This window comes from Gadus chalcogrammus, chromosome 7 (assembly GCF_026213295.1).
Source record: "Gadus chalcogrammus isolate NIFS_2021 chromosome 7, NIFS_Gcha_1.0, whole genome shotgun sequence".
NCBI classification, from domain to species: domain Eukaryota; kingdom Metazoa; phylum Chordata; class Actinopteri; order Gadiformes; family Gadidae; genus Gadus; species Gadus chalcogrammus.
Window position 1 is genome coordinate 18,123,027 of NC_079418.1, and position 141,628 is coordinate 18,264,654.

General features: G+C 45.3%; 7 protein-coding genes across 14 annotated transcripts; 1 reads left to right on the top strand and 6 right to left on the bottom strand.

The window, feature by feature from the left end:
• Positions 1-3,300: 3,300 nt before the first annotated feature.
• On the bottom strand, positions 3,301-21,803 carry acss2 (acyl-CoA synthetase short chain family member 2). 3 transcript variants are annotated; one of them, XM_056594512.1, is made up of 19 exons: positions 21,020-21,803; positions 20,332-20,527; positions 16,380-16,471; positions 15,934-16,037; positions 15,749-15,821; positions 15,000-15,075; positions 13,817-13,928; positions 13,473-13,517; positions 11,570-11,707; positions 11,052-11,222; positions 10,420-10,553; positions 9,653-9,785; positions 8,943-8,999; positions 8,378-8,458; positions 7,984-8,092; positions 7,729-7,797; positions 6,388-6,564; positions 5,813-5,887; positions 3,301-5,251 (listed from the first exon to the last, which is right to left on the bottom strand). In XM_056594512.1, the coding sequence occupies exons 1-19, from the start codon at positions 21,144-21,146 to the stop codon at positions 5,130-5,132; spliced, it is 2,091 nt and encodes a 696-aa protein (XP_056450487.1). In that variant the 5' UTR covers positions 21,147-21,803; the 3' UTR covers positions 3,301-5,129. The 3 variants fall into 3 exon arrangements, with proteins under 3 accessions (XP_056450487.1, XP_056450486.1, XP_056450489.1); XM_056594511.1 differs by having other exon boundaries at positions 13,473-13,520; XM_056594514.1 differs by lacking the exon at positions 13,473-13,517 and having other exon boundaries at positions 3,302-5,251.
• Positions 21,804-21,938: 135 nt separating this feature from the next.
• LOC130386349 (zinc finger protein 271-like) lies at positions 21,939-29,179 on the bottom strand. Of its 2 annotated transcripts, XR_008896110.1 has the most exons (5): positions 28,119-29,179; positions 27,070-27,347; positions 26,827-26,890; positions 22,869-26,549; positions 21,939-22,622 (listed from the first exon to the last, which is right to left on the bottom strand). XR_008896110.1 is itself a non-coding variant. In XM_056595218.1 (4 exons), exons 1-4 carry the CDS (start codon positions 28,405-28,407, stop codon positions 25,774-25,776), a joined length of 1,407 nt encoding a protein of 468 aa, XP_056451193.1. In that variant the 5' UTR covers positions 28,408-29,179; the 3' UTR covers positions 22,804-25,773. The 2 variants fall into 2 exon arrangements, 1 of the variants encoding a protein (XP_056451193.1); XM_056595218.1 differs by lacking the exon at positions 21,939-22,622 and having other exon boundaries at positions 22,804-26,549.
• Positions 29,180-34,880: 5,701 nt separating this feature from the next.
• On the bottom strand, positions 34,881-76,847 carry LOC130386033 (uncharacterized). The gene is given in 18 exon segments (XM_056594819.1): positions 34,881-37,124; positions 47,343-48,825; positions 50,133-50,196; positions 50,376-50,659; positions 51,904-51,967; positions 52,146-52,405; positions 53,173-53,464; positions 61,165-62,633; positions 63,934-63,997; positions 64,180-64,463; positions 65,763-65,826; positions 66,006-66,271; positions 66,815-67,126; positions 71,092-72,171; positions 74,820-74,883; positions 75,065-75,348; positions 75,682-75,768; positions 76,127-76,847. Coding segments are annotated over 18 exon segments (7,302 nt in total). The 5' UTR covers positions 76,422-76,847; the 3' UTR covers positions 34,881-36,538.
• Positions 76,848-81,581: 4,734 nt separating this feature from the next.
• Positions 81,582-87,205, bottom strand: mapre1b (microtubule-associated protein, RP/EB family, member 1b). Its single transcript, XM_056595223.1, has 7 exons — positions 87,035-87,205; positions 85,717-85,847; positions 84,441-84,586; positions 83,626-83,824; positions 83,035-83,144; positions 82,735-82,887; positions 81,582-81,936 (listed from the first exon to the last, which is right to left on the bottom strand). The coding sequence occupies exons 2-7, from the start codon at positions 85,835-85,837 to the stop codon at positions 81,874-81,876; spliced, it is 792 nt and encodes a 263-aa protein (XP_056451198.1). The 5' UTR covers positions 85,838-85,847; positions 87,035-87,205; the 3' UTR covers positions 81,582-81,873.
• Positions 87,206-87,417: 212 nt separating this feature from the next.
• LOC130386335 (uncharacterized) lies at positions 87,418-103,409 on the bottom strand. Its single transcript, XM_056595190.1, has 23 exons — positions 101,780-103,409; positions 101,440-101,625; positions 101,249-101,347; positions 100,456-100,603; positions 100,308-100,370; positions 100,153-100,218; positions 99,781-99,914; positions 97,526-97,678; positions 95,924-96,031; positions 95,150-95,288; positions 94,461-94,739; positions 94,211-94,255; positions 93,973-94,052; positions 93,711-93,823; positions 93,434-93,617; positions 92,928-93,012; positions 92,288-92,433; positions 91,225-91,315; positions 90,804-90,952; positions 90,547-90,632; positions 90,072-90,141; positions 88,589-88,707; positions 87,418-88,323 (listed from the first exon to the last, which is right to left on the bottom strand). Exons 1-23 carry the CDS (start codon positions 103,313-103,315, stop codon positions 88,134-88,136), a joined length of 4,269 nt encoding a protein of 1,422 aa, XP_056451165.1. The 5' UTR covers positions 103,316-103,409; the 3' UTR covers positions 87,418-88,133.
• A 5,321-nt stretch (positions 103,410-108,730) lies between these two features.
• Positions 108,731-131,779, bottom strand: LOC130386338 (DNA (cytosine-5)-methyltransferase 3B-like). 5 transcript variants are annotated; one of them, XM_056595199.1, is made up of 23 exons: positions 131,761-131,779; positions 130,234-130,321; positions 127,799-127,904; positions 122,805-122,955; positions 122,275-122,357; positions 121,825-121,983; positions 120,646-120,783; positions 119,370-119,528; positions 118,730-118,837; positions 118,323-118,464; positions 117,857-117,979; positions 117,449-117,493; positions 117,201-117,280; positions 116,803-116,915; positions 115,962-116,145; positions 114,972-115,056; positions 114,315-114,460; positions 111,973-112,063; positions 111,697-111,845; positions 111,136-111,221; positions 110,783-110,852; positions 110,343-110,461; positions 108,731-109,896 (listed from the first exon to the last, which is right to left on the bottom strand). In XM_056595199.1, exons 3-23 carry the CDS (start codon positions 127,853-127,855, stop codon positions 109,755-109,757), a joined length of 2,430 nt encoding a protein of 809 aa, XP_056451174.1. In that variant the 5' UTR covers positions 127,856-127,904; positions 130,234-130,321; positions 131,761-131,779; the 3' UTR covers positions 108,731-109,754. The 5 variants fall into 5 exon arrangements, with proteins under 5 accessions (XP_056451174.1, XP_056451176.1, XP_056451172.1 ...); XM_056595201.1 differs by lacking the exon at positions 131,761-131,779 and adding an exon at positions 131,509-131,751 and having other exon boundaries at positions 110,343-110,413; XM_056595197.1 differs by lacking the exon at positions 131,761-131,779 and adding an exon at positions 131,509-131,751.
• A 417-nt stretch (positions 131,780-132,196) lies between these two features.
• On the top strand, positions 132,197-137,855 carry commd7 (COMM domain containing 7). Its single transcript, XM_056595224.1, has 9 exons — positions 132,197-132,389; positions 132,758-132,811; positions 132,922-133,024; positions 134,266-134,322; positions 134,934-134,971; positions 135,330-135,420; positions 136,610-136,659; positions 136,877-136,925; positions 137,387-137,855. Exons 1-9 carry the CDS (start codon positions 132,306-132,308, stop codon positions 137,461-137,463), a joined length of 603 nt encoding a protein of 200 aa, XP_056451199.1. The 5' UTR covers positions 132,197-132,305; the 3' UTR covers positions 137,464-137,855.
• Positions 137,856-141,628: the final 3,773 nt, after the last annotated feature.

Here is a 141,628-nt window from a genome sequence, read left to right on the forward strand (position 1 = left end):
TCAATAAGTTTGACTAAAAGAGCAAAACTATGACCATCCGTGGAGAGAATCGAATACCGGCCTTCATGATTGCTAACCTAGCATGACTACCGCTTGTAACACTGTGGCATTGGCTTCATATTATTGCACTTATATTTATGTTTATCACTCTATAAAGAAGAACTTTGTGCATAATATACGTTATTAGGCTTAATGACATTTAACAAAACCAATGATACTGATAGACCAACGATTTCATCATTTAAACTGTACTTAAATAGAAAAATATTAAAACAATATTAGCACTAAAGAGCATTAGGTAGCTTTCGCCAGAGAGCATGGCTTTCTGGTAGCCTACTTCAACTGACGCAAAAAAAAAGTTAATAACATGCAAATCAACTGATTATATAGACTTTGAGCGAGCCAGCCAGTGACCACAGCGACTGAAAGCAGCCAGACGAGCGACCCACACAGCGACCAATGCGACCTACGTCGCGACCAATGCGACCTACGTCACGACGCACGTCGTTGGCCACTCAGAGAGCTCGGCCCTACAGACATTTGTTGTCAAACCATTTCACTGCAACCACTCCGTCCGCAGACATGTAATCACATGCTCCACGCCCTCTCTTCATCAGCTCTTTGTCTGTCATAAAGGGAGCTCCACCAATGCGGTTTGGTCGGACGGCGCCGATGCACTTGACACCCAGCAATGTGTGCAGGTCTCTGACCAAGTTAAAACTGGTGAAGTAGTTGTCACAGAAGACGACAGAAAGGCGTGGCTGTGCTATGGTTTTGCATCGTCACTACTTTTGCTCCCAAAAGTAGCGTCTGCTCCTGCTCACTGAGGGCAACATTGAAAAATGTGGATGCCCCTTGGTACATCAGCAGGTCGTGGATGCCCCTTGGTACATCAGCAGGTCGTGGATGATGCCAGATGAACTGGCTCGGCAGAACATCTTGAAGCCCCATTTATCTGGCTTGTTTGCAATATATTGGCGGAGACTGCCAGCCCTTGTGCCTTTATATGCGACCATGACTTCATCCACACTGTGTTTGTAAGTGGATGGAATCGGAAGGCATTGCTCTCGAAGCATATCAAAGAGGGGACGGATTTTGTAGAATCGGTCTGGACTCTGATTCCACTGCTGATTGTCATTGAAATGAATGTACCTGCGTAAAAGCTGGAATCTCTTCTTTGGCATGATAGCAGCTATCATGTCGAAACGTGACTCATAGTGCCAGTAGTCCTCCGGTGATGGGAAGGTGAAAACCACCATGAAGAGTAAGATTGCCAGGAAATCTTGTATCTCTTCAAGGCTTGTCTTGATGGGATCCCCCAACTCTTGGGCAGAGTAGAGATTGGTATGATGGCCAATATGTTTTATCATCTCATCAGTGAAAAGCCTTTTGAAGTACTGGAAGGGTGTCTCTACAGCCTCAGGGGGTTCAAATTTTGAAACCGGAACCTCAAATTCCTCAATGTCTTCATGCTTCCAGATTATCTCTGTGCCTTTGTTTGGACCTGAGGTCGAACTTGGGTCAGGGGTATCCCCCGTCTCGGGGCGCTTTTTCCTTTTCTGCTTTTTTTACGAGGCGGCTGTGTGGTGGAGCTGCTTGCTGAGGGAGCCTCTTCTTCTTCCAGGGATTCAAAAGGACCGTCACCAGCAGCTTCTGCTGGTGTGGGATGATAATCCGGATCCTTTATTGGGTCATCACTATCACTCAGATCAGCATCAGAATCTACAGGAATTTCTGGTACAAGGGCCAGGAGAGTGCGTTATCTTGCACCGTAGAAACTTTTAGCATCCATCTAGTATTTTAAAACCAATTAAAAAAATGAAATAACAAACCACATTCTTCTACAAGGGTATTCATTAGTATAGCAGCATCATTAATTTGGTTAAATTGGAATTAGTTGTGATAGTTAGGATTTTCACGTATTTTTTCTCGATATTTACCACATTTATTTTGAAAACAACTCGGTGTCAAAACGACATAATTAAGAAATTATTTCAGCACATTTATGTTGGAATATCATTAAATGTTCAGTATTTTAAGCAATAACTGATAAAAGGTTTTGATTTCATAGCACATTGTTTATTATAGATGACATTAGCTTAATTATTCTATGTCTACCATAAAGTGCCAAATCAACCGTTTGGGACTTATTCAGAGGTCTATTATTTTCAGCACAAGAGGTGTGATCAACTAACCTGACTCGCGGCTCCACCTAGCTCCACTCATCCATCTGGGATCAATCAATGGACCTCTGAAGAATAAGTCCCGCCTCCGAGGCTCTTGGTTCCATGTTTAAATGTCTATGGAAAATAACATGGGGGTTTTGATTGATCGTAAATGACAAACTCTGTAGGTGGCAAAGAAGTAAAAGCTGCTCAGGTTTTAAACTACACACTTTCTCCATCTAGATTCCACTTGGCTTTTGGATTGTCGGGGCCATTAATGTAGTTAACTATTATGAAGAAGCATTATGCTAACGCCGAATGGGCTGGGGGTACCCAGTCTACTTCTCTCCCATGATGGTCAGAACCTTGCAGATTTTGCCTTCTCTCTGCTGCTAGTTCCATGTTGATATCGCTGCGTTGTCTCTGTTGTAGAGTCAACGCAGTGGCACCACCCAAGTCCCGCCCCTGGTACCGCCATGCCGTCTAAATGCATTTACATGAAAATGAAACCCCCAATATGTTTAGAGTTCGAGGGGGTAAATTGGGGTGCGAAATCAAGCCTCTATTACCTCGGTCAGTGTTAACGCGCGGACCAAGCCGGGAAAGATGCGGGTTCGAGAGGGGCATATTTGGCAGTGTAAAAACTTTCTCGATAGCGGAATTAAATCGGTGGCAACCATCTTGGTTGATGTTGAAAATACCTTATCTGCAACTTTATCATATTTATCCCGCCACATAATACTTTGTGAAACGTGAAACGGTTGTGATTGGTCGGTCTATCTCGTCCCGGAAAGAAATCTTGAGTGCTTGCAAAGTAAATTAAGCCTGAACTCGAGAGATCCTCGGGTTCCCACGCTGTTTAAGGGCGGACTCACACTAGGCAAGTTTGCCTGTTCCGTGCTGCAGGAAGATTCAGCATGATTCCCCCCCTCCCCACTCCCCCGCTGGCCCGTGTTCACACTGCTCCCAAAGGCCGTGGCCTGGGCACGATTGCTCCTTCATACATACGTCATCACGTCGTAATACGATAAATACGTCATCACCAAGCGTGGTGTCCAGCTGTGACTGAATGCTGACGTCGGCCCAAATTTCAAGTAAACACTCGACTTCACTATTGCACAAACGTAAACCCACTCGTGAACCGCTTGCCGCCATTGTTTAAAAAGATTGTGGGGAAGGGCATGGACCTATAAAGAAGGGTTGCGCAAGGACTACGTCATCCAGCTCACGTTGCGTATCCTTGCGTGTCATCTCATTAGCATCTGCACTTTGGCGACGGCACAACTCTCCCAAGTGTGCCGTGGCCAAGGGGCTGTTTCGTGCTGGATTACGGATGGCGTGGTCACACTAGCCAAACGTTCTAGACTTTAGTATGCAAATGAGCTCGGGCACGGGGCCGCGGCCCTAGTGTGAGTGGCCCAAAACTCCTATCCCTTCAATATCCCTCTCCATCAGCCTACCCCGTCATCAGTTTGGAGAACACTGTCCTCTGGTGGAGGTTTATTAGTATTGTAGTGCTGTTTTTATTCATAAAGAAGGTTTAGTTGTATCTATGTAGATGTGAATTCATTTCACATCAGACAACAGATATTACCGACCTACAATCGGTATTCTCATTAAGAAAATAATGCATTCATATTTCAGCAGTCGTATACATTTACTGTTGCATTCACATCGACATTAAGAACACACATACCACAAACATTAATAATTGTTTAGTTAAGCTCCTGATTTCTTTCATACAAACAAATGTGCCTTTTGATTAGCAGTAGCAAAATTAACACACCAGACACCAAAATACACACACACTGCCCTGTTCTATAGCTGCATACGTTGGCACTTTTAGACACATATACAAAGCAAACCAACGTTAAATGATATAGCTCTACCCGGTTCTAAATCTGGTTCATCAACAATCGACGACTGTACAATGTGTTCTCCTGTAGCCTGTACAACTCAAGGATCCAGGGTAGCCCCACGTGTGTGGCTAGAGAGTTTCAAACCCCTTCCCCTTCAGCACAGCGTTATTCCCAGCTCTGCGTCGGCGCCGGGTGAAGTTCCTTTGAGGTTGTGGACCGGCCGAGTGTGCCTCTACTCGGTCGACGAGGCGCACCAGGAGAGAAAAGCTCCACTTTGTGAAATAGGATACGGCTAGGAAAATGTTTTTTTGTTTTCTTTCTTTTTTCCTTGCAGAACGGATTCTGTTTCACTGCTCATCCATCGCCCCCTTGAACAAATTGAGCAAGTTAAAAATGGATTTAGTGTTCATGGTGAACCAACCAATGTAATAAACTGAGATACTGGGTGAGTATTTGGTAAAAGTATGGCAGGAAATGGACTCGATTAGTTCTTAGATTTCAGTGAACAAACACGGCGATGGAAATAAAACCAAACACATCCTACGTCAAAGTAAAATCCCCTTATATCCACAAAGCCCACAACAAAAAGCATTGAAAAAATGAGAATCGTTTCAGTGAATGGACAAAAAAAAAAAGAGCAAAAAAAGCTTTAAACAGCAATACTGCAGGTCTCTCTGAGGGCTATGGGAGCAAGATGACCTGGAAGAAGGCATGCCGTTTTCATAACAGTTAGGTTCATCCGGCCTGTTGGAGCAATGGAACAGTCCACACCTTAACGGAGCAATCGACCCCCCCGTTTCACGAGATTTACATAAAGAAGTCGAAAGTGGGAACCCCTGTAAGCGACCCAAGAGAACTTGCCCACTCGGAAACACTGCGGAGGTCCTACTGGAAACACATAATTTGTCTAGGAGCTGATTCTACTCTTGAAGCGGCATATGGTGGAATCCCTCTTCCATCGTCCTCCCCTTGGGTTCCTGCCCTGATGACTTGTGCCCTCGATGGCCGGGCTGAGGGTCGGGGCTGCCTGGAGGACCCTGGAGGCTCATGGGTGCCCCCTGGGTGCCCCCTGGAGGCTCATGGGTGCCCCCTGGAGGACAGGAGGTCAGACGCTGCAGCGGTTTTCAAAAAGCTGCTCCACGACGGAGGAGTCGGCCAGGGTGGAGATGTCGCCCAGGTCCCGCTCGTTGCGGGCGATCTTACGGAGCACCCTCCTCATTATCTTCCCTGGGAGGGGGGGGGGAGAGAGAGAGACAGAGAGAGATGCACATTTACACTTTTGTACGACGCAGAGTGAATTTGTGTTCCATGTCATTAAAGCACTCTGAAGCGAGAGAGTGTAGCGGGACGATGAAAGGAAAAAGAAAGACCGAGAGGAAAGTAGAAGATAGACCAGGGATGTAGTCAACCATCTCGTCTGTCTCCCTGCAGTGATTGTGGACCACCTATCCCTCTTATCATGTGCACAGTTAAGTCCACGCCAATACAAAGGGAACAATATTTGTTCGGACATTTAACAATGGCTTCACCATGTTTTTTCGTTATCAATATTCATATGAAATGAGCAATTTCAGGATCATTTCAAGTATTATATAATTCCAGCGTTGTACGACTCCTTACAGTCATATAACCTGAGTGTTACTTGATTTACTATGTGTAGTACAGAATGTAGGAGTCCTTGTCGTACATCCCTCATCCATCTAGCTCATTATAATAAAAGCAGTCCAACCATCATCACCATATCTATTAGCATCACACTAGTGTTAAGGATCATTGCTGTTGTGTTACCAGATCTGGTCTTTGGGAGTGCCGGCGCGTTCTGAATGAAGTCTGGAGTGGCGATCGCTCCTATCTTGTCCCGGACTGTTGAGAGAGACACAAAGAATATTCAAATTGGGTTACCTATAATTGATTTACTGGGATAACATGATATAGATTTAAAATAATAATTCATTTTTTTGGGGGGTATTGTCCACAAATTGGTGCAAATCAGGTATACAGCTGTATTATGTAGTTATGACACATCCCTGCCTCATAAAACTGACGCCTTTTTCATCTGATTACATTGCTCCATTTTCAACGGTAATCAAAGCACGGTGATTGATAGCTAGCTTTGGCTTTTGATGTTTTATCGCGGCAAACCTCTACCCTGGCCTGCACGATAAAACCCACCCCCTTTTTGACGAGCTATGTCCCGCCCCTACCTCTGGTTTTATGCTAACGCCCCACGAACGATCACACACACACACACACACACACACACACACACACACACACACACACACACACACACACACACACACACACACACACACACACACACACACACACACACACACACACACACACACACACACACACACCTTGCTTCCTGAGCTGGGCCTCCAGCGCGGCGTTGTACGTCACCCCCTGGTTGAGTGTCACAAAGCAGTACAGGCTCTCCCCCTTGATGGGGTGGGGGCGCCCCACCACCGCAGCCTCCGCCACCGACTCGTGCTCCACCAGGGAGGACTCCACCTCAGCCGTGCTCAGCAGGTGACCTGGGGACAAGAAGGCATGTCGTGGGGGTTCACGAGGTCTGATTGACGTTCCACGGTGAAGAGCCGTCATTGGAGTGTTCAATCGTTAGAGAAGACATGGCCATCCTTCAGCTCATGGGGAGTGGAATGCCCCGTTAATAATATAAGTAAGGTACACTCTTCAGGGTGAAGGTCCTGGAGATCAATTTTGCTTTGTCAATCCCACACGCGCACACACCGAGATAATAGTCCACCACAGGATGTGTGTCAATGTCCTGGTGTCTTATGCCGCTTTTCCACCGCACATGTAGCTCGACTCGACACGACACGACTCGACACGGTAGCAGCGCGGGTGCTTTTCCACCGCAAATAGTACCTCCGGGACGTGGGCGGGGTCGTCTGCGCGAAAGGGCAGTGACGTATTTTTGTACGCGACGCAAACAACACCTACGTAACCCACACATGGACAGAACCCACATAACAACAATGGAGAACATCGATGCGATGGTATTCGTGTTCGTATTATTAGCTGGCATGTTGAAGAAGTGGAATATGTTGGCTGCGGCGCTACTATGGCTGTTCTATCGTTACCAGCATGGTTGCCATGTCGCTCTCGTGACTTCGTCACACTCTCTGGCCAATCAGTGGCCGGCCGTCTGCCGACGTCACCTTTTAGCATCGGCTCAGCCGCTTGGAACCTAGAGCGAGGCGGTACTAGAAAAAGCAGCCACTTGAGGTACTAGATCGCGGTGGAAACGCAAAAAAGGCGAGCTGAGTCGAGTCGAGTCGAGTCGTGTCGAGCTGGTACCATGCAGTGGAAAAGCGGCATTAGAATCCTGTTTGCTTTCCGGTAGCTATAAACTATATGACAAAATTTCATATAGATAAACTTGTTGTGTACGACCTCTGTGACCCATTCAACATTTCCGATAAGGACAAAAGAAGGCTGTCGGGCCGACAGTTGAATCTGTATTGTTATTCTGTCTGTATATCTTTGTTTTGTTGCAAAAAATGCTTAATAAAAACTAAGTTGAAAAAAAAAAAAAGATAATGAGAGATAATGATCCACAGAGAGGGTGGATTTTTATGGGGGTTGTTCATTTTCTTGAATTGCCCTCTCCTACTTCTCCCAAATTTAACATCTTACCTACAGTAGCTTTACGATCAAACACACAACACACTAACCTGAGACGTTTAACATGTCGTCTATCCGCCCAGTGATCCAGTAGTAGCCATCCTTGTCTCTACGGCAACCTACAGGACCAAAACAAAGCCACATCACCATACTGTTCACCATGTGCCGCAACCGTCCAGAACGTCAGATGGCTCTCTATCGATAAGATTGTTTATGTTAGAAAGAGTGTGTGTTTGAGTTTGTAGACAAGCGCTATATAGATCAAACCGTATGAATAAGATCTAGTCAGTTTATTGTTGTCCTACCGTCTCCGGTGACATAGTACCCGGGGAACTTGTTGAAGTAGATGCTTTCAAAGCGCTGGTGGTTGCCGTAGACGGTCCTCATCAAACCTGGCCAGGGCTGCTTGAAAACCTGGAGGGGGGGACACAGTCCACGGTCACCAGGCTGAAATCGTCCCTTTCGTTTACATGGACTGACATTTGAATACCAGGTTTACAAAATAACTAAATTGTTTCAGGATTTTATCCAACTCTGTTCATATTATGTTGTCTTGTCCTTTTTTCTGGGAAGATTGTTTGATTCTTCTTAACATATAGAATCCAAGAGTTTTTCAAGTCAGCATGAAACGGCTTGCTGCCAGGACTTTTAATTTGAAAAGTGTACAGTATAAACATTTATTTTGAAAAGCCGACTGACCAGGTATCCTTCGCTGGGGCCCTCCAGTTCCTCTCCGGACTCGTTCAAAACGGCCGGCACCACGCCGAAGAACGGAAACGTCTGGGGGAGACGCAACAACACAGACCCTTCAGACACACTACCTGTGCTTATGTGTCAACGTGATATTGATCTTCCTTAAACGGGCTATATCCCTATACGAATTGCGTCATTAAAATACAGATCCCGAAACGTACAATTAAAAAATGTGGGGCAACCCATCGCGTCTAGTGGGAGTCCCAGCCCTGAACCCGTCCCTCCCCACTGGAAATCAGAAACAACGGGCGGTTTTCAGTGGGTGTTCCTTTCCCGCCACTCACTCCACTTTCATCGTTCTTTCTGGATGAGCGATGTCTGCCTTCTTATTTTCGGTAGCGACACAACGATGGGACTACGGAGAAACCCGGCAGGCGTCGGATTCAAAGTTTCCACTGTCTTCAATATCGCCCCATGAACCCCATAAAGGAAAGGTGGTATTTGTACACTGGCGCCCGTCTCATTGGTGTTAAGGGGCATGTGGAGGAGACGCGGTGTGGGTTGTACTTACGGCTGAGCCAGGTTTCATGGGTGTGGCAGCAGGCAGAGGAGTCAACACGTGTCCACCCTAAGAGACGATCACACCACATGGTTCATAGACCGTTAAAAGTACACTGAACACAAAAAGACTAGACGACATGGCTTGAGAAGTTACAACATTTGTTTGACCAACAGCTCTCCAGATAGTTCATTACTAGAAAAGGATCGAGGCAAGTCTCAGGCTGCATCCGAATACTCATACTTGACTGCTTATACAGAAGGCATTTTGTAGGCATCTGTTGTGCAGCGCACAGAAGGGAAATACGTAACCTCCAACCGTCCGGTGGCGGTCCGGTGGCGTTCGGAAGCGTTCGGAGGCGTTCTACGCATAGCTGTAGAACGTACTACATTAACGGTGAAGTAGTACACACTGCACAGAAATAGTATAAACTTAGTATTCGGACGCATCCTTAGTCTGCCAGGACGGGATCTATGTATAGTACTGCAGTACTAACAGTAGACTACTGCAGTCATACCCTCCGTCTCAGTCTACGGGAAGGTGATCTTTATATAGCATAGTTATACTGCAGTCTACTGTACTAACAGTTGACTAACAGTACTGTACTAACAGTAGACTACTGCAGTAGTACCCACCGTCTCCCTCTGCCAGAAGGTGATCTTTATATAGTATAGTATAGTTATACTGCAGTAGTAACAGTAGACTACTGCAGTAGTACCCACCGTCTCGGTCTGCCAGAAGGTGTCCACGATGGGGCACCTCTTCTCCCCGACCACGTTGTAGTACCACTGCCACGCCTCCGGGTTGATGGGCTCTCCCACCGTCCCCAGGACCTTCAGGGACGCACGGCTGCGCCTGCACACACACGCGCACGCGCACGCGCACACGCACACGCACACACACACACACACACACACACACACACACACACACACACAGTATGGTTAGAGAGTGCCTATACACACACACACACACATTATGGTTATAGAGCGTCTGTACAAGCGCGCACACACACATACACACACACAAACACTATAGCCCTTGTACCTGGACATAGAGGCCTTTGTTACCCAGGAGAATGAGGAAATATAACCATTGTACGACCATATTTGGACCTCGAATGTTTCCTTTTACAGGTAAGGCACAACGATCACGTTCAATAACAGAAAGGCAGAGTGGTCTACATTTCATGCAACCCTTCCTGCTTGTTGAGAAAGCGGAATTATCAGTAGTAACACAACACCTGTGTCCTGGACACGTACAGTGAGACTAATAGCAGTCTGGTTGTAAAGCACTTGGTCACAGGGACAGTATTGCAAAGGTTTTAGTAATAATAACAACCGTGATGGGATAAACCTGGAGCGGCCACTGTGCTGGTTTGGTGTGGTTACACGTTAAGACCTGAATAACTGAACTCCAGCTCGACAGCATTAACAGACAGACAGACACTCAGAGACAGGCAGGCAGACAGACGGGTGTAGAGACGTACTGCTGCACCGGTTGGCTGCCGTACTTCATCAGCAGGCGGATGGCGGTGGGGGCGGTGTAGAACTTGCTCACGTGATACTTGTCCACGATGTCCCACATGCGGCCCACGTCAGGGTAGGTGGGCAGGCCCTCAAACTGACACACACACACACACACACACACACACACACACACACACACACACACACACACACACACACACACACACACACACACACACACACACACACACACACACACACACACACACACACACGGTCGGGGTTGGTGACAAGTTTCATCGCAGTATGGATTATCCAATTCTTAAAAAACATAAAAAATGTAAAAAACTGTATATCCTCAGCAGCAGGTCAGGTTTGAATTAAACAAGTTAATATTGATTATCTATATAATATTCTTTATTAAGGAATTCAATTGACCCAATATATTGTCAACAATACAACTGAGGGTATTCAGTTGTACGTGATGTATGGTAACAGACTAGCCCTAGTTCATATTATACATCTTTCCCATTGTGATCCATGTCGACTACCAAACATCTCCATAGGACGAATCCGACCCGAGTGCACTCAAGACGGTCAACAGTGCCACGTCACCACCGCCGCCCCCAGCGCCGCCGCCATCATGACTCACCAGAACGCTGGTGGCCCCGTTGGCCAGCGGCCCGTAGGTGATGTAGGAGTGGCCCGTGATCCAGCCGATGTCGGCGGTGCACCAGTAGACGTCGTCGGGCTGGTAGTCAAACACTAGCTTGAAGGTGGTGGCGGTGTACAGCATGTACCCGCCTACCGTGTGGAGGACGCCCTGCAGGGGGCAGAGGGGGGGGGATTGAGACGCCTCACGCAACATGGCGGGCTTCGAGTGCCACGCAAGGCTGCTTAAAGTGTCTTTATTGGTGCTCTTTATTGGGGTAGTGTCTTTGTGTGCGTGTGGCTGTGTCTTTGTGCGTGTGCGTGTCTTTGCTGGGGTAGTGTGTGTCTTTGCGGGTGTTTGCGTGTCTTTGCGCGTGCGTGGGTGTGTCTTTGTGCGTGTGTGTGTGTGTGTCTTGGCTTGTTTTTGTGTTCTCCACTTGCGATCGTGTGTCTTTGCGCGTGTGTGTGTGTGTGCGTGTCTTTGCGCGTGTTTCTTTCCGCGTGTGTGTGTGCGTGTACCTTGGGTTTGCCCGTGGAGCCGCTGGTGTAGAGGACGAAGAGGGCGTCCTCTGAGTTGCACCACTCTGGTTCACACTCGTCAGACACGCCGCGCAGCAGAGCGTGCCAACACGCATCCACATCCGGGTTCCAGGGAACCTGGGACGAGACACACAGAGCCGGACACACGGGGACACATGCACCCAGAGACACACGAAAGCCGGCACACACAGAGACACACATATCCAGAGACACACACGCAGACGCGTACCCAAACAGACACGCGCCGAAAAACACAGAGACACACACACGCAGACACATACGAGCGGAAACACACGTAAACACAAATGAATGCAGAAAACCACACACACAAACAAAACAATGAGCAATCATTGTTAATCAGTCGCAGAGCATATAAAGGAGCACTGGAGGGTCAAACACTTCCACATCCTTGAAAAAACATAGGAGAGTTAGCTCAGCACAGATGTTGTTATCAAAGCTAGCTAGAACGACACGAGGGCACAAACAGTGTTCAGAACAAGGGGAGGCGGGTTGATGATGGTGGTGCGCGGGGGACGACGGATGAAACGTTTCAGACGGGATGCGACCCTGTGTGTGACCTGATGCACTGGGCGAGGATTTAAAGAATAGCAAGGGTATCAAAGAACGAAAACATATATATGGGTAATCCACACATAGCCTGGTTAAAATTGTGAGCTATTCAATAGAGGACAAGGTCCGTTTCTGACTGTGAAAAAGGTGATAATGTCCCAGTATTATCGTCACTCACATCTAAGACCAACAGGTAGATTCCAGGCCAATGCAATTCTCCACAATAATGGCATAAGGGTTCAAACAACCTGTATCCTCATAAAAGTCCATCTACCAATTTGAAGACGGCATTTATTGTCAACATTGTTTAGAAATTGACATTGGCATTGTGAGAACCAGCCGCTAGCAACAGCTGTGTGTAGCTACGTCCCGGAGCTGACTCGTATGTTAATACACACTAGAGATATGAACCTACAACACGACAACATCAGCCTGTTATCTTCTTGTGGTGAACATGACGAGAATCAGTGTTCCCAAAGTTTGTTAACTCAAGAGAAAATACGATTAGATTTCAAACGTAGCTAATGTGTATTTATCATACGAGGATGCAGTGTTCTGTTGTAGCTACAACACAACGGTCCGCAATTCTACTCCGGTGACAGTATGTGTGGCTGCCTCGTTGAACCCGTGTGTGGCTGTGCATGCGCAAACACACCATGTCAAGCACGTAGTGCACGTGGAAGGGCCTATATTGGATCATGAATTCAAGCACTTATGAGGTGCTTGAATTCCCTGGCCGGGACTTTAGAGCGACGGCGACGTGTTAAGAAAGACCACACGCCTAGTGAACAGCTGGGACACGCATGGAACTGAGGACAGGGAGACAAGCCTACACACACACACACACACACACACACACACACACACACACACACACACACACACACACACACACACACACACACACACACACACACACACACACACACACACACACACACACACACTACAGCTACATCTGCCGTGCTCCTGCACTTTGACAAGAGAACGACCATAATCAAATGTGAAATTGTACCCCGCCCCTTCACACAAAATCCCCAGGTTATTTTCGTTCTAAGGATTACTGTCGAAATGTACCAACAGTTTTTATTGCTGAGCAGGCAATTATTTTGAATTAGCTCCATTCAGATCTTACTCTTCATTGTGAATTAGGAGCGGTACACTGATAGATTGGATCCTATATCCTATATGCCCTTAAACCCTGAGGTCGAGGTGCTGGTGGCGAACCTCAGGGCCCTGAGGATTCAGTCGAGGGGTACAATCTGCCATGCAGGAGCGTCGGAGTGGGAGGGCGCGGTGGTGTATAAAATACCTGGGGCGCGGGGCGCGTTTTCCTAACTTTGTCTGTCTGTTTGTTCTGCTGGAGAGGAGATGGGGGAGGGGGTGGGGGGGAGGGGGGGGGGGTTACGATGGAGAAGGGTTACAAAAAGGAAAGAATAAAAACATATGCACAATACAACGGTACAACTGAAGCACCAAGAGACCCAAGAGGACACAGAGTTACATGAGAGTGAAGAGGCGGCTGAATAACACAGGATGTACAGGCAGAACTGGTGGACGGTCATCGCAAAGCGCACTGACTGATTGTCCTTCAAGGAAGTCACCCACCCACTCACTCACTCACTCTTCCTCTCTCTCTCTCTCTCTCTCTCTCACCTGTAGGTCAGGACAGGGGCGTTTGGCGGGGGGAGACGGGCAGCCCGGCGGCGCCTGCTCCGTCTCTTTGGACAGGTGCTTCAGCACGATACACCTGCGGACAGGGAACTCTCTGCAGGGACACAAGCAGACCGGGCCGGTGGTTATCACGGCTCCCCCGTCCAGCGCCTCCACACAGCAACACTGAAGATGTCCCGTGCATTTTGACGGGATAGGGCAAGTTTAGAAGGCAGTGTTTCCCCTAGAATTTTTTTTAGGCCCGGTGGTAAGAGCTGATGGTGTGATTTGTTATACATTTCTCACGGGATGCTAGAGTATTTGTTGGTTATTTCCATATAAAACACTTGCTTAGCCATCACAAGTTGGTTAAGTTATGGACATATAAGGACGAGGCTAGTGTTTCGCGGGGGCAGTAAAAATGTCCATGGTAACGGCGGGCTGAACCAATCAGACGTCGCATTTACGCGATCGGTTCATGGTATGGTTCTTCTGCCGGAGAATAAACAGTGTTTTTCTAAAAACAAAGTTGATATAATATAAACTAATTTCATGTACAGGAGCATAAAGCACCAATACATATTGAGATCGCTGGTGGTGAGCTTGGATGGTTATGATATTATGGCTAATAATAATAATAATTAAAAAAAAAAACATTTTTTTTTTTTTTTTTTTTTTTCTCTTTTTCATTTTCCCCCTTTTTTTGGCCGGTTGTTGGCCTGGCGGCCCGCCAGGCCTGAACAATGGTAGGGGAAACACTGGAAGGGATAGGGTTAGAATAGATGAGTTAGGGTTAGTTTAGAAGGGTTAGGGTTGGGATAGAGGGGTATGGGTTAGTACAGATGAGATAGGGTTAGTTTAGAAGGGACAGGGTATGTATAGATGGGTAAGTATTAGTATAGATGAGTTAGGGTTAGTTTAGAAGGGTTGGGATTGGAGTTAGTATAGATGTATGGGTTAGTACAGAAGAGTAAGGGTTAGTATAGATGGGTTAGTGCTAGTGTAGATGAGACAGGGTTAGTAAAGATGAGATAGGATTAGGGTTAATATGGATGGGTTAGGACTAGTAAAGATGGGTTAGCTGTATCGCACTATTTCAATTAAAGTTCTTATCATTATGTAGCGCGCAGTAAGCTATAGACGTGTTGTCCTATATCCTGTGTGTGCGAGTGCAGGCTGAGCTTACTTGTCTCTGCATTTCTGTAGCGCTTCGTCAGCAATGAGCTTGAGGTTGATCAGCTTATCTCCCCGGTAGAAGCCGTCTGAGAGCCAGGGAGAAAACAATGGTCATTATTTATAAAGTTGGGGAGATACTTCCTGCTGCGTCCATGTGTGCATGCCGTATACAATCCACGTAGACTCCTGCAGTATCTGATGGCTATAGCGCAGGACAACAGTCCACAGAGATAAACAGGCCGGCGTCACTGAAGTCCTACTAAATACTAGCGGAGAATAGAGGCCGTTCGGACTTTGATGCGCATGTATTACAAGACAATTGAACAACCTTTATGGGTTCCCAACAACACTGATAAAACTATCATCATGAGTTGAAAAAAAACACAACCAAGTGACGTTGCAGTCTGGAGAGATAAAATGTGTGCATGGACCTTTGTGCATTATGTTTGTGTACAGTTAACCGGTGAAGCATAGAGGGGCATTCGGGTGATTTTTTGTGCGCGTGGGTGTGTGTGTGTGCATGCGTGTATTTCCAGTCTAGACATCCATCCATTGTAATCCATCCTGTTCAGCTGAACCATATGAATGGTTCAGTTTCTACCTTCTACTTTGGTAGAACAAAGCTAATTTCAATGAACAAAATCTTGACCTCTTGAACAATCTTGCAGTACCTTTCTGAAAGTGAACTCCCAACGGCAGCCGTACAAACGGGCGTGGTTTTAATTATTATTTTTGTCTTGCATGCACCACTCTACTCACCGGCGGTTATAAGCAACGAACACTGGGAGTCAAGGATCCTCTCACACAGCGCGTCCGCCGAGAAACCAGCAAACTGCAGAACACACGGCAAAACATGAGCACAAGGCAGTGGACCCCCTGGCGAGAGCCCCCACATCACTACTGGGGCAGTATTCAGCGTCCACCTAGCCACGCAGAACACTCACGACGATGGAATGCACCGCGCCGATGCGGGCACACGCCAACATGGCCACCACGAGCTCCACCACCATGGGCATGTAAATGGAGACCCGGTCGCCCTTCTTCACACCTTGAGTTGAGGATAAAGAAGAGCCATCATCATCAATCATCCAGATGATCAATATATAGACATGAAATAGGCATTGAGGGGGTTCATTTTGTGAATAGCAATGGAATCATGTTTCACGTGTAATTATCATTCTTGGGTGGCGTTCTGATTTGCAGCACTCGTCGTCACCACCTGCTGACCTGGAATGCCGATGTGAGAGCTGACTTGAAAGCATTTTTGTGTTTTGTGTGGACGATCAGAGACTTTCTAAAACTCTTTGGGTGTGGACGTGGTCATTGTCATGTAAACAGCGGGGGGGGGGGGGGGGGGGGGCTTTCCGGACACGGCTTCACCGAGACCCACCTTGTGACTTGAGGACGTTGGAGAAGCGGCAGACCCTCTGGAGCAGCTCTCGGTAGGTCACCGTCATCTCATCCCCGGGCTCATTGCCTTCCCTGGATGCGACAACCACAAACAAACCTCGGAATGAGCGCCACAAACGACGGCTTCACAATGCCATTACTTGCCCTGTTCACCTCAGATGACCGTACTTGGGCGAGAGACACACACACACACACACACACACACACACACACACACACACACACACACACACACACACACACACACACACACACACACACACACACACACACACACACACACACACACACACACAACCGTTCAACTAACTTTCAGATGAGGAACGCTATGTGGCCATTTTCACCACAGAGGTCTTCCTCGGGTTTGTCATGTTGTGGCCCTGCAGTGTTGGCGACCCTGCGGTCCTGGTGCACACAGCGGCTCCGGTTATAGACTGGGCCGGCCCCCCGACGTCTACAGAGCAGCTAGTGCGATAGCTTCTGACAACGGTGCCATGTTACATGAATACATACTGCTGAGTTCCAAGCCTGCCTGGCTCTGAGCTGAGCTACTTTAATACAGAGGGACGAGGGAGAGGACAAAAGGAGTGGACACGTTCTAAACGGCGGTATGACCTCATTGGCAACGGGAGCCAGTGTAGATAACGTAGACGACTTGGGAGGATATTAAGGCAGTGAAAGAAGCAGGTCAGATTAGATGGTACTTTCTTTGTGCAACTTAAGATTTTAAGAAAGCAACAAAATTGTCTATAGGGCAGAGAAGTTAGTGTTAGTATAGATGGGATAGGGTTATTATAGATGGTGTAGGGTTAGTTTAAAATGGTGAGGGTTAGTATGGATGGTTAAGAGTTGGTTTAGATGGGTTTCAGTTGGTTCAGATGGGTTTCAGTTGGTTCAGATGGGTTATTATGAGTTAGGTTTAGTACAGATGAGTTACAGTTTGTATAGTTGTATAGTGGGGGTTTGTTTAGATGGGTTAGGGTTAATATAGATGGGTTAGGACTAGTAAAGATGAGTTAGAGTTAGTATAGATGAGTTAGGACTACTAGAGATGAGTTAGAGTTAGGGTAAGGGGGGTTGTTTAGATGTTTTAGGGTTAGTATAGATGTGTAAGGCTTATTCTTTAGCCATGCGCATGACAGGGAAATGGCTTGGTGTGATGCAGAGACCGTACAATACATGACCTCATTGCTTGTCTGCTTACACACTCCTTTCACATGACCCAAGCCCTGGAGTGTCATCAAGTCTGTCTGTCTGTCTGCTCTATGTCAGTCGCTCTCCCAACCTCCTCCTTCTTCTTCTTTCCATGTCCTCAAAGTCCCCCTACCACTGTGGTAATAGTAAGCCATCAACCCTGTTGATACTCTTCAATTCAATATTATTTGTAAATCCCTTAATCACCATTACACTCATAACGGGGATAACAGGTCAAATATTTATGACATCCCCGATTACCCAAGGAAAGAACTTGAATAAATCAGCGAGGAAGATATCTTGAGAAGAAACACGTGCATAGTAGGGGATCCCTTCTTCCATCCCTGGAAGAAGGGATCCCCTACTATGCATTTCTTCAAGATTTCTTCCTTGCTGATTCTCAAATGAACCATTACAATGCAATCAATATGGCGATGCCTTTCGTCCGAGCATCTCACAGTCAGTGCAGACATAGGTTACGCTGGTGGAAGAAGGGATGAGGTAAACCAACGGCCTGGCCTATAAACCATCCTGTATCCTCAAAAAGCAATATTTTAAAAACTGTACAAATGATTTTGTATAAGAATCTGCTAGTACACAGGTTGGTCATTATGCAGCTATTGCTCCTTGTATTTGTTTGGCCTCCTGTCTGTGGCCAAACAGTAGTGTACCAAGACTGACTATACAAATGAGCTGGCCAGGGACGCTCGCATGCACACAAGACACACAAGACATTCAAATAAGTGGCAGGCCGGTACGTTGCATCTTTCGAGTTGAACACGTTTGCTTCCCCCGAGGCGAACAGAGGAGCAGCTACCCACCAAAGGAGAAGTAAAGTAAGAAGTGAGTTACATAACACGCTCAGGCCCCAGGTAAACTACGCGCTTCACTGTTGAACCAAGGTAGACATATGACTAATTTAAAGAACATACATATTGACTCTAAAAAATATTAGAGTCAATCAGAGTGAAATATTGGCAACTACCATCCAAACTATTTCCGTCTGCCTGTTCGACTGATTCAAGTCACTGACAGCAAGACGGACAGGTTGTTCGGAACAATGCCTGCATTGATCATCCTCTTCTCTGGTAGCTTTCAATGCCATTGTGTGCGCACACACACACACACACACACACACACACACACACACACACACACACACACACACACACACACACACACACACACACACACACACACACACACACACACACACACACACACACACACACACACACACAGTGGATTACAGAGAAACCTCAATGACAGAAATCTTTGGAGATTGACACAATCTGAGAGCGGAGCCATGTAGTATAACAATGTACCATTGTTGTAACCTAATTCTGTAGCCACCACTGGGGTGATAGCGAAGGTTTAAGGTTACAACAATGCAACATGTTTTATAACACTGCACCGTGTTGTAACCTTATTCTGTATCAACCAAGGTGATTGATACTAATGGTTTAAGATTACAACATAGCAAAACATGCTTTATAACAAGGAGGTTAACTGAAGGGGACATTTCTACAACTGACCCCTGGGCTTGCGGCGTGCTGGGTTCAGGCATAAAATCAAACCTCTAAACACACATGCAAGCACACATATGACGGAGACCATACACACAAATGACAGGCCCAAAGTCGCAACAGGCGTATTAAACTGGGGGCCCGGGGCCAATTCTTTTAAGAAAATAAATGCTCTGAATCAATGTTCTCTGAATAAAAAGCTCATTCTGAAGAATGAGAGAATTTCTACCATTAGAACACCGTTTTATCAGATTAGTCCCGCACATGATCTCGTAGTATATCTCGGTATCTCGTTGTCCACATTGTAAAGGCCAGAGCTACACGATGAAAATTTAAAAAACGTCATCGAGTCGACAATTGAACGAGTCGTGGACGGTGAAATATAGGGTAAAGTAGGACCGAAGCCCATGAGTCATCGGCCAAACGCTGTAAACAACAAACACAATCTGAGAAGACGGATGCTGTACGGCATATCACTTCCGATTGGGCCGAATCAAAGTGCAGAGAGACCCTCTGTGAAGGATCCACAGAGGGTCTTCTCAGACTGTGGACGAGTCAACAGACCGCAGTCACCACAGTGATGGAGCAGAGTTTGTGCCCTGCTGCTGTAATGGAATAACTCATACGTGGGGTTCTATCTAATCATTTAAGCCTGGTTTTCTATTCCTTGTATTATCTAACCATCGTTTAACTAGTGTTATAAAGCCCCTTTTTGGATTAACCTTTGCCTGAGGCAAACTGGTCAAAAGTAAACAGTGACCTCTCATAAAGATATCTGCTTGGGGGGAACGCAGGGTGAGATAGATCCCCCCTTGATTTACGGAGAAAATGCCGAAACAGAAAGCCTTACAGAGAGAAAGGCTCTGTAAAAATGTGTTTGAGGCTACCAGAGAGGGGACTATTGACAATAGTCCTAGACGCAATATCTCACAAAGAAACTGCCATGACACTGCACAATGAGAATAACACTAATTCCGATACAATTTTACTTTTCAACTGTTACCTACATGGAAGCTGCAGTGTAGAATCTCAAGGGACCCGTTACGCTGATATAACCATCACATCTCAGTCTGAGATGCGCACTCCCCATCCAATGAGCTCAGTAAAAAAAATGTCTACATAAAGTCAACAGTGTTTTGTGATTGGATAGGTACGACTCTAATTCATATTGCACTAGAGGTATATGGTTCATCCCTTCAGATGCCTACTGACCAATAGAAGGCGACCTTGTTGCCGAGCTTGCGATGGTGCACGTTGCGGTCCAGCAGGTTGTAGCAGATGTTGGTGGAGGCGCCTTCCATGCATTTGATGAAGATTTTCCCTTTGGTCACATCAAAGTTGTAGTCCATGAAGGGGCCCGTATGCTTGGTCTTCCAGAAGAAGTCTTTGGAAATATCTCCCCAGAACTCTGGAGGACAACAAGGGAGAGACATGATTCACATGAAGATATATTACAGAGCTAAATCATCCGTAGGAAATAAAACACATCAATGATGTCCATCTAAACCGATATCAAACCGGACCAATCTAAATAGAGCTCATTTACGTTAAACATACACAACTGAATAAAAGGAAGAGAAAAAATTGAATTGAGTGTTGTGGTAGATGAGATTGTAAAGCCTTCATTGCCTATCAATGGACTCACAGTAAGATGTGTGAATCTTCTGGCAGGTGTATGGTGGTGTACTTAATGCCTCGTATTTATGCCTTTGTGTAATAGACAGGTAAGTGCTTGATCATTGAAACACGTTGAATAGTCTGCAAGGTTATATCATATAAAAATGGGTTTCATCCATACATTTTCCCTGTCTGTCGTCTTCACTTTTCCCATGTATTTATTTTCCTCCCCAAATGCATTGGTGGCGGTGGTGGTGGACATGTCAAAAGCAGCCCTGCTTACCATCTGGGTTCTCTATGGATTTATCATAGAGCTCCTTGTATTTCTCGAAGCTCGGGACGTGAGCCTTCGCCTTCAGATCCTCCGCTGCATGGAAGACGTCGTCCTTCGGAGCTTTGTCGGGAATCATTTTATTATTATTTTTAAACGTAGACTTTACACTAGCCACTACGGTAATTGTGTTACACTGAGCCGTTTACTATGCAAGATTGGACGGCAATTCTACTATTCAATTGGGGGCTGGGCTGTACGACCACCTCAGCTGCAGCCACAATACACAAATTGTAATAGCTATTCGGCTAGCTAATGGCTAGCTAATAAGGAAGCTATAAAGTTAATCAAGACTTCCTTGTTCTAACTGGTTTCCAATCCATGTACCCTCTCAAAAAGGTAGAATTTATGCAAAAAAGTCGCGCTTGGAAAGTCCTTCTGCAGTGGCGCATGCAAAGCAATGCTCGATTTCTGTTCCCCCCAATCCGATTCGATTCCCAAGTATGAGTAGCGGTCTTGAAGCGTTCCAGCCCCGTTTAAAAAGCGTGCTGGCTAAAAGCTAGCTCATCCAGTAGTAGAGGAATAAGTCGAGCTGGATTCAGTTGCGCAATGATATGAGGCCGCGACGTCTGCAGCCCACATTCAATAGAATCGCTTCTTTTCAATCAGAAAGTCGCATTAATTCCGTAAAGAACATGCCAATAAATCCACTTGTCCCCAGCGGTGACATTCAGAGACGATCTCCTCTATTGCTTTCTTGTGAGTGGTGAGGGACGAGGTAGGAGACGAGCTGATGCTGGGGGCGGAGCTTGAACTCTGGATGTCCCACACTACCGGCCAATCACAGCTCAGCAAGTTGTCGACGTCATCCACGAGGACAACTTCACAACAGCAAGTTCCAAAACAAGCGGACTGGCCCACAAACTCTGAAGAGGTTTTTACAAATAGTGCTGGGATACGGCTGATGGAGTTTTTAAATCTTGTTTTGACATGCTTAAATGTTGGTGGAAAATCATGTTTGACATCTGCAGGCCTCTAAATATTAGTGTAGAAACCAAATTAGAGAGGGGTAGCCACCTGGGAATATGTCTGAAATGAACATGATCAACGGTGTGTCAAGGAGTAAAATGCTTTCTATTTAGTAGGTTGGCTGTTTGTGTAACACATTTGGCTGTGACACATCTGGCTGTGTGTGGAACACACCTGGCTGCCTGTGTGTCTTGGTGGCCTGAGTGCTTGCTTACAGACTCCCAACACCTTATTGAGAGGTGATATGTCAATTTGGCATGTAGGCCTACTGTGTATGAACATATCGATTGTTCAAGACAGTGACACGTGTTGAATCAAAGAAGACACACTTAACTTAAAGAGTGATGGATTTAGATTGTTTAAGCCATTAACGTTATAAATGGTTGAGCTGAATTACCCCTTAGAGTCTATCCTTTCAAACAGAGTCCCCACTACACAAACATACAAATACACAATAGTATAAGGACTGTGAGCCGAAACAGATGAACTCCAGGCGCCTTTCCTCAACAATCTGGAACCACATGACATTCGCTCCATCGAGAATGTCCCAACCGCTCACCACGCAGTAGTGACAGCAACTCACCACCTGGGGGAGACAGCCGATCGGGTAGAGAGGATTGATATGGTGTCCTATCATTTACATTTACATTTAGGGCATTTAGCAGACGCTTTTATCCAAAGCGACTTACATCAGTTAATACACACATTGACACACCGATGGCAGAGTCAACCATGCAAGGCGACAGCAGTTACGGTCAGCAGTTAAGTGTCTTGCTCAGGGACACATCAACACTCAGCTAGGATGAGCTGGGGATCGAACTAGCGAACTTACGCTGTATTGTATTTAACCATGGGGTGCCACCTGTTCAAGTTTGGCTTGTGAAGAGCAGCACACAGAGGCATCTCATGGGGGATGTTTGGTCTGTGGACAACATATTTCACATAGACATGAATATGGGCAGACAGACAAACAAGCAAACAGAAAGGGCGGCCAAAGTACAGGAAGACAGACAGACAGGCAGATAAGGCAGGCTTTTTCTGACGTAGACAGGCATAGAGGAAGGCTAACAGACAGACAGATTTATATCAGCTTGACAGGAAAGGGCCTGGATCCTTCAGAGCGGTTCACTCTGGGCCTCGATGGGCCTTCCTACTCTCCGTGTGCAAGCACCTGCATTCAAATCAAACGCACCCCAAGCCATGCAGGGTTGACGAGTGCATCCCTGTTCCCCACACTGAGTTTCCTAAAGGAAAGACCGTTTTATATGTTGACTGCTTCCAATGTTGTGTTGGTCATACTACAGAATGATTTATTGCTTGTTCAGTGAATAATGCAGAACACTAGGTAATTTTAAAAGAAATAATCACAATCGCAATATTATAATATATATTATGTATTATGAACGTATAAATGATAATAAAAATGTATATATTATTTTTTATTGTACTGTTTATATTTTTGAAGTTACAAATGTCATAATTTGTTCAATGTCTAAAAGAAGATTAACAGTTAGTCTGAAGAAGTTGAAGCATCAGAGAAGAATAATCTGAATAGAAGCACGCGATTCCAAGCTGATCTTAACATTTTAAAATTTGAATGTAGTCTCTCAGGGGAAAATTGTGGAAGGAGCAGGATCCCAAAGTTTGTTGAGAATAAGTACGAAAGAATAAAACTTAAGAAAGACAAAGACAAACTATAATATACAATTATATATTGTATGTAGACAATTGAAAGGGATTTCGATACATTCTCCTTGGACCTAGAGATACCTCCCGCTCCCGTCATCTCTATTTGAAAGGTTTTGTTGCATTTGCATTGCAACTGTAGCCGCGAAGTCTGATACTGAGGCCAGTCCACTGACTTATTTGTTTTGTAGATTCCTTTAACTGTCTTGCAGCCACGTCCACTTCACCCAGTGTACTTAAATTGAACTTGGTCTCTCCTCTGGGCAATCCTAAAATCTCCACGATGGTCACTCCCCCTCACCTTTGTATTAACCCACAATGTGAAATTGCCTACAAGAATCATGTACACCCTTTGTCTCGTTGAATGTATGCTTGGTAACTTTGCTTCCTGTATCTTCCCATGATCATGCTCTAAATTTAACTCAGATATTTGGTATTCCGAAGTGTCCAAAAAACAAGCGACTATTCATCACACACACATAAATTTCAAACAATAAAATCAGAAGGCGAATGAAAAGTGGGAAAGAGTCTTTAAAGGTCCCATGGCATGAAAATGTCACTTTATGAGGTTTTCTAACATTAATATGTCCCCCATTCCCCCAGTGGCTAGAAATGGCGTTAGGTGTAAAACGAGGACTAGCTATCCTGCTCTGCCTTTAAAAAAGACGCGCCGGTTTGGAATTTTCCTCCCTCTGCTTTGCCAGCCAAGAGAATGTGGCCCTCCAATGAGACAATACGACCATGCGAGCACCACGTGTGTGTGTGTGTGTGTGTGAATACACACACTGTAACGCAGGTGTTGTACACTTCTTTGTTATTTGGATAACCGTTCTGTTGGTGTTATGGCACATAACACGTCGGGTTCTCTGACGTCTCTGGTAGTAAGTCTCGTAGTGGGGGTTATATCATCCATGGTTGAGAAGGAATTGGGGGAAAGGAACTTTGGCTTTGACTCCGAGAAGAACTTGATACCACGACATGGAGGAGAAAGGGATTGTTGCCCGCGATTGTCTCCCGCCGGAGCCCCACTGCCCACTGCTTTCTACCGAGGCAGCACGCCTCGGCAGCGGGGCTCCGGCGGGAGTCAATCGCGGGAAACAATCCCTTTCTCCTCCATGACGTGGTTCAGTCTACTTCAGATTGATGTGGAAGTGGAAGAACCAGACGTCAGAGAAACCGATGCAGCCGTTTGAGATTCATAATATCGTCTGGAGGCACACACAGCTTTTGCCCATGATAATATATATTATATGATAGATATCTATGTATAATATGATACTATTTAGATATAGAGCGCCAGGACTCCGGCCGGAGTAGCCGGAGGGTTCTAGAATATTCACAGAACATGAACAAAATCTGTATGCGCCACGCCATTGGGATACATCCACTGTAAACACAATCACTTTTTCCCCTCTTGGCACACTAGTGGCCTTGGGGTGCTCCTGTCTGAACATATGGTCCAGCACTCGCATCAGTTCATTTCTCTTCATCAAAGTTCTTTGTATTTGTAATATGTCCATACCGAATATCCTTTCTAGTTTGTTACAGATGGTTTTGGGCATTCTGCGATCAAATAGCATCTGGTTTTGTAACTGAGTTATCTACACGACAAATGTGGCCGATGTATTTTACTTGTTGTATGTAACAAAAGTCATGCATTGGACAGGTCTTCGTGACGTAACGTAGTCTCTCGTTTGACAGCTTGTAACTCCAGTCCACGAGAGCATGGTAGCGTGGCCGCAAGCTGCTCAAGGCCACACCCCCAGCCTCCACCCTGACCTGCCTCTAAAAAAACGGCACGTTTGTGGAAAACAAATGGTGGGACTGCCTCGTAGTGGCTGTTTTTCTGCACAAAGGCTGAATTTCTTGAACGTCTTCCAGTACTGTATTAGGGGCCCACTAACGCCTATATAAAAGCATCCATAAAGTAACATGCCATGGAACCTTTAATAAAGCAAAAAAATAATGGCGACGATCAAAGCGTCCCGTTGCCCCGTGTCAAAGCTCCCAATTGGCTCTTTGTTTGGGACGCTGAAGCTGGCATTGCACCTTCAGGGCTTCTCCCCGGAGTGAGTACTCATGTGGTACTTCAGAGTGGAGCTCTGTCTGAAGCGCCTCAAGCATTGGTCACAACTGTAGGGCTTCTCCCCGGAGTGAGTCCTCAGGTGGCTCTTCAGAGTGGAAAGCCGTCCGAAGCTCCTCATGCATTGAACACACCTGTAGGGCTTCTCCCCGGAGTGAGTCCTCATGTGGATCTTCATGTTGGAGCTCTTACTGAAGCCTTTACCGCATTGGTCACACCAGTAAGGCTTCTCCCTGGAGTGAGTCCACATGTGGACCTTCAGGTCGGAGCTCTGACTGAAGCGCTTCACGCATTGGTCACAACTGTACGGCTTCTCCCCGGAGTGAGTCCTCATGTGGATCTTCAGGCTGCCTTTCAGTTGGAAGCGCTTCGTGCATTGGTCGCACCCGTACGGCTTCTCGCCATTGTGGAAATGAGAACACACCTCTCCAGACAACACACCGGGCCGGTCCTTGCCGCCGCCCCGATGCCCGGTCAGCTCCTCACGGTGGACCAGCTGCTCGCCGCGCTCCAGGCTCTTTGCCACACTGTGTTCTACGGACAGCGAGCTCAGAGCCTCAGGTCCGGTGAAGAGGTTGTCATGGCCATCAACCGCCAGTGGGTCCTCCCCTTTTCCATAGACACTCAGGATCCTCAGCTCCCCGTTGTGACTTGACATGTGGGAGGAGCCAGGAGCGTCCACATGCAGACTATCTAAGGTGGCGCTGTGCTGTGTGCTGCAGTCTCCAAATTCAGCCCAGCCTTCTGTAGAGGGAAAAATAGACAGAAAGTAATTGTGTTAATTCATTATTTGCACAAAGGAACACAATATACAAAGGGACTCATTTGAGACATAGCACTGCTACGTCTCCCCCTTTTAAAGATGTGGGGAGGTCATAAAGACAAAACCCAGACTCAGTTGTACCCTATCACCTGTTTTACCAATACTGTAGCTTTTCAGCGCAGGTAAAATCTAGTACATTCTCAGTTGATCCAGGTTGTTTTATTGCTTGCTTGCATTCATGCAATGTGTATTACTAACCTACAGCTGGCATGCCCCCACCAATATCCTCTTCATCTTTGATTAAAATGGTGTCTGGGGTCTGCTGCTTTCCACATGAAGGAAACACACACAAGACATAATCTTTTATTAGCACAGAATAGTTTTCAATCCCCGCTAACGACACATTGAATCATAAAGGTGGGTGCTTTCTATGGGTGTGTGTTGGAGTTGTAGCAGAGGAAGCCTCTCTTTTGGATGGTGAATGAGAAGATGATTTCCAACCTGCACAGTCAGCTCCTCACGGTGGACCAGCTCCTCGCCGCGCTCCAGGCTCTTGGCCACGCTGTGGTCTGCAGACAGAGAGTTCAGGGCCTCCAGTTCGGACAAGTTGAAGAGTGTGCCATTGCAGTCCAGCGCCAGTGGGCCCTCCCCTTTTCCATAGACACTCAGGATCCTCAGCTCCTCGCTGTGACTGGACATGTGGGAGGAGCCAGGGGTGTTAAGAGTCTCTGAGATGGCGTCGCGCTGTGTGCTGCGGTCTCCAAAGTCACTGCAGTCATCTGCAGAGAGGGAAATAAAAGGAAAGTAAGTTATTGTTTCGATACATTATTTGCACAAAAAGAGACAGTGTGCTTTTGAACAGGTGAAAGAAACTATTTAAATCGATGTAACATTGACACAGAGGGTTCAAAATGTGTACTAGTGCAGACACCGATTCAGAGTTTGGGAGCCCCCCTCCCTCAACTCAAAGCTCAAGCGGTTGACCAGGTGGAGGACACTGAACGAACACCAGAGCATAATGATACGAGCACAACATGACATGCAAGACAAGCGTCATTATTCTATTTTTGAAATAACAAGCAACAAGGTTTCGTTCCCTGTGAGCTGACAAGCTAACATTTATGAATAACATTAACATGAATGAATTTAGGTTTGAGAATGATAAACCAGCTCGTCTGCCATCATGTGGTATCTTTCTTGAAACCATTCTGGGCACTTGACTGTTTCCATCTTTGAAATGCAACTACCAAGTTTGACTGAAAAGCAAGTACCAAGTTTGACTCATCTTTCAGCACCAAGTTTGGTGCTGAAAGATGAGTGGAATTTCCAACCTTCTTGTGCTTTAGGCCTGATGACGATGATGAGGAATACATTACACCCAAGACCATTAAAAGAGCAGGAAATAGGATTAACGTCATTATTCATTGTTTATTTATTGTTTATAGTCATAGTCAACTTTTTCCAATTACTACAAATGTAACAACTAATAGTGCCCCCTGAACACTTGGGCCCTCTAGTTTTCCACCTACCCTAGCCGGGACACGACTCACCATTTGGTTTGCAGGTGTTGGCTCGAGCCAAAGCCAAACGAATGGCCGCAGACGATGCATTTGATCTCGTTTGAAGCCGCAAAGAAAACAGCTCACTCCTCATCACCTTCATCCTCATCCTCAGCGCTTGGTTTTCTTTCAGGCTCCGAGTTGTTTGTAATCGAAGGGTAGCCGAGCCTTCCGAGAACAGTTGGCTAATTTCTGATACAGCAGCTTTCGCAAGTACGTCAATTATGGACGAAAGCTGTTCTTCCAAAGTTGGGCCGCAGAGTGACATATTTGTTAACATATTTTACTCTGTTGTCGATAAAAACCCAGAATCGGATATTCGGGGGGGAAATAATAAGAGAGGTCGAGAAAGTCTAGGTTTGAAAGATTAAGAATTTATAACCACTTGCATAATGTAACAAAACCTGAAATGGATTGCAAAGATTTCCTGAACATTCATCAGGTATAAACTTAACATTTCAAGCAACTCCGATCACTAATATTTTGTTATTTTCGCCTATTTCAATTCCCAAAAAAATGTGCTTTCGCTGTTTCCCTGAGGCACGAAGAGCCGTACCAGGATGTAAATATTGTTTGCTACATTAGCCTTTATAGCAAACCAGCTTGAAAACAAACATTTACCTTGAATTGCATGCCCCAAAAAACCGTGCAATGCATAAATCGGTGACCGGATTAAAGCAGAAATGTATTCAAGTGTATACGATCATTTCAAATCGACATTAAAATAAACAACGTGGTATAAATGCTAAGAAAATAAATCTAAACTCAATCACTACGGGCGCAGCCATCTTTGTTTATCGCGTCATCCGGTAAACCTCACTGCACTCGGTCTACTCGGCCTAAACATTTATTTAATCATGGGCGAACATACTAGCATAGCCTACACTGATTTAAAACATATATAGAAAATATAGTGACACTTGACCCATTTGCATTAAGCTTTTTATCGTTAGAAAGCCAGTCATATTTTTGAATGCTCTTGCATCATTCCCTCATTTTCCCCTGAGACGGGAGCGGTATCTACTGGTGCGTTCCTGAATCCTCGGACGCCAGCCTTCCGATTTTCATTTCATTCATTTCCGGTCTCGGAGCATTTATAGCGTTCCCGTTCGACTTTGTGATTGTGTCATGGAAATGGCTAGTCATTGTTGCTACATTACCCTGCTTTAATTGACGTAAATTTACGATTTTTGCGTAATTTAAAGCAAAAATTACAGGAAGTGCTTTTTAATGGTGTGTTCCCGAATCCTCGGACGCCAGCCTTCCGAGTCGAAAGTCGGGAGGTCTCCCAGGTTTCTTGCGGCATTTCTCGGAGGCACGCGCGCCCCCTTTTTGTCTTCATCTCACGGGATTCTGAGAGTACACCAAGCCCCCAGGAACAGTGCTTACTTCCACAATCCACCGGTGCTCAGCGGCCAAGCCCGATATTGCAGCTGTTTAATCGGGCTGTGGAAGGGTCCCTGATTCAAGGGGCCCAGATGCAGGGTTCGAGTTGGTGGCAGCCTGTGGGAGCTGAGCTCCCATAGAGAGATGCCTGGCTCCCATGAAAGCAGCAAACTCAAATATCTGTGGGCTCTCTGAAAATACAGCAGCATAATATTTTAATTACAAATAAAGCTATTTTCCCTTCCACATACAGAGTAATATTGACGTTAAGTAAGGGATAATGTATAGAACGCCGGTCATTATCGGGAAAATAAGCCGCAGGGTGAACAGGACACCGAAGCGAAGCAGAGGTGTCTTGCTTCGACCTGAAGCATTAACCCGCTTATTACAGCTACTTGCAAAACAAAATAATAACTTCACATGTTGTGTCTTTTTACAAATTATCCGGGGTTGATAGCTTACCGGGCTGCAGAGGTGTCGAGTAAAGAAGTACAAATACTTTGTTACCTTACTTAAGTAAAAATTTTGGGTATCTATACTTTACTGGAGTAATTATTTTTCAGCCTACTTTTTACTTCTACTCCTTACATTTTCACGCACTCCTTACTTTTTAAAAATGGCCTCGTTACTCCTATTTAATTTCGGCTTGTTTTTATTATTCCGCTCTTTTTAAACCTATCCAGATCATTTGCGCCATCGAATAGAGTGAATTTGATTGGTTGGATGAGAATAGAAACATATACCACTCTGACACCCTATTGGTTTATACGCGTTCCATGGCACCTGCGCATGACCAGAGCCCGTCTACATTCTCTGACATGACATAAATCGCGTCACATTTCAGCTACGAAATAGCAGACGTAGATGAGCGAAATGACCCAACCAAGCACCAGTGAGGAGGTTGGTAGCCAAGAAGACCAGCCAACCATTCTACATCCCTGGCCATACCTGGAAGAATTTTTTGAAATGGTTTGATGCAAGGGTGTCACACAGTGCGATTGCTATGCCAATGCGGTTATAGTTGTTTTGTCTGATTGAGATATGTGACGACTTGGAGCCTGGTAGGCCTATCCTGACATAAAAAACTGGGGTCCAGCAGGAGTACATTGATCGGGCTCCGCTCGCAGCTTCACCTTAGCCCATAAGGCGAAGCCTAGACGGCTACGCCTACAATCATAGAACTAGAGTTATAATAACATAACTATCGTTCTATTTCATGCAGGCTACGCCGTCTAGGCTTCGCCTTATGGGCTAAGGTGAAGCTGCGAGCGGAGCCCGATCAATGTACTCCTGCTGGACCCCAGTCAAACCGACTTAAGTAACCAGAGCACATTAAGACTCAAAAAGCCAAGGAAGTGTAAAACACAACAGCTTAATAAAAAACTAATTCCTCCTAGATCAAGCAAGGCAATGATCAAGAGAGAAAAAAGTGAGTCTGTAAAGACTCCGGCTCTAATCCGTGCTTCATGGAACCCATGAAAAGGAGAAGAAAAACCAGAGCAACACGGTTTCCATTAGGTCCGCTACCACCGGGGGCGGAGCTATGGAATCCGGCTCTCATACTGGCAAACAAAACCACCTGACAATTGGCGGGCCAATAGAAAAAACCCCTAGCCTGTTTTTCACTTGAAAAAAGGTGGGAGAGTAACGCCCCGTGCCCACTACCTCCGTCCGTTGCGTGATCCCCATTTACTTTAATGGGGACGGACGTGCGATGCATTGTGGATCCGTACGTTCCGTTGGAGCCTTCGGCTCAGTCAAGAAGTTGAAAAATGTTCAACTTTTTCGGCAGCGACGGATCCGTCATCCAATCAGATCGCGTATGCAAATGTAAGCACTGTGACGCGACTCGGGCTCTGACGATACTGGAAAGCGGGAAAGCGGGCCATCTTGCATCGCAACAAGCAGGAAGTAGCGGGAAGAACCCGGCGAAGCGATTTGATTGGCTGACGGATGCCTCTGCAAAGACTACTCCCCCATCAGTCAGCAACGCCTTCCCACCTCCGTTGACTGAAGGAGGTAGTGGGCACGGGGCGTAAGACTGGTAGTCAAGTCCAACTCGCCAGCTGGCGAGAGGAAATCCAACCACTCCGCTTTAAAGAACATGTCTATATTCTTAAGCCGTAAAAGGGTTCCCGGACTCCAGCACAGAGTTGCCGAGTGAGCCCCTGGACATGTCTAACATGTAAAAACGGGCAAAGGGGCCGGGGGAAGAACAAGACGCAGCCGTGCAGATGTCTTCCACCGAACCGCCCTTGAGTAGAGCCATTGAAGCGGCCACGCTCCGTGTGGAGTGAGCTTTAACGCCCAACGGTGGCGCCAAGCCCTGCCGAGAGTAGGCTAAGCAAACACCCTCACATACCCAGCGAGAAAACCGCTGCTTAGAGAGAGCGCGGCCCCTGCTAGCGTCGCTATAACACACAAACAACTGTTGTGTGGAGCGGAACGCGGCCGAGCGATTCACGTACATAGCCAATGCCCGAACCGGGCACAGGAGATGCAACTCCGCCTCCGCCTCACTAGAATGAGGCGGGGGGTGAAAAGCCTTAAGCACAATATCCCTCGACCGAAAATAACTATTAATGTTCTTCGGGAGGAACGCAGGATTAGGTCTGAGCAACGCGAAGGAGCTGTCCTCGTTTAGCAACAAGCAACTCGGGCTGACAGACAGCGGTTAGCTCACCGGCCCGCTTGGCAGAAACCAAAGCCAACAAGAGCGCCGTCTTAAAGGACAGGGCATCCAAAGGGGCCTGAGAAAGAGGCTCGAAAGGATCCCTGGACAATCCGCGCAACACGGTGGGTAGATCCCAGCGTGGTGTAAGCACGCGTGAAACAGGCCTAACCCGTCTAGCCCCACGCAAGAATCTCTTGACCAGTGGATGGCTGAAGAGCAGTCCACCATTACAGCCTGCATGGCCAGCCGAAACGGTTGCCGCATAGACCTCGGTAGTGGAGAAGGCCAAACCTTTCTCCAATAAGTTTTGCAGAAACGAAAGCATGCTTCCAACCTCGCATTGAGATGGGACAGTGTGGTTCCTCTCACACCAATTAGAGAAGGCGCACCACTTCGCCGCATAGAGGGAAGAAGTAGAAGGCGCACGAGCACTCTGAATAGTGTTGATAACCGTCTCAGGCAAACCTTTGCCCTGCAGGATCAACCTCTCAGGAGCCAAACCAACAGCCGTCCCGAGACATCGGGCGGGTGGTGCACCGTCCCGTGGGCCTGTGAAAGCGCATCCGGCCTGAACGGTTCCGGCCACGGCGCCGACCGTGAGAGCGCGGCCAGCTCTGGTAACCACAGAGCTGAACGGTTCTCCGGGGCCACTATTATCAGGGACAGTCTCTCCTGTATGACCCGTTCCAGAAGAGGAAGGATCAGCTGGAACGGGGGAAACGCATACAAGAGAGCCCGCGGCCAAGGTGTGTGTGCCAACGCATCTACCCCCCAGGCAAAGCCGAGAAACTTCCTGTGCGCCTGCCGAACAGGGACGTGGAAGTAAGCATCCTTGAGATCCAGGGATGTGAACCAATCGCCCTCTCTCACACACCGGAACGCTCCGACAGAGAGCATTCGGAACTTCCTCGTGGCAACGAATCTGTTGAACACGGGAAGATCCAGAATAGGTCTCTTTTCCCCTGACTTCTTGGAAACCAGGAAGTAGCTGGAATAAAACCCTAGGTGAGACTCGTGGGGGGGAACGACAGTGATGGCCCCCTTCACAAAGAGACGTGCCACCTCTGCTGCCAGAGCCGTGCTCGCAGCCGGGTCCCGTAGCGTGGTCTCCACCAACCCCATTAAGGGTGGGGGACGACGCTTGAACTGCATGGGATGGCCCCATCTCAACGTGGTGTCCAACCACGATGGTAGAACGCACCGCTCTTGCCAACACGCATAGCGGTCGGAGAGAGGGCGAGTCGACAGCTGAGGAAGACCGTCCAGGAATAACCCGTATTCTTTGGCCCCTACCGCCTCCACACTGCGTGTGAACCAAGGGGGGCTTCCCATGAAAGGGAGGAGGCTCAGCGAGCGTAGGAGACGTACCAGAACCAGCCGCTGTAAAAACAACGAGCTGTCTAGACGTCGCGCTCGTGCCCGCTGAACAGGGAGCGAGCCGTCCGGCCGCCGCACCTGTGCGCACGCGCTGTCTGCAGGCTGTAGCCACAGCGCGTGGACCCGTCTCCTCACCTCCCACAAACCGTTGAAGGGAGGTAGAGGGGATAATGTGGGGAACCAGGAGACCGGTACAAGCGGCGTATCCACGGCCTCGGGCAACGAGTCTCTGAACCGTCCACGAGGCTCCAAGGGACGCCGCTTCTTAGAAGCAGGTGAACCAGAGGCCATGTGAACACGCCGTCCGACCGCCACCCTACAGCCACCGGGCTGAGGGGGAAAGAGGCAACATGGAGGAACGCACCACAAGCGTAGGACGCAGGTGGCCTGAGGAATATCGCTCTTTAGGTACCATGCACTGCCGTTCGGCCGAACAGTCTTTACTTTTTTCTTTAATTGGGCAGGAAAAAGTAGGAGCAAGCTTCCGGAACTTCCCGGTCCGTGGCGCTGCTCTCCCCGTCTGCGGCGGCTGCTGCTGCGGAACCGGGGCTGGAGTCGGAGGCGGCCCCCTGGAACTCTGGGACCGGCCTGGACCCCGCTTCCGCCCGGCCTGCTTGTGGGAGGAGCCTGTGAGAATCGCCCCGAACCGGGAACGATTCTCACGGACAGACTGCTGGTGCGCGAGCACCTCGGAGAACCGGGGACCAAATAGGCCATCCGGCGCTAGTAGACCCTGGACGAGGCTGGCCCGCTCTCGTTCCGGCACTGCAGTGTGGGAGAGCCATATGACCCTTTGAATCATGGTAGCCCACGCCATATGCCGGTGATATCAAACCTGCTGCCAACTTTTACCCCCAAAAAACAAGATAAATGGTAGTTTATATTTCAACAGTTAAATTTGTTTTGGAAACAGTGATGTTATCCTGCTTTTCACAGCGTCTCAAAACAATACGATGCGCATTTTGCAGGCAGGCAAATGTGAAAGGTCCCGTTGATAGCCTATGACGTCACCTACTTGCAGCGCAGGTAGATGAGGCTACCAACTTTACTTCTATATTGTTACTTTTAGACCTTTTTTATCTCGAATAATTGATTCACATGTCGATTTTAAATATTCATGTAGAATTTTACAAAGCCTTGATCATTTAAATGTCCACTCAAAAGGGAACTTTGGACATTCAGAGGCAAAGGGCAGTTCTCAGGCACCCATAGCACCCCCCCCCCCGCCCCGAATTACCTTCCGCACCTGATCAGACCCGCTATAAATTGATACCGACACCTGACCCGCACTCGAAGGAAGATATAAGATGGAACGCTGAGGAATTACACTATCTGGTGTTTGGCATGGTGCTTTAGATTGCTGTGCAAAAAAAGCACATCATCCACTGTGGACGGTTTTAGTTGAATCCTCCGCTCCTCAATTAGGCTACATATCCAGAACCGGAGAGAAGTCTCGCTCGCAATCGCAAAACCCGCGACCAACCCACGCTGTTAAGGCGTCCGACCCAACCCAAACCCGTGTCCGACACAGTAGCCTATTCTTTTTCAACCGTTTAATCCAAATTGTGCGGGTCACCAGTCGGGTACCCGAACACGTGCAGGACTCTGGCCGAGATAACCCACACTATGAGTCTTTACTTGTTGTGGAAGTAGGCTACCAGAGACGTCCCATACAGTCTTTAATTCATAATATCCTCTGGAGGCGCACACAGCTTTTGGCCATGATATTATAGATAATATTATATAGATACCTATATATTGTATAATATATTATTTAGATATAGAGCTCCGGGAGTCCGCATCAATCACTTCTCCTCCATGCTAGCTTGGCTATTGCCAGAAGATCAATCGTAGATTGCACGTTGGTCTGGGGAAGCTACCGTAATTTTCTTCAGCACAAGAGGCGTGATCAATAGGCCTATTTCAAATTACTCTGTACACAACTGGTTGCTTGCTGTCGCTTCCCTGTCATCATTGTTTTAAACAAGCCAATGGCACGCCAGGGGGAAAAGCCAACTTGGTGATTTGCTCCCGCAAAAACATATCAGAAGTAGGTCTCGGGAAACCGGGCCCTGGGCTATTGACAATTTCCATCTTCGAAATGCAAGTTTGACTTGTGGTTCATCAGGGCTCTAGTCATGTTTTGCAGAGAGCATAAAGCGTTATAGCAAAGGTAGAATCTATTCATTTAAATCAAATATTGGGGAGTCCGAGGTGTGATTCATGACACAGACATCAATTATGGCGAATGAAAAGTTGGAAAGCGTCTTTAATAAAGCGGGAAAAAAAAACGACAGTCATTTCAATGTCTAGAGCAGGGATGGGCAACTTTCATGATAAAGAGGGCCACATTTTTCATCATAACCATCAGAGGGCCACATGACTGCACACTTCAACTAAACGTGAGCTGAGAGAAGCTACACAATTTTGAATTTGGTTGATTGATTTCCTGTATTCTGGTGCATTTTGGGGATGGCCACTACCTAAAAAATCTTCCAGAATCATAACCTATGTACGGTATGTTAATTGAACCAACATACATTCATTTAATGTTTTCCATGCTCTAACAGCCACATGAATGGTCAGTATTTTTATCAGTGCAAAGGGCTCACATACATCATCATTCAATGAAGTCAAAAAATCAAAAACAGTGGCCCACATTAAGTGCAACAACTCAATGAACTCAAACCCAACAAGCAGTTGCAGTAGTTGTAGTGGCGACTTAAGTGGATATCTTTAATGACTGATATCGCTTCTAAGCAAACTAGACGCATGGGTTTGCCTTCGAATTCTATGAATTCTTCTCATCTTTCTTGACCGAGTTTTCTGTAACTCGATCAATTATTATTATTCTTTTTTTTATAGAAAGTAGATAGAGGTTAGAGGATAGAGGTTTCAATCAAAGCGCCCATTGCCCTGTGTCAAAGCACCGCATTGCCTCGTTGTTTGGGTCGCTGAAGCTGGCGTTGCACATTCAGGGCTTCTCCCCGGAGTGAGTCTTCATGTGGTACTTCAGAGTGGAGCTCCGTCTAAAGCGCCTTGAGCATTGGTCACACCTGTAAGGCTTCTCCCCGGAGTGAGTCCTCATGTGGACCTTCAGGTCGGAGGTCTGACTGAAGCTCTTCACGCATTGGTCACACCTGTAGGGCTTCTCCCCGGAGTGAGTCCTCATGTGGATCTTCAGGTGAGAGCTCTGACTGAAGCGCTTCACGCATTGGTCACAACTGTAGGGCTTCTCCCCGGAGTGAGTCCTCATGTGGATCTTCAGGTGGCCTTTCAGTTGGAAGCGCCTTGAGCATTGGTCACACCTGTATGGCTTCTCCCCGGAGTGAATCTTCATGTGGCTCTTCAGGTAAGAGCTCGTACTGAAGTGCTTCAAGCATTGGTCACACCTGTAAGGCTTCTCCCCGGAGTGAGTCCTCATGTGGACCTTCAGGTCGGAGGTCTGACTGAAGCTTTTCACGCATTGGTCACACCTGTAGGGCTTCTCCCCGGAGTGAGTCCTCATGTGGATCTTCAGTTGAGAGCTCTGACTGAAGCGCTTCACGCATTGGTCACAACTGTACGGCTTCTCCCCGGAGTGAGTCCTCATGTGGATCTTCAGGCTGCCTTTCAGTTGGAAGCGCTTCGTGCATTGGTCGCACCCGTACGGCTTCTCGCCATTGTGGAAATGACAACACACCTCTCCAGACAACACACCGGGCCGGTCCTTGCCGCCGCCCTGATGCCCAGTCAGCTCCTCATGGTGGACCAGCTGCTCGCCGCGCTCCAGGCTCTTTGCCACGCTGTGTTCTACGGACAGCGAGCTCAGAGCCTCAGGTCCGAACGCGGTGAAGAGGTTGTCATGGCCATCAACCGCCAGTGGGTCCTCCCCTTTTCCAAAGACACTCAAGATCCGCAGCTCCATATTGTCACTTGACATGTGGGAGGAGCCAGGAGCGTCCACATGCAGACTATCTAAGGTGGCGCTGTGCTGTGTGCTGCAGTCTCCAAATTCAGCGCAGTTTTCTGTAGAGGGAAAAATAGACAGAAAGTATTTGTGTTAATTCATTATTTGCACAAAGGGATACAGTATGTATCCCTTTGAGACATAGCACTGCTACGTCTCCCCTTTTTTGAAGATGTGGGGAGGTCCTAAAGACAAAACCCAGACTATCTGTTGTACCCTATCACCTGTTTTACCAATACTATAGCTTTTCAGCGCAGGTAAAATCTAGTACATTCTCAGTTGATCCAGGTTGTGTTATTGCTTGCTTGCATTTATGCAATGTGTATTACTAACCTACAGCGGGCATGCCCCCACCAATATCCTCTTCATCTTTGATTAAAATGGTGTCTGGGGTCTGCTGCTTTCCACACAAAGAAGGAAACACACACAAGACATAATCTTTTATTAGCACAGAATAGTTGTCAATCCCCGCTAACGACACATTGAATCATAAAGGTGGGTGCTTTCTATGGGTGTGTGTTGGAGTTGTAGCAGAGGAAGCCTCTCTTTTGGATGGTGAATGAGAAGATAAATTCAAACCTGAACCGTCAGCTCCTCACGGTGGACCAGCTCCTTGCCGCGCTCTAGGCTCTTGGCCACGCTGTGGTCTGCAGACAGAGAGTTCAGGGCCTCCAGTTCGGACAAGTTGAAGAGTGTGCCATTGCCGTCCAGCGCCAGTGGGCCCTCCCCTTTTCCATAGACGCTCAGGATCCTCAGCTCCTCGCTGTGACTGGACATGTGGGAGGAGCCAGGGGTGTTAAGAGTCTCTGAGATGGCGTCGCGCTGTGTGCTGCGGTCTCCAAAGTCACTGCAGTCATCTGCAGAGAGGGAAATAAACGGAAAGGAAGTTATGCTTCGATACATTAGTTGCACAAAAAGAGACAGTGTGCATTTGAACAGGTGAAAGAAACTATTTAAATCGATGTAACATTGACACAGAGGGTTCAAAATGTGTACTAGTGCAGACACCGATTCAGAGTTCGGGAGACCCCTCCCTGAACTCAAAGCTCAAGCGGTTGACCAGGTGGAGGACACTGAACGAACACCAGAGCATAATGATACGAGCACAACATGACATGCAAGACAAGCGTCATTATTCTATTTTTGAAATAACAAGCAACAAGGATTTGTTCCCTGTGAGCAGATCAGCTAACATTAATGAATAACAATAACCTGAATGAATTTAGGTTTGAGAATGATAAACCAGCTCGTCTACCATCATGTGGTATCTGTCTTGAAACCATTCTGGGCACTTGACTGTTTCCATCTTTGAAATGCAACCAAGTTTGACTGAAATGCAACTACCAAGTTTGACTGAAATGCAACCACCAAGTTTGACTCATCTTTCAGCACCAAGTTTGGTGCTGAAAGATGAGTGGAATTTCCAACCGCCTTGTACTTCAGGCCTGATGACGATGATGAGGAATACATTACACCCAAGACCATTAAAAGAGCAGGAAATGGGATTAGCGTCATTATTCATTGTTTATTTATGGTTTATAGTCAGTCAACTTTTTCCAATTACTACAAATTTAACAACTAATAGTACCCCCTGAACACTTGGGCCCTCTAGTTTTCCACCTACCCTAGCCGGGACACAACTCACCATTTCCCAGTGATTTCATCTCTGGTTTGCAGGTGTTGGCTCGAGCCAGGGCCAAACGAATGGCCGCACACGATCCATTTGATCTCGTTTGAAGCCGCAAAGAAAACAGCTCACTCCTCATCACCTTCATCTTCATCCTCAGCGCTTGGTTTTCTTTCAGGCTCCGAGTTATTTGTAATCGAAGGGTAGCCGAGCCTTCCGAGAACAGTTTGCTAATTTCTGATACAGCAGCTTTCGCAAGTACGTCCATTATGGACGAAAGCTGTTCTTCCAAAGTTGGGCCGCAGAGTGACATATTTGTTAACATATTTTACTCTGTTGTCGATAAAAACTCAGAATCGGATATTCGGGGGGAAATAATAAGAGAGGTCGAGAAAGTCTAGGTTTGAAAGATTAAGAATTTATAACCACTTGCATAATGTAACAAAACCTGAAATGGATTGCAAAGATTTCCTGAACATTCATCAGGTATAAACTTAACATTAGAAGTAACTCCGATCACTAATATTTTGTTATTTTCGCCTATTTCAATTCCCCCAAAAAAGTGCTTTCGCTGTTTCCCTGAGGCACGAAGAGCCGTACCAGGATGTAAATATTGTTTGCTACATTAGCCTTTATAGCAAACCAGCTTGAAAACAAACATTTACCTTGAATTGCATGCCCCAAAAGACCGTGCAATGCATAAATCGGTGACCGGATTAAAGCAGAAATGTATTCAAGTGTATACGATCATTTCAAATCGACATTAAAATAAACAACGTGGTATAAATGCTAAGAAAATAAATCTAAACTCAATCACTACGGGCGCAACCATCTTTGTTTATCGCGTCATCCGGTAAACCTCACTGCAATCGGTCTACTCGGCCTAAACATTTATTTAATCATGGGCGAACATACTAGCATAGCCTACACTGATTTAAACCATGTATAGAAAATATAGTGACACTTCACCCATTTGCATTAAGCTTTTTATCGTTAGAACTCCATTCATATTTTTGAATGCTCTTGCATCATTCCCTCATTTTCCCCTGAGACTGGAGCGGTATCTACTGGTGCATTCCTGAATCCTCGGACGCCAGCCTTCCGAGTTTCATTTCATTCATCTTCTTCTTCTTCTTCTTCTTCTTCTTCTTCTTGGGGTTTTTCGGCGGTGGCATCCACAACTTGGTGCATTACCGCCCTCTTCTGATCCAGTTAATGAATCAAAAACAAAAATATCCAAACACTCACTCATTCACACCTTCTTTCTACTCTATATCCTACCATATAACCCTGTTTCTCTCAAAAAGCCAAACAATACTTTTATACAATTCCTCTTCATTAAACTTCATTAAAAGTATAGTATAAATATGCTACCCAATTCTCTCAATTGATTTTTCATACTTTCCCTCTCCATCCCATAACCACTACAGTTCATTAAAACATGTTCCACTGTCTCCTCTACCTGGCACCCCTCACATAATCCAGCGTGGTGTTTTCCCATCAAATTCATTGTTTTATTTAGTGCACTGTGCCCCAACCTTAACCTAATCAAAATTTGTTCATCCTTCCTCTGACCACTATACCTTATTTTAACATTAACACTTTTTTGAATATTATATTCAAAAGAAATATTATATTCTCCCTTTCTCCTCACTGTCCCATTTGTCTTGCCACATCTTGTTAACTTTCCCCCATATCAGGCTTTTAACTTCTGCCTTACTTAAACTGATATTCATTTCTACTTTTTCCTTCTCCAATGCCTTCTTCGCCATCTTATCGGCTTTCTCATTTCCCTTCACCCCTACATGAGCTGGAACCCATAAAAAATGTATTTGCCTCCCCTGCTGAACGATTCTCGTAATCGACTGTAGCACTTCATACAACAAACCTTGGCGACTACTTGAATAAAAAGACCTCATACTTGCCAAAACTGATGCTGAATCTGTACAGATCACAATTTTTCCAACTGAACTTGATTCCACCCATTTTAAAGCGACCAGCACCCCCAACATCTCCACTGTATAAACGCTTAAATTATCTGATGTTCTTCTATTAAACTCTATTCTTTTTGATGGAACAACTACTCCAAACCCTGTCGCTCCTGTCTCAGGTTGTTTGGCACCATCTGTAAAAACATGAACATACTCACTGTACTCTATAAGAAGATGAATATTAAAAACACTAGCCAGGTCTATCTGTTCTCTCTCTCTCTCTTCTTTATACCCAACACAAACCAGTCCACCTCTGGCCACACCATCCTCCATGGCGGCATTAATGGATATACCACTGTTGGACTAAGCTTCAATTCACCCACACCAAACTCTTTCGCTATATCATTCCCCACCCGACCAAAATGATTCCTCTCAAACTTCCCATAAACCCAGTACTCTTTCAACACTCCTTTTGTGGGGTGAGACTCACTGTGCCCTCGCAGATTAGCCCAATAGTTCCCCATCAAATGTTTCCTTCTCAACTCCAGTGGCATTTCACCCATTTCTACCTGCAGGGCAGGCACTGGTGATGATTTAAAAGCCCCACTGCATACCCTTAATGCCTTAGCCTGAATCACGTCCAGCTTTCTCAAGAGAGACACTGCGGCTGACCCATACACTATACACCCATAATCAAACACAGATCTAATCATAGCTACATATATCTTTAAAGCTGAACAGCTCGCTCCCCAATCCCTACCAGTCAAACATCTCATCACATTTATTACCTTTTTGCATTTATCCTCAATCTTCCTAATATGGTCTGCCCACGTTACCCTAGAATCAAAAATAACTCCCAAATATTTAAATGAGCCAACTCTTTCCAACTCTTTCCCATACATCCTCAATATCATCCCATCCTCAATTATTTTCCTAGTGAAAAATACAGTTTGCGTTTTCTCTACCGAAAATCTGCACCCCCAGTCAAATCCCCACTCTGTCACCCCATCAATTGCAGACTGGACTTTACTAATAATATGCATCACATTTCTTCCACTTTTCCACAAAGCCCCATCGTCTGCAAACAGAGAACTTCCTATATCCTCTGGTACCTTTGAAAAAACATCATTTATCATGATTATAAACAATAAAGGACTAATTACACTTCCTTGGGGAGTGCCATTCCCCACCATATACTTATTTGACAATTCAGACCCAATCCGGACTTGTATTTTTCTGTCAAACAAAAAATTCTTTATCCAGTTAAAATCCCTTCCACCTACCCCCATCTTATACAACTTAATTAACAAACCTTCCCTCCACATCATGTCATATGTTTTTTCGATATCAAAAAACACTACCACCACTGACTCTTTGTTTGCCTGTGCTTTCCGTGTCTCATTTTCAAGCCTTACCACTGCATCCATTGTATGTCTCCCTTTTCTGAAACCACTTTGACAACTTGTCAACAACCCTTTCTTCTCAAGCTCATACGTTAACCTTTCTGTCACCAATCTCTCCATTATTTTACATATGTTAGACGTTAATGCTATTGGCCTATAACTAGAAGGTTTACCTGGATCTTTCCCTGGTTTCCTAATCGGAATCACCACCGCTTCCTTCCATACACTTGGTAACTTTCCCTCCTCCCATACTCTATTATATAGTTCTAACAATTTTTCCATTCCTCTTTCTCCTAGATGTTTTAACATTACATAGCTCACCTGATCTCCCCCTGGAGCTGAGGGCTTTGCTTTTTTAATTGCTCTCACAAGCTCTGCCATTGTAAATCCATCATCTATTTTCTCCCTAGTATCTACCCTCCTAACTAGCACATCAGGATAATTACTCAAAGTAACTTCTCTTCTCCTTCTCCCTTCCACTGTCAACTGATCAACACTATGCACCTTAGCAAAAGATTTGGCCATCAAATCAGCCTTATCTTTATCACGTATAGCAGTTTGCTCCTCTAACGTAATCACTGGGTACTCCCACTCTCTTCTATCTCCTCCCATCTTCCTTATCATTCCCCACACTTCTACCGGTGTTGTTCTTCCTATCTTACCACAAAACTGTCTCCAGCTTACCCTCTGTGTTCTCTTTGTAACTCTCTTTACCAGTGCCTGTGCCCTCTGATACTCCACCAAACTTTGTGTATTATGCTCTCTTTTGACTTTCCTAAATGCTTTGTTTCGGGCTTTAACTGCCTTGGAACACTCCTCTGTCCACCAAGGAACTAACTTCCTATCCCTTCTATTTTTACTTCTTGGAATAGATTTACTTGCTGCAGCAATAATTGCTGATGTAACACTGTTATTTACTGTATCTATATCTCCACTAGTAACAACTGAAACCATAACTTCTTCACTGACCAACTTAAATATACCCCAATCTGCTTTACTATACACCCATTTCTGAATTCCATTTCCAACAATCACTTCTCCTCTTCCTCCTACTGAACAAAGTAACACATAGTGGTCACTACCTAAAGATTTACCTGTCAAAACCTCCCAGTTACTGATCCCTGCCAAACTTACTGACACCAACGTCAGATCCAACACTGACTCATTACTTGTTCTTATATCCATCCTTGTCCCCCTCCCATCATTCAAACAAACAAGATTATTGTCCTCCATTAACTCTTCAATCACTTTCCCATTCGTGTCTGTATGATTCCCTCCCCACATTGTGTTATGAGCATTGAAGTCTGCACACCATATTATCCTGTGTCTTTCTATACCTTTAATCCTAACTAGTTTATCATTCTCCAACCTTTGACATGGATTATAGTAATTAACAACAACAAACTCCTCTCCCCCCTCCCATACCTCCACCACTATATACTCTTGTTCCGTTCCAATATCTAATACCCTGTATGATATACCTTGCTTGATAAATGTTACACACCCTCCACCAACCCCTTCACCTTCACTCCTGTCTCTTCTTATACCTACATATCCATAGATAACAAAATCTAACACTGGTTTCAAAAACGTTTCTTGAATGCATATTACTTGTGGTTTTTCTTTCATTTGACTTAAAAAATATTTAAACTCCCGGCCATTTGCCACCAAGCTCCTAGCATTCCACTGTAGAATTTTCACCATGGTTATGATGTTTTCTCACCGGCTCCTGACTACTCTGTGTATTTATCTCGGCTACCAAAGCCTCCCATTTTAACCCTTCCATCCCCAAATAACCCTTGGCTGCCTTAGCTATTATCTGTATGCTCGTTGTCTTTGATGTGGAGTCTCTAGTGGAGTTTATCACTGCTGCAACAAAAATCACCACCTGCTTCTTATCTACCCACACTTTATTCCTATCTTGCTTCTCTCCCACCGACTCCCTTGTCACTTCCCTTCCACCTCCCCAGGCTGCTACCAACCCCTGACTCTTAGCACCTTGCCTCTGTTTTACCACTTTCACTGCCTCTGCATAGGTCACTTTGTCCAACACTTTTACCTTCTGAACTGCAACTTCCTCTTTCATTATTTCACAGCCTCCAAATGTGACGACATGTTCACCCCCACAACTACAACATTTTAACTTGGCCCCCTCACACTTCCCATACTCATGATCCCCTGAGCATTTCGCACACCTCCTCTTTTCCTTACAGATTTTAGCGATGTGCCCAAATCGTTGACACTGAAAGCTCCTCATTGGCTTAGGTATGCAAGCCCTCACATAGAAACACAGGAACCCTAGAAATACTCTATCTGGTAATACATCTCCTTTAAGCTCCACCAATACAGATTCACTCATTTCCTTTTCAGGGCCCCTTGTCATCCTCTTAATACTAATCACTTCTATGCCTTTGGCCACCAAGTTCTCTTTAATCTCCTGCTCCTCAATATCCAGAGAGATTCCTGTTATCACCCCTTTGCAACGTTTCTCTCTCTGCAATCCAACCTGCACCACCTTCACCACTTTGTTAACACCAACCATTGTTAGATTCTTTGTCAGAACTACCTGAAGCTCATCCGAGCAACCAATCAACAGATTTCCATCGCCTAAAACCCTGGCAAACTTTATATCACCGCACTTTCCTGTCAACTCCTTTGTTAGCTTTAACGGGTTCATTTTTCCTATACCTCCCTCCTCAGCAAACCGGACTATCATTTTGACATCTACCTTTTTCTCAACTCCCTCCTCCTCACTTGAGTCACTCACCATCTCCGTTTCGATACCATCTACTATTAAATGTTCTCGCTCTTTTAACATCTTTTCCTTCTCTTCCCTGAATCTCCTCTTCTCTTCCTTCCTCGCTACTACTACTGCCTCTTCCCCTACACTGCCCCTTTTCTCCTACCTCCCTTTCTTCCCTCCCCCTACCTTTACTCCATTTGGTCATCCTATACACTAGACAGAAAAGACGGGGAAAATTATAAAAGAGAAAGAAAAGAAACGGGCACCTTTCCGGACCTATACAGGTCGTCGGTCGGAACCCGCCTCTAGAACACCACCTAACTCTAACCCCCACCAAGTGATACCCTTTTCCTTTATTACCTATGAACCACAATCACACAAGTGCAACAAAAAAGCTCAAAAAAGTTTGTCTCTACAACCGGAGCAGCAGCTTCTCGAGCAGTGACCTACCGCGTTCCCTCGCACACCTCCACTCCTCTCGCAATCACGTGCATCCAATCACGGGCCAGCCAGGACAACCTCTACCGGCCTCCATTTCATTCATTTCCGGTCTCGGAGCATTTATAGCGTTCCCGTTCGACTTTGTGATTGTGTCATGGAAATGGCTAGTCATTGTTTGTTTTTTTTACTCGTCGTTACATCTTAAATTCCTGCAGCTAAGCTTGGATACATACATTTACATTCCCCATAAAGGCTTTTGATAACATGCCTTTGAAGTTAGACTTTTTGCATCATTCCAATACTTCATCTTATCCTCCACTCCTTGAAACACAAGTTAATGCTCAGTAGTACACATATGGTTCTTTAATGTATTTGTATTGTACTAATGTGTGTTCATTTTCAATGGGCATAAATGTGTCTGAAACAGGTGCATCCCAATTTTTTCAACATTAACATTATAGTCATTAGATGGCCTTAGAAAAATAATATTGGGGGGGAAGTGGGGCAGTGTGCTATAGAGGTGTGCTGTGTGTGTGTGTGTGTGTGTGTGTGTGTGTGTGTGTCACTAATTCAAGGATGGGATAAATGCAGAGACCAAATTCCTTGTATTTGTGGGCATACTTGGCAAAAAGCTGATTGTATTTCTATAGGCCCCTGTGGCACGGCCAAAGCTTTTGTCCTTAATGGCATTTATTCCCCCCTCGCATTACTTTTACTTTAATATTTTAAGTAGTTTTGAAACCAGTACTTTTATACTTTTACTGAAATAAAAAGCTTGAGTTGATACTTCAACTTCTACAGAAGTATTTTCAAATAGTATCTATACTTCTACTTGAGTAATGACTGTGAATACTTTGGACACGGTGCCTCTGCCGGGCTGCTTGCCGAGTGATTCAGTAACGGGCTGAGGGCGGTCCTGCGTTCCTGGCGGGTGCCGGGGGGGCCACGGGCTCTCGTGGGCCGTTTGAGCCGGCCGGCCAATTATGGAAAATATCAGAATTTATACCAGTTATGGGTCTCTATATCACAGTCATGGTTACCCTCAACTAGTGCTGTCAGTTAAACGCGTCATTAACGGCGTTAACGCAAACCAATTTTAACGGCGTTAATTTTTTTATTTACTGGTTGCTTGCCGTCGCTTCCCTGTCGTTATTGTGTTAAACAAGCCAATAGCACGCCAGGGGGAAAAGCCAACTTGGTGATTTGCTCCTGCAAAAACATATCGGAAGTAGGTCTCAGGAAAACGGGCCCTGGGCTATTGACGATTTCCATCATCGAAATGCAAGTCTGACTTGTGTTTCATCAGGGCTCTAGTCATGTTTTGCAGAGAGCATCAAGCGTTATAGCGGAGGTAGAATGTATTCATTTAAATCAAATATTGGGGAGTCCGAGGTGTCCAAAAAATAATTTATTCTTCATCACACAGATCAATTATGGCGAATGAAAAGTTGGAAAGCGTCTTTAATAAAAGGGGAAAAAAAAAACGACAGTCATTTCAACGTCTACAGGATAGACTAGAGGTTTTAATCAAAGCGCCCGTTGCCCTGTGTCAAAGCACCCCATTGCCTCGTTGTTTGGGTCGCTAAAGCTGGCATTGCACCTGTAGGGCTTCTCCCCGGAGTGAGTCCACATGTGGATCTTCAGGTTGAAGCTCCGACTGAAGCGCTTCACGCATTGGTCACACCTGTAGGGCTTCTCCCCGGAGTGAGTGTTCATGTGTTTCTTCAGGTTGGAGCTGTGTCCGAAGCGCTTCTCGCATTGGTCACACCTGTAGGGCTTCTCCCCGGAGTGAGTCCTCATGTGGACCTTCAGGTCAAAGCTCCGACTGAAGCGCTTCACGCATTGGTCACACCTGTAGGGCTTCTCCCCGGAGTGAGTGTTCATGTGTTTCTTCAGGTCGGAGTTCGTACAGAAGCGCTTCACGCATTGGTCACACCTGTAGGGATTCTCCCCGGAGTGAGTCCTCATGTGGATCTTCAGTTCGGAGCTCTGTCCGAAGCACTTCATGCATTGGTCACAACTGTAGGGCTTCTCCCCGGAGTGAGTCCTCATGTGTTTCTTCAGGTTGGAGCTGTGTCCGAAGCGCTTCTCGCATTGGTCACACTGGTAGGGCTTCTCCCCGGAGTGAGCCCTCATGTGGCTCTTCAGGTGAGAGCTCGTACTGAAGCGCTTCACGCATTGGTCACACTGGTAGGGCTTCTCCCCGGAGTGAGTGTTCATGTGTTTCTTCAGGTCGGAGTTCGTACAGAAGCGCTTCACGCATTGGTCACACCTGTAGGGCTTCTCCCCGGAGTGAGTCCACATGTGGATCTTCAGGTTGGAGCTCGTACTGAAGCGCTTCACGCATTGGTCACACCTGTAGGGCTTCTCCCCGGAGTGAGTCCTCATGTGGATCTTCAGTTCGGAGCTCTGTCCGAAGCACTTCATGCATTGGTCACAACTGTAGGGCTTCTCCCCGGAGTGAGTCCTCATGTGTTTCTTCAGGTTGGAGCTGTGTCCGAAGCGCTTCTCGCATTGGTCACACTGGTAGGGCTTCTCCCCGGAGTGAGCCCTCATGTGGCTCTTCAGGTGAGAGCTCGTACTGAAGCGCTTCACGCATTGGTCACACTGGTAGGGCTTCTCCCCGGAGTGAGCCCTCATGTGGCTCTTCAGGTGAGAGCTCTTACTGAAGCGCTTCACGCATTGGTCACACCTGTAGGGCTTCTCCCCGGAGTGAGTCCTCATGTGTCTCTTCAGGGCGGAGCTCTGACTGAAGCGCTTCACGCATTGGTCACACCTGTAGGGCTTCTCCCCGGAGTGGGTACGCATGTGGTTGGTCATATTGGTATCGTCGGGTAAACCCTGGCCAGATAACACACCGGGTGGGTCCTTGCCACCTCCCCGATGCGCAGCCAGCTCCTCACGGTGGACCAGCGGCTCGCCGCACTCCAGGCTCTTGGCCACGCTGTGGTCTGCAGACAGAGAGTTCAGGGCCTCCAGTTCGGACACGGTGAAGAGGGCGTCATGGCTGTGCAGCGCCAGTGGGCCCTCCCCTTTTCCGTGGACGCTCAGGATCCTCAGCTCCTCGCTGTGACTGGACAGGTGGGATGAGCCAGGGGCGTCCACATGCAGACCATCTGAGGGGGCACCGCGCTGTGTGCTGCAGTCTCCAAAGTCATCGCAGTCTTCTGAAGAGAGGACATAGTAATTGCTTTGATTCATTATTTGCAGAAAAGGAGCCAATGTGCATTTCTACACGTGGAAGGAACTATTTAAATGTATCTGTATGTAACATTGACACAGAGGGTTTAAATGTGTACTACAGACACAGATTCAGAGTTTTGGAGAGGGATGTATCCTCCTACCCACTCCTCCCTAAACTCAAAGCTCAAGCGTGTGACCAGATTGAGGACACTGATCAACTGCTCTTGACTGTTTCCATCTTTGAAATGCAACTACCAAGTTTGACTCGTGTTTCATCAGGGCTCTGGTCATGATGCTTTTCAAAAGAGCATCAGGCTTTTTAGCGCAGGCAGAATCTAGAAGTCAGCCTAGAATCTATGGGTGCTGTAAGATGAGGGGAATTTCCAACCGCCCTGTGCTTTAGGCATGATGATGATGATGAATAATACCTTACATCCTAGACCATTCAGAGTACAGGAAATGGGCAAGTCGTCAAATTATATTAGGCGTGTGTTGCGAGGTAGCATGCATATCCAATACAAATAATTGTTCATTTTGAATCATGATTATTATTACAACTTTTACCAATTACTACAAATGGGACAACTAATAATAATAAATGAAATGTATATAGCGCTTAATATGGTACTCCAAGACGCTTAATAGTGCCCCCTGAGCATTTGGACCTTCCTGTTTCCACCTATTACAACCGGGACTTAACTAGGGCTGAAGGATTAATCGAATTCAAACCAAAATCTCTGTGTAATGGAACGCTGTATGCAAATCACGAAGGCTGCGATTCAAATAAAAGTTTTTTTTTCTCAATTATTTTTTACTGTTACTGTACTGACTTGAGATCAGTACATTACAATTCAATAGTTAAAAAAATATGTTATTTCATTTCATCTCAACACATAGGCATGGCCTTAAGGAAGGAGTGCTTTACACGTGGACTGCTTCCAGTCTTTGTTATACAACAGAAAATGTTTAGCTTGTTTAGTGAATAATACAGAACATAAGGAACTTTACAAAGAATAATCGCATACTAAATCTCAATTGCAATACTGGTCGAAAAAAATCACAATTCGATTATTTCCCCAAATCGTTCAGCCCTACACCGGTCTGCCACGAAGAACATGTAAATCATTCTACTATAAACTGTATAAGTAGTTCTGGTGTTTTGGCAGCGCTCTGGTCATGATGCGCTTTCAAAAGAGGACCAGGCTTTTTAGCGCAGGCAGAATCAAGTACATTCTCAGTTGTTCCAGGTTGTTTTCTTGCTTTCTTGCATGCAATGTGTATTATAACTAACCTGCAGTGGGCATGACTCCACCAATTTCCTCTTCATCCTTGATTAAAACAGTGTCTGCGGTCTGCTGCTTTCCAAATAAAGAAGGAAACAAACACAAGAAATATTCTTTCATCAGCACAGAATAGTTGTCAATCCCCGCTAACGACACATTGAATCATAAAGGTGGGTGCTTTCTATGGGTGTGTGTTGTTGTAGCAGAGGAAGCCTCTCTTTTGGATGGTGAATGAGAAGATAAATTCAAACCTGAACAGTCAGCTCCTCACGGTGGACCAGCTCCTTGCCGCGCTCTAGGCTCTTGGCCACGCTGTGGTCTGCAGACAGAGAGTTCAGGGCCTCCAGTTCAGACACGGTGAAGAGGGTGTCATGACCGTGCAGCGCCAGTGGGCCCTCCCCTTTTCCGTGGACGCTCAGGATCCTCATTTCCTCGCTGTGACTGGACATGTGGGAGGAGCCAGGGGCGTCCACATGCAGACTATCTGAGGTGGCGCCGCGCTGTGTGCTGCGGTCTCCAAAGTCATCGCAGTCTTCTGAAGAGAGGAAAAAGTAATTGTTTCGATACATTATTTGCAAAAAAGGAGCCAATGTGCATTTGTACACGTGAAAGGAACTGTTTAAATGTATCTGTATGTAACATTGACACAGAGGGTTTAAATGTGTACTGCAGACACAGATTCAGAGTTTTGGAGAGGGATGTCTCCTCCTACCCACTCCTCCCTAGACTCAAAGCTCAAGCGTGTGACCAGGTTGAGGACACTGATCAACTGCTCTTGACTGTTTCCATCTTTGAAATGCAACCACCAAGTTTGACTCGTGTTTCATCAGGGCTCTGGTCATGATGCTTTTCAACAGAGCATCAGGCTTTTTAGCGCAGGCAGAATCTAGCCTAGAATCTATGGGTGCTGTAAGATGAGGGGAATTTCCAACCGCCCGGTGCTTTAGGCATGATGATGATGATGAATAATACCTTACATCCTAGACCATTCAGAGTACAGGAAATGGGCAAGTCGTCAAATTATATTAGGCGTGTGTTGTGAGGTAGCATGCATATCCAATACAAATAATTATTCATTTTGAATCATGATTAATATTACAACTTTTTCCAATAACTACAAATGGGACAACTAATAGTGCCCCCTGAGCATTTGGACTTTCCTGTTTCCACCTATTACAACCGCGACTTAACTAGGGCTGAAGGATTAATCGATTTCAAACCAAAATCTCTGTGTAATGGAACGATGTATGCAAATCACGAAGGCTGCGATTCAAATAAAGAAATTAATAAAAAAAATTCAATTATTTTTTACTGTTACTGTACTGACTTGAGATCAGTACATTACAATTCAATAGTTAAATAAAGATGTTATTTAATTTCATCTCAACACATAGGCATGGCCTTAAGGAAATAGTGCTTTATACGTTGACTGCTTCCAGTCTTTGTTATACGACAGAAAACGTTTAGCTTGTTTAGTGAATATTACAGAACATAAGAAACTTTACAAATAATAATCGAATACTAAATCTCAATTGCGATACTGGTCTAAAAAAATCGCAATTCGATTATTTCCCCAAATCGTTAGCCCTACACCGGTCTGCCACGAAGAACATGTAAATCATTCTACTATAAACTGTATAAGTAGTTCTGGTGTTTTGGCAGCGCTCTGGTCATGATGCGCTTTCAAAAGAGGACCACGCTATTTAGCGCAGGCAGAATCAAGTACATTCTCAGTTGTTCCAGGTTGTTTTCTTGCATGCAATGTGTATTATAACTAACCTGCAGTGGGCATGCCTCCACCAATTTCCTCTTCATCCTTGATTAAAACAGTGTCTGCGGTCTGCTGCTTTCCAAATAAAGAAGGAAACAAACACAAGAAATATTCTTTCATCAGCACAGAATAGTTGTCAATCCCCGCTAACGACACATTGAATCATAAAGGTGGGTGCTTTCCATCGGTGTGTGTTGTTGTAGCAGAGGAAGCCTCTCTTTTGGATGTAAATGAGAAGATGATTTCCAACCTGCACAGTCAGCTCCTCGCCGCGCTCCAGGCTCTTGGCCACGCTGTGGTCTGCAGACAGCGAGTTCAGGGCCTCCAGTTCGGACAAGTTGAAGAGTGTGCCATTGCCGTCCAGCGCCAGTGGGCCCTCCCCTTTTCCATAGACGCTCAGGATCCTCAGCTCCTCGCTGTGACTGGACATGTGGGAGGAGCCAGGGGTGTAAAGAGTCTCTGAGATGGCGTCGCGCTGTGTGCTGCGGTCTCCAAAGTCACTGCAGTCATCTGCAGAGAGGGAAATAAAAGGAAAGGAAGTTATTGTTTCGATAAATTATTTGCACAAAAAGAGACAGTGTGCATTTGAACAGGTGAAAGAAACTATTTAAATCGATGTAACATTGACACAGAGGGTTCAAAATGTGTACTAGTGCAGACACTGATTCAGAGTTCGGGAGCCCCCCTCCCTGAACTCAAAGCTCAAGCGGTTGACCAGGTGGAGGACACTGAACGAACACCAGAGCATAATGATACGAGCACAACATGACATGCAAGACAAGCGTAATTATTCTATTTTTGAAATAACAAGCAACACGGTTTCGTTCCCTGTGAGCTGATCAGCTAACATTTATGAATAACATTAACATGAATGAATTTAGGTTTGAGAATGATAAACCAGCTCGTCTGCCATCATGTGGTATCTGTCTTGAAACCATTCTGGGCACTTGACTGTTTCCATCTTTGAAATGCAACCAAGTTTGACTGAAAAGCAAGTACCAAGTTTGACTCATCTTTCAGCACCAAGTTTGGTGCTGAAAGATGAGTGGAATTTCCAACCACCTTGTGCTTTAGGCCTGATGACGATGATGAGGAATACATTACACCCAAGACCATTTAAAGAGCAGGAAATGGGATTAACGTCATTATTCATTGTTTATTTATTGTTTATAGTCATAGTCAACTTTTTCCAATTACTAAAATGTAACAACTAATAGTGACCCCTGAACACTTGGGCCCTCTAGTTTTCCACCTACCCTAGCCGGGACACAACTCACCATTTGGTTTGCAGGTGTAGGCTCGAGCCAAGGCCAAACGAATGGCCGCACACGATGCATTTGATCTCGTTTGAAGCCGCAAAGAAAACAGCTCACTCCTCATCACCTTCATCCTCGTCCTCAGCGCTTCGTTTTCTTTCAGGCTCCGAGTTATTTGTAATCGAAGGGTAGCCGAGCCTTCCGAGAACAGTTGGCTAATTTCTGATACAGCAGCTTTCGCAAGTACGTCAATTATGGACGAAAGCTGTTCTTCCAAAGTTGGGCCGCAGAGTGACATATTTGTTAACATATTTTACTCTGTTGTCGATAAAAACTCAGAATCGGATATTCGGGGGGAAATAATAAGAGAGGTCGAGAAAGTCTAGGTTTGAAAGATTAAGAATTTATAACCACTTAATTGCATAATGTAACAAAACCTGAAATGGATTGCAAAGATTTCCTGAACATTCATCAGGTATAAACTTAACATTAGAAGTAACTCCGATCACTAATATTTTGTTATTTTCGCCTATTTCAATTCCCCCAAAAAAGTGCTTTCGCTGTTTCCCTGAGGCACGAAGAGCCGTACCAGGATGTAAATATTGTTTGCTACATTAGCCTTTATAGCAAACCAGCTTGAAAACAAACATTTACCTTGAATTGCATGCCCCAAAAGACCGTGCAATGCATAAATCGGTGACCGGATTAAAGCAGAAATGTATTCAAGTGTATACGATCATTTCAAATCGACATTAAAATAAACAACGTGGTATAAATGCTAAGAAAATCAATCTAAACTCAATCACTACGGGCGCAGCCATCTTTGTTTATCGCGTCATCCGGTAAACCTCACTGCAATCGGTCTACTCGGCCTAAACATTTATTTAATCATGGGCGAACATACTAGCATAGCCTACACTGATTTAAACCATGTATAGAAAATATAGTGACACTTCACCCATTTGCATTAAGCTTTTTATCGTTAGAACTCCATTCATATTTTTGAATGCTCTTGCATCATTCCCTCATTTTCCCCTGAGACTGGAGCGGTATCTACTGGTGCGTTCCTGAATCCTCGGACGCCAGCCTTCCGAGTTTCATTTCATTCATCTTCTTCTTCTTCTTGGGGTTTTTCGGTGGTGGCATCCACAACTTGGTGCATTACCGCCCTCTTCTGATCCAGTTAATGAATCAAAAACAAAAATATCCAAACACTCACTCATTCACAGCTTCTTTCTACTCTATATCCTACCATATAACCCTGTTTCTCTCAAAAAGCCAAACAATACTTTTATACAATTCCTCTTCATTAAAAGTATAGTATAAATATGCTACCCAATTCTCTCAATTGATTTTTCATACTTTCCCTCTCCATCCCATAACCACTACAGTTCATTAAAACATGTTCCACTGTCTCCTCTACCTGGCACCCCTCACATAATCCAGCGTGGTGTTTTCCCATCAAATTCATTGTTTTATTTAGTGCACTGTGCCCCAACCTTAACCTAATCAAAATTTGTTCATCCTTCCTCTGACCACTATACCTTATTTTAACATTAACACTTTTTTGAATATTATATTAAAAAAAAATATTATATTCTCCCTTTCTCCTCACTGTCCCATTTGTCTTGCCACATCTTGTTAACTTTCCCCCATATCAGGCTTTTAACTTCTGCCTTACTTAAACTGATATTCATTTCTACTTTTTCCTTCTCCAATGCCTTCTTCGCCATCTTATCGGCTTTCTCATTTCCCTTCACCCCTACATGAGCTGGAACCCATAAAAAATGTATTTGCCTCCCCTGCTGAACGATTCTCGTAATCGACTGTAGCACTTCATACAACAAACCTTGGCGACTACTTGAATAAAAAGACCTCATACTTGCCAAAACTGATGCTGAATCTGTACAGATCACAATTTTTCCAACTGAACTTGATTCCACCCATTTTAAAGCGACCAGCACCCCCAACATCTCCACTGTATAAACGCTTAAATTATCTGATGTTCTTCTATTAAACTCTATTCTTTTTGATGGAACAACTACTCCAAACCCTGTCGCTCCTGTCTCAGGTTGTTTGGCACCATCTGTAAAAACATGAACATACTCACTGTACTCTATAAGAAGATGAATATTAAAAACACTAGCCAGGTCTATCTGTTCTCTCTCTCTCTCTTCTTTATACCCAACACAAACCAGTCCACCTCTGGCCACACCATCCTCCATGGCGGCATTAATGGATATACCACTGTTGGACTAAGCTTCAATTCACCCACACCAAACTCTTTCGCTATATCATTCCCCACCCGACCAAAATGATTCCTCTCAAACTTCCCATAAACCCAGTACTCTTTCAACACTCCTTTTGTGGGGTGAGACTCACTGTGCCCTCGCAGATTAGCCCAATAGTTCCCCATCAAATGTTTCCTTCTCAACTCCAGTGGCATTTCACCCATTTCTACCTGCAGGGCAGGCACTGGTGATGATTTAAAAGCCCCACTGCATACCCTTAATGCCTTAGCCTGAATCACGTCCAGCTTTCTCAAGAGAGACACTGCGGCTGACCCATACACTATACACCCATAATCAAACACAGATCTAATCATAGCTACATATATCTTTAAAGCTGAACAGCTCGCTCCCCAATCCCTACCAGTCAAACATCTCATCACATTTATTACCTTTTTGCATTTATCCTCAATCTTCCTAATATGGTCTGCCCACGTTACCCTAGAATCAAAAATAACTCCCAAATATTTAAATGAGCCAACTCTTTCCAACTCTTTCCCATACATCCTCAATATCATCCCATCCTCAATTATTTTCCTAGTGAAAAATACAGTTTGCGTTTTCTCTACCGAAAATCTGCACCCCCAGTCAAATCCCCACTCTGTCACCCCATCAATTGCAGACTGGACTTTACTAATAATATGCATCACATTTCTTCCACTTTTCCACAAAGCCCCATCGTCTGCAAACAGAGAACTTCCTATATCCTCTGGTACCTTTGAAAAAACATCATTTATCATGATTATAAACAATAAAGGACTAATTACACTTCCTTGGGGAGTGCCATTCCCCACCATATACTTATTTGACAATTCAGACCCAATCCGGACTTGTATTTTTCTGTCAAACAAAAAATTCTTTATCCAGTTAAAATCCCTTCCACCTACCCCCATCTTATACAACTTAATTAACAAACCTTCCCTCCACATCATGTCATATGTTTTTTCGATATCAAAAAACACTACCACCACTGACTCTTTGTTTGCCTGTGCTTTCCGTGTCTCATTTTCAAGCCTTACCACTGCATCCATTGTATGTCTCCCTTTTCTGAAACCACTTTGACAACTTGTCAACAACCCTTTCTTCTCAAGCTCATACGTTAACCTTTCTGTCACCAATCTCTCCATTATTTTACATATGTTAGACGTTAATGCTATTGGCCTATAACTAGAAGGTTTACCTGGATCTTTCCCTGGTTTCCTAATCGGAATCACCACCGCTTCCTTCCATACACTTGGTAACTTTCCCTCCTCCCATACTCTATTATATAGTTCTAACAATTTTTCCATTCCTCTTTCTCCTAGATGTTTTATCATTACATAGCTCACCTGATCTCCCCCTGGAGCTGAGGGCTTTGCTTTTTTAATTGCTCTCACAAGCTCTGCCATTGTAAATCCATCATCTATTTTCTCCCTAGTATCTACCCTACTAACTAGCACATCAGGATAATTACTCAAAGTAACTTCTCTTCTCCTTCTCCCTTCCACTGTCAACTGATCAACACTATGCACCTTAGCAAAAGATTTGGCCATCAAATCAGCCTTATCTTTATCACATATTGCAGTTTGCTCCTCTAACGTAATCACTGGGTACTCCCACTCTCTTCTATCTCCTCCCATCTTCCTTATCATTCCCCACACTTCTCCTACCGGTGTTGTTCTTCCTATCTTACCACAAAACTGTCTCCAGCTTACCCTCTGTGTTCTCTTTGTAACTCTCTTTACCAGTGCCTGTGCCCTCTGATACTCCACCAAACTTTGTGTATTATGCTCTCTTTTGACTTTCCTAAATGCTTTGTTTCGGGCTTTAACTGCCTTGGAACACTCCTCTGTCCACCAAGGAACTAACTTCCTATCCCTTCTATTTTTACTTCTTGGAATAGATTTACTTGCTGCAGCAATAATTGCTGATGTAACACTGTTATTTACTGTATCTATATCTCCACTAGTAACAACTGAAACCATAACTTCTTCACTGACCAACTTAAATATACCCCAATCTGCTTTACTATACACCCATTTCTGAATTCCATTTCCAACAATCACTTCTCCTCTTCCTCCTACTGAACAAAGTAACACATAGTGGTCACTACCTAAAGATTTACCTGTCAAAACCTCCCAGTTACTGATCCCTGCCAAACTTACTGACACCAACGTCAGATCCAACACTGACTCATTACTTGTTCTTATATCCATCCTTGTCCCCCTCCCATCATTCAAACAAACAAGATTATTGTCCTCCATTAACTCTTCAATCACTTTCCCATTCGTGTCTGTATGATTCCCTCCCCACATTGTGTTATGAGCATTGAAGTCTGCACACCATATTATCCTGTGTCTTTCTATACCTTTAATCCTAACTAGTTTATCATTCTCCAACCTTTGACATGGATTATAGTAATTAACAACAACAAACTCCTCTCCCCCTTCCCATACCTCCACCACTATATACTCTTGTTCCGTTCCAATATCTAATACCCTGTATGATATACCTTGCTTGATAAATGTTACACACCCTCCACCAACCCCTTCACCTTCACTCCTGTCTCTTCTTATACCTACATATCCATAGATAACAAAATCTAACACTGGTTTCAAAAACGTTTCTTGAATGCATATTACTTGTGGTTTTTCTTTCATTTGACTTAAAAAATATTTAAACTCCCGGCCATTTGCCACCAAGCTCCTAGCATTCCACTGTAGAATTTTCACCATGGTTATGATGTTTTCTCACCGGCTCCTGACTACTCTGTGTATTTATCTCGGCTACCAAAGCCTCCCATTTTAACCCTTCCATCCCCAAATAACCCTTGGCTGCCTTAGCTATTATCTGTATGCTCGTTGTCTTTGATGTGGAGTCTCTAGTGGAGTTTATCACTGCTGCAACAAAAATCACCACCTGCTTCTTATCTACCCACACTTTATTCCTATCTTGCTTCTCTCCCACCGACTCCCTTGTCACTTCCCTTCCACCTCCCCAGGCTGCTACCAACCCCTGACTCTTAGCACCTTGCCTCTGTTTTACCACTTTCACTGCCTCTGCATAGGTCACTTTGTCCAACACTTTTACCTTCTGAACTGCAACTTCCTCTTTCATTATTTCACAGCCTCCAAATGTGACGACATGTTCACCCCCACAACTACAACATTTTAACTTGGCCCCCTCACACTTCCCATACTCATGATCCCCTGAGCATTTCGCACACCTCCTCTTTTCCTTACAGATTTTAGCGATGTGCCCAAATCGTTGACACTGAAAGCTCCTCATTGGCTTAGGTATGTAAGCCCTCACATAGAAACACAGGAACCCTAGAAATACTCTATCTGGTAATACATCTCCTTTAAGCTCCACCAATACAGATTCACTCATTTCCTTTTCAGGGCCCCTTGTCATCCTCTTAATACTAATCACTTCTATGCCTTTGGCCACCAAGTTCTCTTTAATCTCCTGCTCCTCAATATCCAGAGAGATTCCTGTTATCACCCCTTTGCAACGTTTCTCTCTCTGCAATCCAACCTGCACCACCTTCACCACTTTGTTAACACCAACCATTGTTAGATTCTTTGTCAGAACTACCTGAAGCTCATCCGAGCAACCAATCAACAGATTTCCATCGCCTAAAACCCTGGCAAACTTTATATCACCGCACTTTCCTGTCAACTCCTTTGTTAGCTTTAACGGGTTCATTTTTCCTATACCTCCCTCCTCAGCAAACCGGACTATCATTTTGACATCTACCTTTTTCTCAACTCCCTCCTCCTCACTTGAGTCACTCACCATCTCCGTTTCGATACCATCTACACTATTAAATGTTCTCGCTCTTTTAACATCTTTTCCTTCTCTTCCCTGAATCTCCTCTTCTCTTCCTTCCTCGCTACTACTACTGCCTCTTCCCCTACACTGCCCCTTTTCTCCTACCTCCCTTTCTTCCCTCCCCCTACCTTTACTCCCTTTGGTCATCCTATACACTAGATAGAAAAGACGGGGAAAATTATAAAAGAGAAAGAAAAGAAACGGGCACCTTTCCGGACCTATACAGGTCGTCGGTCGGAACCCGCCTCTAGAACACCACCTAACTCTAACCCCCACCAAGTGATACCCTTTTCCTTTATTACCTATGAACCACAATCACACAAGTGCAACAAAAAAGCTCAAAAAAGTTTGTCTCTACAACCGGAGCAGCAGCTTCTCGAGCAGCGACCTACCGCGTTCCCTCGCACACCTCCACTCCTCGACACTTCCGCTCGCAATCACGTGCATCCAATCACGGGCCAGCCAGGACAACCTCTACCGGCCTCCATTTCATTCATTTCCGGTCTCGGAGCATTTATAGCGTTCCCGTTCGACTTTGTGATTGTGTCATGGAAATGGCTAGTTATTGTTTGTTTTTTTTACTCGTCGTTACATCTTAAATTCCTGCAGCTAAGCTTGGATACATACATTTACATTCCCCATAAAGGCTTTTGATAACATGCCTTTGAAGTTAGACTTTTTGCATCATTCCAATACTTCATCTTATCCTCCACTCCTTGAAACACAAGTTAATGCTCAGTAGTACACATATGGTTCTTTAATGTATTTGTATTGTACTAATGTGTGTTCATTTTCAATGGGCATAAATGTGTCTGAAACAGGTGCATCCCAATTTTTTCAACATTAACATTATAGTCATTAGATGGCCTTAGAAAAATAATATTGGGGGGGAAGTGGGGCAGTGTGCTATAGAGGTGTGCTGTGTGTGTGTGTGTGTGTGTGTGTCACTAATTCAAGGATGGGATAAATGCAGAGACCAAATTCCTTGTATTTGTGGGCATACTTGGCAAAAAGCTGATTGTATTTCTATAGGCCCCTGTGGCACGGCCTAAGCTTTTGTCCTTAATGGCATTTATTCCCCCCTCGCATTACTTTTACTTTAATATTTTAAGTAGTTTTGAAACCAGTACTTTTATACTTTTACTGAAATAAAAAGCTTGAGTTGATACTTCAACTTCTACAGAAGTATTTTCAAATAGTATCTATACTTCTACTTGAGTAATGACTGTGAATACTTTGGACACGGTGCCTCTGCCGGGCTGCTTGCCGAGTGATTCAGTGACGGGCTGAGGGCGGTCCTGCGTTCCTGGCGGGTGCCGGGGGGGCCACGGGCTCTCGTGGGCCGTTTGAGCCGGCCGGCCAATTATGGAAAATATCAGAATTTATACCAGTTATGGGTCTCTATATCACAGTCATGGTTACCCTCAACTAGTGCTGTCAGTTAAACGCGTCATTAACGGCGTTAACGCAAACCAATTTTAACGGCGTTAATTTTTTTATTTACTGGTTGCTTGCCGTCGCTTCCCTGTCGTTATTGTGTTAAACAAGCCAATAGCACGCCAGGGGGAAAAGCCAACTTGGTGATTTGCTCCTGCAAAAACATATCGGAAGTAGGTCTCAGGAAAACGGGCCCTGGGCTATTGACGATTTCCATCATCGAAATGCAAGTTTGACTTGTGTTTCATCAGGGCTCTAGTCATGTTTTGCAGAGAGCATCACGCGTTATAGCGGAGGTAGAATGTATTCATTTAAATCAAATATTGGGGAGTCCGAGGTGTCCAAAAAATAATTTATTCTTCATCACACAGATCAATTATGGCGAATGAAAAGTTGGAAAGCGTCTTTAATAAAAGGGGAAAAAAATAACGACAGTCATTTCAACGTCTACAGGATAGACTAGAGGTTTTAATCAAAGCGCCCGTTGCCCTGTGTCAAAGCACCCCATTGCCTCGTTGTTTGGGTCGCTAAAGCTGGCATTGCACCTGTAGGGCTTCTCCCCGGAGTGAGTCCACATGTGGATCTTCAGGTTGAAGCTCCGACTGAAGCGCTTCACGCATTGGTCACACCTGTAGGGCTTCTCCCCGGAGTGAGTCCTCATGTGGACCTTCAGGTCAAAGCTCCGACTGAAGCGCTTCACGCATTGGTCACACCTGTAGGGCTTCTCCCCGGAGTGAGTGTTCATGTGTTTCTTCAGGTCGGAGTTCGTACAGAAGCGCTTCACGCATTGGTCACACCTGTAGGGCTTCTCCCCGGAGTGAGTCCTCATGTGTTTCTTCAGGTTGGAGCTGTGTCCGAAGCGCTTCTCGCATTGGTCACACTGGTAGGGCTTCTCCCCGGAGTGAGCCCTCATGTGGCTCTTCAGGTGAGAGCTCGTACTGAAGCGCTTCACGCATTGGTCACACTGGTAGGGCTTCTCCCCGGAGTGAGTGTTCATGTGTTTCTTCAGGTCGGAGTTCGTACAGAAGCGCTTCACGCATTGGTCACACCTGTAGGGCTTCTCCCCGGAGTGAGTCCACATGTGGATCTTCAGGTTGGAGCTCGTACTGAAGCGCTTCACGCATTGGTCACACCTGTAGGGCTTCTCCCCGGAGTGAGTCCTCATGTGGATCTTCAGTTCGGAGCTCTGTCCGAAGCACTTCATGCATTGGTCACAACTGTAGGGCTTCTCCCCGGAGTGAGTCCTCATGTGTTTCTTCAGGTTGGAGCTGTGTCCGAAGCGCTTCTCGCATTGGTCACACTGGTAGGGCTTCTCCCCGGAGTGAGCCCTCATGTGGCTCTTCAGGTGAGAGCTCGTACTGAAGCGCTTCACGCATTGGTCACACTGGTAGGGCTTCTCCCCGGAGTGAGCCCTCATGTGGCTCTTCAGGTGAGAGCTCTTACTGAAGCGCTTCACGCATTGGTCACACCTGTAGGGCTTCTCCCCGGAGTGAGTCCTCATGTGTCTCTTCAGGGCGGAGCTCTGACTGAAGCGCTTCACGCATTGGTCACACCTGTAGGGCTTCTCCCCGGAGTGGGTACGCATGTGGTTGGTCATATTGGTATCGTCGGGTAAACCCTGGCCAGATAACACACCGGGTGGGTCCTTGCCACCTCCCCGATGCGCAGCCAGCTCCTCACGGTGGACCAGCGGCTCGCCGCACTCCAGGCTCTTGGCCACGCTGTGGTCTGCAGACAGAGAGTTCAGGGCCTCCAGTTCGGACACGGTGAAGAGGGCGTCATGGCTGTGCAGCGCCAGTGGGCCCTCCCCTTTTCCGTGGACGCTCAGGATCCTCAGCTCCTCGCTGTGACTGGACAGGTGGGAGGAGCCAGGGGCGTCCACATGCAGACCATCTGAGGGGGCACCGCGCTGTGTGCTGCAGTCTCCAAAGTCATCGCAGTCTTCTGAAGAGAGGACATAGTAATTGCTTTGATTCATTATTTGCAGAAAAGGAGCCAATGTGCATTTCTACACGTGGAAGGAACTATTTAAATGTATCTGTATGTAACATTGACACAGAGGGTTTAAATGTGTACTACAGACACAGATTCAGAGTTTTGGAGAGGGATGTATCCTCCTACCCACTCCTCCCTAAACTCAAAGCTCAAGCGTGTGACCAGATTGAGGACACTGATCAACTGCTCTTGACTGTTTCCATCTTTGAAATGCAACTACCAAGTTTGACTCGTGTTTCATCAGGGCTCTGGTCATGATGCTTTTCAAAAGAGCATCAGGCTTTTTAGCGCAGGCAGAATCTAGCCTAGAATCTATGGGTGCTGTAAGATGAGGGGAATTTCCAACCGCCCTGTGCTTTAGGCATGATGATGATGATGAATAATACCTTACATCCTAGACCATTCAGAGTACAGGAAATGGGCAAGTCGTCAAATTATATTAGGCGTGTGTTGCGAGGTAGCATGCATATCCAATACAAATAATTGTTCATTTTGAATCATGATTATTATTACAACTTTTACCAATTACTACAAATGGGACAACTAATAATAATAAATGACATTTATATAGCGCTTAATATGGTACTCTAAGACGCTTAATAGTGCCCCCTGAGCATTTGGACCTTCCTGTTTCCACCTATTACAACCGGGACTTAACTAGGGCTGAAGGATTAATCGAATTCAAACCAAAATCTCTGTGTAATGGAACGCTGTATGCAAATCACGAAGGCTGCGATTCAAATAAAAGTTTTTTTTTCTCAATTATTTTTTACTGTTACTGTACTGACTTGAGATCAGTACATTACAATTCAATAGTTAAAAAAATATGTTATTTCATTTCATCTCAACACATAGGCATGGCCTTAAGGAAGGAGTGCTTTACACGTGGACTGCTTCCAGTCTTTGTTATACAACAGAAAATGTTTAGCTTGTTTAGTGAATAATACAGAACATAAGGAACTTTACAAAGAATAATCGCATACTAAATCTCAATTGCAATACTGGTCGAAAAAAATCACAATTCGATTATTTCCCCAAATCGTTCAGCCCTACACCGGTCTGCCACGAAGAACATGTAAATCATTCTACTATAAACTGTATAAGTAGTTCTGGTGTTTTGGCAGCGCTCTGGTCATGATGCGCTTTCAAAAGAGGACCAGGCTTTTTAGCGCAGGCAGAATCAAGTACATTCTCAGTTGTTCCAGGTTGTTTTCTTGCTTTCTTGCATGCAATGTGTATTATAACTAACCTGCAGTGGGCATGACTCCACCAATTTCCTCTTCATCCTTGATTAAAACAGTGTCTGCGGTCTGCTGCTTTCCAAATAAAGAAGGAAACAAACACAAGAAATATTCTTTCATCAGCACAGAATAGTTGTCAATCCCCGCTAACGACACATTGAATCATAAAGGTGGGTGCTTTCTATGGGTGTGTGTTGGAGTTGTAGCAGAGGAAGCCTCTCTTTTGGATGGTGAATGAGAAGATAAATTCAAACCTGAACCGTCAGCTCCTCACGGTGGACCAGCTCCTTGCCGCGCTCTAGGCTCTTGGCCACGCTGTGGTCTGCAGACAGAGAGTTCAGGGCCTCCAGTTCAGACACGGTGAAGAGGGTGTCATGACCGTGCAGCGCCAGTGGGCCCTCCCCTTTTCCGTGGACGCTCAGGATCCTCATTTCCTCGCTGTGACTGGACATGTGGGAGGAGCCAGGGGCGTCCACATGCAGACTATCTGAGGTGGCGCCGCGCTGTGTGCTGCGGTCTCCAAAGTCATCGCAGTCTTCTGAAGAGAGGAAAAAGTAATTGTTTCGATACATTATTTGCAAAAAAGGAGCCAATGTGCATTTGTACACGTGAAAGGAACTGTTTAAATGTATCTGTATGTAACATTGACACAGAGGGTTTAAATGTGTACTGCAGACACAGATTCAGAGTTTTGCTCCTCCTACCCACTCCTCCCTAGACTCAAAGCTCAAGCGTGTGACCAGGTTGAGGACACTGATCAACTGCTCTTGACTGTTTCCATCTTTGAAATGCAACCACCAAGTTTGACTCGTGTTTCATCAGGGCTCTGGTCATGATGCTTTTCAAAAGAGCATCAGGCTTTTTAGCGCAGGCAGAATCTAGCCTAGAATCTATGGGTGCTGTAAGATGAGGGGAATTTCCAACCGCCCGGTGCTTTAGGCATGATGATGATGATGAATAATACCTTACATCCTAGACCATTCAGAGTACAGGAAATGGGCAAGTCGTCAAATTATATTAGGCGTGTGTTGCGAGGTAGCATGCATAACCAATACAAATAATTATTCATTGTTCATTTTGAATCATGATTATTATTACAACTTTTTCCAATTACTACAAATGGGACAACTAATAATAATGAATGAAATTTATATAGCGCTTAATATGGTACTCTAAGACGGTTAATAGTGCCCCCTGAGCATTTGGACCTTCCTGTTTCCACCTATTACAACCGGGACTTAACTGGGGCTGAAGGATTAATCGAATTCAAACCAAAATCTCTGTGTAATGGAACGCTGTATGCAAATCACGAAGGCTGCGATTCAAATAAAAGTTTTTTTTTTTCAATTATTTTTTACTGTTACTGTACTGACTTGAGATCAGTACATTACAATTCAATAGTTAAAAAAAGATGTTATTTCATTTCATCTCAACACATAGGCATGGCCTTAAGGAAGGAGTGCTTTATACGTGGACTGCTTCCAGTCTTTGTTATACAACAGAAAATGTTTAGCTTTTTTAGTGAATAATACAGAACATAAGGAACTTTACAAAGAATAATCGCATACTAAATCTCAATTGCAATACTGGTCGAAAAAAATCGCAATTCGATTATTTCCCCAAATCGTTCAGCCCTACACCGGTCTGCCATGAAGAAGATGTAAATCATTCTGCTATAAGCTGTATAAGTAGTTCTGGTGTTTTGGCAGCGCTCTGGTCATGATGCGCTTTCAAAAGAGGACCAGGCGGCTATTTAGCGCAGGCAGAATCAAGTACATTCTCAGTTGTTCCAGGTTGTTTTCTTGCTTTCTTGCATGCAATGTGTATTATTACTAACCTGCAGTGGGCATGCCTCCACAAATTTCCTCTTCATCCTTGATTAAAACAGTGTCTGGGGTCTGCTGCTTTCCAAATAAAGAAGGAAACAAACAAGAAATATTCTTTCATCAGCACAGAATAGTTGTCAATCCCCGCTAATGACACATTGAATCATAAAGGTGGGTGCTTCTATGGGTGTGTGTTGGAGTTGTAGCAGAGGAAGCCTCTCTTTTGGATGGTGAATGAGAAGATGATTTCCAACCTGCACAGTCAGCTCCTCGCCGCGCTCCAGGCTCTTGGCCACGCTGTGGTCTGCAGAAAGAGAGTTCAGGGCCTCCAGTTCAGACACGGTGAAGAGGGAGTCATGACCGTGCAGCGCCAGTGGGCCCTCCCCTTTTCCGTGGACGCTCAGGATCCTCAGCTCCTCGCTGTGACTGGACATCTGGTAGGAGCCAGGGGCGTCCACATGCAGACTATCTGAGGTGGCGCCGCGCTGTGTGCTGCGGTCTCCAAAGTCATCGCAGTCTTCTGAAGAGAGGAAAAAAGTTATTGTTTTGATACATTATTTGCCCAAAAGGAGCCAGTGAGCATGTGAAAGAAACTATTTAAATGTAGTAGCACAGACCCAGATTCAGAGATTTGGAGAGGGATCTCTCCTCATACCCACTCCTCCCTAAACTCAAAGCTCAAGCGGGTGACCAGGTTGAGGACACTGATCAACTGCTCTTGACTGTTTCCATCTTTGATGCGCAACTACCAAGTTTGACTCGTGTTTCATCAGGGATCTGCTCATGATGCTTTCCAGCCTAGAATCTTTGGGTTCTGTAAAATGAGTGGAATTTCCAACCGCCTTATGCTTTAGGCCCGATGACGATGATGAGGAATACATTACATCCAAGAACTTTCAAAAAGGCAGCAAATGGGATTATCATCCTTATTCATCGTTCATTTTGAATCATGATTATGATTCTTATATATTTTTCCAATTACTACAAATGTAACAACTAATAGTGCCCCCTGAACACTTGGACCGTCCTGTTTTCCCCCCATCACAGCCGGAAACCAACTCACCATCTCCCTGTGGTTTAGTCTCTGGTTTGCAGATGTCCGCTCGAGCCAGGGCAAAAAGACTTGCGGCACAGGATGCATTTGATCTCGTTTGAAGCCGCAAAGAAAACAGCTCACTCCTCATCACCTTCATCCTCATCCTCAGCGCTTGGTTTTCTTTCAGGCTCCGAGTTATTTGTAAGCGAAGGGTAGCCGAGCCTTCCGAGAACAGTTGGCTAATTTCAGATACAGCAGCTTTCGCAAGTACGTCCATTATGGACGAAAGCTGTTCTTCCAGAGTTGGACCGCACGGTGACATGTTTAATAACATATCTTAGTCTGTTGTGGATAAAAACCCACAATCTAATACTCGAAAAAATACGAGAGGACTAGGTTTGAAAGATTAAGGCGTTATTACCACTTCCATAAGGTAACAACAAAACCTGAAATGGTTTGCAAACAACTCCTGAACATTCATCAGGTATCTTTTTATATCCCCCTTGTGTGGCTTCCCCCAACATGCACTTGGCCAATCACAACGCTCCACTATGGTCCTTGATTGAAATGTTCACACATCTTGTGTCTCCCACTCCCGTTCCCCAGTTACTTAGCATATACTTATTTTCATGCCCTGTATATCCAGTATATTACAATGAAAATACATCAACATTGCAGTCAAAACAAGTTACATGTCAAATCATGACAGTTTAAAGATGTTATCTCCTAATTGTACGGATATCCTGCGAGACACTATTATGTTCCTGAGAGGCCACCGTAGCTGGAGACTGTGGCGTAACGAAATGTTTAATAAAGTTAGTTGAATACTTACCAGCTAAGAAGTCAGTCCCATATTGGTAGGCTACATGGTACCAGGAGTTAAAGTATTAAATCACCATACTGAACTCAGATCTGCACTGAGGGGTATTCCACAAAGCCGGTTTTATCACATAACCGGGTAAGTTAACCCAGGGTTTGCGGTAACCCTAGGTTTTCCGTTCCAAAAGGATCACGGTCTGTTAGTTGCTATAGAAACATATGCTCTGAATCAAACCTGGTCGGAGCTGGTTTTGCGCAGGTTAAGTTTGAAACATAACCCGGTTTTGGGTATTTCAACCGGCGTTCACCGCAGATTTCATGTGTTCACAATGGCCTTTTGATGAGAGAACTGCTGATATCGGAACGCTAATTATACAATCCACCGGGAGCGATAGATAAGACCACGGCTCGACATCTTGGCATATCGGATGACTTTTTGCTGGAGTGGAAGAGATATAGATTCTCGCGAAAATCTTTAATATATTTAAATAGCCTTACATAGCCAACACTACCAATCGAGGGCCTGGCCTCAGTTCACTCCAGACTATTTGCGTAGCCCTCCGTTTTTTTCAAATGGTAGTTTTATCTAGGCTATAATGTTGGAGATGCTGAGCACATCGCAGTCGTTTCAGATGACCCATCCAAGATTTGTATCGGCCTCCTATCATACAAAGAGCAATATTGTCTGAGTACTATGCCGAGAGGCATTTACAACATAAAGTATAAAATAGTCCTAACGGACTTGCATCCACTGGAGAATGTTCGATCGTAGCCGGCGGTTTCATTACAAGCACTAATCCATCTTGATCTGTGAAGTTGATGAATTGTCACTTTTAGGTTTTCTACCCAGTTACCAAAAAAAGAAACATTTGGAATAGTATGCGCTGTGGCAAGCACACAGTTTACATGTGTTACTTCGAAGGCATAAAAAATCTAAAATACAAGAAAACACAAAAACCTACATTCAACCAGTGGGGTATGGCCCCTGACTCTCTGAGGTAGTAGGTACCTCCAGGTGTCATTGTCAAGACAATTTGAGGGCCAGATCCAGTCTGCCGACTGTCGGCCTTTTCACGATTGGCTTAAAAAAATAGCTTATTTAAATTTATACCAATACGATGGTGGGAAAAGCTTACCAGTTTGTATGTTTTTTATACTTAATTTTTATACTTCATCCGCTGACCGCTTGGAAGCAATCGGAGTACATATTTCTTTAGAAGAAAGGGGTTATGTGGTAGGATCTTTAAGAATGCTTAACTGGGATATTTATAAATTCATGGCTCAAATATTAAGAATCTTGCTTTTGACGTGTAACTAACGCATTTACGCGGCCAGAGATCCGCTGCAAGGCTTTTGTTCTCCGGGTTGCAGAGGCTTTAGTGTTCCCTTTTCTTGTGATAATGTCCTTCTACTCGTCATAGCTCTCCAGGAGAAGCTGGAGTTCCATTTCATTGAAATAAGCGGCCCGTTTCGCCATATTGATCAGGGTTTCCATGATCCATACATCACGTCTTTTTAGGTTTGGCGTGGACGCGCACAACCCTGTGTTAACCAACCCCAAGTTGATTGAACTAATGCATAACCGCTGCTGTGGAACCGAAAACTCTGGGTTGGTCGGCACAGGGTCAATCAACCTAGAGTTCAGCGTTAACTCAGTGTTTGTTAAACCTCCGTTCGTGGAACACCCCTCTGATGTTTGTTGTCTGTTTGTGGTCTTTACTGTGTATTTAAGTTTTACTGTGTATTTAAAATTGTATTCATTTAAATTATTTATTTATATGACCTATATATTGCTTTTGTATATTATTATATAATTATATTCGATAACATGTGTGCACTTTTATGGAGCTGCTCATTGCATTTCGTTGTACTTTGTAAGATGACAATAAAGCTTTCTATTCTATTAAATCAAGTTAAGGGATTTGAACAGTCTAAATGGAGTAAACAATGCAAACATGCACACCATTTAAAAAACGTTGGAAACAAATAAAGTGAAGAGCTAAATGAATGGCCAATGTGATCAAGTTTGAATACATTTGAGATAAACTACAGAATAGCTAGGTCCTTGTGGTAGTAACTTGGAAAAGTATGTTGTTGACCTTATTCCTTCATATCAAGTTCATCAAAATAGGCTCACAAAATGAAGTTTATACCGTTGAACTCCTTTGAGTCTCAGCTTTAATATAGCATATCGTTTGTGTAGATAGCGTGAAAAAGATTGTTTAAGCATTGCTATCATTTAACCTATACTGGGAGTAAATCGAACATGTAGCAAGCGCCTAGCCTCTAGAGATATAAACAGGGGTCCCCACAGACAAATGGCCGAAATATAAACACCATATTTCCAATCAATGAATCAGTTTAGCACCAGGGTGACAAGAAATAATGTAACCGTTTAAGCTTGACTTTGTGACATTATAGGTTAAATATTGACGTTAAGGCTCTCAGATACTTAGCTTTTTTGATAGCAACCTTGGGATAGAGCGTCATCCAGCATCCTCAAGCTCGAGCCTAAACGGAATTCAATGAGACCAACTGAAAATATACGAGGCTGGTATGAAATTACACTGTTAAACTGTGAATTTGTTCAATGTTCGAATGAAGATTAACGTTTAAGATTGACCAAGTTACGATGCCTGAAGTATTTGAAGTGTCAGACAAGAACAATCTTTATAGAAGCACACGATTCCAAGCAGATCTTAACATTTAAAAATTTGAATGTAGTCTCTCAGGGAAATATTGTGGAAGGAGCAGGATCCCAATGTTTGAGAATAATAAACAAAGAACAAAACATAAGAATAACAATTGAGCGCTGCATGCTTGACCTAACTATTATAAATCGTATGTAGCCCATACATTTTAAAGGGTTTTCTATACGTTCTCCATTGACCTAGAGATAACTCTTGTCCTCTAATTCAAAGCTGTTGTTAAAGTTTGCATTGCAACTGTAGCCACAAAGTCTGAAACTGAGGCCAATCGACTGACTTCTTTGTTGTGTAGATTCCTTTAACTGTCTTGCAGCCAAGTCCACTTTGCCCATTGTATATTGTAATTTAACTTGATCTCTCCTCTGGACAATCCTAAAATCTCCACGATGGTCCCCCCCCCCCCCCACCTTTGTTTCTTTTGTATTAACCCATATTGTGAAATTGCCTGTAAGAATCATGTATATCCATTGTCTCATTGAATGTATGCTCGGTAACTTTGCTGCCTGTATCTTTCTGAAATAATGCTCTAATTTAAATCAAATATTTGGTTGTTCAAAGTGTCCAAAAAATAATTGATCCTTCACAGACAAATTATTCACAACAATAAGAACAAAAAGCGAAAAGTTGGAAAGTGTTTATAATCATGAGGAAAAAAAACCTACAGTCATTTCAAAGAATCCAGGATAGAGGTGTGAATCAAAACGTCCCGCTGCCCGTGTCAAAGCACCCCATTGCCTATGTTCTTGAGCAGGTGCCAACGCAAATTGCTAGGGTCACTGAGGCTGGCGTTGCACCTTCAGGGCTTCTCCCTGGAGTGAGTCCTCATGTGGTTCTTCAGGGTGGAGCTCTGACTGAAGCGCTTCACACATTGGTCACACCTGTAGGGCTTCTCCCCGGAGTGAGTCCTCATGTGCATCTTCAGGATTGAGCTCTGTCCGAAGCACTTCATGCATTGGTCACAACTGTAGGGCTTCTCCCCGGAGTGAGTCCTCATGTGGATCTTCAGGACGGAGCTTTGACTGAAGCGCTTCTCGCATTGGTCACAGCTGTAGGCTTTCTCCCCGGAGTGAGTCCTCATGTGGCTCTTCAGGTAGGAGCTATGACTGAAGTGCTTCCCGCATTGGTCACACCTGTAGGGCTTCTCCCCGGAGTGAGTCCTCATGTGGCTCTTCAGGCTGGAGCTCCGTCTGAAGCGCTTCACGCATTGGTTACACCTGTAGGGCTTCTCCCCGGAGTGAGTCCTCATGTGGCTCTTCAGGTGAGAGCTCTGCACGAAGCACCTCATGCATTGTTTACACCTGTAGGGCTTCTCCCCGGAGTGAGTCCTCATGTGGACCTTCAGGTCGAAGCTATGACTGAAGCTCTTCAAGCATTGGTCACACCTGTAGGGCTTCTCCCCGGAGTGAGTCATCATGTGGGTCTTCAGGGCGCCTTTCTGTTGGAAGCGCTTCTTGCATTGGTTGCACTCGTACGGCTTCTCGCCGGTGTGGGTACGCATGTGATTGGTCATATTGGTATTGTCGGGTAAATCCTTACCAGACAACACACCGGGCTGGTCCTTGCCGCCACCCCGATGCCCAGTCAGCTCCTCAAGGTGGACCAGCTGCTCGCCGCGCTCCATGCTCTTTGCCACGCTTTGTTCCGCGGACAGCGAGCTCAGAGCCTCCGGTTTGAACGTCGTGAAGAGGTTGTCATGGCCGCAAACCACCAGTGGGCCCTCCGCTTTTCCGTGGACGCTCAGGATACGCAGCTCCCTGTTGTGACTTGACATGTGGGAGGAGCCAGGACCGTCCACATGCAGACTATCCAAGGTGGCGCTGGGTTGTGTGCTGCAGTCTCCAAAGTCATCGCAGTCTTCTGCAGAGGGAAAAAAGACGGAAAGTAATTGTGCAAATTCATTATTTGCACAAAGGGATACAGTATGTATCCTTTTGAGACATAGCACCTCTACGTCTACCCCTTTTAAAGATGTGGGGAGGTCATAAAGACAAAACCCAGAAGATCTGTTGGTTCCTATCACATGTTTTACCAATACTTGAGTTATATTTGGAATCAGAGCTGATCTGAGTATTCCTGACAACAGAAGCATGTTAGGTTGTATGTGAGTTTGTGAGTTTGTCTCTGTCTGTGTTCATTTTTTGCACTATTTTGTTTCTGCTACTCATTGAGCACACTGGATTTAAGGATATTATCATTCATCACATGAAATGAATGTGGACTACCTGGACTCTGAAGGGCTAGAACAAAGGGTGAGCTGGGCCACAGCAGCCCTGTTAACATATTCAAGCACCAGAAGTAGCAGCCCTGCTAACATCTCAAAGCCTCAGCAGCAGCAGTAGCAGCCTTGCTAACTCCCAAGGCCACAGCAGCAGCAGCAGTAGCAGCCTTGCTAACGCATCAAGGCCCCAGCAGCAGCGGCCTTGCTAACATCTCAAGGCCCCAGCAGCAGTAGCAGCCTTGCTAACGCATCAAGGCCCCAGCAGTAGCAGCCTTGCTAACATCTCAAGGCCCCAGCAGCAGCAGCCCTGCTAACATATCAAGGCCCCAGCAGCAGCAGCTAGCATAGTAAACTCAGTAATTTAAAGACAATGGCATTTTTCTTAACTTTAGTATGTTTGTTGACATTTTGGGACCTGACTCCAAGGAATTGCCGGTTGGTGAGTCCCACTAGCTATGTGTCGAGCATGCAATACACTTGGCACTAATGTTGCCGGGCATTTTCAGCAACCACAGCCTGATTTGGTTTGGGCCTCAAACCTGTGGTCGGACTCACCTAGGGACTTACCTAAACTTCTATGTTTTTTTACTTTATATAATCTTACTCTTTCCCTTAAGGAAAGGCATTGCCTGGCTTTAACACATGAAAAAACTGCTTCAAAAGGCAACGTGAGACGAGGAGTGATGATTGTACTACTCTTACTTCTGTCTGGAGATGTGCAATCAAACCCTGGGCCTGAATTGCAATGTATCCAGACTCCCGCTGATTTTAAATTAGACATGTGGTCATCTCAGAAACTTGGCTGACAAAATCTATTACAAATGAAGACATTAGCATATCCGGATACAATGTTTAGCGTACTGAAGGGCCCAAGAAAGGTGGTGGTGTAGCCATTTTCGTTAAATCAAGATTTGATGCTTCAATGGTTCTGTCTATCTGTATGCAATTTGAATTTTTGGCATTGAAGGTGGAAATAGCAAAGTCCCTCTCTCTGACCGTTGTCGGGTGCTATAGGCCTCCATCTGCCACAAAGGAGGCATTATCTTCATTGCAGCATCTTTTGTCCAAATTAAATTATAATGAGCTTTTAATGGCTGGTGATCTGAACTTGGATTGGCTAAATTCGGATGAAGTTACATTTTTCTGTGACTCTATTAATCATATCCAGCCGGTCAACCTACCTACAAGGCCACATCTTAAAAATTCTGAAAAGTCCACTTTGATATATATATTTTTTATTGATCCGACTAAGGCTTTTGACACTGTGGACCATGCTGTTTTAAAGCATAGGCTTCTTTGCTTGGGTTTGTAAAATCATGTACTTTCCTGGTTCACAGATTATTTGAGTGACAGGAATCAGTGTATTAAATACATGGTCTGTGTTCTGAATTTTTGAGTGTCCACAAGGGGGTGCCACAGGGTTCAATATTAGGAACCCTCTTGTTCATTATGTGCATTAATGATTTGGGAAAAAATGTGTCAGATGCTAACATGCATTTTTATGCAGATGACACAATTATTTACTGTTTTGGATCAACTCCTGCTAGAGCTGTTGAATCTCTGCAGAAAGCTTTTGATGTAATCCAGCACACACTCCTGCAACTAAAACTAGTCCTCAACACTGAAAAACCTTAACAAATGTTGTTTTCAAACTGAAACTGTCCCCAGAGTGTCCACTCTTGAGGGAAATGTCATAGAGGTGGTTCATATGTATAAATATCTTGGTGTCTTGATTGATGACTCCCTTTCCTTCAAACCCCACATTGACAATCTTGTGAAGAAATTGAAACTTGGGCTTCTTCTTATTTTTGTTTTCTCTTTTGAGGTGAAAAAGCGGCTCGTCACTGCAACGTTTTTATCCAGTTTAGATTATGGAGATTTGATTGATATGAATGGCTCAGCTAAATGTCTATGTAAGATTGATGCTGTTTACCATGCTTCTCTGAGGTTTATTACTAACTGTGGAGCCCTGACCCATCACTGTGAATTGTATTCTCGAGTGGGTTGGCCCTCTTTGTCCACCAGGAGGCTGGGATACTGGTGCACTTTTATTTAAAAGGCCATGCTTGGGCTACTTCCCTCCTATTTTTGTAATTTAATCACACAGAAAAGTGTTGCTTCTTACAGTCTGCGTTCAAACAATCAGATGCTTCTGTCAGTTCCATGAATATGAATGATGGACTTTCAAAAGAGGACCAGGCTTTTTAGCGCAGTTAGAATCGAGTACATTCTCATTTGATTCAGGTTGTTTTCTTGCATAAATGCAATATGTATTAGGCCTACTAACCTACGGCGGGCATGCCTCCACCAATATCCTCTTCCTCCTTGATTAAAATGGTGTCTGGGGTCTGCTGCTTTCCACATAAAGAAGGAAACACACACAAGACATATTCTTTCATTAGCACAGAATAGTTGTCAAACCCCGCTAACGACACATGAATCATAAAGGTTTGTGCTTTCTATGGGTGTGTGTTGGAGTTGTAGCAGAGGAAGCCTCTATTTTGGATGGTGAATGAGAAGATGATTTCCAACCTGCCCAGTCAGCTCCTCGTGGCGGACCAGCTGCTCGCCGCGCTCCAGGCTCTTGTCCACGCTGTGGTCTGCAGACAGCGAGTCCAGGGCCTCCAGTTCGGAGGCGTTGAAGAGTGTGTCATGGCCGTCCAGCGCCAGTGGGCCCTCCCCTTTTCCGTGGACGCTCAGGATCCTCAGCTCCTCGCTGTGACTGGACATGTGGGAGGAGCCAGGGGCGTCCACATGCAGACTATCTGAGGTGGCGTCGTGCTGTGTGCTGCGGTCTCCAAAGTCATCGCAGTCTTCTATAGAGGAAAAAAAATACAGAAAGTGAGAGTTTCCGATACATTATTTGCACAAAATGAGACAGAAAAGAAGAAATTGTTTAAATGTATGCAACATTGACACAGAGGGTTCAAAATGTGTACTAGTGCCGACACAGATTCAGAGTTTGGGAGCCCCCCTCCCTCAACTCAAAGCTCAAGCGGTTGACCAGGTGGAGGACACTGAACGAACAGCAGAGCATAATGATACGAGCACAACATGACATGAGAGGGACAAGCGCAATTATTCTATTCTGGCAATAGCAAGCGACAGCGTGTCATTCCCTGTAAGCTGATCAAGGAACATGTACATACGTTTTGAACAAATTGATGTTTGAGAATGATAAACCAGCAGATGTGGCATCTGGCTGGAAACCATTCCGGGCTCTTGACGGTTTCCATCTTTGAAATACAAGTACCAATGTGTTTCATCAGGGTTCTCACCATGCGCAGGCATGCATCAGGATTTTTTAGCACAGGCAGAATCTAGCAGTCAGCCCAGAATCTATCCGTTCTGTAAAATTAGTGGAATTCCAACCGCCTTGTGCTTTAGGCCTGATAACGATGATGAGGAATACATTACATCCAAGAACATTCAGAGAGCAGGAAATGGGATTATAGTCATTATTCATTGTTCATTTTGAATCATAATTATTATTAGAACTTTTTCCAATTGCTGCAAATGTAACAACTTAACGTGCACCCTGATTACTTGGACCGTCCAGTGTTTTCCACCTTTCACAGCCGGGACACAACTCACCATTTCCCCGTGGTTTAGAGATGTTGGCTCGAGCCAGGGCACAACCAGTTGCCGCACACGATGCATTTGATCTCGTTTGAAGTCGCAAAGAAAACAGCTCACTCCTCATCACCTTCATCCTCATCCTCAGCGATTGGTTTTCTTTCAGGCCCCGAGTTATTTGTAAACGAAGGGTAGCCGAGCCTTCCGAGAACAGTTGGCTAATTTCAGATACGGCAGCTCTCGCCAGTACGTTCATTATGGACGAAAGCTGTTCTTCCACATTTGGGCCGCACGGTGACATGTTGATTGACATATTTCACTGTTGTTGATAAGAACACACAATCGAACACTCGAAAAAATACGAGCGGTCGAGAAGAACTGGGTTCGTTTAATGGTGCCTCCAAAACAGTCTGAGTCGCTGGGAATTTCGGAGATTGGGATCGGAGGAAATCGCCTTGACACTGGTCGGAGATTTCCCTCGGAACTTCGTGCGGAAGTAGAGCAACCTGAGCATCCGAGTTGACGTCACAATAATGTCTGCCCACTTCATTGATAGAACTTGCAGCAAGCACTAATAGGCGAACTTAACACCAATCCTAACATTTGCATTACGATACTTAAGATTAATTTTAAACATCACTTGATAAATTCTCGCTCATGTTCAACCTTCGTTAACAGTTCTTACAACTGATTCAGTCATTCCGAGTGTTCAGTTCAGGAAACGCCCCTTCGAATTTCGAAGGCCAACCGGAAAACAGATCTTGCTGAACATAAGACTTCATAACAACTACGTAGTTGTTATGAAGTACGGATGCCCGCAGGGACCTCTTTGCGCTTCTTTGCTGAATCAGATTAATCAGTTATTAGAAATGCTTGTGTTTCATCAAGGCTCTGGTCATGTTTTGGAAAAGAGCATCAGGCTTTTTCGGTGCAGGTAGTATCTTGCAGTCAGCCTAGAATCTATGCTGCCTAGAATCTATGGATTTAAAATGAGGGGAATTTCCAACCGCCTTGTGCTGATGACGATGATGAAGAATACATTAGATCCAAGATTCATAGTGCAGGAAATGTGCATAACGTCAAATTATATTAGGCATGTGTTGTGAGGTAGCCTGCTTCTCCACTACCAATCATTATTCAGGGTTCATTTTGAATTGTGTTTAAAACACAATGACTACAAATGTTAACTAATAGTGCACCCTCAACCATTGGACCTTCCTGTTTCTCCCTATCTAATAGTACACCAAACATAGGACTAAGGTCTTCAGTCAAAATGTACAGATTAAACTTGGTTCAATCAGGCCTATTAACCTCAAATATTTAACCCTGTGTGGGTACTGGTGACATACAGCCAGTACGGAATCTTAAGTAGTTTGCCAACTATTTGCAATACAAATGTTTTGAATAATTGAATAATGAAATGAAAACAAGACCTGTCGACATGGAAATACAGCTTTATTCTTTGTAAGAAACTTTGCTTCAGTAGTTAATGAAAGAATTTATCAGAACATATGAAGCTGACCCGATTTAAACTTAAAGGTACCTAGACACACAGGCAGTGAAAAGATCTGTACAAGAGATCAGTCACTGTGTAGAATATAATATACATCATGTGTATGATATATTATACACGTGCATAAACACAGATAGTTGAACAGCAGTATGAAAGCGGTGTTCAAAAGCAACATTCCCTTTTGAACCTAGTACTTTCACCACTTCAGGATGAGCACCCACTTTAAATATACACCCGTCATTACTGATAGTATAAAACCTAATTTGCTCTAGAACTATTAGAATCAGCCGAAACACCATCTGTAACTCTTGGCCTCGGGTTCAACACTAGGCGGCTATAGACAGTCCAACAAATGACCGTTGAGTTATTTTCAGTCCCCTTTTTAAAATATTTATTTTAACAAGTAATTGTGGGCCATTGTGGAAAGACCTCATTCATGCAAAAACCCACGGGAGTAAAAGGTAGCAGACAAAGAAGCCTGCGTCTCCACTAGGTGGGCCACGAGAAGGTGTGTGATCATAAGGGTGAGGGGAACCTAACCGTATCCCCTGACAACCAGTTGGAGCATACTCATGGACCACCGAGTTCTACCAAGTTCTATCTGGTTCTGGTTCACATCGAGAGGCCTTACCGTGAAACTATATAAGAGAAGCACTCATTAATAAGTCACACGTATTCTGAAAAAATTGCAGAGTAGCATTGATATTCTCCTGATGTGGATTTATTAAAAGGCAACTTACGCATTATAGAACCTTAATAAAAAGTAGTGTAATGTTCAGGTTTAACGTTCAGGCAAACTGCTGAGAGACGGTAGCGCTTTCAAGGGTCACCGGTCGGCCGTTAAATCTGATCTAATATCAGTAATGTATTCAAACATTTTACCGTGCTGCCTAGGATTTTGTTTCAAGAGAGTAGGGTCTACTACCGTACTCGGGGCAGACTAACTGCCTAGTCGCTAGGAGACCAGCGTATACAATGTAGTCCATTAAGGGGATGTGCAGCAATCTCTTTGACGAAGACGGCTAACCACCTAGTAGTGAGGCTTTATAGATTTGTCTGTTTTTCTTACTTGATATTGGTTTGTCATCTGAACAACAGTTAAAGAACGCTAAAGAGGGCTTGGCTCAACTGTCTGACACTTATAAAGACCTACTTTCACTATGCAATAAATAGGTTGTGTTGGATTTTGGATTGGAAATTGAATTGTTCTTAAGATGCTGTTTGTATCCTGGCTCTGCCCGCCTAAGTACTTCCACTCTGTTTGAATTTCCCTTCAGTACTAGGTCTGGGTCTGCGGTAGGTTAGTGGGTTATCTCTGTCTACATTTTCTGCGTCCGTTCAGTGAACAGAGTGGCTGAGCTCAATGACGTTAAAGTCAGCTCTCGTTGACGGACATCTTCATGCACGCTGTGTCTGGTTTGTTTACAGCGTGCGCACAAAGTGATTCCCGGCCAAACGTTATATTGGTTATGGAAGATCCAGAGTGGCACTGGGCAGATCCAATAGTTTTAAACTTCAACAGACACCCGCCTTCAAGTAAGTTAACGTTTGTCAATTGAGTAGGTCCAGACTCTCTGTACAAATTAAATGAAGTACGACTACAAGAGTCTGGTAGGACCAGGCTAATGCTGTTGGTCCATTGACCATAAATGCAGTGTCCCCCAATATACCATAAAGTACAAAGAAACAGCAGTGAACGATTGCTTTGGGGGATTTCATGGAAGACATAACGTTGTCTCATCGCTCCGCACATCCCAGCGTCTTCTCAGACTACGGCCCCTCATTTTTGTTGGAGAACCTCAGAATAGAACAGTAACAAAAGGTCAACCGACGACAGGAAATACATCTTTGCACAAACACAGACCGAACGTATAATTTCTGTATTTTCATTTATAAGGCAAAAGATCAAAATACAAAGTCTAAAGTTTTCAAGTTAAAAAAAAAAAGTTTAATCATTTGACCCTGGTTTGCTCGTGTCAGTCGAGCCTTGGTCAGGAATTCCAGAAACGACCGTTCAACAAACCATAGGGGTCAAGATATACCTGTGACGTCATAGGTTCATTAGGTTATACAGCGCTGGACGATACAGAAGTGTCGCCTTCATCAGCCGTGGAATGGCTCAAATAACAAACATTTTAAACAGGGCGACCAAGCACAGAGCAGGGCTGAGAAGAGACCCCCACAGTTTGCCCCTCCCAGGCAGGAACCAGTTCAAATGCCTTGGCCTCGGCAGGAAGTGAGATACTCAGAAGATTCAATTTCACGCCACTTCGTTCAGGAAATTGTTTTAATAATATCCGCGAAGGAATCACACCATTTCATGTTAATCTGGAAGGTTGAAGGAACAGTTTTTGTTACCTAGGATATAAACTGCCAAACAGGCTGCATACGTTTCATGAAATTGTCTGTATTGTGAACTAAGCAATCACACTTTGGTGACTCTAGTCAATCTCCAGTAGTCAGTATTGGCTAGTGGGGGCCGATCCAGAGTCACTGGTGGGAACAGTGGAATTACAGAAAAACAGGATCTCCAAAAGCACAATAAAAACATACCGGATCCGACGAAAACTAGAGTCAAATATCAAGGGCAGTACAGCCAGCCTGAGAGCCTATATGAGCCAGTCAAAAGAAATTCAGCAATAGATTGTGACCGTGCCTGTAGTTATTGTAATTGTAATAATTGGATAGTCTATGAGAAGTCCCCGACTTGATAAAGCATGTCAAGCTAAGGCTTCATGGGAAGATAATGAGACAATCTGCTCTGATGCGTGAACAACTGCCAGACACTTTGGATATCCAATACCCTTTCTTCTTTAATGGAATCAGCAAAACAAGTTTCTCCAGACAATTGAACAAATGATGACCATTGAAGACGAGCGAGATACACTCACTCAAAGTAGACACACCGGAAGGTGAATGTTAAACAAGAAAACAAACAGGTGAATGTGTTCTGCTCAGGCCATCCCCATAGAACATTTCATTACAGAGCAGACCAAGAAGGCGCCAAACAAAAAGAAAGAAATAGAACCAGGAAATAGAACCAGCATCAAAGCATCGCTTTTTTGTTCTTTCTTTTTTTACGCCAAAAATGGCCTAACACCAAGACGGTTTTGTTGGCATGTTTGGCTCTTGAAGCACCATGAAGGGGCACTCACAGGCCTAAAGAGGAGGTGTGGCCAGACGCCTGGTCCTAGAATAAACCCCCACGGACCTGCTAGCCTAGGAACTACAGCCGACTGTCTAGCACTCTCTCGGTGTCGTCAAGGAGCTGCCAGCACATTTATTTATTTTTAAAACCGTGGTCAAGTCCACATCGAGATAAGCCGTCCAAAAATGAGCATAGGAAAGTTCATTTTGGGGTTTGCTGACAAACTATTAACAAACTTGTTTGACTCTAAATAAATTATCTTGTTTGGCAGTGGATGTCTACCTAGCTGTTGGTCGTGCCCTGGAGTACAGTCGCCCATGTACTGTGTCCGTTTAAAAACAACCCAAAAGAACATTCTAAAAAAGGCTTGTATGAGGGGCACAGAACGGCCGGCACAGTGGCGCTTCATGGGGAGAAGGGGGGGGGGTTTAGTCTGGGACTGACTCACAAAAAGGAGGGGCATACCAAGGAGGCTCTTCCTTCTCGATTCGTTTCAACATGATATTTTTGTTAACATGCACGTATGTACGCACACACAAACACACACACACACACACACGATATTGTTGCTCATACTGAAGTCTGTTGGATATCCAGGTCTGTCTCGGTGTTGACAGACTGGTTGTCGGGGGGGCAGGACAGGAGGAAGAGGCACCGCAAGAGACTCACCAACCATTCTCTCCAACGGACAACACATAGACGGTCGTCACGAGGGGGGGGGGGGGGGGGGGGGAGGAGTGTCCATTTACTAATAGGAATGGAAGCCATGGGCATGGCAGGGTGGGGGGGGGTGGCTTTAGGACCAAGTCCAAAGGAGAGCAGTGGGGGGAAGGGGGGGGGCAACTTGTGTAATCATCCACAATCACAGTGAATGAATGAATGAAAATAAAATAACCTAAAAAAGGCGTTTAGGCCCGGCCTCGAGGTGGGAGGAGGGGGGGTGGGCCTCGTGGCGCGGCCGGCGTGGAGCGCAAACGTCGTGGCGGGTCGGGGGTTAAAGTGGCTACAGAGGCTAGAGGCGGGGCTACGGAGGCTGGCGCTGGGCAAAGTGGACCGGCCCCGGCCACGCGGGGAAGGGGGGGGGGACGCCTCCCAGCTCGGCTCCTAGAACTCCTCCTGCTCCTGCTCCTGCTCCTCGGACTCTGCGTCGGGGATCACGAAGCCCTCCTGGAAGGAGGAGAGGAGGAGGAGGACGGGGAGACCCACGGGGTTAAGGTAGGGTCACAGTGCATATCGGGGTCGCACTCCAAAATTATTAAAACACGACATCAGAGTGTTGGATCTCGTCCCCAATTATAACAGGCCTATGAAAAGGGGGACATATTATATTATACCACCAGGTGTGCGTGGGATTAGCCGTTACAAGACGTTTTGAAAATAAACCTCTTCTAACGTCACATGTGGGCGCGTCCACCTCGATGGATGAGCGACGTTTGCTACAGTCAACTGGGTAGGCTGGAAGATTACATCTAGGTGGAAAACATCTAGGTGGACACGCCCACTTATGAAATATTACTAATAATAGCTAATCACACTCACACATGTCATTTTTAAGGCTCGGAATAACATATCGATGTTTAAGTAAAACCCTGCGGTAAAAGGATGTAAACGTGCTGATAAAAGCCAGAATAGGACACATTATGTACGAGATCCTACTGACACCAAGAGTTCACATCATGATCAAACTCCGCTGATAGCACGCTGAAGCGTGTTCACTATGAGGTCATCCCCTCGGGCCAACACAACAGGAGCGTCACAATGTTGCCCAGGGAGTTCCTCTACATTCCTGCAGAGCCACGTTAGATAATAAGCATCAGCAGGCCTCAAGGGAGACCCGTTAAACGCTGGGCCACCGGCATGAGGCCGTATTTACTACGCTTCTAGGACGCAAAGTGGGAGCAATACAAATCTGTTCTACTTGTGGCTCTCTCGCACGTTGGAACAGGAGACTTGAACCGAACTCACGTCTGTGGCGTAGAGAATCTCGATTATCCGTTGCAGCGTTGGGTCGCCCTCCCCCTCCTTCTCTTGGCATATCAGTTCGATGTTCCGCAGCTTGCCAAAGTAAAAGTCCCTCTCCTTCTCCATGTCTTGGATGGTCGTCTTCAGAACGTCCACCTAAATAACATTGGGAGGACAGGCCCCAAAAGTAATCTTGGTGAGTGCAGAAGTGCAGCATTTTCCCCTCATTAGAAGCACATTCCTTCATCATTTAATTTTGATTGTTGGATTCCATGGGTTTAGGTCAGTGGGCGAGGGGCTGACCTCCTGATGGAGTTCTGCTTTCTCCTCGTCTCCACCACCCATCATTGTTCTTCTTGTGTTGGTCGGAGCCATCTTGGGTGCTACCTTGGCAACGGCTGCTCTCTGGGGAGCTTTGGGGTGAAACAGGAAGAGATCAGCGATGGCATTCTCTGATTACGCATGGCTACGCAAAGCCAGTTGAGGCTTCGGTAGCACAGAAGAAACGTTTCAGTTTCTTGTTAAAATGACAATGAATATACAGTTCCGTCATTTATGGAACACAATAGTGACAATGAACACTGACCCCACAGTGTAATTCAATGTTGGATAGCTATAAAAATGAATGGTCCAGAATCTTGGAGGAATAATCGTAGCTCAAGGTTAAGAGCCAGCACCAATGGGACGCTCTGAGCAAGAGCACACAGGTGGTGTTCCACCAGACCTCCATGGGGTCTGCCACGGGCCTGAGGATAGGCCCAGGTTTAGAGCTGGTACTGGGGGGTTATACGGGTAGAGCTGGTAGTGGGGGGGTTATACTGGTAGAGCTGGTAGTGGGGGGGTTATACTGGTAGAGCTGGTGGTGGGGGTGGGGGATGGAGAGGGGGAGCTGACCTGGGTTGAGGATCTTCTTGGGGGGCCTGCTGAGGGCCGAGGTGGCGGGGGTCATAGACGTGGCGTCCTGTCCCTGGCGGGCCTCCAGGGGGTCGTAGTCCTGCCCGTCGTAGTTGGCGTCAAAGAACTTCTTGAACCACTGGACGAACTCAAAGTTGTCCTGGAACTTCCCCTTCACCAGCTTGTCCACTGGAATGATCTGAAAGGGCCGGAGGATTATATGATTATGGTTTTGCATTATGCACACAAGCTGAATCGTGCAAGTGCATTCCTGTTGGCACACACCCCAGGTCCAGAAGAAAAGGGCGAGCAGCCAGCCATCATTATCGGACGATGAACCCCCTAAATGGGTGACCTGAGCATCTGAACCACATGTCAAATGGTGAGCCAACCAGAATACGTAGAATGACGTCGTCTTCTGTTCAGTTCTGCACGATTTCAGAGACGATTAAATTCCCGCGATAGGCAATGTTCTAGGAAAATGTTATCCCACATCCCTCCCGAGTTACATGCATCCCAGCAGGAAGCATACAAAAAACCCTCGTTTGGTTGGTTTGGCTACATTTAAAAAGAAAACATTGGATAAGTCATCGGTCGCTGTAAGATAGTCTCACTCAGTCAACACTCTGGACAGTAAGACATGAAGTCTTGAGGAGGCAGCCGTTATAGGCCGCCTCAATTCATGTCTTCAAAAAATGGGCTGCTGCTGTTAAAAGAAATGTTGCTAGGTCTTGTTATCTTATTATAACCTATGATTAAAGGGGCAACACTTTGCCCTGGAGGAGCTGGGAGGGGCCATATTCCATATTCCATACCTTGTCGACGCCCATCTTCTTGAAGGACGCCTGTAGAAGTTTAAAGTTGTGGATGTATTCGTGCTCTAGCTTGGCAGCAAACTTGACTTTCTTCAGAGGCACAGAGTTACGGAACAGCATGTCCATGAACTGGCAGTAGGCCCCACCTACACAGACAGACGCACACAATGAGCTTACATCTACATACCTAATATATCTTAAATAGAATTATCAAGAAGGTTGTTTTCCACTGCTTTCCCAAAGGGAGCAATGGCTTAGGGGTTGAATACTAAGTCTGCACAATAAAGGATTAGATCAGCTGTGCACTGTGTTCAGGCCTCCACTGCCCAGGTCCTGACACACCCTGCTCTTCAAAGATATGACACAGCAGCTGGGATGCTAGCATGCAATGCAGTCATAAGACCAGACTCCAGATATCACCAAGGAGAAAATAATTATGTAAATTAGGCCGTTGTGGATTATGAAGTCCAAGTTACCCAATGACTTTACATTAATGCTAAACCTTGTTATCATCATATCAAATTAGATAGATTTGATATTTTTTTATATATACATACTTTGTATCCAACTTTTGATATAAAAATAAATAAAAACAAATATTAAATGTATTTGTCAAGAACAAATGAAAACTACGGATCGGAGGACTGACCTCACATACCATTATACCAGATCAGCCGTAGGCCTTTAAGCACTCAGTTGTTTGAAACATGATCTCATCCCATTTGCCACAACTCAGAGCCAAAAATTGGGGCTGTTCTCTTAGGTTAGCTTGCTACATCATGACAATGCAATCTGGTCCCCTGTGGATGAGCACAACCCTCTCATTATGTTTCAGTAGCCTGGTTTCACATGGTGAGGCTAATCTATATACCAAGAGTTTATATAGTAGCACTGGGACCCAACGTTCATACATGTTGGCCAATGGTTTCCTACAGCTGGTCTTAAAAATAGCTTTCCCTAAAGCAGATCTTTGGAATACATGCATCACTGGTTCTTCCTTTAAAGTTCTTAGAAAAAACATGGTAACATTCATACAATCCCAAAAATAGCTTGGTTTATACGACTAAAGAAATTAGAAGCATCGATATGTATTCGGGACAGCCACAAGGGTCTACACTTCAACGCACATTTGTATGCATATTAATGTTGAGGCGTTGCAATACCATGATGGAATGTTTCCATTTCTTGGGATCACGTCAGTGCTACTGCTGTGCAGAGGGATTACAAGAAAGAAGGATTTTGACTTGACAAAGTTTGCCCCAGTCTCGCTGCTTACCTGAGCACAGCATCTCTATCTTGGAGAGGTTAATCTGGAGAGACTCGTTGATCCAGGCCAGCATGTCATGCCGACTCAGGTTCTCACTGGTCACAGAGGTGGAGTACACATTCACAGCCATCTTCGGTCAACTGCAGACACAAACCAGACGGATTCAAGACAACCCGGGGAATTTTGATTGATTTGAGTGAGAGACATGCAGGAGGTGACAACGTTCAGATTCTATTTGACCTGTTTTTTCAGTTCCTTATCTACCTTTGTTTACCATGGGGCTTGAAAAAGGGGAGATACTGGTTGAATAACTAGCTGGTTTACGAGTCCATTGAACCTCTTCTAAAGCTAATTGGGGACAAAGATAAATACACCTAGTGTTCTAAACTACAAACACTTTCAAGAAGCCATGCATAATTTAGACCAGAGGGGTGGTGATCACAACTCCACAACTGCAATGTCTTGAGGGGAAGTTATATGGTGTGTGCCTCATGGAAACATGCTGTGATTAATGTACATTATAGTAACCCATACATTTCGTTTCATTAATACATTTGACGGGTGACGAAAATTAGCTTCTTGTCCAGATGATGTGGTACACCCAGGTTCCCGGTTCGCCTGTCACATTCAACGTGTATTTTATGTTGAATGGTGACTGCAGCATACGTAGGGCTCTCCAAATGGAATTCGGTCAGCTACATGGAAATGTCCACCCATAATTACCGCTGATAACGTTGAATAATGAAATTATTTCCAGGTTGTGAACAGCACCAATGACACGGAGTGTGAGAAAATAGCTCCTCTAAGAATGCCGAAAATAAGATATCGGGAGAAGTGTAAGAATAGTACCGTCTGTCTCACGTCAAGAATCAGAATTCGTGAACAAAAAAAAATAGGCAATCAAAATATCATTGATTTTCGGCATCAGAAATAACGCACCGGGCAGATGACAGTGCGTCGGCGCTGGCCGTGGAAACATCTTTGTCACCAGGTACAGGCTAACGTTAGCTAGACCCGCCACACAAGACACTTCCCCGCCCTAAAGTACCACACGATGTTCCATCAGAGCCGACACGGGTCTGTTTGGGGAGACACCAACCCTAGTCCATGTAAACTCTGGTCTCTTGTCTCTCAAGATTGAATGCAGAGCTAAAAAAGAACATCGAAAACCCCACCCCGATCTGCCTTTACGAAGGGGACGTCCGCATGCCCGGTTATGCTATGCGCCCTTTTCCTAGCTTATCATCAGTGCTGAACAAGCGATCAATGCTAATATAGCTAGTACCGGCAAACCAATGCTATTTAGGAAGACCACAACCACACCTACCGTGTAACACTTGAATTTCGCAATTCTTCAAATTAAGAATGTATTATCGCTGGAACAATACTGACAGCGTTTTTTTTTTTCTTATACAAAATATGTCACACACTGCTCTGTTCTGCGCTTCCTTTGGCAGTCTCTCAGTCCACTACCGGCAGCGGAAGTATAGCCTCACTGGCGCTATGACGTAAGACGTAACGGGGTTACGTTGATGATGAGATGTTCACCCTTTTTGAACAGCTCTGGTTCCGGAAGTTAATTTCCCATTCATTTTCTCCATTGCCTCTTTTAGAAAATCGTAATGTACAGAGTCTGGGACCAAGCCAATCATCCGGCAGGTTAGTCGTGACTATTTAAACATATGATTCGGGGCAAAAAATATAGCGTTTCATATATAGTGTTTTCATTGACATTTATTGGATTTTTTGGTATGTACAAATACAGACATCTTTGAGTTTTCCAGGTCAAAATATCGGATACAAAAAAAATAAAAAAATAAACACAAATGTCCATCATCTCTTTGAGTCTTATGAATGTTCCTTATCAGCAACACAAAAGTAGATTCATCTAAAGTGTCAGTAAAAGCTCAAAATAGAACATGTAAATTTCATTTTAATAATAACTAAAGCAGTCAAGTAAAAAAAAAAACATGAAATTATATTTCAATTCTACTTAGTAGATAATAATAAAATCCTTCCATGATTAAAAATGTGAAATTCCTACAAAGAAACGTGATAAAAAAAATCCTTCCCCATCAGAGTTGCAGCACGCCTCCCGTTATCTATACCATGGTAACTGGTCCTGTTGGTTGGTCAACATATTGCCATCCGTTATAGATACCATGGCAACGGGTTCAGTTAGAGGTGCAGCTTGTTGCCACCTATTACTGATTGCATGGTCTGGTAGGGCGGCGCGGTAGAAGTGACCACTTCTGCCGTTTAACCTCTCTATATTGTACACAGACATAAATAAACAATACACTACAGTTCCCTTAATCAAATCTGGGCCAATTCTTCCAATGCCCAACTTGAGCATGGAAAAGTGTACAATTCCATCTGCTCAATGAGAGAGTAGGAAGGAGAAAGAGGTAGCCGTGTTCCCTGGATCAGTGACTGCCGTCGGGGGGGCTTGAGGAGGCAGAGGAGCTGTTCATCTCCTCGCAGGCAAAGTAGTCCTTCAACGGAGCGAAGAGGTGCCGGATCACAGGCACGCTCCAGGACTTCCCCAGGACCTTCTGCCGCTCCTTGCGGTTCATGTTCCTAACGTCTGTGTAGTGCTTGGGGAAGCCAAAGATTCTGGATGGGTAGGGGAGACGATGGAACTCATTCATTCAGGATCGGATATACAAGATCATTTTGTTTAGACATCCAGAGAGAGAGAGAGACCAACAGATTAATAGGGGGATGCTATCCATACAAATCTAAACTGGCTGGTAGAATAAAGACTAGACAGGCCTATAGGGGACCAGGTCAAAACATATGACAGGGTCTAACCCGACTGTGGGTGGAAACGTCCTCATCATGGCTGACCCCCAGCGGGGGGTGTCGCTCAGACACTTACGTCTCGATCTCTGTGATCCAGAGGTTGTCGTCCTTGCCATTTTCAACGACAGGACATATAGGGACCTTCCCCTGCTTCAGAGAGTTTGGCTGGGTGGTGATCGTCTTCACCTTGGTAAACTGCAGGGACACACAAAGTATTGTTAAAAATCGAATGCTGTCGGACATTGGCAGGCCTGGGGGTGAGGTATGATGGAGGGTACAGTAGGGGACCAGGGGGGCCTGGGGGTTGAGGTATGATGGAGGGTACAGTAGGGGACCAGGGGGGCCGGGGGGTGAGGTATGATGGAGGGTACAGTAGGAGACTAGGGGGCCGGGGGGTGAGGTATGATGGAGGGTACAGTAGGGGACTAGGGGGGCCGGGGGGTTAGGTATGATGGAGGGTACAGTAGGGGACTAGGGGGGCCGGGGGTTGAGGTATGATGGAGGGTACAGTAGGAGACTAGGGGGCCGGGGGGCTAGGTATGATGGAGGGTACAGTAGGGGACTAAGGGGGCCGGGGGTTGAGGTATGATGGAGGGTACAGTAGGGGACCAGGGGGGCCTGGGGGTGAGGTATGATGGAGGGTACTGTAGGGGACCAGGGGGGCCTGGGGTTGAGGTATGATGGAGGGTACAGTAGGGGACCAGGGGGGCCTGGGGGTTGAGGTATGATGGAGGGTACTGTAGGGGACCAGGGGGGCCTGGGGTTGAGGTATGATGGAGGGTACAGTAGGGGACCAGGGGGGCCTGGGGGTGAGGTATGATGGAGGGTACAGTAGGGGACCAGGGGGGCCTGGGGGTTGAGGTATGATGGAGGGTACTGTAGGGGACCAGGGGGGCCTGGGGTTGAGGTATGATGGAGGGTACAGTAGGAGACTAGGGGGCCGGGGGGTGAGGTATGATGGAGGGTACAGTAGGGGACTAGGGGGGCCGGGGGGTTAGGTATGATGGAGGGTACAGTAGGGGACTAAGGGGGCCGGGGGTTGAGGTATGATGGAGGGTACAGTAGGGGACTAGGGGGGCCGGGTGGTGAGGTATGATGGAGGGTACAGTAGGGGACTAAGGGGGCCGGGGGTTGAGGTATGATGGAGGGTACAGTAGGGGACTAGGGGGGCCGGGGTTTGAGGTATGATGGAGGGTACAGTAGGGGACTAGGGGGGCTAGGTATGATGGAGGGTACAGTAGGAGACTAGGGGGGCGAGGTATGATGGAGGGTACAGTAGGAGACTAGGGGGGCTGGGTGGTGAGGTATGATGGAGGGTACAGTAGGAGACCAGGGGGGCCGGGTGGTGAGGTATGATGGAGGGTACAGTAGGGGACTAGGGGGGCGAGGTATGATGGAGGGTACAGTAGGAGACTAGGGGGCCGGGGGGCGAGGTATGATGGAGGGTACAGTAGGAGACTAGGGGGCTAGGTATGATGGAGGGTACAGTAGGAGACCAGGGGGGCCGGGTGGTGAGGTATGATGGAGGAGGTACAGTGCAGGGTTTAACGGGAACCTACCCGGGCCTCTCTTCCCGTCTCCAGACATTGCTGAAGGTTCAGCTTGTCCTTCTGGGAGGGAGTCATTGGTCTGTGGGGACAAACAATTATAACTCAATTTTTCAACTGGATATACACTGTTATATTTTGTGACATTCCTAATGTTAATTCCACAGTTAAAGTTTAGGTCACAAACACTCTGTGTGAAAATAATTATGCAAAGGTAACGGTAGATAAAGGAATGTCTCGCTAATAAATACTGTATGTAACGCTGTATGTATACAATTCAATGGTCGCAACGCTATAGTTTTGGTGTGAATTAGGGGTTTGTTTGATAACTCTGTAGGTGCCAACAGCAATAAACTATAATAAATGTACAATGAGACTGTGAGTAAGACCGCATTTCTATCAGATGATTATCAGGAGCAGTCGTTTAGGGTTTGTAGTCTTGCTGAATGACACGGATCAACAGCCTGATGGACTCTGGTTTGTGTACCTGTTCATTCCCGGGATGTTACCCCAGAAGTAACGCGCTCTATGGGCCGGACTCACTTTCACCGCGTCCGCCATCACTGGGTTACACTGTCATCCAATCAGATTGCATGGTTAGATTACTGGTTACAATAGATGCACCACTTTCAGCGTCATAAGACATTTATTACAGTCAATAAACAAGACTAATGAGAGGAGATGAAACGTAGGTACTTATACGTTATACCACTGTAACGACCCGGTAGCCTGGAAGGTTCTTACCTCCAGGAAGCGGCAGATGTTGAGTTTGTCGTGCCTGTTCATCCACACTACATTCTCAAACATCCAAAAGAAGGGCCTGGGGTCGTCTTCCCTGGGTTTGAGCAGGTGGAGGATGCGGTAGTACTCGAAGAAAAGTCTGCCACTGCCCTCTGTTGGCAAGAGAGAGCATTACACCACCAGGAGGCTCACACTCGTCCCCATAGAGACATGAATAATAAGTGACCAATGTACTTTTTACACCTTTGATTGTTTTAACATTTAGAAAGTTGCAAAAGCAAATTATAAATTACATATTGTGGTTACGATCAGGAAAACCTCGAGAATATCTTCAGGTTTTGCTGGAAATAAATCATACAAGTCTGATTTTATATATTTTTGAGAGAACTGGTGCATTCAGACACATTTTTACATGTTAACATACCATAGATACCCTTTCTATATGGGTTGACAATGGACAGGTCATTGCAGGGACTTCCACCAATCAGCAAGTCAAACGGCCCCCATTTTGTTAGCTGTATTGGATGAGACCAACTGTCAATAACATGGGGCATTGTGAGCATCATACAGGGAACCAGCTTTACAATCAAACATAAGAGTCTTGACATGTTAAAAGTCATTACAAAGATACATTTAATAAGAACGAAAAACCTTTCAGATTATGAGAAACGCTGCAATGGGAAACTCCGGTGTTAGGTTACATACTGGTGTTACTTACCAGTATCATACTGGTGAGTATCATTTAAAATCTATCAGGGACCGAATAAATCTTATGGTCGATAAAGACCTTTGTCATGCATGGTTTCTAATGTTATCAATCAATAAATATGCAGCCATAAGCAGAACAACACTTTTATTGTAATGTTTCGTAATCCGGATTTTGGGGAAAATAATGACTCACTTACTAAACCACTGTGGTGGATGCATGGTACACAAGCCCAGCTGAGGTTTACCAACAACCACCTCATTAACTACATTCAATGAAACCCCCTCTAGGACTAGCCCTGGGGGAGTGACCCCTTAAAGGCACCCAGTGCAACTTTCGAGGCTTAAAAATAAACATTCAATTTCTAGTCTTTTTTACACGTAGTAAGTTTCAATAACTCCATACCATTACATACCGACATTCAAGCAGCAAAGATGAGACGTCGTTGTGTGGTGAGAACTGATAGAAAATCGATAACAACAATAATGCCGCCATTTTCTTTATTTTTTGTAACCTACAATAAATAAAGCAGGCTTCCAGTCAATGGAAAAATGGCTTCTCCCCACCGGCGATTGTTGTTGTTATCGATTTTCTATCAGTTCTCACCACACAGCGACGTCTCATCTTTGCTCCTTGAATGTCGATATGTAATGGTATGGAGTTATTGAAACTTACTACGTGTAAAAAAGACTAGAAATTGAATGTTTATTTTTCATTGAATGTTTACATAAAGTTGCACTGGGTGCCTTTAAGGACGATAGAGAACGGAGAGCGCATCCACCTGTTCCTTAGTGATGAACCGCACATCGTCGACGTGCGTGATCCTGGTCTCATGGTTGATACGCGTCACTGCCAGGGAATCCTCGCAGATCTCTGAAGCAAAATACTTGTCCACTTTGAAACCAAGGTCCTTCAGCACTAGATAACCTGGAGAGAAGCACAATGACACACGCATCACGTTGAGCCCTGACTGGCCTCCTGGCCCCGCACATCTCTTCTAACGATTCCTCTTAGCCCCGCCCATCTCTACTAACCCGTTCCTCTTAGCCCCGCCCATCCCTAGGAACCTGTTCCTCTTAGCCACGCCCATCTCTACTAACATCTTAGCCCCGCCCAGCTTTAACCTGTTCCTCTTAGCCCCGCCCATCTCTGCTAACCGATTCCTCTTTGCCACGCCCTTCTCTATTAACCGATTCCTCTTTGCCCCGCTCATCTCTACTAACTGGTTCCTCTTAGCCCCGCCCATCTCTACGAACCTGTTCCTCTTAGCCCCGCCCATTTCTACTAACCAGTTCCTCTTAGCCCCACCCATCTCTACTAACCTGTTCCTCTTAGCCCCACCCATCTCCACTAACTGATTCCTCTTGGCCCCGCCAAGCTCTGCTAACCCGTTCCTCTTAGCCCCGCCCATCTTTAGTCACCTGTTCCGATGCCATCAAACAGCGACAGAACTCGGAGTGGTCGCCGTCGATTCGCAGGAATGGACGGGTAGACGCGATGAGGTTCCTGCAAATGTTCACAAATCCCAGCAGTGTTAAACCAGAAAGAGAAGTCTGAATAGCTCAATATAGGTTTGGCTGACTTCCAGACAACAATCCCTAGGGATAGGATTAAACTATCCAATAATTGAATTCGGCCCGAATTCAATTATTGGATGACTGGTCTGTCTACCTACCTGACCATCCACCTGCGCACATTCTCCCTGTGCACTCATTGCACATGGCTTTCACAACACAGACCTATTGCTAAAGCTAGCAAGCTAGTTTTGAAGTTCATGTGTTTTGGGGAAGTGGGGCTTTGGAGAAAGTCTTGGGATTGTTTCGGTTTGATCCTTACAAACTGTAGCTTTCTCTGTCTGGTTTCTCCAAAATCGCTCTAGCTTTAATAAGGAAGGAACTGGGACCTGCTGTCACAGAAGACCACTCACGAATTCCATGTCGCTGTTATTGGCGAAGAACTCCTGGACACGGACGCTCCAGTCCTTCCTAGGCTTCAGGGCACCGTGAGCGGCCAGTGGCTGACACAGGTAGCAGATCCACGGGTCTGTCTCCTTCAGAGAGTCAAAGGTGCCTGGGTCCACCAGGATGTCCAGGCAGTTCAAGCAGAAAGACCTGGAGAGAGGCGGTGAGCTGCGGATGAGCTGATGGGAAACTCTAGCAAATCAGGCAGACACACAGCAGAGATGTAGTCCAGACAAGATGCACCTGCAGCAGCTGTCGTTCCCGCACATTATGACCTCCATCCCGTAACAGCAGATGGTGCAGTAGGACTGGTAGCCGTCCTCATCGTAGTGGAACAGAGTCTCTGTGAAGTTATCCTGTGCAAGAGGACACAGACCTTCATAAGACCTGTCTCGCCGACAGAGTTACGTTGCACGTTTCCATTTCTCCATGTAGAGTGACGGTTGGCTCGTCGCTCAGAAGAGATGACGGCATGTGACTTTTCTTCTTTTTTTTTTTAACTGACCTTACACCTTTGACAGAGGCCTCCTCTGAACAGGGGGTGGGGGGTTTCAATGTCAGTGGTGCCGCAGCACAGACAGAAGGCTGCACAGAGAGGAAAGGCGTCAAGACGGGAGCACAGCGCATGACAAGGGTACCTTGTGGGCAGAGCGACGCTAGGTCTGTTCGTGGTTAAGGAACACGTTCACGCATGTGGTGATTTTGTGAATGTGTAAAAAAAAAAAAAACTGTTCAAGGCTCACCTTCAATGTCCAGTCCCTGCTCTTTGATGCTGCGAATGGCGGCCTCTAGAAAAGGTTCAAACATACGAAGAAACATTCAGTCAACACAAGGCAAACGGTAAGGGACTGCATTCACTTACAACCCAGCATCCCATCCCATACACGAGAGCTCCTATATAATAAAAGCTCTTATGCAAGTATTGTTTTATTATTGTCGGCCTTTGTGCCGAGTCATGTTTGGACACACGCGGGCCAAGGTAGTTCACCGGACCTCTGTCGTTCTGGTCTGGTTGGACGTAGTCACCGGCCGCCTCCTCGATTTTGTGGCTCGTCTTCGGCTTGTAGGTGGGTATGTCCACCAAGCCGTCGTTCCTCCTCTCCGACCCTCCTCCGGAACCGTCCCCTTTCTCCTGTCCCCAACGCCTCCTCTTCACCTTGCCGGGCGTTGTGGGCGCGGCGTCTTGGGAGTTGCTGGCGGACGGTTCGTCCGGCCTGCTGGACAGCGGCAGTCTCCTCCTCTTCGTCTTAGGCTGGTTGGTTTTCGTTTCATCTGGATGGATATATATGGATTTAACATTGGGTCAGTTCAACTTCATTGATTCAAAAGGTTTTGAAACTTTTTATTTGTCACATACACATGCAGGGTATGCAGTGAAATGTCTGTGTGACATACTATAAAAATATATAATAAAAAAAAAATGAAATAAAATACAAGTTCTAACAGAAATGAAGAATATTATAAATATATGTACAATTAAAACTGGATAGACAGGGAGATGTGCAAAATGTATTGTGCAATATGGCCAGGGTCAAAGTGTCCTTGTGGCCATACTCGAAGCAGGGACACGACTTAAAATGTATCGACTCGAAAATCCTACACACACAATGCAAAGGATATTACAAACTCAGATCTTGTGTTTTGACCTCTGCGTTGAGGTCACGTGAGTGAGGCGCGTGTACCGTTTGGGGCGTCTGCCGACTTGGAGCCCATCAGTATGCCGGAGGGGAGGGCCCACTGAAAGGCCCAGTCCAACTTGAGCACCAGCAGCTCCTCGGGGTCCTTCGGGGAGAACCGCTTCCCACAGCGCCTGGCCGCCTCCTACAACACCACCACAGGACTCACGGTCATCACACACACACACACACACACACACACACACACACACCAGCCCAGGGTCTTCCCTACTAATCGGACCCCGTGCCACTGTATCACACATCAGCCACTGGAGTAGACTGGGTAGCCCCGCCCATTCTGCCGGGCGATTTGAGTTCGCCCTGCAGACGGGTCTGGAGTAGAGCCGTTTTTTTGTTTTTTTTTCGGAAGCCAATCACCAGGCTGGCTTTTCCCCCTGGCGCGCTATTGTCTGTTTTAACACAATGACGACAGGGAAGCGACGGCAAGCAGCCAACTGCTTGCAGAGTCGTTTGAACTAGGCCCGTTGATCACGCCTCTTGTGCTGAAGAGAATGACGGCAGCTTCCCCAGACCCAACGAGAAACTACGATTGAGCTTGGTCTGGCAATAGCCAGGCTACCACTAGGATAGAGTCCACCCCTCTCTGCCTGGGGCCAGGAGAAAGACAAAGAACACACACACACACACACACACACACACACACACACACACACACACACACACACACACACACACACACACACACACACACACACACACACACACACACACACACACACACACACACACACACACACACACACACACACACACACACACCTGTAGAAATCGGAATACTGCGGTCCTGTATTTAGACGTGGTGGCAAATGTCTTGTTGCAGTAACACTGCTTGAAGTCAGCGCCGGGCTGCAAACTCTGGAAAGGGACCTGAGATAAGAAGCACCGAAACATTAATAATAACAATGATGGCAATCGTAATAACATCAGCTCATGATGGAATCGAACTAGCAACTGATCTGGCACCAATGAGGGTACATCCCTTATCCATTAATTATCATTAGTTAATGCAGTAATGATCATTCACTACCATTAAATCAAGGTAAGCTACTTACCTAGTGTGGTGGCAATTTCCTTTAACAGATTTTGCGTCTAGTAAAGATGAGATTTCTAAATGCAAAAAGCCATCACTTTATACAGTTTCAGATCCTCCCCACATTGCAGATGTCAATAATCAAATCAGTTTATGTTTACTCAAGACACAGCGTTGCCCGTGTTCTCATCGAACAGATGAGTGCACAAGAGGATGTCCTACCCCTTGTGACCGTTTAGTACGAAGGTTAACATCACAAATTAATTCTGAGGAAGGCAGGCCGGTTACCAATAGAAAAGGGTTTACATTTAGATGCCACTGAGGAAGGGTTAGCTGATCAAAGTAAAAGGTTAACATTTTGATTGACTCTGAGGAAGGTAGGACAGCTGACCAGAGTTAAAGGTTAACATTTGGATTGGTCAGCTGTCCTACCTACCTCAGAGTCAGAGTAAAAGGTTAACATTTTGACGACATCACTCACTCCAGCGGTGCGGTGGCTGAACCACGCAATACATAGTTGGCACTGAGGAAAAGCAGGGTGACAAGACGATACACGGAATGGAAAACGAAGCCTACATGACTAAAAGGTAGCAACATAAGAATTTTCCCATCACACTAGTAATTATTTCTAATTTTTTTTATGGTATTCATTGATAAATTATTTTAGGGTTGCTAGGCCTAACCCCTATGCTAATGCTATATAATAATGCTTATAACTGCATTAAGTAAGGGATAATGCTCGAAGAGGTGTCAATTAATTCCTGATAATGGACACCTCGTCGAGCATTATCCCGCTTATACCACGGTCACTTGCCAAAGAAAATAAATTAAGACCATTCATTTATATTTTCATGCGTTTTACAATCCAAATATAAAGTTTTTCACAAGCCATAACTTTGTTTCCCTGGTAACGCCTGAGGGTTTGACTAATTCCTGGAACAACCATTACCCTCCCGTAAGGTTCTTATGCAACAGATCGTTGTTCACTACTCCAGTAATTAGGACGGACCTTAGCTACGATTTGGCAACGGGAGGTATTCTAGTCCGTCGGCTTCGAGTGCGTTCCCGTTGCTATGGTTTCTAATTTTTTGAGACAGGCTGATACGATACGCTAACTGATTCCTCTTATGATAACGGTGTACAGACAATCTGACTGGAACTACCTAGCAGGTGTCCGTATATCAGGAGTTAATGCACACCCTGCAGCCAATCAGAATCCAGCATTCCCCCAGACCGTGGTCTAACTAATGTTAATTAAGGGTAAACTAATGTGCCGTTATATCGTAAAGTGTTTCCATCATATCCCACGTAAAGGGACCCGGTAGCCCTACCTCAGAGTACTGCTCCTCGTCTCCATACCACCCGACCAGGCAGACCCGCGGGGCGGTGGAGGCTCGGCCCCGGGCCTTGATGATGGCGGGCCACAGAGAGTGGCCCGGTCGGGGGCCCCACACCAGCCCGCCCACCCAGGGACCAACGTCCTCCTGTAGGACACACACACACACACACACACACACACACACACACACACACACACACACACACACACACACACACACACACACACACACACACACACACACACACACACACACACACACACACACACACACACACACACACACACACACACACACCTTTATTTGAGTCCACAAATCACATTACAAGAGACGGGATTCAAATATTTCAGAGATGAGATAGGTCTTTGATCGAGGGTACAAAAAACATCTCCTGCGCCACACTGCCAGGCTGCCTATCACTGCTGATATGGAGCACAACTTTACCAATTGTTTAGATTTTCAGCTGGAGAGCCCACCCAGCCTTAACCCACTGAAAACATGGTTCTGGACATGCCCCAAGCTTCCAAAAATAAAAACTATTAGCTTGCATTGGTAGCCTAGGTCCCTTAGTATTTCCAGAATGGGCTGGTATTTAACGATTTTATCATTGAAAGCAATTTCCATGTACAGATCAAACACACAGCCTATCTCAAGTAAGAGCACTTCCCTACTGTCTCTGAATAAAAACACATCAAGGGTATTTGGGATGTTACACATCACATCAATAGAGCTATTAAACCATTCCGGCATGATGCGTGAATGTTTGTACATGGTCACATTTTCTAGAAATACTTCTTTAACATTGCTGGAAATCAGATCGACAAGTCGGTCATGGCGTGCAATATTCAGTCCTTTGTACATAGTACAGCCATTCACAACATGGGCAACTGATTCAAGTTGATGGCCAGAGTGCATTATACAGTGTGGATGGTGGTGTGCAGGATACCATAATGCCAGATTGTATTTGGTAGGTAGCACCTGCAGTCTAGCTTTGGCAGTGAAACAGAGGATGTCCTCCCCAACAGCAGCATTTTTTTTTACATGGAGTGGGAAGCACAGTGGTTGGTAAAGTCTAGGCATGCTAGCTTTCCCTGCATTCTAAGTCCAGTCCAGTATTGTTTGGTCTCTGTTTGTTTTATGTTAAGAAGGAATCTCCTTGCTGTTGTGTTCTGTAGTATGTGTTGTGCCTCATTGTGATATACAGTTGCAGTTACAGATGGGTCGGTGACAACTGCATCGGATGCCTGTGCTGCTGTGTGTGAGTTGTGTTGTGTCCATTCCAGTTTGACCTTCATTCTGTTGCACAGATCATTTAGGTCCGGCCAGTCCGACCGAACTCCAAAGCCTGCAGCTTGTGTGTCAAGTTTCCCGCTGCTTTTCCTCCCAAAGCCTAAGAAGCTGTCCTTGCCTGCTTTGGCCAGAGGGACCTTCCTCTTCCTGAGGTCCAGCATGAGGCAAGCTCTCTGACAGTGGCATCATCATTGTTGAGCATGCTGAGGAGGTGTGTCAGCCTGGTAGCAGTGTATACCCATTCCACGTTTGGGACACCCAGCCCCCCCTCTTTATGTGAGAGGAAGATGAGATCCCGGGTAGAGTGCGAGTTCAGCCCTAGCCATTTTCTGACAGCCTGGACTGTTTTATTGTTCATGTCCTGTCAGACATTTTGCGGGATGTGGACGTTTGCAAAGAGGTGTTGAACCTTTGCCAGGGCCACCTCTCTGATAGCGTCCAGTTTCATGACTACAGGGAGTGAGGAGGAATCAATTAGATCGATTCTGTTCTTATAGGCACTACATAGCTCCTGTGCCTGCTCCCCCCAGTCACCCGCAATGTTGATGTTATGGCCAAGATAGGTGTTTGACTCGTGGCGTGAGTAGACCCTGATAGGCTTTGTTATTGTGAAGGAGGGTGGTTTGTGAGACTTGGCTTTATACCAGCGATTTCCACCGCTGCGTCGTTCATAAAGAGCTGTGCTTCACCTCCAGCTTTGACCAGTGAAGAAACTCATCTGTTCTGGCCAGCATGTTGTGTATGACACTCTATGACAACTATGGAGGACACCTCGACATCATCACACACACACACACACACACACACACACACACACACACACACACACACACACACACACACACACACACACACACACACACACACACACACACACACACACACACACACACACACACACACACACACACACACAGGTTTCGTGTCGTTTACAGATGTGGTTGCCATGGTAGTACCTCAGGAGGTGGCGCCTCGGTCTCGATTGTGATGTCTTCCGAGATTGTCTGGTTCACCAGCGTGGACGTCATATCCACTTCCTCTACATCACTGTCCATGATGCTTACATATACCATGGGTGGAGAGGCACTCACTAGAGGTCACAAGAAAATGGAGCCATTTCATAAATCCACCACCTCACTGCTTTTCATCAAGGCCAAAATCCAATGCATTTGAATATTCCCCAGCCCTAATGATGTCGCGCTTGTAATAAACCCCATATCCATCATGGAATTGGAAGTAGCATCTCCCTATCCAAGTCACTCTCATCTGTAGATTAACTGTCCTCCAACGATTGGTCCTTAGATGTGTTCATCCTAACTGTTTCTTACCTGTGCTTGATGTATTTGGGGAGCCTGTCATGGAACAAGAGGCCACCCTTGCAGGCACATGGCTTCCTAGAGAAGAAACAGAAAACAGACAACAACGTGAGCATGTATTGATACAAAGGATTTTGCTTACTGACAAATTTGATTTTATTCCATACGATTTGTTCGCGGTCCAGGGCCACTGGGGATGTCAAAGTCCTCGCTGATACCCGACCCACTATCTGATGAAAACAAACCAATCCAGGATCAATGCTTCACCTGTGTTAATGCAGAACATTAAGTTCAGTCTAGTGGCATGACATTTACCAGAGGAGTGGTCGGTCGCCTCAGACACTTCTTCCTTGTCCGCCTCTGCTGCTTCCTCCTCCTCCTCCTCATCTATGCCCGAGTGTTTAAGCTTCTCGGGGGAATGGCGTCTGGGAATGGGCGCTGCGGACACGCTGCTCCTGAAAACCTGGAGTGGGACATAAACCGCCACGTAGAAAACCAAGCAGCGCAGCATACAGACATCAGCATTAGGATGAGCAAGAGGACGTCAAATGGGATCTGTACTACGCGAGTCAATGTGGATATGTCTTTGTAGAAAGCTTGTAGAAACATAGATGCAGACACTTGCATGTTCCATCCAAAGCAAATTATTACGAAGCAGGTAGGAGTTTAGAGTATCAGACGCCAAAGGGGGCCTATCCTTCACTGTCTTGACAGCTTCTCTGTGGAAAAGAAAAACATTGTCCCTCCAATACTGTCTTTTCTTTCTGTTGAGGGTTTTAAAAAGCTTTTAAAACCCCACTTGTTCAGGCAGGATTTGTATTTGTGTTCTTTTTTTCTCCCCACATGTTTTTACCTCTGTATGTATATGCCGGTTCCTGTTCTTTGATCATTGTATGGTATGGTTTTAGGCATCAGGCTTTGAGTAGTTTGTTTAGGTTCATTCCTTCCTGTCAAGTACTTTGGGACTTTTTGTTTGAGGTGCTAAATAAATGGGTTAGGCCCCCCTCGAGTAAACACCCAGCTTACTCCAGGTAGGCTCACACACTCTTGTGGGACCCTTGGGTTGAGTAAACTTGTATATTGTGCAGAGGCAGCGAAGCCCACAGACCTGATCAAACACCATGTCCCTGTTGAGAGAGTGCGGCAGGGCGAGAAGGGTCTGCAACAACCTGTGCAGCAGAGAGCTCCTCTGCATGGTCATGAGCACCTGGGAAGAGAGCATTTTCAGCCAACCTCAAAGTGGTACAGGCTACAGTAGTACACGTTTGTCAGCGCAGACTCCCACGCCCTGTCGTTTACCTTGCCCCAGTTCCTCTCTTTTCGGTCTCTCCGGTGTGCCCCGATGACATCCTCCTCTTCATCAGAGTGAAGGTCAAACTCCTGTACCACGTCCCTGGTCAGATTGTGATACTCTGGGGATCGCGAGGTAGACAAGCGCAGATGCGAACACAGTTTCCTCATCAGCCAGCCACGACTCTTCAAAGCCTGCCAGAAAAACCACCGGGATGATTATTACAACAATGATTCTGACTAATCAGGATATTGTATTGTGCTTAAGCCTTTACAGAGCAAATTTAGCAACGTGACACGATGTCCTACGTATTTCTAATGCACCGGCTCAACTCCAGGCCACGCCTACCTTGCCCTGCCGCGGCGGCGTGAGCAGCAAGCCCATGTTCTGCATCGCCGCGAACCCCAGCTCGTCCGGAAAGCTCGCCCCGATGTTCTCCAACACCGCCTGGGTGAACGCCACGACGTCGCCCAGAAACGTCTCCCACGACGCATCGTCCGGGGCGCCCTCGGACCGGAGCAGCTCCAACAGGTACTCGCTGACCCGCGGGCTCACCTTCAGCTCCAAGTCGGGCAGGAGCAGGCCCGCGTCGCGCAGCATGCCCCGGTCGTGCCGCTCGAGGTACGGCCCCACGGAGGAGCTCTTCAGGATGCGCGCCGCGTAGGCCTGGCTCAGTGCCGCCATCAGCTGCAGCTGCACGGCCAGCCCGGCCGAGCCCGACAGCTGAGCCTCCTGGAAGGCGCAGAGGGGCTGCAGGGCTTGGCAGAGGAAGAGCGCGCCGAGCCGGACGTTCCGCCGCCTCATCAGGATGCGGATCCGCCGGGCCTCGGGCGAGGGGCCCAGGGACTCGAAGTAGTCCAGCAGGCCACGCCAGTCGTTGGTCATCCTCCGCACCATGTGGCTGATGAAGAGGCACTGGGCGGCGACGGGGACGGACGGCTGGTAGTGCCTCGAGCAAGCCGCCACCTCCCTCAGAGCGGCGCCGGCGGGGAGGCTGCAGTTAGAGAAGTGGAGGTGGATGTGTTGGGCGAGTTCGCCCACCGTGCCGAAGGCAGCCTCGAGCCCGTCGCTGCAGGCTCTCCCCGCCAGACCCGGGAGACTGCTGAGGGACACCAGACCGGGTCGGAAGGCCCGCAGGCGCGCTTCCATCTCGCTGTTCGCCCCCCGGTCTGGGGAGTCGCAGTAGAACACGGAGAGGTTGTACAGGGAAAGGCCGAAGTGGATCAGAATCTGAATCAGGCGGTTGGAGTCCAGTGCGCCCCGGTTCGTCGTCGAAAGGGACGGCCTGGCGTCGAGAAGCTTCAACACAGCCGCCCCTGAACGCTGTTCATAGTAGCCCACCAACAGGACGGTAGCTTTGAGGCCGTCCATCAACTCCACACCGCTGTACAGGTAGAGGCAGTAAGGTGTGTGTGAACAGACCAGGGCAAGCTCCCTGGTGTAGTCTGGAGACAGGATGTGAGACATTGCAAGCTCAGCCTCCTCTTTCGACGTGAGCATGTATTTTTTGATCAGGTCCTGTAAACTCTCTGTGCAGGGAGCGCTTATTTCTTCTTCTCTTTCCCTGTGCTTTCCAACACCTGCATCTGTTTTCACCGCCGCTCCATTTGTGTTTCTCACGCTCACCTCCGCTTTCTCGCCCATACCGTCATCGTCGTCCTCAGAAATCGTGACGACTATCTCTCCGATCTGGCTGGGAATCTCCTTTGTCTGCCTCTCTCTCCCTTCCAGTGTTTGGCTCTTTGTTTTCACCATCGTCCTCCTCCTCCGTCTCTTAAGTCTGCCCGGCGCTTCTCCCGAATATTCCTCCAATGCCTTCTCGCCGTTCACTGACAACTTCTTCGTGATAGAAGACGCCTTCTTTGTTCTCTCAGACATCTTCATGGTTTTTCAAGAGACCTTCTTCGTCGTCTTTGGTAGGCCATGCACTTCGTCAGTCGTTTTTCCCCAGCCTCTTCGTCTGTGCCTTTGGTTGGTCCAGTGCTTTGTCGTCCGTTGTCACTGTCGTAGTTTCTCCTACAACAAAAAAATTAGAACAAAATGGAAATCACATTTGTACAATATTGTTTCGGCCCAGACAGACCAGCAGGTGGCCAGGACATTCTATATATTCTAACTATTGTCTTCATCGGCCATTTCTACATTTCCAATTCAGTCAATCTGTTCTTGTTTTTTGGTGGATTTCTTCAATGTCGCTCCTGAGCCACTGCTGGATGCATGTAGGAGAACCACTGCAGTACAGTTGAATTCCATGCAGGGCTACTACCAGAGAATATTGCTACCGCCTGTATTAAACACACTTCTGGTGGACATTGCAACACTGATCAGTGGCAGGCATGCTGCTGTTTGCTGGCAAGGTAAGGAGCCAGAGGCAAACGGATCCACAAAACATTGGTGGTTAAGGACAACCACTAGAGAGTTTAATTGAAAGGGTAAATACCTGGGGCAACAGGCCCTATGCTGCGTCCTTTCCTGCCCTTCAGAGCGTTGTACGTCCTGCCCGCGGTTTGCCTATCAAAGAAGGCCTTGAAGGACTGCATGAACTTCAGACAGGCAGGAACATCCCTTCTCAGTAACGCCTCCACAGGCACGGACTGGAGGGGCAGAGACAAGAGCACAAGGGATATCATTTATATCCTTTGGGAATGGATTTTTTTATGAATGTAAATAATTTAAAGTATCAAATAAAAACATCCAACAATGATATCCTCTCCTTCTTGAACACATTTATTTTAGGTCATGTGGATACACACAAACACACACTACCTGTGCACTTCGGGTCCACCTTAGTGAAGCAGGTACGTAGGGATTTATTGAGCCAGGCCAGCAGCTAAATGCCGTTCAAATCCTCAGATAACAGACTATCAAGGCTCACAGACGTCACGCAGCTCCAAGCACCAACATTGTCAAGAGAAGCATCATCTCATGAAAGCAGCTACAAATTTCCCCTGGGGATCAATAAAGTATACATCTATCTATCCATCCATCCATCTCTCTATATTGAATTAGAATGCATACAGGTTTAAAACTCATGTAAAAAATTAAGACAATAAAGTGATAAACAAAATGACACCATTTTTACATGACATTTCGCCCAATCATGTTGTTATTTGACCCTTTAAAATAAATATTATATATAATACAGATATAATTTATATCTGTTTGGTTCTCACTCGCACAGCTAAGCTGGAAGGTTTTGGAGTATTAGTCACTTATTTGATGAAATGTAAAACATCAAGTTTCAGGTCTAATTTAATGTATACAACATTCCTTTCTGACGAGCAAATAAAGCCATGCGTATACGACCAGAGGCGCTCTTAACCAATCAGAGAGGATGTAAACTTCTGTCGCTTCCGGTCGGTTTCCTGGTCCGTCTTTATTATGCCTCCGTGTTACCGACCCATGCGAAAACAGATGGTTAAACCAAGAGCGTATAACGCGAAAGCCGATCAGTTTAAAGTACGATTTGCACATAATTTCAGATCATCACTGCACAACGACTGCCCATGCTCTCTTTGGTTCAAGTTGTGTCTGTCAGACACCGAAAAGGTCTTATCAACACATTTACTAGATATACAAACCAACCTCAACCAATGACCAATGACTTCAATTGCACAGTTTTCAACCGATTTGATTGTTTTTGTTAAGGACATGCATATTACATGGTCATATTTAGGGATACGTATCTGGAATATAAATATTTGGTCAAATAAATTGAACCAGCCACAAGACATGTAACCCAAGCCACCCAGGTGTTTGTGGAAGAAGCGTGTTCGTTGATTTTCTCCTAAAAGACGCCTCACAAACACTCAAACTTCGTACTGTGCCTAGCGTACATTAAACAAAACTACCGACAATTAACAAGGTTCTGAATGGCTAACTGTAGACGTGTTGTTTGGCTCAATGATAGGCTGTAAATTACGAATAATGGTAATAAAGAGGCCAAATCACCCTAACACTTACCTCCACGGCAGCGCTGGGCGTTTAAATCCCGTACCAGGATGATTGCCAACATGCGGAGAACTTCCTCCCGAAGCCCGGGAGATTCTGACCAATAGCGTGAGTGTTGCGTGCTGAGACGCTTTAGGAGCTTTCCCGCAACAACGTCTTTGCATAAATCTAAATTGCGTGATGTCGCAAAGATAAAATGGTGCAAACCAAGCTGCCGTGCTATATTCTAGAATAGCGTACTTATGCAAGGCCTTATAGCTCGTAGACTGAATGTAAATGTTAAATCTGATATTGTTGGTCGGGTTTAACCGTTGAGGGAACGGAGAGTGACGTTATCGAGGTTTATTTAATGTCGTAACCAGAGCCATAGAGAGAGAAGAGTTTAAGACACTGTGAACTCAACGGCGGGGTGGTCAAGTGATTCATGTAAGCCTGTATAGTTCCAATTAGAACACGCTGTCACACCAAAATTGTACCGGGGGTTTTACTCAACATTACGTCATTGTCCGTTGTCAGGCAGGTTTCCAAAAACATTCACTCTCAAAGACGAAATAACAATACAGATAACACTTGTTTTTAGTTTATATTTGTATTGAATTTAGGTAGTAAACTGAGTGTTTAAAGTGCATCATAGTCTAGCTAACTTGTGTTAATACTCAGTTTACTTGCTAAATGCGATTAAACAATTAAATACAATACAAATATAAATTTAGCAATGCTAATAAATGTCCTTTGTAAAATAAGTGTCGTTATTTCGTCTAGTGACGCTTAATGAATGATCGTGAATGTTTGCGAATGTTCATGAACCTTTCTACGTCATCACGATGACCGTCCGTTGCCAGGCAGGTTTGGAATTTTCGAACGCGGTACAATTTTCGCCCCGGTACAATTTTGGTGTGACAACGCCGCGTTGCCATGTTCCTCAATGGGACTGACCATGGGTCTAATTTATAAAACTGTGCGGGTGATCGTTACTAAAAGTGTACGTACGCCCAAAAGCCAAGCTTTGCGTGCGCCAAAAAATATTCAGACTTATAAAACCCAGCATATGCACACCTAAGCAATCTTTGCTTTATAAATCACAGAATGCCCTCAAGTGTACTGTGCGCAGCTGAATCAGCTTCACGTTCCGCCCTGTACACGCCCCTTTTTAATGAATGCGATCTGCATATAAAACAGACTCAGATGCAAGTATTAGGCTATGTCTTGTCGGAAACAATGGCAGAAGGACTGAAAAAAGCGAAATTTCACGGAGGATGAATTGGAGACTGGACGGGGCTCACCGCTGTATTTATAGGGTTACGGTAATAAGAATGACCGAGAACACCTTGGATAATCAGTTTGTATCACCCACGTAAAATGTTCTTGAACATAACCACTTTTTAATGCCTGATTTGTCATGAAAAGCATCAAGAGGAACGGACAATAATATAACGATTGTGATGAGGAGTAGCCTATGTAGCTTGGTTTTCCACACTTGGGATTTAATTGATTTGATTATGTGTTTACAGTGTCGCATAAAAATATCATGTTATTGACACATGTTGGACAGATCGCTTTATTCCATGCAGTATCGCCGTCAGTGGACAGTAGGCCTATGGAGTGACGGGATTAAATATAGAGATTTTTGATTTTGAATATTCTAAGGAGATGTTTCTGGAGTTATAACTAAGAAATAACCCAATTATTCTGTTTACATAGCCTAGATTTAACGCATGATACGGGTTGAAATTAAATTTATGAAGGGCGATGACAAAACATATCGTTCTTCTCACTATTTCTTCAGTCTGACTTCAGTTCACCACCACACCTTCTGTGTCTTCAATTCTCATTTTCCTCAAAACCATGCGTATATGCGTGGGTCAGAGTTTGCTTAGGGCAAACAAAAAAAACATTTGCACTGTGAGAATTGTAAAAAACGAGAATATGAGAATGCTGGAACCATCCAAATCAATATATTTAAGACATGTACAGCTTTGCAAACTTGCAACAATATTTTAAATATTTTCTTCTCTATTACTCACAACATAGGTTTAAAAACGATCAATTGATCCCGTTTCAGAACACTGCTTTCTGTAACTAATCGAAACATATTTGCACTGGGAGGAAATGCCCAAAACAGAATAAAGTACAAAAAAAAATCGGTAGTAATGATTATGCTGCCGCATTGTGCTGTGAATTTTTTTAATAATAAAATAAAAAGACGCTTCTTTTTTTTTAAGTGTGCCCATGATTATGCTGCCCCCTGCCAGCGGTGGCACGTGGGCCTAGGGTTAACGACCCTTGGCCTATAGCCTACTTATTTTAAAAATCTCACTTTCATGTGGAGTAAATTGTCCCATAAGTCTTTTCAATATTTATCAAAATATAATCTAGACATATTGTGCCCCTGTTTACGGCTTTTTTATTTATTTTTTCCCATTTTTTGTAACTTTCTCATAACCATATTTAAGTGGTTTAAATCCTTCTTTTTACTTTTTGTTGTTGTAAATGTGTAGTTGTGATTTTGCATTGGAAAGATATAAGTCCATATTCTACCTAGAATCATGAAATGAATTGGTAGGCCTGTGACGTCATATACACTTTTTTGCAAAATAAAGATAAAGACAAACTTATCAGCAAGCTGTGTTTTATTGACTAAAACAAACACATATATATCTATCTATATATATATATAGATAGATATATATATAGAGAGGCCAATAAAAGTATCAACAAATACAAAACTAAACAAACATGTTTGTAACAAATCAGTGGAAGTACAAAAATAGCACAATGTGTTCTTTAAAACTAATTTGCACTCAAAATGTATAGTAAATAGAAACTTAACAAAAACTGTCATATAAAAAAGTGGCACAAAAACAACTATTTTTTTCAATCACAAAGCAACACATAAACACGTGTTCTATATCTACCCAATAACACAGGAAGCATATACAACTACTGATTAAAAATGCTTTAAAATCACTATAAAGAACTAGCTCTCTAATCATAAAAACCTTCTGGCAAGGCAGATTGAGACCTCCCGCACACTCAAAACATACAGTAGTATGGGCAAAATGTAAACAGTATTTTTAGTTTGGTTATAATATAGAGAATATTAGAATCACACATTAAAAGGAGCTATGCTATGATTTCAGTCACATGAACTTTGAGGAACTTGCAACGAGTGGCTTTTTTAAGGTCTTTTTGAGCACCAAAAAAAATGGCATTCAAGTATAAGGTATGCCCTGGTAATGTTTCAGTAGGCCTATAACAAAAAGAAAAACTAAAATCGCTACTGCTATTTGCATTAGGAATAGTTGTGCACCTTGTATTAGAAAATTCTAGTTATTGTAAATATTCTAGTTTAAAGACTTGTAGACACTCGTGTCTATACAGTACGTTTAAGGAACAAACAAAGATGTCCTGGTAACAAAATAAAACCGATATATACAAAAATGTGATAGCTGTTTTAGATTCACAAAGATTCTTGGCCATACGGTGAGTAGGAATCATGGTGCTGAGGTATTGCCCATTTGGTTTTGTTGAAAGCTAATAGGAATATCTTGCTTAAGGGGTATATGACAAAGGAAATTGTCAGCTACAGGTCATAAAATGATATAAATGTAATGTAAATATAACTATTCTCTACTGCAAATATAGAAAAAATGCCCATGAACAGTGTTGACAACAAGAGATGTAATAAAATGGCAAATATTGCTTGTAACTATCGTATGAAAATATTAAAGCGCTTTAGTCGAAATATGCCATCAATGTCTTTTTCCAGTTTTTTTGGTTATTTTTCACTCGAAAAATCAAACATATTAAATATATAAGTACTTGAATCTACACACTTTCTTTGTAATCTATTTTTCTTTGAAAAACTCTTTTAAGCACTCAGAGTAACACGATTCTTTGAATGAAACCCTCTAAAAACAAAAAAAGGCTTTGGTTAAACTTCCAAAACAATCAGTACGTTTTGGTTGAGAATCAGCCACAAACTTGAGCTATTTTCTTGTTCGCTAAATGTAAAGACAGTATAAAATTGTATAATTCTGTCTGCAAAAGGTTAAAGATTGCCATCATGTGATCATGATCCCCAATATATAACTCAAGAGACGGAAGGAGAAGCCAACGAGAAAGCAGGACAAAAGTGATGTTGGTATTACTCCAAAGGAGAGTTAGCACTCTTCCTCCCCCCTTCCTCAATCAATTCTCTTTTCAGTTTAAATGATGCTGCTCTGCTGAGCTTAACAGTACTTGACTCAGTACTCTTCTAGTATTTAATACTGTGCTGTGTAGTGATGGGAATAGTGTAGTAATGTGTGCGTGGGAATGTGTCTGCTGGTATACGTGTTTGCTTAGAGAACCGTTTGGGGCTCAGTTTGGTCTATTCACAGGCAAAATAGTCTTTGAGGGGTGCAAACAGGTGCCTGATGACCGGCACACTCCAGGACCGGCCCAATAGCTTCTGCCGTGCGCTGCGGCCCATGTTAGACACGTCGGTGTAGTGGACGGGGAACCCGAAGATCCTAAAGGAGGCAGCATAACACAGAGGTCAAGCACCGCACAGGGCCAGTAACGAGAAAAAGACGAGGAGTCCCAACACTAGGGACTTAATGTTACGGTCATGATACTTAGTATGGTAAAAACACAACGTGGGATAGTGTAGTGGCTGGGGTGGTCGATCCCAACTGTCTGCTTTAATTTAATTTAAGTCGTATGCGATAGAAAAGCATCTGTTTAATAAATATATGTGTGCGTTTGTGTGTTGGTGTGTGTGCGTGTGTCAGATATTATTGTGTGTGTGCGTGTGCCTGTGTTTGCGTGTGTGGGTCAGACATGACCTCACTAGCTCGGTGCACCACAGGATGCGTGTGTGTGTATGTGTGTGCCTGTGTCTGTGCGCTTGCGCTTGTGTGTGTATGCGTGTGCCTGTGTGCGTTTGTGTGCGCGTGTGTGAGGGGTCAGACGTTACCTCTCCAGCTCGGTGCACCACAGGATGTCCTCCTTCCCATTCATCATGACTGGGAAGTGCTGGTCCTTCCCCTGCTTGATGGAGTTAGAACGGGTCGTGATAGTACGAACCTTCCCAAACTACATACACACACACACATACACGTATATGTAGTTTCATGTGATGTTTTACAGGTTAGCAAATACCATAATAGAACCATTACATGCAAGAACTTCTCTTATCACACGGAGCAATGTGCTACTGATGTTGCTTAATATTCATCAGGACACTGACAGAATATGTTCTTAGGCAGAATTAGACAAATTGATTTCTAACAGATTATATTGGTAACTAAGGTTGGTTGAATCACCCAAACCGGTATGGTCATTTAATGTAGGTTTAGCATGTGTTGAGTGCTGCAGTGTAATGTTAATGTTCGTGAGAAATAGTTAATGTCCCACCTTGGCCAACCTGCCGTGTTCAAGACAGTCCTGCAGCTCCAACTTGTCCATCCCAGACGCACAGAGGGGCCTGAGGCGAGGAAGACGGAAATGTCAGATGACATGGCATGAAGGAAACTAAAATTGTATTGTAATGACCTTGGATTATACGATGCAAGGGATTAAAAAAAATACTGGACTGTAATGCCATTATTTCCCATCTTAATGTCTGTGATTATATCATTATTTATTTCACAATATATATTCATATTTTTTATTTTGCCTGCCCACGTCCTGCATGTGAGGCATTAAAAATACATAACCCGGGGGGCAAGGATTACACTTGGCAGCAGCGTTCGTGTCTCTGACTGTACCTGTTCATACACGGCAGATTTCCCCAGAAGTAGCGGGCTCGATGGGCGGCAGAAACATCAATAGCATCGATCATGACTGGGTTACACTGAAATACAAACACACACACACACAGATTATGAATGCTCATTAATATTATTCAAACAGATGCCACTGTCAATATGGGCTTTGAGTATTAGCACATCTGTAATCAACAGAGAGAACCTATGTTGAAAAGAGAAGGCCGACAAAGAACAGCGTAGATCTATACTGGATAGAGTAGAAGTTCAACCTATATATTTACAAGAGTAGAACTATAATGGAAGAGCAGAAGGATATTTAATAGAGTGGAACTGTATTGGACAGAGAATAACTGTATCAAGTTGGTAGAACCGTGTTAAATAGAGTTGTATTGAACTGAGAAGAATTATATTGATCAAAATAAAACTGTATTGTATAGAGGGCAACTGTACATAATAGAAATGTATTGAATAGAGTAGAGCTGTTTTGAACAGCGTTGACAGTAAGAACAGAACGGTCAAACGATATTGAAGAGAATACAGTTGAGCAGGACTGCAGCTGACCTCCAGGAAGCGTGAAATGTCCCTCTTGTCGTTCACTCCCATGGCAACAACGTTCTCAAACATCCAGAAAAAGGGGCGGTTATCGCCCTCCTTCGGCCGGGCCTCACTCAACAGGCGGTAGAACTCGAAGAACAGTCGCCCCGTTCCTTCTACAAAAGGAGAAAGAGAAGGGAGGGGGGGGAAATTGACTGACTCATTCATTTTACATACACTCTCCCCGGCATGCCTTTGTTTGTTCAGAGTGTGCGTGTGCGCGTGTGCGTGTGCGTCCCCCACCGTAGAGTCCCTTCCTGGCTGGGTTGACGATTGACAGGTCGTTACAGGGGCTTCCCCCGATCACCAGGTCAAACGGCCCCCACTCTTCAATCTGTGGAGACAAGAGCCACGCCCACTTTTAGCCATCATGTGCCTGTACTCTGCAAACACACAATGCCATGATGTCATGACAGCATGAGCCAAGTGCATCATGTGCTCGTGGAAGAGCTGGCAGCTGGGTGGATTTAAGAAGGGGGACATAAACAGCACGAGTATTTGCTTTTCGTATCACTGATTGACGACGAGGAAGCAAGACTGAGCGAGAGTCGACAGGGGGGGCAGGTGGAACAGCACCAAAAGGGGAGACAGACGGGCCATTTGGTTGGTTGTTAAAATTCACGGAATCAGATTGATGGACGTGGGGAGAAGGAGGAACAAAGAGAGGGCGGGAAAAAGAGACTAGTTTTTCGGAGAGCATGACGGGGTGCGCTTGATTCATCAGCCCCTGACGTGTTAAGTCAGGAGGGAAGTAATATCCCAGGTGTGTCAGAGACTAATCGTGTATGCAGCAGTCCTACTATTACATAGCAGAACATCTGTGCAGAGACAACATAGAGCCTGGGCCTGACACCAGAACGGCCCTGTTACTTGTTTCGTTACAGAAATATATTTAAAGGGGACATATTATGAAAACAGCACTTTTCCTGGGATTTGGGGTGTTGTTGTGGGTGGATGGTGCTCCCACACACATACAAACTTTGAAATATGTCTGTACATGATTTTTCGAGTGAGATAGGCATTTCTGGAAGCAGCCCGCCTCCAGCTACCAAACGAGTGAGTCAGTTTCGGCGCCCCCTCCTACGTAGGAAGGGGGCGCATTTGAATGTTACCTCCCACTTCCCCACTCCCCTCCAATCAGAGCATCGCTAAGATTTTGTGGACCAGCGGACGAACAGCTACGGCGGGGGGAACTCGGCGCTAGCCCTGCAGCTAAGCTCCGGGAGTACAATCCCTTTCTCTGCCGCCGAAGGGAAGTCAGGAGGAGGAGACATGGAGTAGAAAGGGATTGTACTCCCGGAGCTGAGCTGCCGGGAGCAGCTCATTTGCATCAATGCTACAGACACCAGAAACAGAGCATTCTGAAGGGACTGAAACACAGGGGAATAGCCGTAGACGATATTTCTTTTCCTGAAAGCTATTTCCAGCGAACAGCTTCAAAAACATGTTTTCTGGAACTCAAATACTATGTTCACTTGTTGGGAAAACACCAAAATATGTCTCCTTTAAGAAAACTCAGCATGGTGTTGTATTGAAACCTTAACAGACACTTATGAATTTACTACTGCTGGCCGAGTTTGTGCTTGCTGTTTATAGCAGATGACAACCTTACATAGCACGACCCCAGGCAACACGATTGGTGGAAACATATATGAAGCGAAAGGAAATTAAACTCCCCTAGTTTGAAGATGACTATAGTATTCTATCCTACACCTACACCTACACACACACACACACACACACACACACACACACACACACACACACACACACACACACACACACACACACACACACACACACACACACACACACACACGCACACACACACACACGGTTGTGTTTCAGCAGCATGTCTGAACCTGCCAAATGTTTGAGTGGGTTTTTAAAACAAACCCCTGTTAACTTTTACTTGAGCCCAGGGGGCACAAATACATTTTAAAGACACCCAGACACACACACACACACACACTGTCCCTCTGTTCTTCAGCAGTTTATGGGCCATTCGTAACCTGTCCTGTCAGATGGTTTGTTACAGAGAACTATCAGGGAGGACATCCTTGGAAACAGTTTCGGTAGGAGCAGGCACTTTCCCAAAAAAAACGTTGCAGGCTAATATAAATACTCGGCAGGTTAATATTTATATGGCAGGTGTATCTGTCTGTCACGGCCTATCAAGCAGCCCACGTAGTTCCTCATAGGACGCTGCTCGTACACAAACGCTGAAATCACTGGACTCGTGCGGTATTGTAGTCTCCGGGGTCAAGCTGCCTGCTGTGTTTAGGCAATCCGCTGCCACCATGCAAATAGTCATATCTATGGTTTACTGTGAACAGGTGTCAACCTCCTGGCTCGGGTACTCCCTGAGCCAAGGAACGCTGACCCACTCTCGAGCTGCAAGCAACAGGTCAAAACAAGCACACCGCTTTTCAGTGGCACTTTTTTTGTTCCCCTATGAGTCCCCCCCCCCCCCCCCCCCCCCCCCACACACACACATCTTAACCTGTCCTTTGGCACCTTGAAAGGTCCAAACTATCAGACCCCCTCCAGTGGTGGTGGTTGCGTTAGTTGCGTTGCGCACTTACATTTTTCCGGGTGATGTTGCGGACATCGTGGACGTACTGGATCTTCCCTTCGTGCCGCACCACGCCCACCGAGATGGAGTCCTCGCACACCTCCGACGCCACGTACTGGTCCACCTTGAAGCCCAGATCTCTCAGGACCAGGTAGCCTGCAGCACAACAGAGAGCCGTTGGAAACACCGCCGGACCCCCCCGGGACCCACGGGTCGACCGTGACCATCGCCATCGTTGCGGATCGTACCGAGGCGCGGCCTCTTGTAACGGGACGCTATGTAGGCCTACGTGTCTCTGCGGTTGTGAGATTATGTGCGTGGTGGAACAGCACATGTTCCTAATCTTATCAGTTCATACCAACATGACATTTCCTTTCGTACTTTGATATGCATCTCATACATACTCATATTGAAGGTGCAATATCCAAGCGTTGGGTACACTTCAGATGTACTCTTGGTTTATACATGCATATTTTACTATATTTCACATTATGACTGAATGAATGCTTATCAACTGTTTCATAATATATTCCAAATGTGTTATTTTCCATCCCGAGCAGAGCAATTGTGACAGTAACAATGGCGTACTTTTGAGTCAGAATGAACCACAGCCACACACGGACAGCACTTTGAGTCAGAATGAAGCCCACACACAGTCAGTACGTACCGGTGGCGATGCCGTCAAACAGAGACAGCACTCTGATGGGCCGTCTCTGCTCTGCGGGGACAGCAGCGTAGATCCGCGGCTTCTCCTGGGAGACACCAGAGAGGGACGAGGGGGGCCGTGAGTGGGAGACACCAAAGGGCTGGTGGTTGGTCGAGTCCCCCCCCACCGCCCCGATGCTGCAATGCCGCCGCTAATGCCCCTTCTATCCCTCAAAGGGACGCTGAAACCAGCCGGCTGCGGTCGGATAACACAGCTTTGCTTATGAAATAATGGATGAATGGAGCGGAGTTTGACGGATCTGTTTTTGCAGATCTGTGATAAGCCTTCTCAAGGGGGGGGGGGGGGGGGCTTTCACGTTGAAGTGCATGCTACATTCTTGTGTTTGGTTTTTCCTAAACCGCGTTGGTTCGGAAGGGTTACGAAAATAAAACAGTTGTCAAGACTTGCGGGATGATCGCGGAAAGGAAAGAAATCGTACACTGGCGTATGGCAAAGGCCAACCCCAAATGTTGACAGAGCATTGTGCAATGATGATGAAACAAAGGGAATGTATGAGGAATGTGTTAAGACGGTTCTGCTGTAGATATGTAGATATAATGTTACACAAGAGACTGGCGGGCCAGTCGGGGGCTCTCTCTCTCTGTCTCTGTCTCTGTCTCTGTGTCTCCCTCTCTCTCTCTCCCTCTCTCCCTCTCCCCCCCCCCCCCCTCTCTCTCTCTCTCTCTCTCTCCTCTCTCTCTCGCTCTCTCTCTCTCTCTCTCTCTCCCTCCCTCCTCTCTCTCTCTCCCTCCCTCCTCTCTCTCTCTCTCTCTCTCTCTCTCCCTCTCTCTCTCTCTCTCTCTCTCTCTCTCTACCTCCATAGGCGTGGATACACTGTGTGGGGGTACAGTACGTCATGGGGGGGTCTTCCTGACCCATAGGTGTTGTGACGGTGTTGTGACGGTGTCGTGTGGTGTCGGTGCATAATGCAGGGCGGGGGTTGGTACGTACAAACTCCTGCCCGTTGTCGTTGATGAAGAACTCCTGCAGCTTGAGGGTCCAGTCGTGCCTCCTCTTCAGCACGCCGTAGCTGAAGAGCGGCTGACACATGTAGCAGCGCCACGGGTCCAGGTAGCGGGCGCTGTTGGACACGCCGGGCCCCACCAGGATGTCCAGACAGTCCACACAGAAACACCTGGACAGACAGGAGGACGGGTTTAGAGACACAGAGAGGAAGGGTTTAGAGACACAGAGAGGAGGACGGGTTTAGAGACACAGAGAGGAGGACGGGTTTAGATACACAGAGAGGAGGACGGGTTTAGAGACACAGAGAGGAGGACGGGTTTAGAGACACAGAGAGGAGGACGGGTTTAGAGACACAGAGAGGAGGACGGGTTTAGATACACACACAGGAGGATGGGTTTAGAGACACAGAGAGGAGGATGGGTTTAGAGACACAGAGAGGAGGACGGGTTTAGAGACACAGAGAGGAGGACGGGTTTAGAGACACAGAGAGGAGGATGGGTTTAGAGACACAGAGAGGAGGACGGGTTTAGACACACAGAGAGGAGGACGGGTTTAGAGACATTGAAGCGAGACACATGCAGAGAGAGATAAGGACAGAGTACGGTTACGATAAATAGAACTACAAAATAGAGAGAGAGCGAGAGAGAAAGAGAGAGAGAGAGAGAGAAAGCAAAGAGAGAGGGACAGAGAGAGAGAAGAGAGAGAGAGAGAGACAGAGAGAGAGAGAGAGAGAGAGAGAGAGAGAGAGAGAGAGAGAGAGAGAGACACGTGAATGTTCCAGGGTGGTCTGAATGGCTTCGGGGACGTGTGTGTGTGCTTTATGTACCTGCAGCAGTTTGCGTTTCCACAGAGCAGCACTTCTCTCCCTCCGCAGCAGATGGTGCAGTACGACTGGTAGCCGTCGTCGTCGTACATGTAGGAGATCTCCAAATACACGTCCTGCACACACACAACCACACACACACAACCAAACACACAACCACACACACACACACACACACACACACACACACACACACACACACACACACACACACACACACACACACACACACACACACACACACACACACACACACACACACAACCACACACACACACATACAGACAGACAGAAGATTGGTCATAGGCAGTGTCATGACGGATGAGCAGAGAGAGATGTTAATAAACCCTTATTATATAGTGTGAATATATTCACAGTCAAACCCTTCGAGAGAAACATACCTTGCAAGCCTGGCAGAGGCCGCCTTCAAACAGAGGGTGAAAGGTCACCGCCTTCGTCTTCCCGCAAGAGAGACAGAACTCTGTAAAACACAGATCACAGAAGTCAGCCGAGAGGAAACGTCTAAATCAAAAAGGCCTTCAGGCTACAACTGTCAGAAAGAAGAGCAAACATAAAAGCACACTTAAAAACAAACAGAAACACACACACACACGCACACACACACACACACACACACTTCAGCACTTACCTTCAATACTTTGTTTATTCTTCAGGACTTCATTCACCATATTTTCTGAGGTAGAGAGAGCGAGAGTGAGTGAGTGAGTGAGTGAGTGAGTGAGTGAGTGAGTGAGTGAGTGAGTGAGTGAGTGAGTGAGTGAGTGAGTGAGTGAGTGAGTGAGTGAGTGAGTGAGTGAGTGAGTGACAGAGACAGAGACAGAGACAGAGACAGAGACAGAGACAGAGACAGAGACAGAGAGAGAGAGAGAGAGAGAGAGAGAGAGAGAGAGAGAGAGAGAGAGAGAGAGAGAGAGAGACACAGACAGACCGTGAGAGAGTCAGGACAACATAAGACTGGAGCGGGACAGTCTCCGGGGGGAGTGTTGTGTGATGATCTGAGCATGGGGGGTTGGGTGATCTCTGCGGTGGGTCTTACCTCTGCTGAAGACCTCCTCGGGGGCGCTCTTGGCCTTCAGCAGACTCATCCTGGGCTTCTTAGTGCTGGGGAAACACTCGGGTAGGGACACGTCCAGAACCTGGTGGTCCAACAGCTTGCTCTCTGCACGCATCAACACAAACGCACACGCACACGCACACGCACACACACACACACACACACACATACAGGGTCATATACAGACATATGATATTGGTTCTTTTTGTACTCTGTTCTCCCCCAAGGAATGTTCCCTGCTAAGAGTTCACACTTGGCCCAGACCAGACACACACACACACACACACACACACACACACACACACACACACACACACACACACACACACACACACACACACACACACACACACACACACACACACACACACACACACACACACACACACTCACACACACACACACATGCGTCTGAAACAAATTGACGACGTGAAGTGGCCTTGCTCACCTGCGTTGTGTGTGGGTTTGAGGCCGTCCTCGCCCTTGGGCAGGAACCCTCCGGTGGCCCAGTCCAGCATGGGTCTCACCTGGTCCTCTGGGTTGTCTGAGGTACACACCGGAAAGGCCTGTTCTGCCCGGATACTGGCCATCTATAGTGGTGGTGGGGAGAGGGGGGGAGAGAGGGGGGGAGGGAGGGGGGGGGGCGAGAGAGAGAGAGAGAGAGAGAGAGAGAGAGAGAGAGAGAGAGAGAGAGAGAGAGAGAGAGAGAGAGAGAGAGAGAGAGAGAGAGAGAGAAAGACTTAATTGTGGTTTAGACTTAGCATTAATACTGCCGTTGGAAAACAGACAAGGCTAGCAGGTATCTTGGTGTGTGAGTGTACAGCAGTGAGCCCTCTGAGGAGCATGAAGCCGTACCTCCAGCGCCTGGAAGATGGCCCTCCTGTAGGAAGCCAGCTTGGTGTACGAAGACGGGTTGAAGAACTTGGGGAAGGCCGTGATGGAGTCCAGTTTATCAGCCGAGACCTGGAGCGCCGCGAAGGGGACGCGGAGAGAGAGTGAGGCAGAGCGGGGGAGACGGAGGGCAGAGAGATCACAGGTGTTAACCAGCATCCCCACGGCCACACGCAACTCTAGATTTAGTTAAGCAGAGAAGGGTGAAAATAAGCTCTAAGCTTTCCTAGGACCCGTCTTCAAGGTCAATTCAAGGTACATATGATGTAGTCATTTAGAATAATAACACAGCATATAGGAATTCTACCACCATCCGGCAGGCATCCATGAGCTGAGATGACTTAACTACAACAACTTAAGTCAACTTAACTGCAACTATATCTTAACTGCATAACTCTATCTGCTTCTAAATGACATCTCTAATCAATTCACAAGTTGCTTTTGATAAAAGTGTCGTCACTACTTCTACTTACTAAATAGTAAGTAGAAGTAAAAGCAGAAGTAGTAGTAGTAGTAGTAGTAGTAGTAGTGGAACGCTATCAGTCAACGGTACTCCCCCCCCACACACACACACACACCCTCTCCATTCTGATTCGCCGCTCACCTCTGAGAACTTGCCGTCTCCGAACCACTGCAGCCAGCGCATGCCGTGGGTGGCCTGCCGCTTGCTGGTGGCACGCCACGTCACCACCATGCCGGGCCACCAGGAGAAGCCCTTGATCTTCCCCCACACCAGCTCCCCGATGCCGAAACCCTTGTTGTCCTGACAACCGGGACGGAGGAAGTATTTCAGTACGGTAATTATAGCATTATTATTGTTAATTGTATGATGTTGTTTTTATTGTCATATTACTATGATTTTGTTTGGATTATTACTATCATATTGACATTGTTATTATTATATTATATATTATTATTATGATAACAGTTTATAGCCCAGGTTAACCTAGCCTGGGGCTACCCTAGCCTGGGCTTACGTTAGCCCTGGGCTAAGGAGTACTTCTATGAAGCGTGAGTTGCTTGTTATTCAAAGGAGTGAATTGTATGTTTGTGTGTCAGCGATGCCATTAGAAAGACGAGGCCGTGACAAACATCCCTGCTTTGAAATTTTTACATACAAGAATTTTACATTCCTGAATGTTTTGTGAGGGCTTCTCTCCACTTCTTTGGCACACAACACACAACTTTTGCAATCATAGATGCATGTAAGCAGCTGAAGTAACAGCAGGTAGACCCTCCTGATCCTGAGCTGCACTGGTACATCTCTGTGGTTCAGAAACGCGAGGAAGCCGACGAAGCTAGAGGAAGCCACTAGGCTCTGATTGCGGGCGTCTGTACAAGCCAAAGGTTACTGCGCTCTACTCAACAGTTATGTCAACATTGTGCAAGAGTGCACAGAAATGTAAACAGTTGCACAGTCAAACGAACAAATCCACAAATATGCTCACAAAGCCATATTCCCCGGAGCCTGAACATGCAGAAGACACAAGATCATGGTGATGCTCACGGTTCTCATCGCTCCCGACGGCTGTTTTCATAACCGGCATCGGTAAACAGATACAGTGAAATGAAAACCGTATACATTAGGTGTTAGGTGGAGTGTGGGCTGAGTGATTTTGACAACGCTTGACGACGCCCCCGGCAACTGTTCCTAACGAGCCCTACCCTTTTTTCTCCAGCTCACAGAATCCTTTTCCCGCCCAAAATAGGGGGTTACCCAGACAGATTGCAGACTTTACAAAACTGACTGACTTTGAGTGCAACGATAAGAAACCAAATAAGGCGGGACGTGTTTGATCAGAGGTTGGTGCACCGTGCTGCGTGATGTGCTTGTGCTTTGTTTGCGTGCGTCGCGTGAAAAAGGGGCGTGGCGCTCCAACCTTGTACTCAGCCTGGGGTTCCTGGCTGCTGCTGCTGGTGGTGGTGGTGCTCTGGGCTGAGTCCTTGGAGTCAGCCTCCATCACCTCTGGGTTTGGGGCCTCAGGGATGGGCATACACACGGTGACCAGACCCCGGCCCTGGGAGAGATTCAGAGAGACGCAGAGGAGGAGACAGAGAGAGGGACGACAGAGACTGTGAGAGTGGGTCTCAGAGTGCGGGAGAGCTTTGTGTGGGTGTGTTTATGTTTGGGTTTGTATTAGGGCCCGACCGATATTGATTTTTGAGTGCCGATGCCGATGCCGATTATTTTCAGAGAAAAATTACGATTACGATTTAATCGGCCCGATTAAAAACAAAACAAAAAAAAGCATATAAAACGTCGTTTTTGATACCTTAAATATACTTTAAACACTTTTGACGAATGTGTGAATTGAATGCAGAACCTTTGAGTGTTTTAGAATACATTTACAGTCAAAAATTAGTGTAATGTAAAATGTAAAATAAATAACTAACTCCCAATGTGCTGCGCTCGTGAGCAGTGACTAACACGTGCGTGCTGAGCAGTATGGTCTCACCGTTGGAGTCTACAGTATAACAAATTAACATGGCCTGGGACCTAAAGAAAATCAAGCACAACATGCTCAAACAACGCGTCTTGTGTACATTGGTGAGGTGAGCGCGCAGCTGCCTGAGCAAGCGTGCTTTCAGGTTGTACGGTAAAATTCAATCTCCTCTTTTTTACTCCAGCTAAAGTTGTTGGTTAGCAAGGCGAGTAGGAGCGCAATCTGCAGGATACTAAGCGCAATAAAATTTCAAAAAAAAATAAAATAATCGGTTGTAATCTGCGTCTTTTTGGCAGATGTTGATTATTTTCAAAAAGGCTATAATCGGCCGATTAAATCGGCAGGCCGATGAATCGGTCGGGCCCTAGTTTGTATGTGTAGCAGGGGAGTTACCTGAGCTGTGTGTGTGTGTGTGGTTTTGTGTGTGTGTGTGTGTGTGTGTGGGGGGGGGGCTATAGTTTCGGATTGAGTACCGTTGACTGATAGCGTTCCACTACTACTACTACTACTACTTCTGCTTTTACTGAAGATACTTTTAACCAAAGCAACGTGTGAATTGAATAGAGATGTCATTTAGAACACACATATATCTGTGTGTTGGGGGTGTGGTGTTACCTGAGGTGTGTGTATGTGTGATTTGGGGTGGTGTCTGCGGGTCTTGTTGGGGGTCCCGGCAGTGAGGCCTGCCTGGTAGATGGTCCTGGGACGAGGGGTCTGTCTGAGACTCAACGGAGGACCTGACGGAGGACCGGCAGCCACCTCTGGGGTCTTATCCTGGTGAACACAGAATGGGAAAAAAGGAACATTAAAATGTAATAACGTGTCTGTGTGAGCGAGTAGCTTTATGTGTGTGTATGTGTGTGTGTGTGTGTGTGTTTGTGTGTGTGTGTTTGTGTGTGTGTGCTTGTGTGTGTGTGCATGTATTTGTGTATGTGCATGTATTTGTGTGTGTGTGCATGTATTTGTGTGTGTGTGTGTTTGTGTAGTGTGTGCATGTATTTGTGTAAGTGCATGTGTGTGCATGTGCGTGTGCGTGTGTGTGTGTGTGTGTGTGTGTGTGTGTACCTGGCTGTAGGAGGAGTCCCAGCTGTTCTCGGTCTCTGCGCTCTTCCTCTTCCTCTTCCGAACTCCTCCTGGACACTGGTTATCTGGAGAGAGAGAGAGAGTGAGAGTGAGAGTGAGAGTGAGAGTGAGAGTGAGAGTGAGAGTGAGAGTGAGAGAGAGAGAGAGAGGGAGAGAGAGAGGGGAGAGAGACAACATAAAGCAGTGCTTCCCGTAGAGTGAGAATAGGTAGAGCAGTGCTTCCCAAAGACAGAGAGACCACTCAAAGCAGTGTTTCCTAGAGAGAGAGAGACAATGTAAAGCAGTGTTTACCAGAGCCTAGAGGTAATTGATATGGTCAAAGCTGAGGTCTACTTCTTAACTTTATTGACTTATTTTTCAACAAATCTTCATATTTTATGTTGTAATGTGTTGTTGTCGGTCTAACAAACGTAAATGTTTAGACATTCTAGATGATTCTAGTTGTTAAATAGGTTTGATTTGTGTTATGTTCTTCCACGCTGTGATGAATTGATACACGTGCGACTCCTCACCTTGCGGTGAGGCGGCATCTCCGTTGTGTTTGGGACTGAAGGGGGAGGGCGGTTCCGCGGCCGCCAGAGGGCTGTTCTCATTGGTCAGCTTCACATGGCAGTCATTCTCTGACAGGATGTCGGGCGTCGCTGTGTCAGCATTCACTGCCGCCTGACGAAAATAAGAGGCATACCAAGATAATGACTATAAGAAAAAAAAAAAAAGTGTGAAAAGAGACGGTTTCAATAAAGTAAGTGGATTTGTCCCTTTCTTTCACTTTTTGTCTAGCGCTGAGACGGCCCGAGGGCAAAGCCTGCTGACGATAGTCTTGCAGGGAGGGGAGACCTTAATGTGTGTCAGTGAACAGTCATACTTGTAGCAAGGCATGTCCTTACGAGTTCGGATGAATTAGGCAAGAACAAAGGCGTTGCCTGGGGCAACGGCGGCTCCAGATCATTGACTACAACAATGCTTCCCCCTGACGCCGACAGCAAGGGGAGTGGATGAGAAGGTATGCGGGGTCATGGCATTGGTGCAAAAACGAAATAATTCGCCAAGAGACCAAATAACGTCAAAGTCAAGTAGTATAGGGTTACAACCGTGACGTAGATGTGAAAGACTTGCAGTCCTCCCTGCGCCACACCAGGGTTTTTAGAGTATTACAACAACATGTGCCGCCACACAGGACTCCACAAGCAAAGACAATCCAAGCCTATTTATATCCCTCTTTAGATACTTTTAACTTGAAACGCCTTACATCATTGAAGATGCAACGTGTACAATTTGGCCCGCTGTCTAATGATTCCTCCACAAAATAGGGAGCGGCATATAACGGGAAAGTAACTTCCCCTCCCTTACCAAAGGTCGTCCACTGAATATAGAGATAAGCTTACTGTTGACTGTGTACAGTGAATCTGTGCTATGGCTTGGTCAAGATTCCAGGGTTCTGTTGATCGGGTTGGTTTGAGCCCGTGCAACATGTTCCAGTGTACTTTTGATCAGAGTGACCGTAGGTAAGAGAGGCCGTCGGCCCTCATGGACTAAGGGCAGCCTGGTCACCGCAGGGACGGGGATCTCTTGAGGTAAGAAGCGGTATTCCGAAAAATTAAATATGCAACACAATACATAGATGTCGCTGACATAACGTCTAAACTGTTGTTTCTCCACATTCTTTAATAATAGCTGATTCCGTTTTAAACGAATAAAAATTCATGTTGCACCATTAAGCTGATGCTACTTCTCAAGTCACACAGCAACTGCAACGGTATCTAGACGGCCGAGAAGGTGTTGAGGGGATGGATTTTGAGATATGGATCAGATTTGTTGGTACCATCTGCAGAATCTCTTTGCTAAGGAAGATTATGCAATGTAACGAACGGCATACATTTTTCCTGGAAGACAAAGAATGCTTTAGTTTGGTTTGTTAATGATATGGAGCGCTTTAGTTAAACAAAGATTAACTTGTCGTCGCCCAAGTGAAATGATTTTCTGCCCCACTCATGTCTGCCCAATAGCCTATCCTCAAACTCTAATCCATTCAATCAACAGTGGGAATCCACAAACGGAGCCGCAAAAACAATAGCAAGTGGCAGTGGTTTGGCAGACAAGTGATAGGCAGTGTATCAATATGAAGTGATTCCCCTTCCGTATATTTTAGTTGATTGCAAATCAACGCAGTTCAACGAAGGACGTCAGATTGAACAGATGGATGCAGTTGTTGCCGGACGTTAAGACCACATCATGTGTGCAACGCCAATAAAGATTTGCCAGAGAATGAGTGAGAGAGCAGCTGTCACACACATGTTACGCAATTATGCCTCTTACAAGCTTTCCGTGATGCCATCATTAACTGGCATTAAACTAGGAATGTGTGCATGGGCGGTGTGTGGCAATGTGTTTTCCTTTGCGGACACATGCCATAGTTCTCACAGACAGAGAGGACTCAGAGATCTGGAAGATGATGAAATGGTGAAGACACGACTGAAAGGGAGAGAGGGCTAGAAGAACTATGGGACATTGACAAAACGAAAAAGGAAGATGGTTAAGAATGACAGCAAACAAGCATAATGGAGAGAAAGAAACTGAGATTAAGAGAGATGGCGGTGTTAAAAGAGGGTCTCTCCTAGGGCTGGCCCGAATTATTTGAATATTCGAATACTCGTTCGGAAAATTAGCATTCAAAGCTTAAATCGGTATTCGGAGCCTCGTTTTTTTTTTTCACGTGCCTGACGTTACCAGAGCGAGGGAGGCAAACTATAAGCGACACCAAGCAGAGAAGCGAGAGAGGTGGAGGAAGAATAGATATGTTTCCCTTTACTTCACAACACAACATTAGCGGGATCTTGGGAGGAAAAGTAATGCTTAGTTGTTTGCACAAAATATGCAGATACTATCAAAATCGGTTCCAGGGAGTATATAGGGATTATTAATGTTGTTTTTGATGGTGTGTTTTTCTGGAACGAGTATTCGTATATTCGCTCGGAAAAACCAACGAGTATTCGAAGCCTGGAAAATGGTATTCGGTCAGCCCTAGTCTCTCCAGTGTTGCCCCTATATGCATCCAGCTGCGGCAGACCGCCACTGCCGGACTGTCAGCGCCAATGCAAAAAAAGAAAGAAAGTGCAAAAAAAAGAACAATTGTTTCTGCAGAGTTCAAGGCGCATTTGCACAATGATCTGGTCTCAGCAGATACCTGGACTCGGAAGCTCAATCTGTACATTTTCCCCCAAAAAAATCACACCAGAAGAAACCGTTTAAATGGTTATTTTTCAAAAAGTTCTTCTGGGGGGGGCTAGCCCCCCGAGACCCCCTAGCGTTGCTAGGTTACCATCTCACAGCACCACTGCTATAAAAAAACCGAGGGGAAACACTGGTCGCTCCCTTTCGTTCCTTTTATGACATTAATGAGAGAAAATGGTTAAGCAGACCCTACGTGTGTTTACCAGATGTGTTCTTCAGTATAACCTCCACTTGGAAACAAATTGTACTATTGGATTCTACGGCTTGGCTGTCAGGATGACATATGCCCTGTATCCTTGTACCGATCGGCATCTCAAGCTAGCGTTCTGAGGATCGACAAAATAATAAACCTGTAATGTGTTTGAAATGGTTGCCGGGAAAGAGCGGTTTGGAGAAGACGGAGGGACGCGGCGGTTTGGAATGTTGATCCCATCACAGCAGCTGTCTCTGTGCCTTGCCTCAAGTCACATCACAAGGTACAGAGGCTTCCACAACACGGTAGCACTTTGCTAAGACTTGGAAGCTACCACCAACACAAGCAAAGCCTCAGGGTTGCACAAGTTCTTCCAAGTATATTCTTTTTGAATGAGGCTTGAAAGTGCTTAACGGTCTAACACCTTTCTTTCATCATTCTCTCTATTGCTCACTTCCTCCTCCTTCTACGGCTTTCAGTAGCCGGTAATCTAGCACTAAACGGCTGTGTAAACATGACTGCTGTGTAAACAGTTGTGCATTTCAGAAGTGAGAAAAATGAAATGTAAAAATAGTAGTTTGTAAAAGTGTCCCAACTCCTCAGATCTTAAAGCTTTACTGTGACCCAAATTAAAAATCGCAGCGGCTATGTCATAGGCAATATAGTACAATATTACATGTACGGTGAATAACAACAGTAACAAAACAACTTTCCTATAAACACAACAAGGACGTTTATAGGACTCCAGTGTACATATCCCATACGTTTGAGCAGGTTGTACTTATTAACGACTATTCCAAAACAAAAGTAAAATATGCCACAATTGCCCCCCCCCCCCCCCCCCCCCCCCCCCCCCTCCATCTGTTTATCCCCCCTCCATCTCGCCCTCTCCGTCTGTCTTTCCATTCTTCTGCCCATCTCCATCTGCCTATCTCTCCATCTGTCCCCCTCATTTTTGAGAAAGTGAAAATATTTGGACAACTTGGGAACGAAGCTGTGCATACGTATGTGTGTGTGTGTGTGTTAGGGATGGCGAAAATGTCAAATATTCTTGACCGGACACCGAGCACTCATTAACCGGTTAATACCGGTTAACCAATCAGATTAAAATGAGCTATTTGAAATAAGAGCCATTTCGAGCCGTGCCAGCCGCCTGCTATTTCGTAACTCTGCTTACCTCTCTCCCGTTCTGACTCTCACACACACACACACACACACACACACACACACACACACACACACACACACACACACACACACACACACACACACACACACACACACACACACACACACACACACACACACACACACTCTCCGAGTGAGAGGCAGTGGCTCTAACCACGGCACGACCTGTGTTTGAATTGAAACACGAGGCATGCTCACTGAAAGTTGACCGCGTGTAGAGAGCGGGCTTGAACGCCCACAATTGTCTGAGATGGCGCGGACCTCGTTGAGACCCTGCGCGGGATTCACCAGGGGCCAATCGGAAGAGGGCAGCGTTAGGAGCTCATTTGCAACATTGCCGCTGCTCATTTAAGAATATGACAGCTCCGAAGAGACGCCGCTTGTTTAGTTTGGAAGAGATGGAAAAATTGAGGGTGAGGGATAATTTTTTTCACTTCACACAAAAAGATCTTGGAATGAGATGGCTAACTGTAGTCTTACAGCATTTAGTCTACTGTCCATAATAATTTTAATATCATATTCTCCGCCGCTCGCATGCGGGAATAATTAAGACTTGAGGAGAAATTAAACAGTGGGCTAGAGGAGCGGTGTCCATCTAACTTCCACCTCATCTGATCATTCTTTTTCTTTTTCTTTTTACCGACAAGCGACAATTTTGATCGGTTAACGTTGATACGGTCAACCATCGGTCAAACAGTCATCGGTTAACATCCCTAGTGTGTGTGTGTGCGTGTGTGTGTGAGTGTGTAGACGTCTGTTTGTTTCCCAGTCCGTGGTTGTGTGGCTGTGTATGTAGTTGATTCTGTTTGTGTGTTTATGTGTTCTGTGTGTGTGAGTGTGTCTGTGTGTGTCTGTGTGTGTGTGTGTGTCTGTGTGTGTGTGTGTGTTACTCACGGTGGCCGCCATGTCGTTGCCCTCCTCCGTGATAGTTGCGTACTTGTTGGACGGCATCGCGGTCACGGTGGACTGGTCTGCTGTCTGCCCTGATTCCTAGTCAAACCTGAAACACAGAAACAAGACAAAATGGGTTTTACAGGCTGCAAAATACTGTGTGGGCAATTTAGAAGGGTATCCAGTAGAACATTTGGATAAAGGAATACAGGCGTTCAGGAACCCTTTAAGTCTCGCAAGCGGTAAGGGAATGCCAATCAAAGTGACCACTGAATTGAATTATACCAGTCTCAAGTATCTAGTCTTATTATCTGGATACAAGATACCAGCTCAGGAACTGGCCAACAAGACCCAACACAAGACAAATTAGTAACTTTCCATTCATACCTCCACTACTTGATGAGAAATCCTCATAAGAACTGTTCCCACCAGCTTTTCCCCACACAGAATGTTTGGTGCAACCTTAAGTGGGGATTCCCTGCGACCTTGTTTCTTAAAAAACGAAAGTAATATAGTGATCCCTCATCCTTTCCAACTAGTGAGAGTGACACTCACTCTCTTGTAGAAACCAGAATCTAGTGCAACTGCACCGGTTCCCAAGAAGGAAGTAGCTCAATGCTAAATTACATCCCTGCTTGGCACCTTGGCGCCGCATAAGCTTTGGGAAACGGCCTCACTTCTCTGGAGGCACTAGCTAGTAGTAGTTTTATGATATGAAGGTGATGACATATACAAGAACTGTGGTGTGTGCATGTATGTGCGTGTGTGCATACTATGTGTGTGTATGAACTGTTTGTGTGTGCTTGTGCTTGCTATTTTTTGTTATGTTACATTGCTTTCCAATTGTATCAGACCATTTCTGTCGCAATCCACGCGAGCACTGCTGGGATCGGTGATCACACTAAACTCTCTGTACACACGCTCACATCAGCCCTGCCCTCGTGTGTGTGTGCAACATTTGTGATTCGGTAACCCTTTGCAGCACAGCTCGCAGACAGCATTGGCATCATCTTCCTCGAATATGCAAATCAAAACATTGATCACGTTCGCTATATACAGAACACAAGTTACACTCGTTCATTACTTTGTAAGCTTTTTCTTGCCAAGTGCGAGAAGAAGGGACGAATGCCCTTGAGTTGGACGAAATGATTTGGCCTACGTTAGGGAAGGATGGGACTGTGACCTCATGCATGTGCGCACACACACACACACACACACACACACACACACACACACACACACACACACACACACACACACACACACACACACACACACACACACACACACACACACACACACACACTCACACACACACACACACTCAATCACTCACCAGGTGCTTCCTGGGGCTGAGAGGGGACAGTCCCTCACCTAACAGCTTCCCAAACAGGAGACGCCCCCCCTCTAACCCCAGCCAATGGGAACTAGGTAAGGAAGGGTGAGTAAAAACGAAAATGCTCAGTAGCCAACCACATGCAACCGTAAACATCCCATTTATTTATAATAAAAAATATGAAATAGGCTGAAAAACATTACAATGCACAGGCCTTTAAAGAGAAATCATTACACTGCCTCTCTTCACGGTCATCATCTCACAATAGTGCTAGTATCCTCTCTTAGCCAAAATATCAGGAAAAACAAGATTGTGTTAACATACAAGGAAATGGTTAAGAGGGAGGGAGAAAGAGAGAGGGGGGAGAGAGAGACAGAAATGGGGAAGGAACCGTATGAATGAGAGGCCCCTGAACAGGGGACTTGGGGGGGGGGGGGGGGGCATCAAAGTTGTGTCTGGTAGCTGGAGATTAGGGACCACATTGCAAGAGGGGATTTTCCTTCGGTGTGTGTGTGTGGGGGTGTGTATATGTGTGTGTTTCTTGTGTGAGTGCCTGTGTGCATGAGTGTGTATGTGTGTGTGTTTGTGTGTGTGTGTGTGTGTGTGTGTGTTTCTAGTGTGAGTGCCTGTGTGTGCACGTGTGTGTGTGTGTGTGTGTGTTTGCATGGACGCGCGTGTGTGTCTGGTTTTGGCGTGTGTGTGTGTGTGTGTGTGTGTGTGTGTGTGTGTGTGTGTGTGTGTGTGTGTGTGTGTGTGTGTGTGTGTGTGTGTGTGTGTGTGTGTGTGTGTGTGTGTGTGTGTGTCTGTGCATGTGTTTCAGAGCTCTGTGTGTCTACATTCCTGGTCCAATATGTTCAGTGGAAACACAAGCCAACTGTAGCAGGCCTATTGAGCATGTCTACTGCAGTGGATACAGCGTGCACTGGACCACGTGCGGCCCACTGAACACAACACATGTAGGTGTTGTTATTACATCTATCATAAATGTACCAGTAATCAACTTTTTGTAATTGAATGGTTGTCTGATTTGTTGTTTTTTGTGCAAGTGTATATTTTCATTGTGTATTTAATAATAAATAAAATGTAATACTATATGAAATACCTTTCAGTTTTCTGTATCCCTGCAAGGGGTTGCTATTGCAAAAGCTAAGGAAGCTCTGCTTCCAAGGATGCAAATGAATCGGTGCACACTGAAAGTAGATACAAGGATCAGCTGTTAACAGGATTTGTAGGACGGTAAATTTAGATTAATATGGACATAACATCATGTTCAGCTACATCTAAAGGAATATCATCCTAAACGCTGATGACTCGGCAAAAAAAAAGAAGGTGCAGATTAATCATTAAATGTAAGTGTTTTGATCTTGCCTTTAACGCTTGCCAACCACTAGATTACACAAATAGATAGGCCTTGGTCTATATTTACTCTGGTCGATTGGATATAATTTTCAAATTGATTTCAGTGCATTATTTAAACAGTAATACATTTGAGAGGAACGGTGTTCTAGGGCCAGATGTATGCGTAATAACCATTTGGAGATAGGCCTCAACTTGAACTCAAGTTTCGGTGATTAGAATTTAGTTGTCGAAATCCCAAATAAAATGCAACACCGGTAGCCTGTGACACGTGTCCGACTTTACAAATCACCAACATATGCGTGTTGGTGATAACATTAATTTAATCATCCGTATAACATTAATTTGATCATCGTTTTTGAGGCCTAATACACATTCAAGATAAATGACTTAAAGCCAATCGATTTTTTTCTAGTATTACTGGAGCCAGTCACTATTTATCAATGCTTCAACTCATTTTATTGACCAACAATATGTAATAAAAGTCAATCTCGCATTTGGAGCCGCACTTAAATAGTCGTGGTGTTTAGCAGAGGCCTCCGAATAAACTCAACCCCTATCCTTTAACTCGATCGCACTCAGCTATCCACGTGTTGACAAACATCACTTAACTGCAACAATCTTTTTTTTAATTCTATAAATGGCCATCATATAGACAACCCATGCACTGGAAACTTAAAAAGTATCGGATCATAAAATGAATAACCTAAGTCGCGATCGAGGCGCCCTCGAAGTTGCGGTGTGTCGTGACGCTGCGGATCATATCGGCTTCACGCTTTAATGCGTTAGATCAAGTTCGTGCACCTCAGCGGGCGACATGCGGCTGGGTCAACACGTAACATGCATCTCAGATACTTTTGCTTTAAACCAACCAACAAACAAACCAAACTAAAGCAACTTTTGCATTGCATGATGAATTAAAAGGACCCGAGGATCGTGTCTTAACATGTATTTATATTCCCATTTAACATGGCGAGGTCGTCTGCCAACCGGCCGACCTCTTGCTACAGAGGAAACTTACGAAATCTTCCACGTTCGTCTCTCGCATCCAGCTGAACCGCTGCAATTGGTTACTTCGCTCGCTCCGAGCTTCACAAACAATGTTAAAACTTCTTCAAAAACCTTCTAGGAGTAAATCTGGTCCTCGGGGAGAACTTGTCCGAGCATGCTGTGATTCGCAGTACGTCGCCGAGCCGTGCTGGTATATTGGGTGTTTACGCCTCTTTAACGACCACTGGACAGAACTAGTGTCAGCTAGTGAAGAGCAGCTTACCTGTTGCTGTCCGGACTGTATATATAGGAGGGGCTGCCTGTGGGATGGAGGGACATACACTCATTGGTTGCCACCGGCCGCGTATAAAAGACCCACCCACCCCCCCGTTCTTGGCAAAGCTTGACGCGCACTTAATACCTACCATAGGCAGGTCATAAACAGTTGAAATAATGCATATGTCGGAACATAATAGAATAGAATAGGCTTTATGGAGGCGTGACGTGAAAAGTTACACTGTTGCAAACCATAGCATGCAATGCGGCTCTAAAGGGGTTTTAAATGAAATATAGAAGCCTAGACATTCGTGGGGTGTTTTGTGTTGCTATATTAAGAACTAAGAGCGAGACCATGACCATGTTATGCGGAACGTTATAACTTACTTATTAATGGTGAGAGTGGATTCTGCATCCATGAGCGGATTTCATCTATCGCGTGGTTGGCTGTCTGACGCATGCGTACTGTCGAACCAGGAACTTGTCTCTGGCAGATCGCTGGTCCTCTGCTGTGCAACTGTTATTGTTGTGTTTGCCACTGTTATTGCAACAATGTTAACGTTACATTTCACGAAAGACATTTTACCAGACTCTGTCGACAATGACTTTCAAAATATCAACAAATTCAACGAACCGGTAAGTCATTATATTTGCACATTCGCGTGTTAAGCCTACTATTCCATCTTGAATCACGGTTTGTAGTGTAGAACAATGCATACTTTATTTGTAGGATTGTGATATTGTTTATTTAGTGGTTCGTTATGTCGATAATAAGAGTGTCATGTGTTATTGTGCCATTTTCAAACGGTGTTGAAGAGGGATCGGTGTGTTGAGACTCTTCACGTGACCACTAACAGCAGCCACGAGATATACAACTATAGACTCGTAAAGAGTGTGTGACAGCTCCGAATAATTTATTCAGCCTACTTGTTTGTTTCATATGAATTTAAACGTACTGATTTACTTACTTTCAATTAACAAGCCACAATTTGTATCTTTCACAGCAATTTATGAACTTGATAGAGATTATTTTTCAATTTCTACTAGAGCCTAAAGAGGTAAGGCCCCAGACCTTTTGTTTGTGTTTTTCTTCATCGTCATAATTAATAATTAGTTGTGTTTCTACACAGAAAAGGTTAATTTGATGTAATCTGTTGTGTGTTTCCAGACCGAACGGTTCATGCAACAGCTGAGTGCATTTGCAGGAGAACATGGAATGAGTCCTGGACCTCTGAAGAACCTGATGAAAAGTGTCCTAATGGTGCCACAAGGTACACACACACACACACACACACACACACACACACACACACACACACACACACACACACACACACACACACACACACACACACACACACACACACACACACACACACACACACACACACACACACACAGGTCTAGGCATGTATCCGAACACCAAAATCATGGATTCCTTACAACCTTGATTTATTGTATCCTAAACTTGACAGGCAGCTTCCCATGGCTGAGCTTCTATACCGACATCCATTACATCCACTCTCCACACCACCCAGATGTTAGATTATCCGGCCATGTTGCTCCTACCTCCAAACTTCCATTCCATGTCCACTAGCTGGTTCACCATCAGGGTTTGTCTTATAGCCCGTCTGGAAAGAACAGCACTGTGGTCGCCCCACTGGAAAGAGACGAGACGCAGGGCAAGAACTGAATGAATGCCTTAAGGTAGCTGTAGAGTTGTTGTACACAGCAGTACATAACGGTTTAATAACACACACACACTGTATCCCTCAAACATTACACAGCATGCACCCTCTGCACACAATCATTTATTGATTATTCCAAATATGAGATACACTTTTGAAAGCAAATGACAACAATTAAATTCAAACATCAGTGAAATTCCTTATTCCTAAGCAAAATCCACTGCAACCGCAATGGTTGCCATTAAACTTTGAAAGACATGTGTCTTCTTTCACGGGAGTGGTCACAAGCAGGACTTAGCAATGGTGTGATCCAGATGCCTCGGGCACCAGCCTTCCGAGTTGCACTTTTGACTTAATTTCCGGTCTCAGAGCACTTATAGGGTTCCCGTTCATCTTTGTGATTGGGTACTGAAAATAGCTAGTCGTTATTGTTAGTCACATTAGCCTCTTTAGCAAACCAGCTCGAAAACAAACGATGCAACTTTACATTGTATTGCACGCACAGCCAGATCGTGCATGCATAAATTGTTGACCGGAATAAAGTAGCAATGTAATCAAGTGTGTAAGAGAATTTAAAATCGACATTAAAATGACCAACGTGGTATAAATACAAAGAAAATAAATCTCTTTACGGCCACAGCCATTTTTGTTGAGAGCGCCATCACTGAACTCGGTAAACTCTCAGAATTCCGTGAAATGCCACAGGTAAGCTGGGAGATTTCCCACCTTGCAAATTCGGAAGGCTGGTGCTCGAGGCATCTGGATCACAGCACAAGTCCGGGCTTCTCTGTTTCCATGGTGACAGTGCTCTTCTTTGTTCCCAGGGGCCCTGAAGAAGTCTCTGACAGCCCAGCAGGTAAAAGAGGACCTCCTGACCTTAGGTAAGAACCCATGTGACCCCAGCTGACCAATCGAAGGGTTCCTGTTAACATGGAATTTGGATTCCATGTTAACAGGGGATGTTAACGGAACGTCTGGAACAGGGTTCTCCAAACAGACTTCATTTATGCTGTTCTCACTCGTAATGATGGCTATATATGAATTGAACAAATATATTTATGTAAATATTTTGAGTTCTTTGAAAAGCATTATGATAAAATTGATTATTTATTAGGATTATTATTAACGTATTATTATCAGTCTCCATTAAGGTTGAGCAGGCATTAAAGTTGCATCTTAACTTGCTTATTTAGAATGCTTCAGCAGATCTCACATACTTCCTACATGAAGACAAACATGACTAAAACAAACATGGAGGTGCCCACAGCACTATCCACCGGCCTTTCGTTTCCCCCTACAGCACTAACATAAGCCAGGCTTAACTATGCTGTCCATTGCCTAGCCCCACCTATAATCCAAACCAAGACTCTGTAACGATTAACATTATGTTTGTCTGTAATTGGGAGGGGGGGAGGGTTAGTCTTTCCCGGTAATCGTAGACGATATTATGATATGAATATATGTGGTGTTCTGTCTCCCCTTAATCCCTCAGGACTGAATGAAGACAAGGCAGCACACTTTTCTAAACAGGTAAACCTCCATGCTGTTATATTGATCTTTAAACCTGCTTCTAAAACCTCACCTCAGATACAAAGTGTATCAGCAATGCACACATTCATTGGAAAAAAAAAAAAGAAAAGAGGAGGGAAATAAGAAGGAAAATATTTATTAAAAGGGAACTGTAAACAAATAGATGGCAGCCATGCAAACACTTTCATTGAATTGCATCTGATGGATATTTATTCAAACCACGTGAGGAGCTTAAAAACCACATCATAATGTAGGTGCCCATCCCTCATTCAACCGTTATGTACTGCTGTGTACAACAACTCTACAGCTACCTTAAGGCATTCATTCAGTTCTTGCCCTGCGTCTTGTCTCTTTCCAGTGGGGCGATCACAGTGCTGTTCTTTCCAGACGGGCTATCGGACAAACCCTGATGGTGAACCAGCTAGTGGACATGGAATGGAAGTTTGGAGGTAGGAGCAACATGGCCGGATAATCTAACTGGGTGGTGTGGATGTAATGGATGTCGGTATAGAATTTCAGCCATGGGAAGCTGCCTGTCAAGTTTAGGATACAATAAATCAAGGTTGTAAGGAAAGTGTGCCGGAATCCATGATTGTGGTGTTCGGATACATGCCTAGACCTGTGTGTGTGTGTGTGTGTGTGTGTGTGTGTGTGTGTGTGTGTGTGTGTGTGTGTGTGTGTGTGTGTGTGTGTGTGTGTGTGTGTGTGTGTGTGTGTGTGTGTGTGTGTGTGTGTGTGTGTGTGTGTGTGTGTGTGTCATGGGAGTGTCATGGGAAAAGAGAGAAAATTAAGACTATTGGCAGCAGAATGTTGCATGGCCATGCTGTGTAATTATATATTTTGTGCTTTGATTGGCATTTCTCTTAACCTGATGCCAACCCAAATAACATAAGTTTGACAATCAGAGATTCAATTAAACGAATGAGCAGTAATACATCATATAAATAGAAAATCCACAAGAAACTCCCCAAAAATAAATTCTGAGGATATTTATGGAAATTTGAAACTGTGGGTTTTCTTGAATTAGCCTGTCCCGACGACCGATAATCTGGTTGGTGTTTCAGGGCCTTAATGAGTGCAACACTAATGACCCTGTTTGAGGACGGCTTTGCAGTAGACATGCTAATGTCCATAGACCGCATCGTCTTAAGCTGTCGTTCGGGTTTGTTGAGCTATTGTCCCAACATTTATTTGACATGCCTCTCCTGGCATCTTCTCAGCATGCTGTCCTCCAGACAGGGTGGCTCCCTCGTTCAATGACGGCGTTCAGTTGGGGGCATTCATATGCAAACGACGGTTATGGTGCACAAGACTGTTCACACCTCGCATTCTAATGGCCTCAGAGAAGCCATCAGTGGTCACCGGAGACGTAGCCTGAGACGCGTGTCTGAATGCATGTCTGAATGCAAGCAGCCAGGTCTGAACAGAGCCGTGACCCCCCCTGCTCCCTGGTTCTATTGGAACTATGTGCTGAGTAACCAACATGTGGTTATATAGCGTGGAAGGACTAGTGAACATGTAGTGAACTTTGAGAGGAACGTTGGTTGATGAATACAACTTGGACAATGATTGACACATTCAAAAACACACACTGGTTAATTTGTCTGGATCTTGATGAACTCTTACATATTTTCACAGTGACTGTGGGGACCAGTGAAATTCAGAAAGTAGGCAACATCTCCCTACAGGTAAACCAACCTACACACACTCATGCAAACACTCAAGTCAACGTTTACACTCTGTGGTTTCCATCTACATGCTAATCCCCACACACACACACGCACACGCACACGCACACACACACACACACACACACACACACACACACACACACACACACACACACACACACACACACTCACACACTCACAGGGGTAAACTAACACTTTTCATATCCTGCTGTAGCTGAAGCTGGTGATCCGGAAAGGAAGTTCCACTGAGAACGTCTACATGGGTGAGTGGGTGTGTCTGCATGCCGACCGACAGCCAGTTGGGCTCAATATGATTCTACAGTTGGTAGACCACTTGAATGATTCATGGGACTCTACTGGGCTCAACAATGATTCATGTGTATCAGTCCATCAATGGAGAATAGGCTGCCGGTTGATTCATAACTCTTGCAATGTCAATGGAATTGTTAATTGTATTATTATTCATTATTGGGTGCTACATGAATCCTATAATTAAGCGTTTGTTTCAAGAACATTTGTCACTGTTTTTTCTTGATAGAAAATAAAAAACTGGTCATTACACTGTATATTCCATCAAGTTATTCACTTGCTACATAAAACACCATGAACCTTTTAAATTGTTGTACTTTTTCTGATAATACATGGAAATCGTACACCTACTGGTTTTGCCGTAGAATATTCCAGTATAACCAAAGCATGGTGTTATTTTTGCCCTTCTTTCCAGAGTTGACACTTCCTCAGTTTTATAACTTCCTGCATGAGCTGGAGAGAGCGAAGACCAGCATGGACTGCTTCAGCTGAAGTGTGTCTGTGTGTGTGTGTGGGTGTTAGTGCGTGTGTGTTTGTGCGTGTATGTGCAGGTGAGAATGTGTGTGTGAAGATAAATCTATGTTGAATTTGAGATAGTATACAGCATTCCTTCCTTTTTCATGATAGTCATTGTTGAATATTTGTTTACGATACGTTGTCTTGAAAAATATTAAATGAACTTGATCCGAGTTGTCATTGTTATTGTCTTAAAATGTGAGCAGATCTGACAAGTTCATGTTGGACCGGACTAAAGTCTGTCTTTACTTACCTGAAGCTGCTCGACACAGCGATCATAGTCCCCAACCGACCTAAAGGTGAAGCAGCAATTAAAATTAATGGACTGCATGTATGTCGCACGTATACCGCCAAATGACCTATCATTTCTGATGTAATGAACTCTCTGTTGCACAATATGAGATTTAAGTTATTAAAAAATACTAAATGTTACTGTGCGACCGAAGTAAGGAAGAGATGTCAGGCATTGATCATTTATATATTTCCTTATGCTTAACGATTTAGCCTCAAGGACCAATACAGTCCATCAAAACGGTTTCTGCTCTTTAATTTCTTTAAATATGTGTATACCAAGTATACCAATCCCCCCCCCCCCCCCCCCCCCCGTGGGGATAACCACTGATGATAGACCTCATGATTTATTGAACTAATTGGGGGGGCTTGAAGGACATTTGGAGAGTCTCTTTTCATACGGGAATCAGGGTAAAGCTGATATAATTTGTTAAAAGATAATTGTTGGCCATGCTGTGTCTATAAAGATTAATGTGTTAAATCGTTTGGGAATGCGTTAAAGTGGCCGCTCATTCATTTCCGTTTTGTTCTCTATGGCAGTATAATGAATGTTACAAACCCAGCCAGTCACGTTCACAGTCCTGCAAATGCAGGGGCTTTTGTGTCACCATCGTGTTTCCTCCTCTGGCCATAGACTGACTTAAAAGACATTCATTCACACGAAAACCTATCACTTTAAACCCGGTCACTTCAAGTAACATCCCGTAAAAAGGATTCACCTCATTGGGTCCATCGATGCCATGGGTGACCCTCCATCTCTGGGTATTTTTTTTCGGCCTCTACGTCAGCCTACCTGCCAATACTTAATTTAAGAAAGAAAGGGTGGTTCATGACAGGTTGAATTCAGCTGAAGCTGCGCTGTGGTTAGGGTAATAGATCAGGGATACGCCATCAGAATGAGAAGGTAGCCTACCTGCATCCCCATGATGTGCAATGAGCTTAGTGAGATGCGTTAGGGGCGGAGGTTCACCCCCTAGCTTATTGTCAGTATATCGAGTATCTAATTTGTGGTTTGTTGTACCAAAACCACCTACTTTGAAGTTCCCCAGAGTTTTCCCCACCAGTTCATGTCTTTCTAACAGTTGACCCTCTCCCCACCTCTCTGCTTCACTCTCTCTCTCTCTCACTGTCTCTCTCTGTCTCTCTCTCTCTCTGTCTCTCTCTCTCTCTCTCTCTCTCTCTGTCTCTGTCTCTGTCTCTGTCTCTGTCTCTGTCTCTCTCTCTGTCTCTCTCTCTCTCTCTCTCTCTCTCTCACACTCTCTCTCTCTCTCTCTCTCTCTCTCTCTCTCTCTCTCCCCATTTCCATCTCTCTCTCCCACTACCCCTCTCATTCTATCCTTCTATCGTCTGGCAGACAAGTCTCTGCATGCGCTCCTCTGTTGTCTCTGGACAGAAAGAGACGTTCAAGGTTGTACTGGTCTTCATCTTCCTTTCTTGACATTATTTGGTGAGAGCTGAACGCAGCGCTCAACGATTGTTATCCTTAGGCTTTGTTCTTTATTTCTTTATTATTCTCTACAATTCTTGGGATATATTTTATAATTATAAATATTTTAAACTTTTCAAAATATTATACTTTTAAAACATACATTTTATAATGGAAGTCACTGACATTGCAACGAATTCAGACTTAACAACTCGGTCTATTTTTAACCATTAACCTTTGTTAATGTTTTTTGTTAAGTGTAACCTTTGTGGTTACACTTTTCCTGGATACAAAGTAAAGACCCACACACACACACACTTGACTAAAACTGACTTTAATAAACCATTTCATCAGCTCGGCTATTTGATCTCAAATGTATTCAAACCTTATCACTAAGCTATTTGTTTAACTCTTCCATTTATTTGTTTCAGACCATTTTAAATTGTTTCAATGGTGTGCATGTTTACATTGTTTACTCCATTTAAACTTTTGAACTCTGACACTTTTTAAAATGTATTTTCAACTTCACTTTGCACTACAGCACTCACTGCATTTTCTGCAGGAAATGCATTTTCTAAGGTGCTTTGTCAGCTGTCATTGTTCCTTCGTGTTTCTGAGGGAAATTCTCGTGGTCATGGAGTAGACATGTAAGCAAGACACGCAAAACTGAAAAACACACTGAGCTGTCACATGAAAAACCACAAACTGGCACCAGTGTGTTATACCTTACCAATAAATCACTAAGAGTACGTTTGTGAGTGACATAAATCTCATGAATGAATGTCTTCATCTAGCACGGCAGTATCACACAAAAATCTTTGTTCCTTATGAGCCTGAAGCGCTTCGTTCAGAATAGCTCCCCATCATTAACTATACGGAGCTGCCATGGTGAGCTAATGCATTCCATGCAAACTGAGTTTAACCAAACGTTCTTCTTAAACGAGAATCTGGACTTCAAAGTTATTGGCCAAATGCAAAATTGCAAATTTCAAACAATAAATAATAACTGATTAGATATAATAAATAGGAATAGGGATAATAATGAATAAAAGACATCAACGTCAATTGAAACAATTGTTAGTGCTTGGCACTTGGTGCTATGAACATCCTTTCTGTACCCGTACCGACAGCGATATATTGTTTCTCTTTCTTCTGACAATTGTACTTATTGTATGTCGCTTCGGATGCAAACATTTCAACGTATAAGTGGCTATGCAACATTGATCTCCCAGTGTTAGTTCCCCTGGTACTGGCCGTCTAGATCTAGACAGCTTATCAGTCGCCGTAACCGGGACAGGTTCCCTGGGACGGATGGTGACCTTTGACCCCACGTCAGAAACAGCGGTTTACCTCAGCTGTGATTGGGTAAGTGAGGGGGGCATGGAGTTCATAAACGTAGAAATAAGATTGCAAAAATAAATGATATGTATATGAATGTAAACACATAAACATAGAACATCAACATACTATATATTGGGGATTGGAGAAGTTAGTGAATTAAAATGATGGTGTTTTCTGAAATAGGCATTAAAGAGGAGGTCAAAGGAGGACTGTTTAAAGTACCAAATAAAGAAGCGCTTCCAAAGAACTTTTTAGGGCATTACCCGGCCAGGAACTCCAACGGCTGTCTAGCTAATAATTTGGAGAAGAGTAAACAATACATCAAGTTTTGTGTGTGTGTGTGTGTGTGTGTGTGTGTGTGTGTGTGTGTGTGTGTGTGTGTGTGTGTGTGTGTGTGTGTGTGTGTGTGTGTGTGTGTGTGTGTGTGTGTGTGTGTAGGACCAACTACACACACATAGGACCAACATGGCAAAGAGAGTCACTATATAGTGATACCATAAATTCCCATCATATAACAATAATTTAACTTAAAATAGGTATGTGTGCGTGCCTCGACGGCTCTATTTATTTATACATGTGTACGTGCATGTGTTTGTGTTTCACTGTGTGTGTCATTCCATCATCAATTAATTTGGTATTTATGGTATTTACTTTGTGCGTTTCTATACATGTTCTGACTATGCTTAATGTGTGTGCTTAGTCTGCGTGTATGTGAAAGAAGGTGTGTGTGTGTGTGAGTGAGTGTGTGTGAGTGTCCCACCACACAAGGTGTGCACCCACCACTGGCGAACCTGGTGTGCTTCCACCCCGTGCTCAAAGGGCGAACATCTCCCTCGAGAAGGCATCTGTGCGTATCGAGAGTTTAAGTATAACGTGTTCCGTTTAGGAGAGAAGAACTTAATGTGGTGCAGCATTTGTGTTTTTAGATTGTTTTTTTGTTTTCCTTTCATCTTGCAGCAGCTTTTGACTGGAACAAAATTCAAGACACCCTCAAACTTACAGCTTTCATATCACAGTCTGCCTTCAAGCAGAAACTTAACTATGTCTTAGTAGACCCCCCCTGCTCCTGTTGATTCCACTGTT

What these genes read in the sequence shown, in the direction of transcription:
- acss2 (XM_056594511.1), bottom strand. Translation starts at nt 21,146, where the DNA reads ATGATTCCCGACAAAGCTCCGAAGGACGACGTCTTCCATGCAGCGGAG. An exon ending in AAACGCGCCCCGCGCCCCAG is followed by an intron (nt 11,708 to 13,472) that starts GTATTTTATACA and finishes GTCTCGTCCCAG; the next exon opens with GTTCCCTGGAACCCGGATGT. An exon ending in CCTTCTGGCAGACCGAGACG is followed by an intron (nt 9,000 to 9,652) that starts GTGGGTACTACT and finishes ATCGTCTCTTAG; the next exon opens with GGTGGACACGTGTTGACTCC.
- LOC130386349 (XM_056595218.1), bottom strand. Translation starts at nt 28,407, where the DNA reads ATGTTAACAAATATGTCACTCTGCGGCCCAACTTTGGAAGAACAGCTT. An exon ending in GTGAGGAGCTGACTGTGCAG is followed by an intron (nt 26,891 to 27,069) that starts GTTGGAAATCAT and finishes TGTGGAAAGCAG; the next exon opens with CAGACCCCAGACACCATTTT. An exon ending in TGGGGGCATGCCAGCTGTAG is followed by an intron (nt 26,550 to 26,826) that starts GTTAGTAATACA and finishes TTCCCTCTACAG; the next exon opens with AAGGCTGGGCTGAATTTGGA.
- LOC130386338 (XM_056595199.1), bottom strand. Translation starts at nt 127,855, where the DNA reads ATGCCGTCCAACAAGTACGCAACTATCACGGAGGAGGGCAACGACATG. An exon ending in GCAACGACATGGCGGCCACC is followed by an intron (nt 122,956 to 127,798) that starts GTGAGTAACACA and finishes TATTTTCGTCAG; the next exon opens with GCGGCAGTGAATGCTGACAC. An exon ending in CAAACCCACACACAACGCAG is followed by an intron (nt 117,980 to 118,322) that starts GTGAGCAAGGCC and finishes TGATGCGTGCAG; the next exon opens with AGAGCAAGCTGTTGGACCAC.
- LOC130386335 (XM_056595190.1), bottom strand. Translation starts at nt 103,315, where the DNA reads ATGAAGATGTCTGAGAGAACAAAGAAGGCGTCTTCTATCACGAAGAAG. An exon ending in AAGAGAGGAACTGGGGCAAG is followed by an intron (nt 101,348 to 101,439) that starts GTAAACGACAGG and finishes CTCTCTTCCCAG; the next exon opens with GTGCTCATGACCATGCAGAG. An exon ending in CAGTATTCCGATTTCTACAG is followed by an intron (nt 95,289 to 95,923) that starts GTGTGTGTGTGT and finishes GTGGTGTTGTAG; the next exon opens with GAGGCGGCCAGGCGCTGTGG.
- mapre1b (XM_056595223.1), bottom strand. Translation starts at nt 85,837, where the DNA reads ATGGCTGTGAATGTGTACTCCACCTCTGTGACCAGTGAGAACCTGAGT. An exon ending in AGAAGATGGGCGTCGACAAG is followed by an intron (nt 83,825 to 84,440) that starts GTATGGAATATG and finishes CGGCCCTTTCAG; the next exon opens with ATCATTCCAGTGGACAAGCT. An exon ending in AAGCAGAACTCCATCAGGAG is followed by an intron (nt 82,888 to 83,034) that starts GTCAGCCCCTCG and finishes AATGTTATTTAG; the next exon opens with GTGGACGTTCTGAAGACGAC.
- commd7 (XM_056595224.1), top strand. Translation starts at nt 132,306, where the DNA reads ATGTTAACGTTACATTTCACGAAAGACATTTTACCAGACTCTGTCGAC. An exon ending in CATGGAATGGAAGTTTGGAG is followed by an intron (nt 135,421 to 136,609) that starts GTAGGAGCAACA and finishes ATATTTTCACAG; the next exon opens with TGACTGTGGGGACCAGTGAA. An exon ending in TAGGCAACATCTCCCTACAG is followed by an intron (nt 136,660 to 136,876) that starts GTAAACCAACCT and finishes ATCCTGCTGTAG; the next exon opens with CTGAAGCTGGTGATCCGGAA.